The 144,179-nt window shown below is 45.3% G+C and overlaps 1 protein-coding gene and 1 non-coding gene across 2 annotated transcripts; both read right to left on the bottom strand.

The window, feature by feature from the left end:
• Positions 1–58,247: 58,247 nt before the first annotated feature.
• On the bottom strand, positions 58,248–58,351 carry LOC111535810. The gene has a single exon (XR_002729573.1). It is a non-coding gene; the product is annotated as a small nucleolar RNA U13 (small nucleolar RNA).
• A 37,616-nt stretch (positions 58,352–95,967) lies between these two features.
• Positions 95,968–122,846, bottom strand: B3GNT2 (UDP-GlcNAc:betaGal beta-1,3-N-acetylglucosaminyltransferase 2). Its single transcript, XM_023202045.2, has 2 exons — positions 122,581–122,846; positions 95,968–97,415 (listed from the first exon to the last, which is right to left on the bottom strand). Exon 2 carries the CDS (start codon positions 97,404–97,406, stop codon positions 96,213–96,215), a length of 1,194 nt encoding a protein of 397 aa, XP_023057813.1. The 5' UTR covers positions 97,407–97,415; positions 122,581–122,846; the 3' UTR covers positions 95,968–96,212.
• Positions 122,847–144,179: the final 21,333 nt, after the last annotated feature.

The raw sequence follows: 144,179 nt of genomic DNA, 5'->3' as shown, positions 1-144,179 counted from the left end.
CTCATGCCTATAATCCCAGCACTTTGGGATACCAAGGCAGGAGAATCACTGGAGCCCAGGAGTTTGAGACCAGCCTGGGAAACAGACTCATCTCTATGTAAAACAAACAACAAGCAACAACAACAACCAAAAAAACCCACACACAAGAAAATGACCTTATAGGTTTCTTAGAACCCCATGATGCAAGGAGTTAGGGCATTAATTTTTTTTTCCAGAAGTGTGGAAGGGGCAGCAATGACTTGTTTCAACCAAACTCCTAGTGAGTACAACTCTAAGCTGGACAAAATGTTCTTGAAATAGGTGTGAATGTACTAAGGAACTACCAAAGGCAATGAGGACTTGATGGGCCAAGATCCCAGGGAGAAGGGAAGCCCAGGGAGGTGAGTCTCACATTGGGGGCTGCTTTTTCTCTTAGGTACTTACCATTCAAAAGCAGCAGACGATACCACATCATACCGACTAGGATGGCAAGGATGCAGAGAAGTTGGAATCCTTGAGCATTGTTGGTGGGAATGTCAAATGGTTCAGCTACCATGGAAAACAGCATGGTGGTCCTCAAAAAATTAGACAGAATTACTGTTAGGATCCAGCAATTCTACTTCTAGGTATATATCTGAAAGAATTAAAAGCAGGGACTTGAATGTACATCCATGTTCATAGCAGAATTATTTGCAGTAGCCAAGAGATGGAAACAAAACGTTGACCTAAAGAATCTGAGGCAAAATGAATGTAGACAGTTTATTTGGGCCAAGGTTGAGGGTAGCTGGCTTCCAAGTTGCTTTGGGGAGTGGTCCATTCCGCATTGGTTACAAGCAGGTTTTTAAAGGCAAAAGAGAGTAAGAAATGGGCTGATACAAAATTGTTTGACAGGAATTCTCACTGGTTTGCAGAAACAACATTGATTAGCAATTGCCTATGCGTAGTTGAAACGTAGAGTATGAGTTATGGTGTTTAGCATGGGGCATTTTATGGCTACTTGGCATCAGTTAGTCTAGAACCTGCATAGTAAGTGGCTTCAAGAGGTAATTATTTGGCTTAAGGGGGGAGTGAGAATGATTGCTGTCACACACTGTCACATTTCAGTGCTCTCTGGGCCTGGTAGTTAAAGGGGGCTCACATTCCTCATATAAAAATGTTTTCTTTTCTTTTCTTTCTTTTTTTTTTTTTTTTGAGACAGAGCCTTGTTCTGTTGCCCAGGCTAGAGGGCAGTGGCTCACGGCAACTTCTGCCTCCTGGATTCAAGCAATGCTCCTGCCTCGGCCTCCCAAGCAGCTGGGATTACAGGCATGCACCACTACACCTGCCTAATTTTTGTATTTTTAGTAGAGATGGGGTTTCACCATGTTGGCCAGGCTGGTCTCGAACACCTGACCTCAGGTGATCTGCCTGCCTCAGCCTCCCAAAGTGCTGGGATTACAGGTGTGAGCCACCACGCCTGGCAAAAATGTTGTTTTCTTTCTCAAACCCAAATATCTATCAACAGATGAATGGATAAACAAAACATGGTACATACAGCACCAGACGAATGGATAAACAAAACATGGTACATACAGATACAATAGATAACCAGAACATCATCTGGGAAATGGGAATAATACTACTAAGCTTACATGTTTGCATGAAGATAGAGAAAAATGTGTACAAGCTGTCTGACACAATGCTTTTGTACTTTAAAAATGGTATGTCTGTGTAAATGCACCCAAGTGGAGCAATTGTTATAATGGAAAAATACTGACATCCACAGAGAGATCATTCTTGTAATACATATACAAATGCGCTAGGGGAAGAGGCTAGAAACAGATACAGCTGGGGAAAAACCGAGGCTCTCAAAGGTCACAGCAGAGCAGAGAAGCAGTGGGACGAGATGCTTGTGGAGGTTTTGACACCTGAGTGAACCTTAAGCCTTCTGGATTCTGATGTTCCTTGCATTTTAATAATAGCAAGAGAAAACTAACATAAGAAAGAGATCCAGTGCAATATTTAGTTTACAGTATTCTCTGTAAAATATGGTCACTTAAGCTTCTACGGATTAATGAAAAAAAGCCCTCACATTCTAATTGAATCTTCTGCCGCTGTGTAATTGAAACAGGAATGAAAAATAACCCTATGGTGGGTTCTGAAATGGTTCAAGTTCAACAAGGTCTGTCAGCCTCCAAAGGGCTGCTCCAGATAAGGTTTGAGCTTTCAAATGTCAAGGAGACTGCTCGCTCAGGAGCTCCCAAATTGAAATTCAGATTTTTTTTTTCCAGGGCTAAAAGTCGTACTTAATTATGCTCTGAGCTTGAGAAATTCCTTAAGTAGCAGCTGCTTCTCTCAGGAATTAGGTTGAAGGAACAAGAAATGCTTTGTCCCATCTCCCATTAACTTAACAATTGAAATGCAGGCACGAAGAGATAGGGAAGAACAGGAAGAAATGGGAGCAGAGAGAGAAGGGCTGGGAGTATGTACCCCAGCCTGGGAGGCAGGCAAGCTGGGCTTGAGGTCGGTCAGAACTACCCTTTTCAATAGCTTTAGGGTCTTTTCCCCATCTCTCTCACTCCCTTAGGTACCCTTCCCTTGAATTTATACTCTCCTCATGTATCCCTTATCAAATCTCTTCTCAGGATAGAATTTAACAAGCAGACTTCTGTTGAAGGGAAGGTGATGGCCATAGTTTAAAATAAAGACTTCTCTGAGAGATCTCTGAACAGAGAACAAAACCTCAAACCAAAGGAGTCATTTCTCATCTCGATTTAAAGGTCAGTGAACAGAAGAACGTTCCCTGAGAGGAGCATTTGGTGTCCCTGAGATGGTGGGGTCTCTTTCTACGCAGGAGAGCAGCCTTATTCCCACTCTCTCTATTTATAGGGTGTTGTGCCAGACCCCGACTGACTCTAGTAGGAAAGGCACCGTGTCTGAGGGGCCAAAAAGAGATCCAGAGAGAGCGAACGAGACAAAGAGTTTACTGGGGGCATTTACAAATATGGACAGTCCAGTGGCAGTGGGTTGGATGGGAAGACTGCTACCCTTTGTGAAAAGAATGCACCTAGCAGCCTCCGTTTAACCCAAAACAAAATGCCTAGATCCCCTATGTGGCCTGCATTCCACAGGATGGGCCAGGAGCTCAGATGTCCTTCAAACCACAGGGAGTGAATCTCCAGGTTGGCCACTCCCAGATTCCTTAGGTTGTAATTCCAAAAACAGTTTCTTCTTAGACTGTAGTCATTCTCAGGGTATGCTTAAGTTAAGGCTGCCAGGTGCCTCTGCCACACATAGAGTACATTTCCTATCATTGTAACCTTTATTATCATTGTAAACATTAATATTTACACTTACTATAATTGAGTTAACACTATAATTGGGTCTGTTAATGAAATATTTCATTTCTTTATGATTTCACTATTTTTTGGGTCTATTTAGATTTGATTAAAAGGAGTGTTTTTAAATCTCCCACCACAATCATAAAACCAAATTTATAGAATAATTTCCTAGTTGCTCTATCAGTATTCATTTAAATTTAGGTAAATAGATATGTATTAGGCTGTCTCACTATTATTTTCTTCTTTTTATCATATTTCACTATGCTGAGATTTTTGCTTTGATTCATTTGGTTTATTTATTTATTTATTTTTATTTATTTTTGAGATGGAGTCTTGCTCTGTCACCCAGGCTGCAGCACAATGGTGCGATCTTGGCTCACTGCAACCTCCACCTCCCGGGTTCAAGTGATTCTCCTGCCTCAACCTCCCAAGTAGCTGGGATTAGAGGCGCACACTGAAACACCCAGATAATTTTTTTTGTATTTTAGTAGAGACGGTTCATTGTGTTGCTCAGGCTGGTCTCGAACTCCTGAACTCAGGCAATCCAGCCACCTCAGCCTCCCAAAGTGACAGGATTACAGGTGTGAGCCACTGCGCCTGGCCTTTATTATTTTTTAAGCACATACTACCTTTGGAATTGATTCACGTGCTGCTTGGACCGAGGCTCTTCTTGAATAAATTCCCCAAGTAGAGTGTGTGGGTGCCGTACTCTCTGACCCATATCATATCCACAGAAAACATTCTCTCACCCTGATAGGTAAGGCCTGTCAGCCTGGGTGTCAGATCCAGATCCTCAGGCCAAGGTCTTCTTTTTTTTTTTTTTTTTTTTTGAGACGGAATCTCGCTGTGTCATCAGGCTGGAGTGCAGTGGCGTGATATCTCTGCAACCTCTGCCTGCCGTATTCAAGCGATCCTCCTGCCTCAGCCTCCCGAGTATGTGGGACTACAGGTGCCTGCCATCACACCTGGCTAATATTCCAAGGTCTTTTTACTCTCATTGTCATTAGATTTTATTCTGCAATCTTCTAGCTTCCATTGTTGTAGATGAAAAGCCTGAGGAAGGTCTGATACTCCTTTATAAGTCATTTGTTCATTTTGCCCGGAAACTTATAGAAATTTCTCTTTATCCTGGGAGTTGAGGGCTTTTTACAGGATATTTCTAGATGTGTGCCTTTTTTCTCAATCCAGGCTGGAATTCAATGAGCCCTTTTAAATCACAAGTCTTTTTTAATCACAGAAGCATTTTCTCTTTCTCTTTCTCTGTCTCTCTTTCTTTGTTTTGACAGAGTCTCACTCTGTTGCCCAAGCTGGAGTGCAGTGGCATGATCACAGCTCACTGCAGCCTTGACCTCCGACTCAGGTGTTCCTCCCACCTCAGCTTCATCGTTTATTTAATTCCTCTACTTCCTTCAACAATTCCTTTTCTCCTTCTTGAATTTCTGTTTCTTAAATTAGGTCTCCTGGATCAATCCTCCAAGTCTTTTATCATGGCAAAATTGCATGGGCATTAAGAAGCAAAAATATGTGATTAACAACAGCACAGCAAACCACCACGGCCCATGTTTACCTATGTAACAAACCTACACATCCTTCACATGTATCCTGAAACTTAAAATAAAATTAAGTTAAATTTAAAACAACAACAACAAACCAGCACTTAACAGCACAGTCACAGAAGCCCGACTACCTGGGTCTGAACACCAGCTGTGCAACCCTGGGATTGTTCCTTACCCCTCTGAGCCTCAGTTTCCTCAGCTGTGACATGGGTTAGTGAATAATAATAGCTAACTCATAGGTGTTAGTATAAATTAACTATATTAATATATGTAAGTTTTGATAATAATATAGTGATTATATTCCCTCACCTTTTTGTAGTTCTGTGCTATGATTTGAGATTTTCTTCCATTTGATCTTCCAGGCTACTAATTAATATTTCTTTGTTAAAGCAAACTAAATATGGCCTGAGAAGGACTCTGTACTCCTGTATTTAAGTCTTTGTGGATGAACTGTAACCTAGCTTAATAGTCAGACAAAATATACGTCCCGGTAACAATAACTGAGTGTTGGCCAATCCCATTGGTCATACCTCATCCACTCATAGACTGCTGAATCCCATTGGTCATACTTCAACCACTCATAAACTGCTGAATGTTCAAACTACCTTCAAATAAGGCCAAGGCAGAGCTGTAACCAATCTCGCTGTTTCTGTACCTCACTTCTGATTCCTGTACGTCACTTTACCCTTTTTATTTTATTTATTTTATTTTATTTTATTTTTGAGACGGAGCCTTGCTCTTTCACCCAGGCTAGAGTGCTGTGGCATGATCTCAGCTCACTGCAATCTCTGCCTCCCAGGTTCACGCCATTCTCCTGCCTCAGCCTCCCGAGTAGCTGGGACTACAGGCCCCCGCCACCTCACCCGGCAAATTTTTTTTTATCGTTAGTAGAGATGGGGTTTCACTGTGTTAGCCAGGATGGTCTCAATCTCCTGACCTCGTGATCCACCCACCTCGGCCTCCCAAAGTGCTGGGATTACAGGCGTGAGCCACCGCATCCGGACTCTTCACTTTACCCTTTTTGTCTAAAAATTTGTTCTGACCACGAGGCACCCTGGAGGTCTCTGTGAATCAGCTGTGATTCTGGGGGCTGCCTGATTTACAAATTGTTCCTTGCCCAATTAAACTCCTTTAAATTTAATTCAGCTGAAGTTTTTCTTTTATCACCACTTTGCCCATGAGCTCTTTGAATACATCTACTGAGTTTTTAATCAGAAAATAATATTTTTAGTTCCAGGAAAAATGTTTTGATGCTACAGTTAAGGCTTCTTAAATGCTCAGGAGGTAGACTTTATCATTATCCTCAGTTATTTGCTGCTTCTCTCTGCAAGATGCTTACACTTTCCCACCCTGCTGACGTCAGGCTTGGCGAGTGACTTGCTTTAGCCAATGAAATGTGAGTAGAAGCAATATAGGCCATTTCTGAGAAGTTTTAAGAGTCTTCATGTGGGCCGGGCGCGGTGGCTCACGCCTGTAATCCCAGCACTTTGAGAGGCTGAGGTGGGTGGATGGCCTGAGGTCAGGAGTTTGAGACTAGCCTGGCCAGCATGATGAAACCCTGTCTCTACTTAAAAAAATACAAAAATTAGCCGGGGATGGTGGCAGGCACCTGTCATCCCAGCTACTTGGGAAGCTGAGGCAGGAGAATCTCTTGAACCAGGGAGGCAGAGGTTGCGGTGAGCCGAGATCACGCCATTGCACTCCAGCCTGGGCAACAGAATGAGACTCTGCCTCGTCTCAAGAAAAAAAAAAAAAAAAAAAAGAGTGTTCATGTGATTCTGATGCCCCTTTTTCTCTCTTTCAGATAGGGGGGCTGTTCCTTGAACTTGAATCCTAAAATGAACAAACCCACTCATGAAGGCCATGTGATACCACAAAGAAGCACACCTTTGTTTTCATAAGCTGTGGAGCTTCTGGGCTTGGTCGTTTCCATAGCCCAATCCAGCAAAAGTTTACTAATTCAGCCAATATGTTTGTTTGTTTGTTTGTTTGTTTGTTTTTTGAGACACAATTTCACTCTGTCACCCAGGCTGGAGCGCAGTGGCATGATCATGCTCACTGCAACCTCTGCCTCCTGGGCTCAAGTGATTCTCATGCCTCAGCCTCGCCAGCAGCTGGGATTACAGGTGCACACCACCACTCCCAGTTAAGTTTTGACTAATATAGATTGCTGTTATTTTCTTACTCAATGTTAGGCTCATGGTAGGGTCTAAGGGCATTGTTGGTTCTCCTGGTCCAGGCTCAGTCTTAGGCAGAGGCTGTGAGCCTGAGCCCTGTGGTTGGGGCCTTCTCAGAGTTTCTGCTCCTTTCCCATCCCCATGGCAACCAAACTCTGTCCTGGAATCTGTGCTGGGTCTTGGGTGTAAAAGAGCCCCTCCAGCCAGGCATCGTGGTTCATGCCTATAATTCCAGCACTTTGGGAGGCTGAGGTGTGAGGATTGCTTGAGGCCAGGAGTTCAAGACCAGCCTGAGCAACATAGCAAGAGCCCCTCCTCCAGCCTCACACGTCTCCACTGTATATTGGTACAGAGTCCTAGGTCCAGAAGGTTTTCCTACCCCTGTTTTCCCAGGGGAAGTTGGCTTTTGCTTTGACTCTTATCCCAGAAGCAGTGGATCTTTGCCCTCGCCAATGTAGAATGAGAGTTTCCTACTGTTTCCCAAAGGCAGCCAGACTCTGCTTCTACACCTGTGGCTCTGGGGTGGAAAGTGCTGCCATTCTAGTTTGATGCTTTTACTCGATGAAAGTGGAGTCTTTGGAAGTGAGTCCCCATCCACTTCTTGGCTACACCCTGGTGTAGGGCTGCCTGCATCATCTTGAATGCCTGCACCATCAAGCATGGGGCTTTTGCCCTATCCCCATTCTTTCTTGTGAGCACCTAGTGGAGGCCCATGGAAAAGGGCTTGTAGTGACAAACTCCCCTTCTGTCTGGGGCTCCCAGTCATTCTAGACTGATATGCGCCGGGTACAGTGGCTCACATCTGTAATCCCAGCACCTTGGGAGGCTGACACAGGCAGATCACTTGAGGTCAGGAGTTTGAGACCAGCCTGGCCAACAGAGTGAAACCCCGTCTCTACTAAAAATACAAAAATCAGCCAGGCATGGTGGCACAGGCCTGTAATCCCAGTTACTTGGGAGGCTGAGGCAGGAGAATCACTTGAACCTGGGAGGCAGAGGTTGCAGTGAGCTGAGATCGTGCCACTGCACTCTAGCCTAGGTGACAGAGTGAGACTCCATCTAAAAAAAAAAAATTAGCCGGGCATGGTGGTACACACTTGTAATCCCAGCTACTTGGGAGGCTGAGGCATGAGAATCACTTGAACCTGGGAGGAGGAGGTTGCAGTGAGCCAAGATTGCACCACTGCACTCCAGCCTGGGTGACAGAGCAAGACTCCGTCTCAAAGATAGACAGACAGATAGATAGATAGATAGATAGATAGATAAATTGATATGTTAGTTCATACTCAGCCTTTGGGAATCCAAAACATTTGAGTTCCTTCCTTTTTACCAACACTGATGGTGGCCACTTCCTTCTGTTCTCTGCCAAAGACAGGACCCACCTCATGGTATCCGAGCTGTGCAGTCACACAGTGCCCCATGCTCAGAAGCTCCCCATATTTTTCACTGGGTCCTGTAAATCTGTAAATGATGTAGCCAGTCCTGCACAAAGGTAAAATAGCCCCTGTTCCCTATTTCTTCTCAGGGTGGATAGTTACTCTTTGGAATTCAGTTCATTTCATTGCCTTGTGACCTCAGCTCTCTGATGGGTTCAAGAAAAGGTATGATTTGTACATTACACATCTTTTTCTCACTGTTTGGATGGGAGTTCTGTTCTTTATTCTGCAGCTTTCTACATCCTAAGCGAAAACAGCCTCTTTCTGTTAGAACTTATTTGAGGCCTCAAAGGGAGGTAACAGTGCTATGTTGTCTGCAGATTCCCTGCCAGGGATAAGTTGGTGATGGACAAGTGATTATCCCTGGGTGGTGTGACTCTTTTTCCTACTTTTTATTTGACTATATTATCCCAAATTACTTTTACAATGAGCAATCTCTACTTGATTAAAAACAACTAGAGCATCAAACTTTGAAGTATCCCTTTTAAACGTTTGTTTGTTTGTTTGTTTAATGATGTTTAATGACAGTTTAATGATCCCTCGGAGTTCCTTCCCTAGACTTACTGGAGAAAGCAGCATATCTAGGGGCACCAAGGGATATTGTACAGAAGGCACAGACAACAAATTAACAGAGCTCTGCTGCTCTAGGACATAGCTCCTTCAGTCCCGGCCTTTGGATCAGGTGACAGGAGGGCCACTCTCTAAATATCTCCTTCCAATACCACCACCGTTTCTCCACTGGCTGGTGAGGACCAGATGTGGCCCTTGTTCGTTTCCTCTCATTCTGCTTTTGGGTAGTGGCTGCTTCCTGCTGAGACAGCATGTTTTTAAGCACTCCCTCTAGGAACATGGCATAAGAGGGAGTCAGAAACCTTCCTCTCAGCTCTGCCTCCAAGTCTATGACCTTAGACAAGTCACTGAGCCTCTCCAAGCCTCGGTTTTTTCATCTAGCAAAATAAAGGTAACCATGATAACCACTCCAACTAGGTTTTTTAAAAGAGGATCAAATGTGACGATGTTTTAAAAAAGTATTTTACAAGCTGCTCATTATTCATCTTGGTAAGCAACTTATACCTAGGAGTAGAATGGGGTAGGGGACAGATGGAAATGTGACCTCACGTTCACTTTCAGAGCTCTTATTTTGGAGCAACACTTGGAGATAATAATAGCTGCCTGTTCTCTTATCTTTTAACCACCACTCCCCTACGCCCTGATGAAACCTCAGTGTGTGGGTGTGGTTGCAGGGGCAGGTTATCTCTGTAGTCACAATACTCAGGGGGCCTCCTTCCTGCTGCCTTCTCCCCTGGCTGAGTGGGCATGTGTGTTGCGGAGAGCCTCCACTAACATCAGGGAGAACCTGTTAAGTACCTGTTAAGTACCTGGCCAAGTGTTTCTCTGCTAGCTGGACACTAATCCTTTTCTGCAAGCGGAGGATCTCCTCTATGTTGCCTGGGCTGGTCTCAAAATCCTGGGCTCAAGTAATCTACCAGCCTTGGCCTCCCAAATTCTGGGATTGCAGGCATGAGCCACTGCACCTGGCCTAAAATGTCAACAATAACTTACATTTACCTGTGTGCTTCCCTTTACCCCTTTACTTCCATTTTGTCCTAATAATTTTCTTCCTTTAAAAAGTAGTTAGTGTTATCCTTAACTAATGTTTAATTAATGTTAAATTATATTTGATTAATGTAATGCTTAATAAATGTTTAGTTTTAGTTGTTTTCAAACTTGATAGAAGGCCAGCCACAGAGGGTCACACCTATAATTCCAGCACTTTTGGGCGCCAAGGTGGGAAGATTGCTTGAGCCCAGGAGTTAAGAGAGCAGCCTGGGCAACATGGCAAGACCCCATCTCTACAAAAAAAAAAATACAAAAATTAGCCAGGCATGGTGGCATGTGCCTGCTGTCCCAGCTACTCAGAAGGCTGAGGCAGGAGGATCACTTGAGCCAGGGAGGTGGAGGTTGCAGTGAGCCAAGGTTGTACCACTTCACTCCAGCCTGGGTGACAGAGTGAGACCCTGCCTCAAAAAACAAATAAATGAAGAACACTTGATAGAAAGGTATTATGTTGTAGGTAGTTTATATATAATTACATTGTAAGAACAGTGTTGCATGTAGTTGTAGTTCACGGTTTTAATTGTGTAATATTCTACAGTGTGAATATATCAATTTGTTTATTCATTTACCTGTCAGTGGACATCTGGGATGTTTCTGGTTTGTTTTTATTTGTTTTTGCTGATATCTACAGAGCTCCTAAGGGTATTCCAATAGATACATCTTGATGCACACATTGAGTCATAGAGAATGTGAATATTCAATTTTATAATATAGTTAATATAGTCAATAATAATAATATAATGTATATATCTGTTCTCTTTTTGTGGTTGGTACTTTTTTGTACCTAATTAAGAATTCTTCCTTTCTTTTTAAATTTTTTTAAGCGACAGGTCTTGTTCTCTTACTCAGGCTTCAGTGCAGTGGCTCAATCATAGCTCACTGTAGCCTGGAACTCCTGGGCTCAAGCAATCCTCCTGTCTCCTGAGTAGCTGGGACTACAGGCACATGCCACCATGCCCAGCCAATTTAAAACTTTTTTTTTGGAGAGACGGGGTCTGCTTTGTTGCCAGACTAGTCTCAGACTTCTGGCCCCAAGTGATCCCTCCGCCTTGGCCTCCAAGAATGTTAGAATTACAGTTGCGAGCCACCATGCCTGGCCTCTTCCCTTCTTTATTCCAAGAAAGACAGTCCTCTATCTTTTCTACCAAGATAAACAATGAAGACATGCTTTGACATTGCCCAGTTTCATTCTTCTCCATATGGATGTTTTCCTAGCTTCAGTTATTGAATAGTTCCTCTTTTATCTCCTAATATGACATAGCGATTGATATTTTAACCATAACTTCACATTGATTCTTCATAGAAGAAAAAATTTCCTTCATAATCTTAATAAAACATTAAGTTGACATATACCTTTAAAACGTATCAATTACCTTTTTTGTTTTTTTGTTTTTTTTGAGACAGAGTCTTGCTCTGTTACCCAGGCTGGAGTGCTGGAGTGCAGTGGCGTGATCTCAGCTCACTGAAACCTCCACGTGATCTCATCTCACTGAAACCTCCACCTCCCGGGTTCACGCCATTCTCCTGCCTCAGCCTCCTGAGTAGCTGGGACTACCGGCGCCTGTGACCGTGCCCAGCTAATTTTTTCATATTTTTTAAAATAGAGACGGGGTTTCACCATGTTAGCCAGGATGGTCTCAATCTCCTGACCTTGTAATCCGCCTGCCTCGGCCTCCCAAAGTGCTGGGATTACAGGTGTGAGCCACTGTGCCCAGCCCTTAATTACCTTTTTTTTTTAAACTGAAAAGTGATCACTTTGGGAGAATATATTTCCTACTGGCTATACCCTCCTTGGCTTCCCCCACAGCATTGGGCAAGTACCTGGTTGGGCCACTGCACTTCAGTGCAGAGCCTGGAGCCAGAAGGGAGGCCCTGCCATTGGTCAGCAGGGCAGCTCTCCTCACAGCTTCATTTGGATAAGAGTTGCAGACAAGCTCAACGGTTAAGGGGAACCAGGTTTGGAGATGTTAGACGGGGAACGGGCTAGCTCAGAATCAATCTGAATAATATGACACTGTTACAGCCTGGGTTGAATTATGTTCCCCAAAAGAGTATAACCTGGCACCCAAACCTGTGAATGTGGCCTTATTTGGGAATAGAGTCTTTGTAGATGTAACCAAGTCAGGATAAAGTCATACTCAACTAGAGTGGTCCCTAATCCAATGACTGGTGTCCCTATAAGAAGAGGAAAGTTTGGACACAAATACACAGGGAAAAGACCTCATAAAGATGGAGGTAGAGATGAATATGATGGGTCTACAAGGCAAGAAACACCAAGGAATGCCAGAAATGATAAGAAGCTGAGAAGAGGCAAGGAAATGTTAAAGCAAACTATGTCCTGAGAAGGACTCTCTACTTCTATATTTGAGTCCTTGTGGATGAACTGTAACCTAGCTTAATAGTCAGACAAAATTGAAAACCTAACTTAGGAGTATGCACCTGTAACAATAACTAAGTCTTGGCCAATCCCACAGGCTATATAGTTCAACCATTCATACTTTGCTTAGTGTTCAAACTACGTTCAAATAAGACAAACACTGAGCTATAACCAATCCGGCCATTCTGTGCCTCACTTCCAATTTCTGTACATCATTTCCCTTTGTCTGTAAATCTTCTTCCACCATGTGGCTGCACCGGGGTCTCCGGGAATCTGCTGTGATTTGGGGGCTGCCTGATTCACAAATCATTTAATCAAACTCAATTAAACTCCTTTAAATGTAATGCAGCTGAAGTTTTTCTTTTTTCAGAAGGACCCTCTCCTAGAGGCTCTAGAGAGAGTGTGGCCCTGCCACCACCTTGATTTCTGACTTCTAACCTCCAGAATCGTAAGAGAATAGATTTCTGTCATTTTAAGCCACAGTTTGTGGTACTAACACCGGTGCCTTCTCCTTGCCAGAAAGAATGATTCACGTGATGGGATAAAAATGACTGGCGAATTCCCAACCTTTCCCACCCCCGTGGTCCCTAATGAGGGTCCTGGTTACCCTCTCCTCAGTTCCTCCTGGAGCCCACCCTCCAAGGAAGGATCCCCACCCTGCCAGCCATCTGTGAGATAAAAATCAGAGGAAATGGAAACTGAGAGCCAGACCGGGAGCCCCTGCAGCAAGTGAGAGCCATGTGTGGGAGAAGACGGAGGGGGACAGGGGGATGTGCAAGAAGAAATGTGACTCTCACATGGCCACCGTGAGAATCAAGTGCAGTCTTCCGAAGGGCTATGTTCACTTACTGGTGTGTGAGAAACGCACGTGAAAGACTTGAGTTATTTTGAAATCACGTTTTGTTTCATGGTCTTTTGACCGCATCGCAGCTCCAGCACAGAGCTGAGCCACGTGGACCGAGGCTCTGTGAGCTTTCCTCTTCTCCCCATCACTGAATGCTTTCTGCCCTCCAGTCCCCTGCTAAGTGCTTGGCAGACTCTTCTCCTGTCCTCACAGCAACTCTAGAAGGACAGTGCTGTTTTAGATGACAAAACTGAAGCCTAACAGCAAACCTCAGTGAAATGGCCAAGGTCTAAAAGCTCAGATTACCTCATGCCTAGCTCAGAACCATTAGAATAATAATAGAAGCAGCAAGGAGCCTTGAGGCAACACCTAGAAGCTGGCAACCAATCCTACCACTGGTCTATGCTCTTGGGACAGCCTTGCCTCCTGGGATAATGGCAGCTCTGTTACCCTGCAGGAGATCAGAGAATGGTGTGTTTCTGGCATTGAGTCCTGGCCAGGCCAGGGTGGGCAGAGGTGGCTGCTATTTAATGGACTCTAGAGCCAGACCGCCAGGGTTCCCCCCAGCTCTGTCACTCTCTAGCTATATGGGCATGTTATCTGAACTCCCTGGGGCTCTGTTTCCTCATCTGCAAAATGGGGATAATAATAGTTGCCACCTCAGAGGGTAGTTGTGAGGATTAAGTGAATTAATACAGTATGTGACATGCTTAGAACAGCACTGGACAGAGTAAGCCCTTAATAAAAGCTAGCTAGCTCTTGTTATTATTAAAAAACATGATGCTCTACTCAGATCTGACAAGACCTTAGCTACAAAAAAATATAAATCTTCAAGCAGACTGTCTGATATGTGCATTTTTTTTTTTTTTTTTTTTTTTTTTTGAGACAGAGTCTCGCTCTGTCGCCCAGGCTGGAGTGCAGTGGCCGGATCTCAGCTCACTGCAAGCTCTGCCTCCCGGGTTTATGCCATTCTCCTGCCTCAGCCTCCCGAGTAGCTGGGACTACAGGCACCCGCCACCTCACCCAGCTAGTTTTTTGTATTTTTTAGTTGAGACGGGGTTTCACCATATGTACATTTTTATTAAGTGTAAGAGTGAACCTTGGCTGGGCGCAGTGGCTCCCGCTTCTAATTCCAGCTCTTTGGGGAGGCCAAGGTGGGTGGATCACTTGAGATCAGGAGTTCGAGACCAGCCTGGCCAACATGGTGAAACTCCATCTCTACTAAAAATACAAAAAATTAGCCAGGGGTGGTGGCAGGCACCTGTAATCCCAGCTACTCGGGAGGCTGAGGCAGGAGAATTACTTGAACCTGGGAGGCAGAGGTTGCAGTGAGCCGAGATCACACCACTGCACTCCAGCCTAGGTCACAGAGCAAGACTGCATCTAAAAAAAAAAACAAAACAAAACACCCAGCCTTCAAGGAAGACTGCATAACTCTCTACTCCTTAAGTGTGGGCTGCACATAGTTCTCTTCCTTCCAAAGAATGCAGTATGGGAAGGGGGAAAAGTAACTTTACAGTGGGGAAACAGACACACTACCTCAACCGGATGATCAAGGTCAATGTCAACAGTGACATATTGATAGTATGTACCCTTGACATGATGTGTTGAAATGACATGATGTGACCTTCCTCTCCATGACCCAAAACCCCAGTCTTATCATGAAAAAACAATGGACAAATCCCAACTGAGGGGTTATCTACAAAATACATGACTAGTACTCCTCAAAACTGTCAAGGTCATCAAAAACAAGTGTATTTGTCCACTGTCACATTGCTATAAAGAAATACCTGAGATTGGGTAATTTCTAGAGAAAAGGGGTTTAATTGGCTCACCGTTCCACAGGCTGTGCAGGAAGAAGCATGGCAGCGTCTGCTTCTGGGAGGCCTCAGGGAGCTTTTACTGACAGCGGAAGGCAAAGCAGGAGCAGGTGTCTTACATGGCAGGAGTAGGACCGAGAGAAAGCGAAGCGGGCAGTGCCACACACTTTTAAACAACCAGACATGAGAACTCACTCGTGAGGGACCAAGAGAGGATAGTGCTAAACCATTCACTCTGATCTGAAGGAAATCCCATGAGCTGTGGAGGCCAGGAGCCTTGGGTTGAATCCTGGCTTGACTACCACTAGCTGTGTGGCTGGATGCATTCATGACCCCTCTATCTCGTTCTGGCTTCTGTGGAAAGGGGATTGCTCACTGCCTCACAGAGATTTTGTGAGCAGGAAAGGCACAGAGTAGGACCCACAGCAGCTAATAAATAAGTTTATCTCCTTGGTTTATAATGGCCAAGCTCATGCACCCTCAGAATAAGTGCAGAGGGTGAGGAGACTGTGCAAGTAAACATGGTAGGTACAGGTGACCTGGGTCCAAGCTCCTTATTGGGCCATGTGTTCCCTTTTCCTTCCTCTCTCCCAGGCTTGCTTAGGGATTAGATGGTGGGAGAGCCAGACAAGAGCAGGTGGCCACCCTGCGGCAGCACGGAGATCTGTGATGGTCTGGGATGTGACAGGAACCCGTGGCTGATTCCTAAACAGCCTTCTAATCAGTTGAAAAGCTGGACCAGTTTCTGTGCTGCAGAAAGCTGCAGCGGGGTTGACAGACAGACTTGCACTCACACCCTGGGCACGTCACCTTCTGCGAACCTTATGGGCCTTATCTATAAAGCAGGGATAACAGAGCCTACCCCACAGAGCTCTTCTGAGGATTCAAGATGGTACTTGGGAAAGCATCTAGCAGGGCGCCTGGCATCTAGCACACTTCCATAAAAGCCACTCGGATGCGACATTCCTAGCCCACGTGGTTGCCCTTTGGTTTTCCTTTTCTGTAAAATGGGGACGATAAAACTACCATCTCCCAGGTTTAACATGAGTATGAGATAAGGCAGGGCACACAGAAAACATCAATAAAGGACAGCTGCCAGGGATGTTACATGCTTTTACACTTTTATTATTCCTGTGGACCAAGAGTTTGGAGAGCTCTCCGATCCTTGATAAAGGGCCTCTCCAACTAATCTTAGGGACCACTCCTATAAGAATCACGTAAGCATGGCAACTGCTCCCTGCCTTCTACAACTTCCTGGCTGGCACAAATCAGGGACTCGCCCACAGGCCTCCTCACTGGGCATGCTCCTCGGCCCCTCCCTGGTTGCCTGTCAGCTCTCGGCTTTCTTGCCCCCCTCATGAGGCAGTGCCTACCCACCCCTCATAGAAACCCACATGTACAGAGGGACTCAGGTTCAAGGCCTTCCCTTTTTTGGTTGCCCCGTAGATAAGCACTCGTGGCATTTTAGTTTTGTAAGTTTCACAGCAGGTAATTACAGGAAAACACATAGGGGATGGTCAAAATAGCAAATCCCAGGAAGGTATGAAGTCCTTCCAGGCTTGTCCTGACTTTCTGGGAATAGGAAGTGTTACTCCTGAGGATTGTGGCGATTCATAGGACTTTTTTTTTTTCTTTCTTTCTTTTTTTTTTTTTTTTTTTGAGATGGAGTCTCGCTCTGTCGCCCAGGCTGAAGTGCAGTGGCCGGATCTCAGCTCACTGCAAGCTCTGCCTCCCGGGTTTAGGCCATTCTCCTGCCTCAGCCTCCCGAGTAGCTGGGACTACAGGCGCCCGCCACCACGCCCGGCTAGTTTTTTGTATTTTTTTTAGTAGAGACGGGGTTTCACTGTGTTAGCCAGGATGGTCTTGATCTCCTGACCTCGTGATCCGCCCGTCTCGGCCTCCCAAAGTGCTGGGATTACAGGCTTGAGCCACCGCGCCCGGCCTTCATAGGACTTTTATATTGAATATGGGACCAGGACACCGAGAAGCAGGTCAGCCCTGGAGAAATTTCAGCCTGTGCTAGTTTCCTGTCAGGAAGGGTAGGGGAGAAACAGGCAGCTTCCACTCTTCACAAAGGATAGCAGTGAATGAACTCCACTGCCACAGAGACAAACCCCTCAGGTCCTGGCTGAAGACAGCCCAGGCAGCTGGCGACCTCAGACCCCTGACCTATTCCCAGGGGAGGGGGGCTGGACACAGAGAGGAGGGTCACCAGCCTGGCACAGAGCAGAGACTACAGAGAACAGAAAACTGAGCCAAGAAGGCTGCCCCCTACGAGTGTTTACCTGAAATACTCACAAACATGATGAGTCACAGAAAGAAAGCAGAAAAAAACAGTAAGATGTGTAACCAAGTTCTCTTCCACAAAGCAAGGAGATGTGGCAAGTAATGCCAGTGGGCACGGTGTGCTCTGCGGAGGGCCCTGCTTGAGAAACCTGTGTGTCTCCACCACACTTTCAGCCTCAGCTAAGGTTGAGAAGAGAAACTGACAACTGTGCTGGGGCAGGAAAGTCCCTGCAGGAAGCCTGCTGCTGGTCCGGGTTACCAGGGCAACTGGCAGCTGCTCTCGTCTCTTTTTTTTTTTTGAGACGGAGTCTCACTCTGGTCCCCCAGGCTGGAGTGCAATGGCACGATCTTGGCTCACAGCAACCTCCGCCTCCTGGGTTCAAGCGATTCTCCTGCCTTAGCCTCCTGAGTAGCTGGGATTACAGGCGCCTGCTACCACACCCGGCTAATTTTTGTATTTTTAGTAGAGACGGGGTTTCACCATGTTGGCCAGGCTGGTCTCGAACTCCTGACCTCAGGTGATCCGCCCACCTTGGCCTCCCAAAGTGCTGGGATTACAGGCTTGAGCCACCGCACCCGGCCATGCTCTCTTCTCTTGAAAGAGAATGCAGGCCCAGATGTGCTCTGCCCTAGTAGCCCAAATAAGAAGGCTTACCCTTAGACAGCATCAAATAACATCTGAGTACGCCGACCCCACAGCACTTCCCATGCATCCCCATCTCATTTAATCTACTTCTCAGGAGAGCCAGGTGCAGGGTGATTATACCCATTCCATTTGACAGTGGAGAAAACTGAGATCCGGAGACACTAAGTCACTTGCTTAGATTTACATGACTAAGAATTAGTATGGATCCATCTGGCATGGTGGCTCACGCCTATAATCCCAGCACTTTGGCAGGCTGAAGTGGGCGGATCACATGAGGTCAGGAATCTGAGACTAGCCTGGCCAACATGGTGAATGCCGTCTCTACTGAAAATACAACAACAACAACAACAACAACAATAAAAACAACTAGCCAGGCTGGGGGCTTACGCCTGTAATCCCAGCTACTTGGCAGGCTGAGGCAGGAGAATTGCTTGAACCCGGGAGGTGGAGGTTGCAGTGAGCCAAAATCACACCACTGCACTCCAGCCTAGGTGACAGAGGGAGACTCTGTCTCAAAAAAAAAAAAAAAGAATTAGCTTGGATCCAACCAGAGTCTTCAAACACCAAGTCTAGTGACATCCCCCTACACAGTCTGGCTGCCGAATCAGCTGTTTGGGTTTTGTCAGTGCTCTCAGATCTATGAATGCATGCATTCTGTTTGCAAAATACCAGACGTGGATCATTCCCCTCTTCATCTCCCACATCAGAGACGTGAAACGGCGGTGCAAGTAGGCAGGGCTGCCACAGCAGCAGTTTGAGTGGGTAGCCAACATCTGACCGAGACTCGAATCCAGAGCTTTTTCCATTACACCAGTTGGCTGCCTTGCCCCTCACCACATCTGGAAAAACTGACTCAGGTGACAGTGGGCTAATCATGTCATCCTTGTGACTGCAGATGCCACGTCGTTTATGAAGCACTTTAAAGTGGGAACGCTTGCCCTGGCTTTCCCCCAGGCCTTTATTAAGTAAAGGTCATGATGTTTGTTAAGATTTGAGCACACTGGTGGCTGGCTCACAGGAAAGAGCTTCGTAAGCTGTGCCTGAGATAAGGTTGCTTCTGGAGGCCTCTCTGCAGAGAAGAGTGAAGCCCACCCCCACTGCCTGGCTAGTTGGATAATAAGACTCAGAAACTCCAGTTCTCCCCATCCTGTCTGGCCTCTGTGAATTGTCTGACTGCACTGCCACTTTTCTCACCTGCCTGAGGTCAGTGTCACAGAACCACCTAACTGCATAAGAAAGGCGGGAGCAAAGATAGGTTCAGGCCCAGAGATGGTTTCTAGTCTCCCTCTGCAATGGTGATTTTTCTGGCTGCAAGAAGTTTCCAATCCTGTCTCTACCAATGATTCCACACAGAGCCTCATCCTCTGTGGCTCTGGATTCCAGACTCAGGGCCCCAAGGTGACCTGAAGCCTCTCATCTGGTCACTGCGCTAAAACCTTGGCTAGGGCAGGTGGCTTCCTTCTCTGCCCAGATCAAAGGAGCGAGCAATGCCCTCAGCAGCATCCCCAAGGCAGTAACGGGAAATAATCCTCCTCACCAGCCCCTCCCACCCACGCTGTCCCAGCAGGTGGTGTTTGCAGAGGTAGCACCAGGTAAGGCAGGTGGCAGCGGAGAGGAACTGGATTGAAACCTCAGTTGGCCTCAAGCCACCCACTGCTCTCGCCTTTCCTGTGTGGCTAGGATGTTCTGTAGCACAGACCACAGGTACGTGAGAAAAGTGGCAGTCCAGTCAGACACAGAACCTGCAAAGCCACGTAGGAAGGGGAGAACTGGAGTTTCTGAGTTTTATTATCCAATCAGGGAGTTGGGGTGGGATTTGTTCCTCTGCAAAGAGGCCTCCTTATCTCAGGCACAGCCTCGGGAACCCTTTCCTGTGAGTCAGCTGCCAGTGTGCTCACATTTTAACCACGTTGGGCAGCACTCGCAGGCCACCTGTTGTGAGGCAAGAAGCCTCCGCCGTTCTGGAGGAAGCCCAGGTGGGGTGATTCTGAGCAAAGTCATGAGTCCTGTTAGGAAACATTAATTGTGTTTATGGGTAGAACTGCCCCCAAACTAATTAAACACATGGTCTAAGGTGTCCATTTTTTAAAATCTTGGTTGAGGTTGCCCTTTGGCTCCTGGGTGACATGAGTACTTTGTTGTCCAACATCTGTTCCTGGGAGATGGGGTTACCAGAGGTCGGAAAACTTGATCCTCTCCTCACCTCAGGCTGGAGGAAAGGCTACCATGATGCCCTGGGAGGGAACAACGCTGCCTAGACAGGCCTGAGGCTCTGACAACAAAACACCAAGATGGTTGTTTATTTTCTCGGAGGGGAAAGGGTCAGACCACACCTTCAGGTGTGGAGGGAGGAGGGAGACTGCCCCTAACAGAAAGGGGTGCCCTCACAGTCTGTCGTCCCAAGGCAGGCAAGGAAGAGTGTTGTGGGCTGGAAAGGGAGAGATTTCTTCCTCTCTCTGTGGAGAAAGGGGACCTGTATATTGCTGTTGGTGGGGGCTAAAGTGGCCCCTGCCAAATGGAGGCCTTTGGGTACAAGACACTTCTCCCCTGGAGGCAGATGGAAATTTCTAACGCTGCTTTCTTTATTCCTCCACTCAGTGGAACCTGTGGTCAGATGAGCTGCGGGGGGTTGGGGAGGACAACGTCTCCTTCCCAAGGCCTGGCAGAGTCACTAAGTCGCCAGTCCCATAAGCTACAGAGGCAGAATCATGGCAGCAAGAAGAAAAGGGTGGAGTGAGAGAGAGAGAGACTTTCCGGAGCTGTGCAAAGCTCTCCCTGGCAAACTTTCAGAAATATTCGGGAGGGGAACTCTATGATCAGATAGAATTAGGTGTAGGAAGGAAGTATAATTTCACTTTAGAGTCGATAAAGTTTCAACATAGGTTAATTGTATATGAAACACTCATTTCAAAGATGAAGAAACCAGGGGTTTGGAGGCCTGAGAGAGAGAAACCATGAGACGGGGGTCTTCTGTCTGAGAAGCAGGTGTGACCCTCTGGCGGTAGCAAAGACCCAGGAGTTCCTGGGGTCTTGCGTGGAGCCTCAACAGCACATGTGCCTGGACTTTGGGTAAAGGTGGCACAAGTGAGGCCAGAAACACACCTTCTTCTACCTGGCACATCATAAGGTGATCAAAGAATAATTTTTTTGAAAAAAGTCAAAAGCTGGCCGGGTGCAGTGGATCATCCCTGTAATCCTAGCACTTTGGGAGGCTGAGGCGGGCGGATCATCTGAAGTCAGGAGTTTGAGGCCAGCCTGGTCAATAGGCTCTACTAAAAATACAAAAATTAGCCGGGCGTGGTGACGGGCGCCTGTAGTCCCAGCTACTTGGGAGGCTGAGGCAGGAGAATTGCTTGAACCTGGAAGGCAGAGGCTGCAGTGAGCCGAGATCTTGCCATTGCACTCTAGCCTGGGTGACAAGAGTGAAACTCCATCTCAAAAACAAAACAAAACAAAAACAAAAAAAAGTCCAAAGCTAATCGGAGGCAATCACACATGGAAAATAGTACAACCTTATGACACAAGGCTGAAAAGGTGTCAAGACGGAAGAAATAGAGGGTCTCAGAATGGAATGTTAGCTGTCTCTCTCCCACACACACAGCTGAAGCCAAATGAGTGAAGGTAAGAGAACAGGATCCCAAGAAGGGTCACCAGCACCTCTCAGCTTGGCACAAAGAGGGCCAAGAGGCTAAATTGGCAGCCTGGGGAGTTCAGGAGAAACCCCAGAGAGAAGGAGCCCCTGAGCACCATCACAGAAGCCAGCAGTAACTGGAGGAGTGGCTGGACTTGCTGCTGGTCAGGACTCTGTGCTGTCCAAGGGGATGAGCTGAAGTCCCAGGAGGGAACATGTGCCTGCTGAGTGGAGTGGACCCAGGTGTGGGATGCTAGCCCACGTCAGGAGGGAGCCAGGCCTAGCTCTGTCCTTTGCCTGTCCGTGTGACTCTCAGAGCTCAGGAAGCAGGAAGGAAGTACCACCCAGCCCCCAAACTTTAGTATTGAGGGAGTGGCAGGTAGCTAGAAAAGGTGTCAAAAAGAATTCATCCTCACACTCTCACAGCATTAGATGATCTGACCAGACTTACCTGTGCAAAATTAAAAGAGATGGCATGGAGGCTAAGCCAACATACTAGATTTTAAAAAGAAGAACACCAAGAAGGAGAAGGCAGAGTAGGAGAAAGAAAATAAGGAAAGTAAGCAAGAAACAGGCTGAGTACAGTGGCTCATGCCTGTAATCCCAGCACTTTGGGAGGGTAAGGCGGGAGGATCACTTGAGCCCAGTAGTTCGAGATCAGGCTGGGCAACATAGTGAGATCCTGTCTCTACAAAAAATAGAAAAAATGACCAGGGTGTAGTGGCACATGCCTGTAGTCCCAGCTACTCTGGAGGATAAGGCAGGAGAATCGATTGAGCACGGGAGGTGGAGGCTGCAATGAGCCATAATTGCACCCCTGAGCTCCAGCCTGGGTGACAGAGTGAGACTCTGTCTCAAAAACAAACAAACAAAAAAAGCAATAAACACAACATGAAAAAGATAAACATATCCAGATACCTAGATTGGAAGAAATCACTCTCCCAAGTACAGAAGAAGACTCCTGAGAGTGCTTCACATTGTAGAACCAATAAGAATATTTAATAATTAATTATCGTATTAATTTAATAGTTAATTATATTAATTTAAAAATTAATACTTTGTATTAACTTGGTATATAATTCATTTAAAAATATTTAATATGCTTTTGAAATTTAGTAAAACAAGAACCCAAAGGTGACTTGGTAAGTCCACCAAGTGAAATGCAAAGGAAATTCAGAGCTAAGGAAAAAAATTCAGGATGAAAACAAGAGCTTTGTAGAGCTATTAGATAAGTTTGAAACATCAAGGAAGCTTGAAATTTTCCCAGCTCAGGAAAATCTTGAGATAATTCTAGTGAACATGGAAGAAAATGACAAAGCAATTAAAGTAGTTAAGAAGATGTTGGATGTTTGGAGGACGAACACAAATCAACATAAGGATAATTGGTATTGAATTTCAGGTCAACATGTTGAGCCCAGGGTGAACTCCCCGTACCGCTGTCATCTTCTATTGCAAATGCATAGAAAAACTTCATAAAATATAAAAATATATTTTCGATTGATATGTCCAAGCTCCAAGCAAGAAAGGGAAATCTTCAGGGACAGAGTAGGAACAAAGTCATACAGGCATCCCTCAGACATAGTGCCAGTTTAGTTCCAGACCACCACGAAGTAAATATTATGATAAAGCAAGTCACACAAATTTTTTGGTTTCCCAGTGTATATAAAAGTATGTTTACCCTATATTGTGGTTTATTAAGTGTGCAATAGCATACGTCTAAACAATGTACATACCCTAATTAAAAGATAATATTGCTAAAAAAATGCTAATAAAGTAAGCATGTGCTGTTGGAAAAATGGCACCGATAGACTTGCTCCACGCAGGGTTGCCACAAACCTTCAATTTGTAAAAAATGCAATATCTGCAAAGTGTAATAAAGCAAAGTATAATAAAATAAAGCATGCCTGTAAATGGGAGCTAAAGCCCACAGGGGACTCAGACTGGATGAGCTGTGGTTGTGATTTCAATGAGTCACCAGCCCTACATACAGCAGGAAGCCATGAGTCTAGGAGGCAGGACCATGCTGCCCCTCCAGGAAGTGGGCTGCCCAAGGTTGTAGCTGAACACAAGCCATCTGCCCAGTGGAAACAGTCAACAGTCCTGGTCCACTAGCCATAGACTTGGTTTGAAGTCAGTGCTCTATTCCACAGGACAACAGAAACCTCCTCACTGGAATCCTTCCTCAACAACCCAGACCACACGGTGGAGAAGTCCCAAGAAAGATGGCTCCCATGAAAGACGAGCTCATAGACAAGAATTACACACTCTATAAGGAAGATCAACAACACTAAAGGCAGTTTTCAGACCCCCCAAACAAGAAAATTTATACTTAAGGAACTAGAGATAATAGACAATCTTGAAGGGTGTTTTAAAATGTATACATACAACTTCAGGGAACTAAATGAAAGAATAGCCATCACAAATAAGAACAGATGGTTATTATATAAAAATAGGCAACTACATGACAAAGTATATGTATTAGAAACGAATAATGCAGTCATTGAGGTAGCTGGACATCTTATTTATGTTTTATAGGTGTGTGTGTGTTTTTTTTACACACAAACATTCACATGTACATACACAGAAAAAGACTGGAAGGAAATACATCAAGTGGTAAGTGATAGCTAATTCTGAGAATGGGACTGGGGTGTTTTTTATTTTCTTCTTTTTGCCTACCTCTATCTTCAAACTTTTTTGTTACAGTGAATATGTAATAAAGAAAAGAAAAATCACTAAGAGACATATTTGTTTTTTTTGTTTTGTTTTGTTTTTTGAGACAAAGTCTCGCTCTGTCGCCCAGGCTGGAGTGCAGTGGCGCCATCTTGGCTCACTGCAAGCTCCGCCTCCCGGGTTCACGCCATTCTCATGCCTCAGCCTCCTGAGTAGCTGGGACTACAGGCACCTGCCACCACACCCGGCTAATATTTTGTATTTTTAGTAGAGATGGGGTTTCACCGTAGCCTCGATCTCCTGACCTCGTGATCTGCCCACCTCGGCCTCCCAAAGTGCTGGGATTACAGGCATGAGCCACCGTGCCCGGCGACATATTTGTTTTTTAATTTTTAACTTTTTTTTTCATAGGGACAAGGTTTCTCTATATTGCCCAGGCTGGCCTCAAACTCCTGGGCTCAAGCAATCCTCTCACCTCACCCTCTCAAAGTGCTGGGATTACAAGTGTGAGCCACTGTGCTCAGGCTAAAGACACATTTTAATTTCACAATGATGAGGGATGTATACCTACTATGTACCCCCAAAATTAAAAATTGGAAGAAAAAACGAAGACAGAGTTGGTAGAGCTTGGGCTCAATTTCACCACATGTAAAATGTTCATGAATTAAACCAAGAGATATTAATAAAATTTTATTATACTACATGAAAATAGTCAAATAGATTTGAACAAATGTTTAGAGCATGTTGGGATTATCTGACCTTATTTAGGATCAAGGTGATACCCAAAATAATTCACTTCAGAGAGTGAGGCAGGCATCCTCCAGAGTGTCTACCATCGAGACCCAGTGAGAGGCCCTGGCGGAGAAGGGCGGTTCTGCACCAAAGAAGCCAAGCAGTAATTTTGGATGTGAGTTGCACACGAAAAATCACACAGGGCCGGGCGCAGTGGCTCACCTCTGTAATCCCAGCACTTGGGGAGGCAGAAGTAGGGGGATCACTTGAGGTCAGGAGTTCGAGACCAGCCTGGCCAACAAGGCAAAACCCCATCTCTACTAAAAATAATACAAAAAAATTTAGCCGGGTGTTGTGGTGTACACCTGTAACCCCAGCTACTCGGGAGACTGAGGCAAGAGAATCACTTGAACCCAGGAAGTGGAGGTTACGGTGTAATGTGTGTGTATACACAATGTAATGTGTGTTTCCCAGTCACAGCATCCTAAGGGACTGAGTCACAACTGCAGTGTGAATAGAAATATTTTTTACCCCAGGTCCCTTCCCCATGGTCCCCTCCTCCTCCTCCTGGCAGGGCCCGAGTATCTCATCAACACTGCCTCCACTGACAAAGCCTTCCTGGACTTCTCTCTGGGCTATTCTCCACTGTGCTTCAGTGGGACTGGCAGCAGGTTTTGCAGGAGCACCATCCTTGCCATCATCAAGGCCAGCAGTGATGTTGCCAACTCCATACATCACTGCTAGTGTTGGCCACTAGCAATACAGTGTAGTCACTGTCACTCCCCAGTGAGGACATCACTGTGTACTCTGACCACGGCTGCCACTACCCCATGTTGGGGCTGACACTACCCCATTGCCCCTGTGCCAATTAGACCAAAGAATGCCCTTCCTTAAGACGTTGGACTTCCTCTAACAGAAAACCATCATGATATTCTGATTTTAGGATGCAACACTTGGCTGCCATTTGCTGGAAAGATTTCTCTTTGGTGTCCATTATGTGTATGGGCTTCCTGGGATGTGGTAGAGCACAGCCTGCCCAGTTTCCAACCCTTTGAGATGGAAGAGATATCTCTCCTGATCAGGTTTCATGGCTTGTTTATAAGGCTCCAAAAGGACCACTCCTACTCTTTTCATTTTCTTAGGGCCTCCTAGATTCTTCCACCAGGGCTGGGTCAGAAGTCATCAACCATCAACCACCATCAACCACCCAGGGATATGTGCAAGAGACTCCCCCCAGTGAATCTCAAACCACAGCCTTCTACCATGGAGCGATTTTTTTTGCCCATCCAAGCATATTTGTCTTTTTTTTTCCCCCTAGACACATAAACCTGCTCTCTTAGAATCCTGTAGTCTGTCCTTAAAACTACCTTCATTTCTTAAAGGAGTCCTAGTGGGTTTCCACACAAAGTGGATACCTGAAATCCCATTTGGGCATACGAATGCTTAGCTCTTGCCTCCAGCACAATTGGGGTCGCAGAAGCCTCTGCCACACAATTGTGACTTATTAGACAAACGCTGCCTGCAGCAGCCTGACCTTGGCTGGCTTCTCTGAAAGAGTCTCCTTCCATCACAAGTCACCTGTTGTCTCTTAGTGTTCATTCACAACAGTTGATATTTAACAACCAAAGTCAGCCCAACCTACAACAGGGTGTTTGAACTAAACCAAGAAGTTTCTCCCTCTAAACTTGTACTGGGTTAAATTTCTTAGGAAGAGAGCACCTTAAAGAAGCAGCCATCAGTCAGTGTTAACTAAGCATCTCCTAACAAAGCTCTTAGATGCAGAAGAGGACTCCAAGAAGGTCTCCAACTCGCCATAGGAATTGCATCCTACAATTCCATTCCATCCTGATTAATATGTAGGATTAATTTATATGTTGGATTGGACCGGGAGTAAGTGCAGACACCACAGGTTTAGGGTTCAGTCCCATGAGACTGCCCCCACTTTGGATGCCAGTCAAAAGTCGCAGGTTGTCCCCAGCACTGCTGATCAATCAGCTATAAATCAAGAGTTTCCACAGCCCCCTCCTCAGGTTGGATAATTTGCTAGAAGGACTCACAGAACTCAGGAAAGTACTTTACTTACTCTTACCAGTTTATCAGATTGGATGCAAGTTAGAAACAGGCAAATGGAAGAGATGCAAAGGACAAGGTCCTAGGGGGCGGTGTGGAGCTTCCACGCTCTCTCTGGAATGCCACCCTCGCAGGACCTCAATGTATTCAGCAACTCAGAAGCTCTCTGAACCTCACTGTTCAGAGTTTTTAATGGAGATCCCATTACCTAGACCTGATTGATTAAATCATTAGCTATTGGTGACTGACTCAATCTCCAGCCCCTCTCTCCTCCCAGGAGGTCCAGGATAGGGTTGAAAGTTCCAACCTTCTACTCCTGCCTTGGTCTTTCTGGAGAGCAACCCCCATCCTGAAGCTATCTAGGGACCCCCAGCCACCAGACCTCTCATTGGCATACAAATGACACTCATCTCTTGGGGGACAAAGGCCAAGTATATCTTATCACAGATGGATAGACTTGGCCCTCCATGGAAAAAGTTCCCAATTTACTCTGAAAGATAAGAGTGACAATACTTTGCTGCTTGCCTGCCATAGTCTCAGTTTACACACATTGTCCCAGAGTAATTATTATTCCCACCTCCTTTCATTCTTAAGAATGTCATAGTTTGAAGGCTAAAAGTTACATGGTTACCCTAGAGATAAGACACATTCTTATGAAGAGAGAACTTGGAAGTCAGAGTAGAACACACCATTAAGTGTTAGGATTGTCACAAAGCCCACGAGGCTGGCTAGGGACCCCTGAAGCCAGTGTCTAAGGCTCCTTTTCTTACCAGGCCCTGCACACGCCTCTCACAGCAGGGAAAGGGAGGCTTCTGGAGAGGGCAAGGGCACTGGTTAGATGCAGCAAATCCCAAAAAAGTCTGCCTTCATTGCTTTTCCATTTGTTGGTAAAGACAAACAAAAGGCTATAAAATACATTTTAAAGGGAGGGCACTAGAGACAGCGTTATGGGCTTTAGACCTATGAAGACCTGAAGCCCTACTTGCTATCCACATATACCACAGGTTCTGAACACTGAGTGAAAAATACCTCAGTGAGAGAGAGAGATAGAGAGAATGTAAAAAAGAGAGAGCGAACATTTGTATCTGATTCCACGTGATTTAGGGGTTTTGTCTGGGGACATCCCTGTGCCTCGCTCCCCCTCGCTTGGTGTGGCTGGCCACTTGCATCCCTGGCTCCCTCCTCCTGTGTACCGCATTCCCAGTCCTCTTTGCTGAGGATAACACTGCATAAAGACAAATGGTGAAGCCTCTTTTTTCTCCAACTGAAGTAACACCCAGGCGATAAGAGCAGCACATCTTAATTCCCAACAAGTTTACTCCAAGAGCCCCTTCCTCCTCTGCTCCCTTGGCTGTCTGGCCCCTCGATGTCCCTCCTGTCCTTGCAGGGAAGCCTGGGTGTCACCAGCTCCCTGGTGAGGAAAAGGCAGGTTCTCCTGAGGGAAGGAGCTAAGAGGACATCTGGCTTGGGTGCCCATGTTCCCTTCGGTTATTTACGTCCTGTGACTGACCCTACCACCCACACCTGGAGATGTCCCCAGAGCACACTGCAGGTGAAGGCGTTTTCCTCTCTTCATTCTCGTATTTAATTCAACCAGATCTTGGAAGCACGGGGAGGGAGGGCAGGCAGTGAGTGGTGTGACAGAGCCAAATCCTCAGACCCCACGCCTTTCCCTGGGCTTGACAGAGGGGGACAGATAGGGCATCTCCACAGGCAGGGCTGTGGGGATTGATAAGACGGGCGTACCCACAACTCCCTAGTCACTGACAGCCCTCTGCATCCTGTGAAAAAGGCATTTTCAAAAAGTCAAAAACATGGTTCTAAGGGATGACCCGAGAGTTTTTTAGGGGGATGATGAACCTGCTTTGTATCCTAATTGAGGTAGCAGGTATGCAACTATATATGGGTTAGAATTCATAGAACTGTAAATGAAAAAAAACCCCTCAATTTTGCTAGATGTTAATTTTTCAAAATTAAAATTTTAAAACATGGCTTTCACATAAATATAGAATGAACATGTATCTAAACAGTATTTAACTAATGTGTGAGAGAACCAGCAGGATGGTAGAGCTGGTTTAAAAAAAATGTAGGAGACATCAAAATAGTTACAATCACTGAAGTAAAGAATACTAAAGTAATACTGCTAAATCACTTTGTATAAAATCTTAGCCTTTCTTTCTCTCTTTTTTTTTTTTTTTTTTTTTGAGATGGAGTCTTGCTCTGTTGCCCAGGCTGGAGTGCAATGGCGTGATCTCCGCTCACTGCAACCACTGCCTCCCAGGTTCAAATGATTCTCCTACCTCAGCCTCCTGAGTAGCTGGGATTACAGATGCCCACCACCATGCCCGGCTAATTTTTGTACTTTTAGTAGAGATGGGGGGGTTCGCCATGCTGGCCAGGCTGGTCTCGAATTCCTGACCTCAGGTGATCCACCCACCTTGGCCTCCCAAAGTACTGGAATTACAGGTGTGAGCCACTGTGCCTGGACTTAGCCTTTTTTTTCCCTTTTCCTTTTTTTATAATTTTTTATGGAGCAATACTTCATTCCATAAAATAGAATGAGTGTCCTCCCTGGCCTTTTGACTAAAATACTTCTATTTGTGTCACTATAAAACAAGCCTACACCCTGTCAGTTTCCTATGCCTTCGTCATAAAGTTGTAAAATAACCTAATGAGTAGTAAATAGCAAGTTAGACAAAGGTCTACACCCCTAGAAAGTCAGGTAATTCCCCGGACAGCCCTGCCAGACAATGCCCAAAGCCGACATGACTCAAAGGACATGCAGGAATCTCTGCTCCATTTTCAAGTCTTGGACAATTTTCCCTAACAAGTTTCTCATTCCTATTTCCCAGGGGAAAGGAAACAGGAATGTGAAGCCCACAACTATGCCCAGGGAGGAAATAGTGAGCTGAGCTATCAAAGAAGGGAGAGGCCTGGGGATGTCCTGTGGTCCTAAGGAAGCTAGCTGGTCTGCATCCTAGCAGGACATCAGGGGTTTTGAAAAATATAGGCATTCATAGAAAAGACAGCAGGAAAGAAAACCAGACAGGGCTGTCTGGATCCACAGACCACCCAGATCATCCTCAGACCCACCAGATTCATTCTTGCCCGAGGGTTCTAGACCCATGGCAGGTGGCACAGCCTGGGACCTGGCCTCTCCCTCTAGGTTTCGTGGGCACTATTCCAACCGCCATGACTTCGGGGGGGGGGGGTCCCCTGGGCTTTTTTTTTTTTTTTTTTCCTTTTTTTTTTTTTTTTTTTTTGAGATAGAGTCTCTCTCTGTTGCCCAGGCTGGAGTGCAGTGGCGTTGATATCGGCTCTCCACAACCTCCGCCTCCTGGGTTCAAGAGATTCTCCTGCCTCAGCCTCCTGAGTAGCTGGGATTACAGGCGTGCACCACCATGCCCGGCTAATTTTTGTATTTTTAGTAGAGACGGGGTTTTGCCATGTTGGCCAAGCTGGTCTTGAACTCCTGATCAGGTGATCCACGTGCCTCAGCCACTCAAAGTGCTGGGATTACAGGCATGAGCTACGGCGCCGGGCCCCTTGGCCTTTCTTTTTCAGACATTGGAAATGGGACACATTAGCCCTGCCTGCTCAGAGGGGAACTCCAAAGCGAGCCCAGAGCAGATGTGGGAGTGGATTTGGCCTCCTCAGGACCCCTCCAGCTGGGTGGAAGGGGTCTCGCCAGTCAGCTCCCCCAGGACAGCGTCTGAGTGCAGGTGGACCCTGGTGACTGGCCCCATGACAGCCGAGGCTCCGGAAACCACAGCACGTCTGCAGCTGCAGGGTCTTCTTTTGTGGGAAGGGGAAAAGCAAAGCTGCTCTGAGGGAATGCTAAAAATGTGCTCAGCAGAGAGGCTCCGGGCTGGGAGAGGAAGGTGAGGCGGGAGCCTGTAAACAAAAGACCACGGTCCTGAGAAATCCAGGAAGGGCTGGTAGGAGGTGGGGCGCGAACAGCACTGGCTGCAGCCTGTGCCAGACCAGCCAGGCGCCCTGTTTACAGTGCTGGTCACACTGGGGCAACCAGAACCAGGGCCTGCTGAATTCTTCACCTCCTAGGTAACTGAACGGAGCCAGGAGGAGCCGATCCGGTCCCCTTGGCCTTCGTGCCAGCTGGCCTCTCCCGACGTTAATAATTCAGGCCTCTCCAGCCAGTGGGCCCAGGGCCTGCGTCAGAGCTGTGAACTGTGGTTTCTGTTTCCCTGGCTGCCTCCCCGCACTCTGAGCTTATCTAGGCCGACAGTGCTGCCAACGAGACGACCCTCCTCAGCCACCCACCAGCGGGGACACCCTGCCTGACCTTCAGCCTGCCCCATCCTGTTTCCCACGCCCACAGGGAGGGCGGGTATCCCCCAGCTCCTCTGGTTACTGTTCTCTGGCAGCCGCCCAATCCCTGCCCTGGGCTGCTGGATTCACACCTCACCGGGCACAGTTCAAGGAAGGGAAGCTCTCATTGCCCTCCCTCCTCCATGCCCTTCTCATGCTTCGCTTGCAATCCTGTGCCCCAGGTGCCTCTACTCCCAGACCTGGACTCACTGGTAAGTGGGGACCAGCATGGCAGAGAGCAGAATACAGCTGCTCCTCTTGCTCCAGACCCCGAACTCCGTTCACGATTGTCGGAAAGCTCCAGACCACTAACATGATGGTATGGGTAAGAACCTGGGTGACAGCTCTGTGGCCTGAGTGTCTGGACAGGGCAGAGAAGGATCCTGGGAGACCTCATTCCCCCTGGGTGGGTTCCTGGCATTCCTGTCATGGGCTTGAGCCAGAAAAAGTGACCATTGAAAGAGCCTCCACCTCAGACACAGGCTAGGGCAGATGGTCAGGTCAGCAACCCACCCTCCCCGGGTTCTGGGCTTCCCCCAGTACACCAGCTGGGGACAAGCAGGGTCTGAACAAAACAAGAGGGGGTCCCTGATGGTGGAACTTCTCACGGGGAGCTGAAGTAGGGCTGCTGCTGTGGTGGGGCTCACGCGGAGGAGGCAAGAAGCCTTCTGCCTTGGCAAATGTAATCGCCAGGTAGCAGGGACTCTGGTAGGTGGCAGGCAGCTCAGGGCCTTCAGAGAAAGCTGGAGAGCCCCGGACAACAGCCAGGAGAAATCTGGGAATGTAGAGGAGACAGCAGTCCTTGAAGGACCCCAGATTAGGCAACAGGAGCTGAAGTTTCAAAGTGACTGAAAGTTTCTCTACCTCTTCAGTGGCAAGAGCCTAGAGGACTGCTTTGCTGACTTTGGCACTGAGACAGAACCTCCTGGATAAGAGGCAGGGAAAATACCTCTTACATAACCTCAACTTTTCGAAAGCCAGAGCATGCCACTGATACATAAGGAGATTGCTTTGATCTGAGAGTGCTCCAGAGCTAGTCTTCTTCTCACTAGGGATGAATGGAAAAACACAGTTTTTCCTCTGCTCTCACACCACAAGTATCAGCACAGAAAACCTGGGTGACCAGATGTGCGGGGATTTCTCTCCACCAATAAGCAGGCAAGCAAGCAATTCCACATCTGATGCCAGCTGTTCAATTCTGGCACGATTTACCTGGAGATAGTGTCAGATCCCACAGGTTGAGGGTTCATCCTCACAAGACTGTCCCCCAACTTCCAATGTCAGTCACAAGCCCCGTTATTATAATTGCCTGACAGGTTCCTCCCACCCACTGCACAGACAAAACCAATTCACTGAGACCATGGTCCTGCAATAAAGAAATAGCTTAATTAATGCAAGGCCAGACACAGGAAACAACTGGTGTTATCACTCTAATCAGTCTCCCTGAGGGCTCAAAGGTTAGGGTTTGTCAAAGATAGTCTGGTGGCCAGAGAACTAGAGAATGAGTGCTGCTGATTGGTTGGGGATGCAATCATAGGGGTGTGGAAAACGGTTCTCGTGCCCTGAGTCATGAGTTACAAGTTAAGTCATGAGTTACAAGTCTCAGTGGGGTCAGTTGGTTTCCAGAATGCGAAAGTCTGAAAAAGATCTCAAAAGACCAATCTAAGAGCAACTGAGGAAGTTGCGAACCTTGTGACCTTTGGCCACATGACTCCTGAGCAGCAAAGGATTATAGAAACTATGGCTATATTTTAGCAGAATTCAGTCCTCTCCCATAATCCTAATTAGTCTTGCCAAGGCAGTTTCAGTCCCCAAACAAGGAGGGGATATGTTTTAGGAAGGGACTATTATCATCCTTGCTTCCAAATTAAACTATAAACTAACTTTCTCCCGTGGTTAGCTCAGCCTATGCCCAGGAATGAGTGAAGACAGCCAGCCTATGAGGCCAGAAGCAAGATGGAGTCCGCCATGTTAGATTTCTCTCATTGTCACCATCTTTGCAAAGGTGATTCATTATTTTGCCTGTGCTTCTTGCCAACTGGCTGTTGATCCAGGTTCCCATGCCCCTCTCCTTGGGTTCAATTAATTTGCTAGAGTGGCTCACAGAACTCAAGGAAACACATTTACTGGTTTTTTTATAAAGCTGATTACAAAGGATACAAGTGAAGAGATACGTAAGTTGAGGTATGGAGTGTGGAGCTTCCGTGCCCTCTCGGTGTTCACCACCCTCCCAGAACCTCCTCATGCTCAGCTGTCCAGAAGCTCTCGGAACAAGAACCTTTCGGGTTATTATGGAGGCTTCGTTACACAGGCACGATTAAGCCATTGGCCTTTGGTGACTAACCCAACCTTTAGCCCCTCTCTCCTCCAAATGAAGAGATGCATAAGGCGAGGAATTGCGGGGAGGGCTGAAAGTTCCATCCCTCTAATCCTGCCTTGGTCTTTTTGGTGATCAGCCCCCATCCTGAAGTTAGGTAGGGGCTGCCAGCCGTGGGTCAACTCATGAGCAAACAAAAAGACTTTGGAGTTCCCAAGGATTTTAGGAGTTGTATGTTAGGAGGCTGGAATAAGACTCTCTCGATAGATAGATAGATAGAATTTTTTTTAGATGGAGTCTTGCTCTGTCACCCTGGCTGGAGTGTAGTGGCACAATCTCAGCTCACTGCACCCCTCTGCATCCCGGGTTCAAGTGATTCTCCTGCCTCAGCCTCCCGAGTAGCTGGGACTACAGGCACCTACCACCACGCCTGGCTAATTTTTGCATTTTTAGTAGAGATGGTGGGGTTCACCATGTTGGCCAGGCTGGTCTCAAACTCCTGGCCTCAAGTGATCCACCTGCCTCAGCTTCCCAAAGTGCTGGGATTACAGGCATGAACCACTACACCCGGCCCAAATATATATTTTACAATATTATACTAAGCCTCTTCTTTTCACTAGAGAGGCTCCCCTACCCTGAGCACCTAGGGACCAGGCCTGTGCTGGTCCTTCATGCTCCCTACCATAGCCTCCTGAGGTGGGAATTAGCACCCTGGGACAACTGGAACTCCAAGATTAAGTAAACCCAAACCATTTGTCTCCACCTTGTCTTTCTGCCAATGATCTTTTGGACTCACACGTAAGTTGCCCCATGTCCCTGTTAAAAGTAATTTTGAAGCCAATCACAAAAGGCCACATATAGCATGATTCCATGTGTATGAAATGTCCAAAACAGGCAAATCGATAGAGACAAAAAGTAGATGAGTTGTTGCCTATAGCTGGGGGATAGTTGAGGGATGGGTGACGTCAAGGGTACAGGGTTTCTTTTTGAAGTGATGAAAATGTTCTAAAATTGATTATGAAGATGAATAGGCAACTTTGTGACTGTACTAAAAAACACTGAATTGTGTACTTTAGATGGATGAATTGTAAATTATATGTCAATAAGGCTGTTAGAAGAAAAACCCATGATTTTGGCAGATTGTGACCCATAAGATGATCTGCCATTTGCCATATTACATGTGGATATATGTGATGTCTCTGTGTCCACTCAGGTGGAAAAGGCCTCAGAGACCCATCTGGGATCTCACCTGCCCACTCCAGCTGTGAGCATGGAAGGGAAATGAGCTATCTGGGTTGTCAAGAATGTGACAGGAAGGAATCAGCAGAGGCTCTAGGTGGAGGCAGGAAGCCTTGCACCACACCTTGCACTGCAGCTCAGATTCAGGCTCCCAGAGCTATAGACTCACACTGGGCTGGTGGTGAAATGGTGGTGCTGTGAGGCCTCCATTTCCATAGAGAAGTCAACAGAAGATCTCTTAAAGTTGTACCTCCTCCTCTCTCAGGAGGGTGCCAGGGCCTCTGGGCAGTCTCCCTAGAGGTAAGTATGCCTTAAGATATTAATTACCTTTGCTGTGTGGGCCTGGGATGGCCACAGCTCTTGGGCTGGTAATCTCAGGCCACTAGCAACCTATCCAGGGCTTTGAATTTCCTACAGTGAGCCATGTAATGCTGAGAGGTGAAAATGGATGGCTGACATGGTTGCCTTGCCCAGTGGTTCTCAAAGGGTGTTCCTAGGACCAGCAATATCAGCATCACTTGGGAACTGTTCAGGAATACAAATGCTCAGGCCATCCCAGACCTATCGAATTGGAAACTCCAGGGGTAGGGCCCAGGAATCTGTGTTTTAACAGGCCATCCAGGGGAGTCTGATAGACATGAAAGTTTGAGAACCATGATATAGAATCTGAGGTCCCAGGGACACATGCTGGTTCTGGATTGCATCTCCAGCACTAGCAATGTCTGCTATAAGAGGCAGTCAGGAAGATTTTGTCGAACAAGTGAACGAATGAATGGTTTAACTTATTTGTCAAGGACTACTTCTCTTTAACCAGCTGCCAACAAGAACATTTGCAAGCTGATAAAAAGAGAAGGGTGTGGGTATATCTGATCATTCACTCCAGCTTCTTGTTGGCTCCATTTAACCTCTGAATTATTAAGCAGGACTCATGGCCCATTTCACGTTTTCTTTTTAGAGATGAGGCCCTGGCTCTTTGACAGTTTTTTTTTTTTTCTAACCTCCAGAAACAAAAGCACTTTCCATTTGATTTCAGAATCAAGTTCTCCCACTATGTCATTCTGGCCCTGGAAGGAAAAGGAGGATGCAGCTAGAAGGATGTTTTTGCATTTTCAAGTTCAAATGTACTCAAATTATTAAACATCTGGCTCTCAGGAGAACCAAGAAATACAGGCCAAGCACTTCTTAGAAATCCTGGGGAATGGACAGGTTACGCATAGTAAATAGTAGGCCCATTTCCCATTCACAGTCAGCCAGTGGCCAGAGGCTGGGTGGAGCTTGGTTCCTTCTCTCCTTGGTTTTGGATTATGGGCTGACTTTCAGATTCTCTGAAAGTGCCACCTCCCTCAAATTCCCCAAAGCCAGGATTCCTTTGGGCTCACACCTCCCAAAACCAGCTGCTCTGTCACCCAACATGGTGCCCTTTCTCCTGTAACTACATACATTCTAGCTGGCGAGAGACTGGCCCCGGACAGACTGGGCACAGTGCCAGGACATTGAGGCGTCCTCTGTTTCAGGAGCTCCTGGCTCCCTGCCACTAGCCCCATCCCTCATGAGGTCACCACACTCAACTGACAGGCACTAATCACCCTCTGAGCCATCTCACCCACAATGGACATCCATCACCCTTTGTCTTTTAGAATCAGACTCCTGCAGCAGTCTAACAGAACAACCAGGCTAAGAAACTAACTGCCCCAGGCTGGGCGCTCTGGCTCACACCTGTAATCCCAGCACTTTTGGGAGACTGAGGCAGGCAGATTGTTTGAGCTCAGGAGTTCGAGACCAGCATGGTCAACATGGCAAAGCTGGGCATGGCAATATGTGCCTGTAGTCCCAGCTACTTGGGGTACTGAGGTAGGAGGACCACTGGAGCCCCAGAAGTTGAGGCTGCAGTGAGCTGAGATTGCACCACTGCCTGGGTGACAAAGTGAGGCCCAACAACAACAACAAAAAAGAAAAAGTAACTGCCCCTTGTTTTCTGGGCTGTAGGCTCACAATGAAAAAAATGAACTATCCCTCTCCTCCTATTGGATAGCCAGGCCTCAAGTCCTAGGGCCTCAAGTCCCCTGCCCAGAGAGGTGAAGGCTTTATTTTTACGAAGTGAATGAAGATCTGGTGGGATGGCTTGGAAGGAAGCTAGAGAGGGAAGCAGCTGAAGTGGAGGAAAGGATGAGGTGCGTGAGCCATCGGCCCTCTGCAGGCCTCATGACTCAGGGATCTGCACCCCAGGAGTGACACGTCCTGAAGGTCAGTGACTGTGGCACCAGAGGCAGTGGCCTGAGAACCTCTGCAAAGAAGTGTCCTAGCTTGGTTTGAAAGGAGGAGTCATGAGCATGAATGAGATCACAAGGGCTGTGGACAAATGGCATGAGGAGAAGCAGCCAATGCTGGACTGAAGACTTGGGCTCTTCCCTAAGACAGTGTAAAACTGGGCGTCACATGCACGCCTTGGGCTGAGTGGATGGAGAGGAGGGAGGAAATCCTAAACAACGACAGAGACTGATTTCCCACTAACCCTAGTCGGGGGAGCAGATTGATTTGTCATTCCTCACACTTTGGGATTCTGAAGAATATTTCACCTCTCCAGTAGATTGTAAATTCCTAGAGACAAGGGACAGGCCTTTCACTTTTTATAGAATACCCCGTCCCTGGCACTTAACAGTGACAGGCACATCGTGGGCGATGGATTGACTTGGAGTGTATTATCATTTCTATATGGTAATTTTCTTCTCCTCATTCTCCTCCTCCTCTTCTACCGTTCATCTTCTTGTTATTCCTATCCCTACTCCTCTTCCTCCTCTACTTCTATTGCTTTTTAAAGTAACTTTTTCAGGTATAATTTGCATACAATGGAATGTATCTTTTTACTGTGCGGTTCTATTACTTTTTAGACGCTCACTCCATCACAGAACCCCCATCACAATCAAGTTAGAGAACATTTCCATCACCCACTGAGTTCCCTTGACTGCCTCCTTGCAGTCAATTCCTTCTCCCACCCCGAGCCTCCGGCAATTTCGTGTCAATAGACTCACACAGCATGTATTCTTTTCTGTATGACTTTCTTTGCTTAGCATGATGTTTTTGAGAAGTATCTATGTTCCTGCATGCATCAGCAGTTTGTTCATTTCTATTATTGAGTAGTAGCCCCTGTATTGAAACCACCTTTGCAAAGACTATGACAGTGAGAGAAATATAACACGGCTGACTCCATCTTGCTTTTAGCCTTGCAGGCTGGCATCTTTGCTCATCCCTGTGCACAGGCCAAACTAACCGTGGGAAGAATTTAGTTTACAGTTTAATTTGGAAACAAAGATGATAATAGTCCCTCCCTAAAACTAACCTCTGCCCCTTTGCTCAGGGACCAAAAACTAATGAAAAGCCATGAGATTAGGATTATGGGAGGAGACATGAACTCTGCTAAAATATAGGTGTAATCCCTTCCACTCCCCTTCCCTTCCCTTCCTTTCTTTTTTGAAACCAGATGTCACTCTGTCACCCAGGCTGGAGTGCAGTGATGCCATGACAACTCACTGCAGCCTCAACCTCCCAGACTCAAGCAATCCTCCTATCTCAGCCTCCTAAGTAGCTGGGAATACAGGTGTGCACCACCACACCCAGCTAATTTTTGTATTTTATGTAGAAGTGGCATCCCATCATGTTGCCCAGGTTGGTCTTGAACTCCTGTGCTCAAGCAATCTTCCCACCTCAGCCTCCCAGACTGCTGGGATTACAGGCATGAGCTATTGTGCCCAGTTATAGGTATAGCTTCTATAACTCCTTACTGCTCAGGAGTCACATGGCCAGAAGTCACAAGATTTGACTTCTCCATTTGCTCCAATAGATAACATCACTATTGTAGAACCTAAGATTGGTCTTTTGAGATGTTTTTCAGACTTTTCCATTCTGGAAGCCAACTGATCCCACCTGGGCTTGTGACTCATGACTCAACTGGTCCTGTTGCCCCCCACCCAGAGGCAGACTCAGTGCACAAGGACTGTTTTCCATACCCCTACGATAGCATCCTCAACCAATCAGCAGCACTCATTCCCTAGTCCCTCACCCACCAAACTATTCTTTAAAAACCCTAACTTCCAAGCCCTTGGGAAGACTGATTTGAGAGATAACACCAGTCCTTCCACTAGGTGGTCTTGCATTAATTAAATCCTTTCTCTACTACAATACTATGGTCTCAGTGAATTCGTTTTGTCTGTGCAGTGGGCAGGAAGAACTTGTCAGGCAATTACAGTATGACTATACCATAGTTTGTTTATTCATTCCTCTGTCGATAGACATTTGGGTCATTTTCAGATTGGGGCCATGAACATTCATGCATAAGTCTTTTCATGGGCATATGTTTCATTTCTCTTGGGTAAATACCTAGAAGTGCTAGGTTCCATGGTAAGTATATATTTAACTTAACTTTCTGAGAAACTGCCAAACTATTTTCCAAAGTGGTTGTACATTTTGCATTTCTACCAGCAATGCATGAGGGTTCCAGTTGTTCCACATCCTTACCAGCAAGATTGACAGTTGGTTCTGTCAATCTTTTAATTTTAGTCATTCTAGTGGTGAGGTAGTGGTATTGTATTGTGGTTTTAATGTGCTTTCTTCTAATAAATAATGATGTTGAGCACCTTTTAGTATGTTTATTGATATATTTTCTTTTTTCTGAGATGGAGTTTCACTCTCGTTACCCAGGCTGGAGTGCAGTTGCGCAGTCTCAGTTCACTGCAACCTCTGCCTCCCAGGCTCAAGGGATTCTCTTGCCTCAGCCTCCTGAGTAGCTGGAATTACAGGCATGCACCACTATGCTTGGCTAATTTTTGTATTTTTAGTAGAGATGGACTTTCGCCATGTTGGATAGGCTGGTCTCAAACTCCTGATCTCAGGTGATCCAGCCACCTCAGCCTCCCAAAGTGCTGGGATTGCAGGCATGAGCCACCACACCCGGCCTTAGGTATTCATATATTTTATTTTGTGAAGTCTGGTCAAATCTTTTGCACACATACATACATACATACATACACACACATTTAAATGAAACAAGGTCTCACTATATTGCTGAAACTGAACTTGAACTACTGGGCTCAAGCAATCCTCCCAACTCAGCCTCCCAAGTAGCTGGGACTATAGGCATGTACCAGCATACCTGGCTCTATCCTGGTTCTTTTATTTGTTCTTACACAATCAACTCTTGCTGTTGCATTCAAATAAGAAATGCAGAAAAACAGGCCGAGCACAGTGGCTCAAGCCTGTAATTCTAGCACTTTGGGAGGCCAAGATGGGTGGATCACAAGGTCAGGAGATCGAGACCATCCTGGCTAACACGGTGAAACCCCATCTCTACTAAAAAATACAAAAAAAAAAAAAAAAAAAACTAGCTGGGCGAGGTGGCGGGCGCCTGTAGTCCCAGCTACTCGGGAGGCTGAGGCAGGAGAATGGCATAAACCCGGGAGGCGGAGCTTGCAGTGAGCTGAGATCCAGCCACTGCACTCCAGCCTGGGTGACAGAGCGAGACTCCATCTCAAAAAAAAAAAAAAAAAGAAAGAAAAAGAAATAGAAATGCAGATAAACAAAAGGGAAACAATCAAAATCCTACCAACTGACCAACTGGCAAAGGATTTTGACATTTTTCCAAAGAAGATAAATGACCAATAAGGATATGAGAAAATGCTCATTGTCAGTCATGAGGGAAATGCAAATCAAAATGACAGTGAGATGTCACGTTACATCTTCCATTAACAGGGTTGCTATTATAAAAATACAGAAAATGGCAAGTGTTGGCAATGATGGAACACTTGTAAAATGGTACAATGTAAAATGGTACAACTACTGTGGAGAACAGTTTGAGGATTAGAAAAAAATTAAACATAGAATTACTATATGATCCTGCAATTCCACTCCTAAGTATAAACCCAAAAGAATTGAAATATATGTTCACACAAAAATTGTATTCAAATGTTTATAGGAGCATTATTCATGATAGCCAAAAAGTACACACAACTCAAATGTCCATCATCTGATGAATGACTAAACAAAATATGGCAGTGTAATATTATTTGGCAATAGAAAAGAATAAAATACTAACATGCTACAATGTCGATGAGCCTTGAAGACATTATGCTAAAAGAACTCAGACATGAAAGGTCACATATTGTATGATTCCATTTACATGAAGTGTCCAGAATAGGCAAATCTATAGAGACAGCATGTAGGTTAGTGGTTTCCAAGGACTTGGGAGAGAAGTGACTACTAATGGATATGGGGTTTCTTTTTCAGGTTATGAAAATGTTCTTTCATGATGAAAATGGAATGAGATAGTGATGATCATTGCACAACTCTGTGAATATACTAAAAACCACTGAATTGTGTACATTAAAGTGGTGAAGTTTATGGTATATATATCAACTAAAAGCACATCCTATCCACTGACCAATCATAAGCAATTTATATGAAGATAGACATTGTCTTCATTTTATGTTGCTATAACAGAATATGACAGACTGGGTAATTTATAATGAACAGAAATTTATTGGCTCACAGTTCTAGAGGCTGGGAAATCCAAGATTGAAGGGCTGGCATCTGGTGAGTTTTCTTGCTGCATCATCCCATAGTGGAAGGTGAGAGAGTTAGAAAGAGACAAAAAGGGATTGAACTCATCCTTCTATAGGGAACCCACTCCAATAATAATGAACCCACTCCTTTGGTAATAGCAATAAATCTATTCATGAGGACAGAACCTTCATGACCTAGACACCTTTTGAAGATCCCACCCTTCGACACCTCTACATTAGGGATTAAATTTCTAACACATGAACTTTGGGGGATACATTCAAACCATAGCAGATATATTTCCAGGTCCATATTAAACAAATATGTACTTTTAGATATATACTATTCATATTATTTGTTAGCCTGCATTGTCACATTTTTTGAATATCAACCCATGTCAATAAATACATATCTATATCATCTACATTTATGGCTACATTATTCTGTTATATAGTTAAAGCAATTATTTAGCCAATTTATCATTGTTAGATGTTTAGGCTGTTTCTAATTTTCTGGTATTAATCAACAGCACCCTTGAATATTCCTTTTGGTTTACTTTTCTAATTATTCCCTTAAGATACGTTTCAAGAAAGAAGACTGCTGGATTTTTAAGATATTAAGAAATTGTCAAGTTGGCCCCCAGAAGTATGTGTGATTTACCTGCCCACTCAGAAGAGTGAGGGAACGTAAGCCCCCAAATCATCTTCAACACTGGACATTTTAAGTCATTTTCATCTTTGCTTCTTTGTAGGTGGAAAAGTGGAACCACATTCCTGTTTGATTTCTGACAGCTTTTCCTGCCTGCCTTGTCCTTCCTCACCAAGATGATTGGCTGCTGTGTTGTCCCACTTTATTTTCAAGAGCCCCCAGCCTTCCTGAGCCACCTTCTCTTTGGAGGGAGATCTGTATTTACCAAACGTCTGTGTATTTATTGAATATCTGATTTATTTTATTGTATATTGAATATTTTTATATTTATTTTAAATGATTAAATATCTGTATTGTTGTGCCCTAATTTACTCTTCACAATACCCTAGGAGGTAGGTATGATACCCCTTGCACAGATAAGAAAACTGTCTCAGAGATCGTTGAAGCTATAAGTGGCAGAACCAGAGTTGAAATCCAAGGCTGCCTCATTCTAAAGTCCCCACTCTTTCCATTCAGACATGGGATCGTGCCTATTGCTATTTATCTTTTTCCTGACCTTTTTTGAAATCATCCTTCCTAAAGTCTAGTGTGTACTGACTATAAACATTTCACATGTTTTTACCTAGATATTACATGTGAGCTCACTCCTCCTTCTCAGCCAGAATTTAGTTTCAAGCAACAATTCCCTTGATGCTCCCAACATCTAAGAGGGCATTGAGACCCCAAACACAGATATCCAGTCCCTGGAGCAAGTCCATCCAGACAAGTGAGCTTTGCCTCCCAAGACAACCCGGATGACTGTCATTGGAAACCAGCTTTAGCCAAGTGCACAATCAGAGCTGAAGGTGTCACAGAAACTGAGCACACAGAATCCACAGAAAAACAATGAGATTTCTTTTAACAGTGAGTTTTCATCTAAATTGTGCCCAAAAAATGTTGGTTTTTCTGGTGCAGTTGACAATCTTCCAGAGCAACTCAATTCAAGATCAATGTGTGTGCAGTAAGAATTTGGCTCCTAAGACTAGAATTCTAGCAAGTGAAATAGAGCTGTGATGGCCAGTTTTCTTTTTTTTTTTTTTTTTTTTTTTTGAGGCAGAGTCTCGCTCTGTCACCCGGGCTGGAGTACAGTGGCCGGATCTCAGCTCACTGCAAGCTCCGCCTCTCGGGTTCACGCCATTCTCCTGCCTCAGCCTCCGGAGTAGCTGGGACTACAGGCGCCCGCCACCTCGCCCGGCTAGTTTTTTGTATTTTTAGTAGAGACGGGGTTTCACCGTGTTAGCCAGGATGGTCTCGATCTCCTGACCTCGTGATCCGCCCGCCTCGGCCTCCCAAAGTGCTGGGATTACAGGCTTGAGCCACCGCGCCCGGCGAGATGGCCAGTTTTCAAAGCTATTGCAGAATAGAGGACTGAGCAAGTATAAGAGAGGTAGATTCTGGTGTGATGAACAAACAATGTGTTCTCCTATCACAGGTTCACTTGATCTTCCAACAACATGTTAAGCCAACCTGTGTAGGTATTTTAGTCCTACTTTGTAGCTTAAAAAATTGAGGGTTAGGCCAGGCATAGTGGCTCACGCCTGTAATCCCAGCACTTTGAGAGGCCAAGGCGGGCAGATCACCTGAGGTCAAGACTTCGAGACCAGCCTGGCCAACATGATGAAATCCCATCTCTACTAAAAATACAAAACTAGCCAGGCATAGTGGTGTGCTCCTATAGTCCCAGCCACTTTGGAGGCTGAGGCAGGAGACTCGCTTGAGCCTAGGAGGCAGAAGTTGCAATGAGCCAAGATCACACCATTGCACTACAGTCTGGGCAACAAGAGTAAAACTCCTCCGTCTCAAAAAAAAAAGAAAGAAAAGAAAATAAATTGAGAGTTAAAGCTAAAAGTGGCTTGAGATCTCCCTGCTAGTAAGAAGTAGAGCCCAGTTAAAAGTAGCCTGAAGGCCAGGCGTAGTGGCTCACACCTGTAATCCCAACACTTTGGGAGGCCGAGGCAGGTAGATCATGAGGTCAGGAGATCAAGACCATCCTGGTTAACAAAGTGAAACCCCATCTCTACTAAAAATACAAAAAATTAGCCAGGCATGGTGGCGGGTGCCTGTAATCCCAGTTACTTGGGAGGCTGAGACAGGAGAATGGCGTGAACCCAGGAGGCAGAGCTTGCAGTGAGCTGAGATAGTGCCACTGCACTCCAGCCTAGGTGACAGAGCGAGACTCCGTCTCAGAAGAAAAAAAAAAAAAAGAAAGAAAGAAAAACTAGCTTGAAATCTCCCTGCTAGTAAGAAGTAGAGCCCAGATCTCAGATCTTCCACCAACCTGGGCCTTGGCTATAGTCCCCAGGCCTGTTCTCTTCATTAACTCACTTCCTGGCCCTGGGGCCTTTAAGTTTCGAACCCTCTTCTACGTAGTCTCTTCTTAGCACATTTCACCTTGTTCTGATTATCTATTGCTGCAGAATAAACCACCCCAAGCTTAGCAACATAAAACAGTCATTTTATTATGCTCCCAGATTCTGCAAGTTGGGCATTTGAACAGGGCACTCTTGGGTATCTTTTCCCTGCACCATAGTGCCTGGGGCCTCAGCTAGAAAGATGCAAACAGGTAGGGGCGAATCCAAAGGCTGGGTGCTGAAATCATCAAGAACTGCACTGTCCGGTACAGTAGCCACTAGTCACGTGTGGCTATTTAAATATGAGTTAAAATTAAATACTATTTAAAATTTAGTTACTAGGTGGCACTGATCACATTTTAAGGCTTGCTAGTCACATGTGTGTACCATATTGGACAGTACAGATACTAAACATTTCCATCACTGTAAAAAGTTATTTTGGAAAGCCTGCTCTGGAGGTTTCCTCACTCAAATGCCTGGTGCCTGGGCTGGCATAACTCTAAGGCTGGACTCAACTGAGATGAGATCTTTGACTGGTTTCGGCTTCTCATACCATGGCTGCTAGAGAGAGTGTCCTAAGAGAAGCATCAGGAGAGTGAGAGTTCTAACAGATCAAAGCGGAAGCTCAAGGCTTCTTGTAATCCATCCTGGAGTCATGTGCATCCCTTCTGCCACATTCTATTGGTTACGTGCCAGTAGGATTGCCAGATAAAATACAAAATTGCATGAGCATATTAGGCTGTACTTGCATTTCTACAAAGAAATACAAAGAAAAGAGGTTTAACTGGCTTATGGTTCTGCAAGCTTTATAGGAAGCATGGTGCCAGTATCTGCTCAGCATCTGAGGAGGCCTCAGGAAGCTTTTACTCATGGTAGAAGACGAAGCAGGAGCAGACACTTCACATGGTAAAAGCAGGAGCAAGAGAGAGTGGGAGGGGAGGTGCCACACACTTTTAAATGATCAGATGTATCAAGAACTCACTCACTATCTTGAAAATAGTACCAAACCATGAGGGATTCATCCCCATGACCCAAATACCTCCTGTAAGGCCCTACCTCCAGCATTGCAGACTGCAATTCATCATGAGATTTCAGCAGGGACAGACATCCAAAATATATCATTCTACCCCAGCCCCTCCCAAATCTTGTGTCCTCACATTGTAAAATACAATCATGCCTTCCCAATAGTTCCCCAAAGGCTTAACTCATTCTAGCACTAACTCAAAAGTCCAAAGTCCAAATTCTCATCTGAGGAAAGGCAAGTCCCTTCCATCTATGAACCTGTAAAATTAAAAACAAGTTATTTACTTCTAAGATACAATGGGGGCATAGGTATTGTGTAAATGCTCCCTTTCCAAAAGGGAGAAATCAGTCAAAAGAAAGGGGCTACAGGGCCCATGCAAGTCTAAAACCTAGCAGGGCAGTCATTAAATCTTAAGGCTCCAAAATAATCTCCTTTGACTCCATGTCCTGCATCCAAGGCACACTGGTGCAAAGGATGGGCCCTCAAGGCCTTGGGCAGCTCCACCTCTGTGGCTTTACAGGGTCCAGCCCCTGAAGCTGCTCTAACAGGTTGTTGAGAGCCTGCAGCTTTTTCAGGTACAAGATGCAAGCTGCTGGTAGATCTACCATTCTTGGATCTGGAAGGCAGTGGCCCCCTTCTCACAACTCCACTAAGCAGTGCCCCACTGGAGACTGTGTAGGGGCTCCAACCCCACATTTCCCCTCCACACTGCCCTAGTAGATGCTCTCTGTGGGGCTCTGCCACTGCAGTAGGCTTCTGACTGGACACCCGGGCTTTTCCATACCTCCTCTGAAATCTAGGTAGAGGGTGCCAAGCCTCATTCACTCTTGCACTCTGTGCACCCCTAGGCTTAACACCATGTGGAAGCCACCAAGGCTTATAGAGACTTGTATTCTCCAAAGTGGTGGCATGAGAAGTACCTGGGGCCCTTTGAGCCAAGGCTGGAACTAGAGCAGCCAGGATGTGGAGAAGAGTGTCCCAAGGTTGCACAGAACAGCAGGGTCCTGGGCCTGGCCCTCAAAACCATTTAGTCCTCCTAGGCCTCAGGGCCTGTGATGGGAGCGGCTGCCTGAAGGTCTCTGAAATGCCTTCAAGGCCTTTTTCCCATTGTCTTGGCTATTAGCACTTGGCTCTTTTTCAGTCATGCAAATCTCTCTAGCAAGTGGTTGCTCCACAGCCTGCTTGAATTCCCCTCTGGAAAAAGCATTTTCTTTCTCTGCCACATGATCAGGCTGCAAATTTTCTAAACTTTTATGTTCTGCCTCCCTTTTAAATATAGGTTCCAACTTTAAGTCATTTACTTGCTCCTACATTGGAGTGTAGCATAGGCTGTTAGAAGCCACCAGACTATCTCTTGAATGCTTTGCTCCTTAGAAATTTCCTCTGCCAGATACCCTAAATCATCTCTCTTTAATTCAGACTTCCACACATTCCTAGGGCATGAACAGAATGCAGCCAAACTCTTTGCTAAGGCATAACCTTTGCTTCAATTCTCAATAAGTTCCTCATTTCCATCTAAGACCTTGTCAGCCTGTATTTCACTGCCCATATCACTATCAGCATTTTGGTCACAACCATTTAACCAGTCTCTAAGAAGTTCCAAACTTTTCCTTATCTTCCTGTCTTCTTCTAAGTCCTCCAAATTCTTCCAACCTCTTCCTGTTACCCAGCTCCAAAGCTGCTTTCACATTTTCAGGTATCTCTATAGCAATGCACCACTCCCAGTACCAGTTGTCTGTATTAGGCCATTCTTGCATTACTATAAAGAAATACCTGAGGCTGGGTCACTTATAAGGAAAAACGGTTTGATCGGCTCAGGGTTCTGAGGTTTTACAGGAATCATAGTTCTGGTATCTGCTTCTGGGGAGGCCTCTGGAAGCTTTATTCATGGCACAAGATGAAGCAGGAGCAGGCACTTCACATGGTAAAAGCAGGAGCAAGAGAAAGTTGGGGGGAAGTGCCACACACTTTTAAATGACCAGATCTCTTGAGAACTCACTATCACAAAGACAGCACCAACAAATGAGGGATCTGCCCCCATGACCAAAATACCTCCCACTAGGCCCCACCTCCAGCATTGCAGATGACAATTCAACATGAGACTCGGGTGGGGACAAACATCCAAACTATATTAATGAGACCTATAACAAATGTAATTTGTTGTTCATCTGAAATTCAAATTCAACTGGGCATCTTGCATTTTCATTTACTAAATCTGGTAGCCTCACATGGGAGTCACTAAAGCCAGTCAGATTCAATGGGAGAATTCAATCCACCTCTTGATGAGGGAATGACAAGGTCACATTGCAGAAAGGCATGGGGGATGGGAGACATTGTGGCCATCTTTGGAAAATATAATCTGCCACATGTTGCTAAGGAGGTCTTCATAGAGTTAAGGTTAAAGACTTTCATGGCTCTCCATTACCTAAAAGATGACATTTAAGTTTCATGGCCTGAAGAAATAGAATTGCAAGAAAAGATCTGCTTTTATCTTTTTCCTTCACTTTGAGCTTTGAGGAACTGTCCTCAGATAATACCACTAAACCCTATTGCCAATAGGCATTTGTCTCTGCCAACTCGGTAACCAAAATTAATTAATTACACATTAAGAAAAACAGCCTGTAATTCCAGCACTTTGAGAAGCCAAGGTGGGCAGATCACTTGAGGTCAGCAGTTCAAGACCAGCCTGGCCAACATGGTGAAACCCCATCTCTACTAAAAATACAAAAATTAGCCAGGCACAATGGTGGGTACCTGTAATCCCAGCTACTCAGGAGGCTGAGGCAGGAGAATCACTTGAACCTGGCAGGAGAAGGTTTCAGTGAGCCGAGATTGCACCCCTACACTACAGCCTGGGCAACAGAGCGAGACTCAGTCTCAAAAAACAAAAAACAACAAAAACAGATACTCCACAGCACCATCATAGACCATGTTTCTTCTAAATTAAGGCCTCCTGAAGTGACAGTGTAATGTGGACACATTGAATAATCAGGGAACTTATGCTACGGCCAAACGGCTTCCCATCTGTGGCTCCCAAAGGTCCAGCTTAGCAAGAGAGACTCCTGTGCACAGCTCCCTATAATCCAACACAAGGACACACTGAAGGAATTAGCAATGTTTCGTGAAGACAGAGATTAACCCCTCTCACCAACACTGAGCATGTGTATACTTTATATAACAGTTGAAGCTATCAGCTTGTTTGGAGATACAGGTGTTTATTAGCAGAATTTTCATGCTGCTACTAAAGATATACTTCCAGTTCTCAGGCGTTCAAACTTAGACTGGGACTTGAACCATCAGCCTCCCACTTCTTAGTCCTTCAGACTCTGACCAGGATACATACCATCTGCCACACCCCACCCTCTACCCTGTTCTTAGGTCTTTGGATTAGAACTGGGACTTATACTATTGGCTTCCTTGGTTCTCAGGACTTTGGGCTTGGACTGGAACTATATCACCAACTCTCCCGGTCTCTGAGACAGGAAAAACCAAATTGCTTTTCCTACCCTCACACACTCACCACTCAATACAATACTTCACTTCTAGTCACCAAAATGTGTGTCATCAGCAAATTCTCCATCAGGCACCAACTGGGTATATACAATTTAACTCAATTCTGACATTATCTACCTGGAGTTAGTGTCAGATACCACAGGTTAAGGGCTCACTCTCACAAGAAGTCCCAGAATAGTGCCCCCACTTCAGATGCCAGTCACAAGTTCTCCAGGTTGTGACTATACATCTAACCAATCAGCCATAAATTGGGAGTTTTCATTAATCCCTCCTCAGGTTCAATCAATTTGTTAGCATGGCTTACAAAACTCAGGGAAACTACTTACGTTTACCCATTTATTATTTATTATAAAGGACCTTAAAAAGGATACAGAAGAATAACCAAAGAGATGCATAGGGTGAGGTATGCAGGAAGGGGCATGGAGCTTCTGTGCCCTTGTCAGCATGCCACCCTCTGGTACCTCCATGTGTTCAGCAACCGGGAAGCTCTCTGAATCCCATAGTTCAGGGATTTTTATAGCAGCTTTATCACATGATTGATTATTGACTCAGTCTCCAGTCCTTCTCCCCTTCCCAGAGGATAGGGGTTGAAGCTGAAAGTTCCAAACTTCTAATCACGGCTTGGTCTTCTGGTGACCAGCTACCATCCAGAAGCCCACCAAGGGTTACCTCATTAGAACAAAAGATCTTCCCATCACCCAGGAATTCCAAGGGATTGGGGGCTCTGTACCAGGAGCCAGGGACAGAAAACAAATATGTATTTCTTATTTTACCACAATGTCACAATCTACAGCTTACATATGGCAGATTATGGGACTTCTCAGCCTCCATGATCACTCAAACCAATCCGTCACAATATATATCTTTCTATATATCCATATATATCATATTTGTTCAGGCCGTGTGTGGCGGCTCACACATGTAGTCCTAGCACTTTAAGAGGCTGAGACGGGCACATCACTTAAGGTCAGGGTTCAAGACCAGCCTGGCCAACATGGTAAAACCCCCATTTCTACTAAAAATACAAAAATTAGCCGGGCATGGTGGTGAGTGCCTGTGATCCCAGCTACTCGGGAGGCTGAGGCAGGAGAATTGCTTGAACCTGGGAGGTGGAGGTTGCAGTGAGCCGAGATCATGCTACTGCACTCCAACCTGGGCGACAGAGTGAGACTCTATCTCAAAAAGAAATAAATTAATTAACATATATATCATATCGGTTCTATTTCTTTGGAGAACTCTAATACACACACACACACACGTTGATTTCTTTTCTCCGTGTATTCTATATTCCCTTTAATTAGCAATGAGCATACATTACTTTTATAATAAGAAACACATGAACATTATTTCAAAACAGAAAAAAAGAAGCAACAGACTACTTTTTTTTTTTAAAGACAGGGTCTCGCTCTGTCACACAGGCTGGAGTGCAGTGGCACCATCTCTGACTGCTGCAACCTCTGCCTCCGAAGTAGCTGGTACTATAGACACAAGCTACCACACCTAGCTAATTTTTGTAGAGACAGAGTTTTACCAAGTTGGCCAGGCTGGTCTCAAGCTCCCGGGCTCAAGCTATCCACCTGCCTCGGCCTCCCAAAGTGCTGGGATTATAGGCGTGAGCCACCATGTCCTGCTGAACAACAGACTATTGATGAAATTCCAAATTAAAGAGAACACAAACTCAAGAGGTATGAGTGCCAGTCATAGCTGATTACTTACCTAGTTGCCATTTCTTCTTTCTTGTAAGCAAAAACCTGATTTGATTCAGGGTCAGTATGCACAACTGAAAAAGATTAATCATAATTAGTCCAAAGTTCATCCTCATTGTCAGTAATTGGTTGGTCTAAGGGTAGTCACATGACTTAGTTCCAGCTAGTAAAACACAAGTGGGGCCAGGCGCGGTGGCTCACGCCTGTAATCCTAGCACTCTGGGAGGCTGAGGCAGGCAGATTGCCTGAGCTCAGGAGTTCGAAATCAGCCTGGGCAACACAGCGAAACCCTGTCTCTATTAAAATACAAAACATGAGCTGGGCGTGGTGGCATGCACCTGTAGTCCCAGCTACTCAGGAGGCTGAGGCAGAAGAGTTGCTTGAACCTGGGAGGTGGAGGTTGCAGTGAGCCAAGATCACACCACTGCACTCTGGCCTGGGCCACAGAGCGAGACTCTGTCTCTAAAACAAAAAACAAACAAAAAACACAAGTGGACACCTACTCATGGCTGTTAGGGAAGATTTTACTCATTCGTTAAAAATAAGAAAGAAAGAATCACAAGAAGAAAAGGTCCACTATATCCTCCTCCTTAACCATCTTGTTAGTGTGCTGTCATATGAAGGCATTACTCAGTGCTATAGCAGCCATCTGATGACCACCGGGGAGATTTGCCAACATGCTAAGATGGCAGAAACAAAAGTGAGAAGGCTCTTGGCCTCCAGTGACACTGTTGAGCCACCTAATTAACCCCAAAACTGCCCACTACTAACCAGACTTGTTATACAAAATAACTGTGTGTGTTTGTTTGTTTGTTTTGAGACATGGTCTCACTCTGTTGCCCAAGTTGTGGTGTGATCACGGCTCACTGCAGCCTCAACCTCCTGGGCTCAAGCAATCCTCCTGCCTCAGGCTCCTGAGTAGCTGGGACCATGGACACATGCCACCATGTATGGCTAAGTTTCTTCATTTTAGAGACAAGGTCTCACTTTGTTGCTCAGGCTGGTCTCAAACTCCTGGACTCAAGCAATCCTCCTGCCTCGGCCTCCCAAAAGTGCTGGGATTATAGGTATGAACCACCATGCCCAGCCCAATAACTGTATATTGTTGAAGCTATTGTAGTTGATATTATATTACCTGCTGCCAAATACGTCCCCCAAAATATTCACTATCAGGAGACAAGGTTACTAACCAAGAGTTAAGGACATATTCAGATGGTTGAAGGCACAAGAAGAGTTAGGCATACTGAGTGGAACAGGATAGAGATGATATTCAACATATTTAACAGCTGGTCCCTCATGGGCACAAAATATTCTGAAAGGGGACCAGCCCAGTCAGAATGGACCCCAGTTATAAATGATATGTCCATGCCAATGTATCCTAGCTGAATATCAGCCCTAGGGTAGTTACAAAAGACAAAACAGGAGGCTCAATTAACCCTATGTTTGGGGATAAATTTTCTTGGACCAGATTCCACCTACAATGTGTCTCTTTCCAAAGTCCTGCCTCTGCCTTCTGAAGCCATGCCTCTATCAGCTTTACGCAGATCCGTGGCTGGCCCACTGCAAAAGACAGTGCCTGGAAGTTGGCAGCTTACACCCTGAACTGATAGTAATGTTTTTGCTCTGGTGGTAGTGGTTTTGAACTTTCTTTTTAAATTGAAAGAGTAATACATTATCTTGGTATAAAAACACAAGCTTTAAAGAGAAGCATAAAATAAAAAGTAAGTCTCCCTTCCATCCTGGTACTCCTAGCCTCACTCCCCAGAGTTACCTTATTAAAAATTTGTTGCATACACTTGCATAAATTTTCTGTATTTACACAAACGTATATATGTGTATATTTTTTAACACACATACAGCAGCCTACTTAGACATGTTTATGTATTTTGCTATTCCTATTCACTATTTCTTTTTTTTCTTTTTTTGAGATGGAGTCTCGCTCTGTCGCCCAGGCTGGAGTGCAGGGTGCAATCTCAGCTCACTGCAAGCTCCGCCTCCTGGGTTCACGCCATTCTCCTGCCTCAGCCTCCAGAGTAGCTGGGACTACACCCGGCTCATATTTTGTATTTTTTAGTAAAGACGGGGTTTCACCGTGTTAACCAGTATGGTCTCGATCTCCTGACCTCGTGATCCACCTGCCTCGGCCTCCCAAAGTGCTGGGATTACAGGCGTGAGCCACCACACCTGGCCCCTATTCACTATTTCTTAGAACTTATTCCATATCTGCATATAAATCCACTTCTTTTTATTTACAACTGCATAGTATTTTACTGTATAGACGTAACAATTTATTTAATGAGTCCTCTATTGATTAACATTTAGGGTGTTCACTACTATAAACAATGCTGCAATAAACACTGTATCAATTAGTGTTTTAGAATGAAAATAACAGAACACCCAACTGTAAGTAAACCATAAGGATTTATTATCTTACATAATAAGAGATCTACAGCTAGGTGGTCCCAGGATGAGTTAATTTAGTGGTGCAACAATGTCATTAAGGGACCAAGTGTTTTCCATATTTCTCTTGCCATCTTCAGAGTGTTTGATTTTTTGCCCTGGGTTTGGAAGTAAGATGGCATGTACTGTTCCAGTCATCCCGTCATGGTTCAGCTCTGTTCAAAGGCAAAAAATCAATTTCTCCTTGCACATCTCTTTTTCTCAGGGAGGAAAACTTTTCCCAGAAGCCCTGCCACAGACTTCCCTTCACAAATCATTAGCTAGAACATACCCATCCATAAACCAATCACTGTTAAAGAAGGAAATAATTACTCTTATTGGCTTAGACCAGTTAAGATTAATCCCCTGGAGCTGGGAAAGAACATGCTTCTCCTGATCACAGTGCATCCTGATACCTGAAGAAACTCAAGGTCCTGTTGGCCAGAAGAAAGGATGAAATGTCTGTTGGGTAGCAACCAAGAGGGTCTTCTACACATACTATCTTTGTGTATATTTATAAGTATATGCATAGGACAAAGTCCTTGAAATAGACTCGCTGGATCAAAAGAGTATGTTCATTTTAAATGTTGATAGGCATCAATGGATGAATGGTGTATTAGGTGTACATATTAGATGAATGTAGCAGTATGAAATGGTGTATTTCATATGGCTATGAAGAAATACCTGGGACTGGGTAATTTATAAAGAGAAAGAGGTTTGGCTGGGCACAGTGGCTCACGCCTGTCATCCCAGCACTTTGGGAGGCCAAGGTGGGCAGATCACCTGAGGTCAGGAGTTGGAGACCAGCCTGACCAACATGGAGAAAGCTTCTCTCTACTAAAAATACAAAATTAGCTGGGCGTGGTGGTGGTGCATGCCTGTAATCCCAGCTACTCGGGAGGCTAAGGCAGGAGAATCACTTGAACTTGGGAGGCAAAGGTTGCAGTGAGCTGAGATTGAGCCATCGCACTCCAGCCTGGGCAATAAGAAGGAAACTCCGTCTCAAAACAAAAACAAAACAAAAAGAAAGAGGTTCCCAACATGGCTGGGGAGGCCTCACAATCATGGCAGAAGGTGAAGGAGGAGCAAAGACACGTCTTACGTGGTGGCAGGCAAGAGAACATGTGCAGGGGAAATGCTCTTTATAAAACCATCAGATCTTGTGAGACTTATTCACTGTCACAAGGACAGCATGGGAAAAACCCGCCCCCATGATTCAATTGCCTCCTACTGGGTCCCTTCCACAACATGTGGGGATCATGGGAGCTACAATTCAAGGTGAGATTTGGGTGGGGACACAGCCAAACCATAGCAAATGGATAAACAAAATGTGGTATATACATAAAAGGGAATATTCAGCCTTAAAAAGAAGTGAAATTCAGACACACGCAAACATGGACAGACTGAAGATATTATCCCAAGTGAAATAAGCCAGATACGAAAGGACAAATATTGTAAATTTCCACTTACATGAGTAGAATAGTTAAGTTCAAAGAGACAGAAAGTAGAATTGTGACTGCCAATGGTTATGGGAAGAAGAAATTGAGAAGATGAAAAAGTCCTAGAGATGGATGATGGTAATAATAGCACAACAATGTGAATGTGCATAATACTATTGAACCATATGCTTAAAATGGTGAAAATGGTAAATTTTAAGTTATGTATAAATTTACCACGATTAAAAAAATAATGTTGCTAGATATTGCAAAAATGTCCCAAAGAGATTTTAACATTCAACTCTCTCACCCCTAGTGGATAGGGCAGTGCCTGGGTTCCCTATAATGTTTTGACTCCAGTGCAAACTCAAGGGTCCCCAACTGGTGACACCGAAGGTATTGATGGATATAAGAGACCAGTAGTCCCTTTATTAGATCAGTAGCAGAAACATCTGGTTTTAGAAGTAAAAGAAGACTCTCCAGGAGGGGAGGGATAAGCAGGCGGTCTTCTTTTTATTTCTTGAGTTTCAACCATGTCTCTTTCCCTTTATTACTTCTACCCCATCATGGTGGCTCCAAGACTCTGCTGCTCCCCTTTAGCTCTGTGACTTAAGTGAGGACAATAATCTTGTCCTTTGCTTTCCCTTAAGCAAAATCATCCAAAAGTTGGAAATTCAGCACAAAGATTACCACATGCCCTTTCAAAGCCACATGACTATTGTGTAACAACCTTCCTAAGACTTATCTGATTTTCTAAGGGATATAACTTTATTTGACCTACTTATTTTTTTTTTTTTTAAATAGAGACAAGGTCTTGTTTTGTTACTGAAGCTGAAGCGCAGTGGCAAAATCATAGCTCACTGCAGTCTTGGACCCCTGGGCTCAAGTGATCCTCCCACCTTGGCCTCCCAAAGTGTTGGGATTACAGGCATGAGCCACTGTGCCTGGCCTCTTGACTTACTATTTACAGTTGATCCGACTAGGTTCTGAAAAGCTAGATTTAATCTATAAAATATTGATAAGTTTTGCAAAGTTTTTTTTTTCTGGTGGAGAGGTAAATGATTTCTCTCTGGTAGAAAAGATAAGCCCAAAAGTTAGTTATTGCTCTGTCAGGACCTGTTTTATATCTGACTCTGCCATCTTTCTGCATTCTTCTTTTCACCGACTACATATAACTTTTGAACTGGTGTTGCCATCTTGCTGGTGTCCTCATGAGTGAGCTAAACACATCTTTGACAAGGGCTTACTTATGTTACATCTTAACTATTTGAAAATTATATTTGACATCCATAACACAGTTGTAGCAGGCTTTCAAAAATGACTCTGCTAAATATGAAAGAATGGGAATAAACAGAAGAAATGTTAAAAGTATAAAAACAACCATCTCATCCTTCCAGCTGCCCACTCACACCCTCAGACATCTCTAAAGTTAGACTATGAAGCAGATCAGAATTTGCTTTGAAGCCATTTTGAAATCTGGGGTTTGACTTTTCCCCAGAGGATGGGCAGGACTCTTGAGGATAGCTGTGGGCATGTCCTCCCTCTTCTGAACCCCCCTACTGCCCCCCAAACCCCCACCCCCATCCCCTACTTGGATGGGACTTGATCTCTTCCAGTGCCCAAGAGTACAACCTCACCCTTACTCCTCCACGTGACTCATTTGACAGTTGGGAAATCCTCAGCCTCAGCAAGTTGCCCTTTCTGTTAACCTTTGCATCTAAATAGCTCAAGCTCTACATTCCTGGGGTTTTGTTCTGGTGTGAGCTCCCATTCCCATTTCCTATTCCCACTAAATTCCTGTGCCTTGCACTGTGACTGTTCCCTTCTCTTGGTCCTACCACTGGACCCCAGATCCCTCTTGATTTCTTGGAGCCATAACTTGCCCAAAGCAGTTGTATGCAGCAGATCTCTATAAAGCTTTGGAGAGACGTTCTTTGCAGCACTGCACAGCCACCATTTTCACATTGACTGCTAGAATCCAGAAGCATCCCTGCCGTTTTGGATGTTTTGCTGGCTCTCCCTTCTCAGGCCTCACACTGGGCTACCTGCACATAAGTCAGCTCCTCTACTTTCCTTCCTCTAAACCAAGCTTGTCCAACCCGTGGCCCAGGATGGCTTTGAATGTGGCCCAACACAAATTCGTAAACTTTCTTTCTTTTTTTCTTTTTCTTCAAGAACTGAACAGTAGTGAAAATGTACATAAACTTTCTTAAAACATTATGTGATTTTTTGAGATTTTTTTTTTAAGTTCATCAGCATCATTAGTGTTAGTGTATTTTATATGTGGCCCAAGGCAATTCTTCTTCTTCCAATGTGGCCCAGAGAAGCCAAAAGATTGGACACCCCTGCAAACCTTTCCACAGTCCCTCCCTTCTCTTCCCTGACCCTCTTTCCAGAGCTATCTCCAGGAATTCAATATTCGTCCCATCTTACTGGGCAGGACAATTCCAATTATCTCCCAAAGGTCTCACATCCAAATACCCTCTTTCTGCAACCCATTCTGCCCCAAAGCTGAGTCTCACCGTCAGCAGCCCTAGGCGCCAGCAAAGTATTTTTCTAAACTAAGAACCATTTCCCCTCAACGTAAGACATTTCTCTTAGTAAGAAGCAAAATGTTCTCCCATCACACGTGAGATAACAATACAGATATATGGCAAAATGGAGGAAGAAAAGAAGAATTTTTTTTTTTAAGTGTCACATAGCTCCCTGGGAAACTGGCTTTAATTTACCATATTTATTATCTCTCTCAAAGCCCCAAAAAGAACTGGATTAAGAGTTTCCCATGGCCAGACGCAGTGGCTTGCACCTATAACCCCAGCACTTTGGGAGGCCAAGGCAAGCGGATCACCTGAAGTCAGGAGTTTGAGACCAGCCTGGCCAAAACGGTGAAACTCCATCTCCACTAAAAATACAAAAATTAGCTGGATGTGGTGGTACCCACCTCCAATCCCAGCTACTCGGGTGGCTGAGGCATCAGAATTGCTTGAACCCAGGAGGTGGAGGTTGCAGTGAGCTGAGATCACACCACTGCACTCCAGCCTGGGTGACAGAGTGAGGCTGTCTCAGAAAAAAAAAAAAAAAAAAAAAAGAATTTCCCTCTAGGGAAGACAAGGTTTTCCCAAAGGCAAAGCAAACCTTTTTGAGACAGGTAATTTGTGTCCTAGTCCACTCAAGTAGTCTAAGGGCTCTTAGCTGGGGACCCTCAGGAGACACTGTCAGAAGCTACTGCAGTATTCACTACTGAAGCAGCTGCACGAAACTTGCTGAGGCAGCAAAATGCCCCTGCAGTGGGTGTCAATTCATCATCCCCACTTTTCAGCCGGCAAAGAAATCCAGAAACAGTTAAGCTGCACGTTGCAATTTCTTAAAATAGAACTTCCCAGTTTTGAGTTTCATCAAGCCTTCCACTGGTTTTACAGTATTATACATATGTCCTTCCCTCTCACATTGTTTCTCCTTTTAATTATTTTTTTCTTCCTCTTTTTCTTCTTTTTCACGTCAGATGAGTAACATGCCGATGCCACAACAAGGTTTGAGGGACGCACAGCTCACCCAGGAATGCGAAAACCCAGGCATGAAGCTTATGAACTACAGAAGGATCACATTGTCCCAATGTTCACACTACTTTTAGGAGATTGCCCTCTGCGTGGAAAAGCTGGCCTAAGAAAGCTCTGTTAACTTTGTTGCTGACTTTGATAACGGAGGCCACCAGACTGTAATTAGTCCACTTGGGCGGTTGTAACAGAATACTATAGGCTGAGTGTTTAAACAGGAATTTACTTCTCATAGCTCTGGAGGCTGGAAGTCTAAGATCAAGGTGCCAGCAAGTAGTCTGAAGCCTCTTCTCTTGGCGCACAGGCAGCCATCATCTTGCTGTGGGCTCACATGACGTCTTTGTGGTAGGAGAGCAAACTCTCTGGTGTCTCTTCTTATAAAGACGCCAGTTTCATTATGAAGGCCCCACCGTCATGAGCTCATCTAGCCCTAATTATCTCCAAAAGAAAATACTACCATATTGGGGGTTAGAGCTTCAACACGTGAATTTGGGGTACGGGGTACAATTCAGTCCACAGCATAGGGTCTGTTTCCCAGTCTCAGCCTTTCGGGCAGTATCTTCAATTTCCAATCACACGATGTGAATTGACAACCAAGACCACAAGTTACGATTTAAACTCTGCAAAGTTTCCCTCTTACATTCCATTACTAGAAACAAGGAGGCATTTTACAAACTATTACCCTAGATTTTTGCAGTCCTCTTAAAATACTTTACCAGAATAGTAGATAGTACCATTCTTTTGTATTTTGAAGTTTCTGCAGCATGGTCTTCTAAAGAAAAAGAGCTTCGGGCCAGGCACAGTGGTTTATGCCTGTAATCCCAGCACTCTGGGAGACCAAGGCCGGCAGATCACCTGAGGTCAGGAGTTCGAGACCAGCCTGGCCAACATGGTGAAACCCCATCTCTACTGAAAATACAAAAAAAAAAAAATTAGCAGGTGGGCCAGGTGTGGTGGCTCACGCCTGTAATCCCAGCACTTTGGGAGGCTGAGGCGGGCAGATCGTTAGGTCAGGGGTTCCAGATCAGCCTGGCCATCATAGTGAAACCCCGTCTCTACTAAAAATACAAAAAATTAGCCAGGCATGGTGGCGGGTGCCCATAATCCCAGCTACTCAGGAGGCTGAGGCAGGAGAATCACTTGAACCCAGGAGGCAGAGGTTGCAGTGAGCCAAGATAGTGCCATTGCACTCCAGCCTGGGCAACAGGAGCAAAAACTCGGTCTCAAAAAAAGAAAAAAAAAAAAAAAAAAGAGCTTCATACTAGATTAAGGATGAAGATGACAGTAATTTCCTCTTTGTCACGATCTAAAAACATCACAAAATGCTACGTGTTAAAATACATTAAAAATACACGACTTTCTTTCCACCCTTTGATATTTTCATTTATGAGCTATGATTCATAAGAATGCTCTGTCACTGGAAAAGCACAAAATTCAAATTCACTATGGCATGTTTATGATTACTACTAGAAAAATATACGGCCTTGATTCTCTAGGTGATTCTTATTCCTTTGGTCTTTTTCTTCTTTCCTCTTCCCTGTGTTGTTACAGTGTTGATTGTACAATCATTTACAGAACAATAGTAAATAATGTCAGCTAACATTTGGTGAATTCTTAACATGTGCCAGCCACTTGCCAAATGTTTTACATTCCCTCTCTCTTTTAATCCTCACGAAAGCCTCATGAGGTAGCTATTATTATCCATGAAACACAAAAGAATATTAAATGTTAAGTACGTATAATTGTCTCTCTGCTCTTCACTTTCTAAGAAGGTAGATTCCTTGGAGGGTTCTTTATTTTACTTGATGGGGTGCTGCTGGGGACAGGAAGTGGAAAAGTGAAGATAGAGAGAGAAGGCTAAATTAGAATAAAGAGATGGAGACCCAGAAGGGCTGGGGGAGGTGGGCAGATTAAGGGGTAGAAGAGGAGAGTAAGGAGAAAGTGAAGGCAAAGATGAGGAGCTGGGAGGAACCTGGCAACGACTGGCAGGCTCAAGAGGAGGGGAAGGTGTCATGGTCACAACAGAGGGGAGGCGGATTTGGGGAAACAGTGGGATCTTTGGAGAGGATTTTTCAAAGTTCTGGTACATGAAGTATTACTTACTCTTTCTTCCATATCTCCAGGAAAATCTCAGCATTGAATCTGCCATATTTTATCTAATCCAAGCTGTGAATGACTGTAAGATAGAATCGATGGCAAGATACATCATTGTTGGTCATGGTGGTACACGCCTGTAGTGCCATTACTCCGGAGGCCGAGAGAGGAGGATCTCACAAAGCCCAGGAGTTCTGGCATATAGTGTGCTATGCTGATTGGACGTCCACATTAAGTCTGGCATCAATATGGTCATCTCTCAGGAGCAGAGGACCACCAGGGTGTCTAAGGAGAAGTGAACCCAGGTTGGAAACAGAACAGGTCAAAATTCCCATGCTAATCAGTAGTGGGATGATGCCTGTGAATAAACAGGCACCCCAGCCTGGAAAACTCATCTTTTAAAAAAAAAAAGAAAGAAAAAGAAAGAAAGAAATACACATCACATTTTAGGAAGGAAGAAAGGTATGAAGGAAGAGAATTACCAATTACAAGTGCCCGTCAGTTCAAAATGTGTCCCAATTTCAAAGAAATACAATATATTATACTTTAATCCTTTCACAGTCAGATTTATACCTTTTTTTTTTTTTTTTTTTTCTATTTTTGAGGCGGCGTCTCGCTCTGTCGCCCAGGCTGGAGTGCAGTGGCCGGATCTCAGCTCACTGCAAGCTCCGCCTCCCAGGTTTACGCCATTCTCCTGCCTCAGCCTCCCAAGTAGCTGGGACTACAGGCGCCCGCCGCCTCGCCCGGCTAGATTTTTGTATTTTTTAGTAGAGACGGGGTTTCACCGTGTTAGCCAGGATGGTCTTGATCTCCTGACCTCGTGATCCGCCCGTCTCGGCCTCCCAAAGTGCTGGGATTACAGGCTTGAGCCACCGCACCCAGCCCTTGACATTCATTTTTAATCTTCCTCTAACACATCCAAACTCCTTGAAAAAGCTCAAATTCTCTCTCTGGGCTTTGAGATGTAAATTTGCTATCCTGTTTCCTCTAAAACTCAATAAAGGCTCCCTTTATGTGAGACACATAAGCTTTAACATGTTCTATTTACAAGACACAGTTTGAATCCAACTATCCTTTTAAACTAGTGAATGTTATGTGTCTCATGGCTACAGTTTTAAAAATCAAAGCTATAGGGCTGGTGTGGTGGCTCACGCCTGTAATCCCGGCACTTTGGGAGGCCAAGAGAGGAGGACCAATTGAGGTCAGGAGTTTGAGACCAGCCTGGCCAACATGGTGAAACCCCATCTCTACTAAAAATACAAAAATTAGCTGGGCATGGTAGTGGGCGCCTGTAGTCCCAGTTACTTGGGAGGCTGAGGCACGAGAATCGCTTGAACCTGGGAGGTGAAGGTCGCAGAGAGCCAAGATCGTGCCACTGCACTCCAGCCTGGGTGACAGAGCAAGACTCTGTCTCACAAACTCCATTTCACACCAAAAAACAACAACAACAAAAATCAAACTATAAAGGCTTTATGTTTGCGTTTTTATGTATACATGTGTACATATCTGTTTCTATATTGTCTACATGGTACCAAGTTGACTTGTAAATAAATGAATGCTCATAAATTAAGTAAATAAAACGAAATGCTTTTCGAGTTCATATGACTTTTTAGTAATCTTTGGTGAATAAAAATAATATTGGTTTAAGTATACGTAATTGAAGCTACTAGAAATAAGGGAAAGGAATCCTGTATACTAAGTATATGAAAAAAACCCATGATGTTTTTGGTGAGAAAAGAGTTATAAAAAGGCATAAGGACATGTGTTTTTGTTTTTAAAAAATACTTTTGTCTAGTTTTGCAGTTAAAAGTTGTTTCTTTCTTTCTTTTTTTTTTTTTTCTTTTCCTTTTTTTGAGACAGGGTCTTAACTCTGTCACCCAGGCTAGAGTCCAATGACATATTCTCAGCTCACTGCAACCTCTGCCTCCCGACCTCAAGTGATCCTCACACCTCGACCTCCCAAGTAGCTGGGACTACAGGCACACATCACCACACCTGGCTAATATTTGTATTTTTTGTAGAGACAGGATATCATCATGTTGCCCAGGCTGATCTTGAACTCCTGGGCTCCAGTGATCCTCCTGCCTAGGCTTCCCAAAGTGCTGGGATTATAGGAGTGAGCCACCGTGCCCGTCCTATTTCAAAATTTTAATGATATACATAAAATTGAGTGAATATAGAAAGTTGGGAAAAGAAAGAATATAAAAAATTTCATACCAGGTTAGGTTATAAAAGGCTTATGGAAATCTTGGGTGGTCAAAGCTAATTAAGAATAGATGAACTTATAAACTTTATAAAGATGAGCTTATAAAGTTTTATTAAATTTAGCTTTAGTATCAATACACTGAAACATGGGTAAATTTTGGTTTTCTCTTTGAACAAAATTTTTGTGTACTACTAATAAAAGATAGTAAGCCGGGCACGGTGTCTCATGCCTGTAATCCCTGCACTTTAGGAGGCCAAAGCAGATGGATCACCTGAGGTCAGGAGTTCAAGACCAGCCTAGCCAACAAAAACCCTGTCTCTACTAAAAATGCAAAAATGAGCTGGGTGCAGTGGCAAGTGCCTATAATCCCAGCTACTTGGGAGGCTGAGGCAGGAGAATTGCTTGATCCTAGGAGGCAGAGGTTGCAGTGAGCCGAGATTGCACCACTGCACTCCAGCCTGGGCAATAGAGTAAGACTCCATCTCAAAAAAAAAAAAAAAAAAAGAAAAGAAAAAAAAAAGGAAGGAGAGAAACAGACTCTGTGTACGTTATTAGATCTTTTAATTATTTGAATATTTGTCTCCTCTCCATCAAAAAGTAAAGATTTTTGCTTTTTAAAATCTTTTATAAATAAATTATAACTGGCTAAATGACTATTGTTTTACAGTGACCTGTGATCCTATTGTGATTACGTGTTTTAAACCTTTTAAACCTTTCTTATTTTGATCAAGTGTTTTCAACCTTTTACATATTTCACAGGCTTCCTCAAATCAAACTTTATATTTGAAATTAAGTGTTTTCAACCTCAAACTAACTTTGGGATGTTCAAATGACCCCTGAAGCATCCGAAAGAGAGGTCATAAGCAGGCCTATTGGTACGTTAAATTACATGGGAAGCAGTGTCAAATAAACAATGATGTTCGGCCTTTTTTTTTTTTTTTTTTTTTTGAGTTATATATGTAAGAACATGTCATTAATGTGCTCCAAATTTGTATGCAAATCCTAAAAATCTGACATGCTATCAACTCGTCATTATGGCGATTATGTAAAATTGTTGTAGACCACAGAAAATAACTAAGTTTTAAAAATCAATTGTTTATTTAAGTATGGCCATTTTAAGTCCTGTTGTCCACAGTTAATTGCTTTACTTTGATACTTTTTTTCCTGAAAGCTCTTTGCAAATCCTAGATGTTGTGTCTTCAAGGAGGTTTATGGAAAGGATGGAAAGAACTCTGACAAATACAGGTTTCTGACAACATTGAGATCATACCATTAGACTAGGCAAAAAGTTTCAAAACACTAAAAAACAAAACAAAACTAGAAAACCTGGACTCATAAAACTGCCCATCTAACATCAAGCAGAACGAGAACTAATTAGATGGGATTGAACTGGTAGAAGACTGAAATGATTTTTTTTTTTTTTTTTTTTAGGCAAAATTATTTTATTTGGGATTTTGGATTTCCCCGTGTTTTCTCATCTTACTTAAACCTGTCTTCTTTTCTTTTCCTTTTTATTATACTTTAAGTTCTAGGGTACATGTGCATAACGTGCAGGTTTGTTACATATGTATACTTGTGCCATGTTGGTGTGCTGCACCCATCAACTCGTCAGCACCCATCAATTCGTCATTTATATCAGGTATAACTCCCAATGCAATCCCTCCCCCCTCCCCCCGAAATGATTTTTTACGACTTTTTTTTGTTTGTCATTATTGCTGATTTTTATGTTTTGTTTTCCAGAATTAAGAAAACTCTTTTCTTCTTATTTCAGGATATTTATAGCTTACAGCAATTGATTGTTTTCCAGAATTAAGAAAACTTTTTTCTTCTTATTTAAGGCTATTTACAGCTTGCAGCAATTGAGTAAAGTGTACTTTCATAACAGATTTAAAACATTTACCTCTCTCTCTACCTAATCTCTCTAGAATTTGGAAACTATTTACGAGTATTCTTATTTTATGACAGTATAGTTATTTGTGTAAGTTCAGTAAGATTGTTTTCATCTGCCACAAAACACAATTGGAAAAACTGGTTATTTTACCAAGGTTTTAACTAGAATATCATATTTTGATATATGACTAGACTGCTTTGAGGGACTGAGGTTGACTTGTATGGAGCCCATAAAAAGCCTCTTGGAAAGACTGGCTTGGTACCTTGTCTACACAGTACTCTAATAGGTTCCTAACCTTGAAGTAAGTAAAGAATGTCACTTTCTGACAGGCCTAGGAACCTCAAGTTATTTGGGGGACCTCAGGAAGAGTGAAATTTACTCAATTTGTATTGGTCTTACAGTCTTTGGCATAACTCCTAAGCCTCAAGTGGCTTTTAAAAGACTAATTTGACATTTCTTATGAAGTTTCAGCAAAGCGAACTTAACAAGAGTCTATATGATGAATCACTATCGTTATTGCATTTTATGCAAATAACCAGGCCAAGTTAATAACACTAAACTTATTATTATTATTATTATTATTATTATTATTATTATTATTATTGTTGTTTTTTTTTTAAGACGGAGTCTTGCTCTGTCGCCCTGGCTGGAGTGCTGTGGCCTGATCTCAGCTCACTGCAAGCTCTGCCTCCCGGGTTTACACCATTCTCCTGCCTCAGCCTCCGGAGTAGCTGGGACTACAGGCGCCGGCCACCTCGCCCGGCTAGTTTTTTGTATTTTTAGTAGAGACGGGGTTTCACCGTGTTAGCCAGGATGGTCTCGATCTCCTGACCTCGTGATCCGCCCGTCTCGGCCTCCCAAAGTGCTGGGATTACAGGCTTGAGCCACCGCGCCCAGCCACACTAAACTTATTTTACAAGCAAATTAATCTTGCTATAAATATCTTTGGTAAAAATTTAAAAATGGCGAGAGAAAGCTTACGTTTCAGAAGAAAACTATAGTGCATTAGATTCTAGCCCTGTCCATTTGTTTTTGAGGAGTTTGTTGTTGTTGTTTTTGTTATCTGGGCTGAATCCAGAATTTTAGTTTTCTCCAATATCTGGCTGCAACTCTCCAGACTAATGTTTCCAATTGTTCTCCCATCCTTCTGACTTGGAATCACTAGAAATTAAAACCATCTTTTCCCTAATGGCGTATAAGCTGAAGCTAGTCAGCCTGGCTTTGAAGAAAAATCACCACAACAGCTTATATTTGGACAAATGTTGCATATGCAAACTGCAAACCAGAAAAATCTTGAGATTGCCGCTAATCTTTGTGATGGACTGCCCTCCAAACTCTGGAAAAACTAGTTTATAGACTACTCCAGACATTAACCTTTGTTCTTTTTCCACAGAAATGCCTCTTATTAACAACCTGTTTGGCTGCATCATATAGAGGCATAGCTTTGACAACCCATCTGCAACGCCCTCTTCTAGAATGACACACCACTGCTTAATTGAACTGGCCTATTCCCTGAAACGTGGGACTGGTTTAATTGCGTGTGGGGGAAAGTGCTTAGGTTTGTTCTTTTCTATGTGCTTATTCTCATCCTAATCTGTGTTATTTTCTCCCTTTGCAAATTCCTTGCCACTCAATTACTAACCTGATTTTTCTCTCCATAACTACCAATCCTATTTTAATAGGTAAAATTTCCTGAAAATAAAGTTTCAAATGGGAGACTAAAAGAAACCAAACATATTTCCATATTTCACCCCAAAATATACTTCTGTTTCTTTTTGTTTTGTTTTGTTTTGTTTTTGAGACGGAGTCTCGCCCTGTGGCCCAGGCTGGAGTGTGATGGCGCAATCTCGGCTCACTGCAACCTCCATCTCCCAGGTTCAAGTGACTCTGCCTCAGCCTCCCGAGTAGCTGGGATTACAGGCCTGTGCCACCACGCCTGACTAATTTTTTGTATCTTTAGTAGAGACGGGGTTTCACCATGTTGGGCAGGCTGGTGACTCCTGACCTTGCGATCTGCCTGCCTCGGCCTCCCAAAGTAATTGGATTACACGCATGAGCCACCGCTCCTGGCCCCAAAATATACTTCTTTGACGTATTTTGAGATGGCTATTCAGAGGACCTGCAGAAAGGAATAGCCCTGAAAAGCTGCCTTTTGTAGGAGAGATTTGCATTTATAGAGAAAAATCTAGGTTAGTGAAATGAGCAGTCATACTTCCTCTGAGTGCCTCCACCCATCCTTTGTCCAGATCTAGAAAAGATTATGTCTACCACAGACTACCATCTATCCTTTCTGAGGGCAGCTCCAAGACTGTATTAGTCCATTTTCATACTGCTATAAAGAACTGCCCGAGACTGGGTAATTTATAAAGAAAAGAGGTTTAATTGCCTCACAGTTCCACATGTCTCAGGAGGCCTCAGGAAGCTTATAATCATGGCAGAAGGTGAAGCAGAAGCAAAGACTTTCTTCACATGGTGGCAGGAAAGAGAGACCCAGCAAGAGCAGGGAAAAGCACCTTATAAAACCAACAGATCTCATGAGAACTCACTCACTGTCATGAGAACAGCATAAGGGAAAATGCCCCCATGATCCAATCACCTCCCACCTGGTTCCTCCCTCGACACGTGGGGATTATGGGGATAAACCATTCAAGATGAGATTTGGGTAGGGACACAGAGCTAAACCACATCAGAGACGACCTGAGATACTTCCATCTGCATAATGAGACAGCCTTTGCTTGACATTCCTCTTCCATAACCTGTGCTGTCACCTCCCACAAAGCCCAGCGAAACTTGGTCCCAGGCCACTGGTCTTTGGACTCATTCATTTTTCCTGAAAATCATTTACTGCCCCTCAAAAGAATTGTCTCCCCACTCACTTATGAAGAAGGGTACACAAGCTTCTGTACCCTACTGGGTTATTGGATAATCATTCTCTCCTGTGATTCCTTGGTGCTATGCATGTTAAAAAAAATTTTAATATGCCCTTTCTCCTGTTAATCTGTTTTTTGTCAGCTGATTTTCTGTGAATCTTCAGAGGGTGAAGGATAAGTTTTGCCTTGGCCCCTACAAGAACAATCCTTCAACTATTTTTGTAATTTATGATGTTGACTTTTTGAAGAATTCAAGCCATTTGCCTTCTAAAATGTCACATTGTCTCTGTGTGTGTTTGTGTGTGTGTTTATGCCTTTTGTTTTGTTTTTGTTTTTGTTTTGGACGGAGTCTCACTCTGTCACACAGGCTGGAGTGCAGGGGTACGATCTCGGCTCACTGCAACCTCCGCCTCCCAGGTTCAAGTGATTCTCCTGCCTCAGCCTCACTAGTAGCTGGGATTATAGGCATGCACCACCACATCAGGCTAATTTTTAGTAGAGATGGGGTTTCACCACGTTGGCCAGGCTGGTCTTGAACTCCTGGCCTCAGGTAATCTACCCGCCTTGGCCTCAGCCAAAGTGCTGGGATTACAGGCGTGAGCCACAGCACCCGGCTTGTTTTGTTTCTTAACACATCATTAATTATTAAGGCCAAATCTGAGCAGCCTAGGAAAGCTCTGTTATATCTGAGTACACACATTTTACAGAAGAGAAAACTGAATCTCAGAGAAGCTAAGTTACTTACCTCTGGGCTCACAGCTAATATATGGAGAGCCAAGATTCCAACCCAAGTAAGCTTGATTCAGCTTGTGTGTGTGTGATGCAATTTACTTTGTTCCTTTATCACCTGTGCTTCCTATTAAATGGAGGTTGGGGCTGGCATGGTGGCTCGTGCCTGTAGTCCCAGTTACTTGGGAGGCTGAGGTGGGGAAGATATTGGGAGGCTGAGGTGGGGAGGCTTGAGTCTGGGAAGATCATTTGTGCCATGATTGTGCTACTGCACTCCAGCCTGGGCAACAGAGTGAGACCTTGTCTGAAAAAGATAATAATGAATAAATAAAATAAATAAATAAAGGTTGGATGATTCAGGTTAAGCCATTTTGGTAAAATTATTTCATAGATGATGCTTTATACTTCCTAGGGCATACCATGTCATGTCAGGTGTCCCACTCTTAGTGACCTACATTTGATTGCATGGTTAAAGTTCTGATCACCAGATATCTCCCTTTGCAATTAACAAGTAACTCATGGAGTGACATGTTGGCACCATGCAAATATCCTGTTCTGCCTTGTTCATGTTTGCAGCCCTCAGTTCCCAGCAGAGGCTATACCCAGTAGATGAATGACTTCTACCTTGGCAAACTATGATTGAGCACAAGCACCCAAACCTCACCAAGGTACTTCCTCTAATGAATTATTCTGGAGAAATGGAGACCCTGCAGGCCTGAGAGAAGGCAGGAGAGATCCCTGGAGCAGGTGCTGAGGGCTAACACAGCTTCTCCTGCCAATGCCTCAGGCTAAGTTCCCAGACACACTCTAAGTGCTTGGAAGGAGCTGCCTCCTTTTAGAGATTGCTGGGGGAGGCTACCCACAGCTTGGTAAAGCCAGAAAAACAAAAATTTAAAAAGCTGTCATTTCAAAGCTGGGAACAGTTTTCTGTTTTGCAATAAACCAAAGACTCAATCTCCCTTTGTACTTGGAAAAAAACCTGCCTGGTTCATTAATTTTATGCAAATATTAAGCAGGATATGTTTGAGCTAAATTGCTTTCTATATATAATGTAATAGGGTGTCTATGCTTTGCAGAGTCAAATCTCTTCAGAATTTGTTTCCTTAGGCAGTGATTTTTGTTTTGGGTGTGTGTGGGTGTTGGGGGTGGGGGTTGTGCGTGTTGTCTAAATATGGTTTGAAAATTCTCTGTGCTTGAAAATTCATGCAAGTTCTGGTAGAGATGGACAACAGGGGCGCCTGTACATAGTCTCACTGGTATCACAGGGGCACCATATCTGGAAGCTTTTTCAAACTAACTGGAAGAATCCAAGCAGACTGGTTCCTGAGTTATCTGAGTCCAAACCCTGGGCATTCCCAGAACCCCTGAAGGGACATCCCAAGTGGTGGCTTAAGGCCATCTTAGCTGGCTACTGAAGTAAAATGTGACCTCATTGTGACACCAGTTGGATGTAGCATACAAAGTGTTGTTAGACCACGATGCCTGCATAACGCTCCTGCTCTGAGAAAGCAGTGTGAGTGTTGACAGTCTGGACATGGAGGTAAAAGACACAGAAAGAGGGGCATCCCCGTCCCCGGCTCTTCCCTGGAAGCTTTGATAGAGATGATGAGAGGGGATATGTTAAGACCAGATCCTTTCCAATTTTAAACAGGCTAAGACTCTTCTTTGGCCAGGCCTGGAGGGTGGCTATCTACGCAGTGTCATTAAAAATGGACCAGTGCAAGTTCTGTCACCTGCTGACCTGGATCCATCATTCATGGGTCAGAATTGGGCCACACTGAAGTGGATCTCTTCACTGGGATGAACACATTATCCAAAGTTTCTTGATTCCTTAAATTCCTAAATACTGTAAACCTCTTGGCAATAAAGTTTGGGAACAGCCCACCATTCTCCACTTATTATTATTATTTTTTTAGACGGAGTCTCGCTCTGTCACCCAGGCTGGAATGCAATGGCTCGATCTCGGCTCACTGCAACCTCCACCTCCCGGGTTCAAGTGATTCTCCTGCCTCAGCCTCCTGAGTAGCTGGGACTATAGGCACACGCCACTATGCCCAGATAATTTTTGTATTTTTAGTAGAGACAAGGTTTGACCATTTTTGTCAGGATGGTTTCGATCTCCCGACCTTGTGATCCGTCCATCTCGGCCTCCCAAAGTGCTGGGATTACAGGTGTGAGCCACCACGCCCGGCCCCACTTACCTCAAACTAACCATAAGCCCCTTCCCAAGTCACCAGGGTCAATGCAGCCTGAGGATGCGCCCTCTGCAGCCTTGAGTCACATTGAGACAGATTATCCATGGAGTGGAGAGCGGGCAGGTGTGATTAAAGCGCAGGGCCTGGTCTGCCAAGGTGGCTCACACCTATAATCCCAATGCTTTGGGAGGCAGAGGTGGATGGATCGCTTGAACAGAGCAGTTTAAAACCAGCCTGGACAACACAGGAACATCCCATCTTTACAAAAATAAAAAAATTAGCCAGGCATGGTGTCACATGCCTATAAACAGTCCCAGCTACTCAGGAGGCTGAGGTGGGAGGTTAGCTTGAGTCCAGGAGTTTGAGGCAGCAGTGAGCCATGATTGTGCCACTGGACTCCAGCCTGGATGACAGAGTGAGTCCCTGTTTTGAGGGGAGAAAAATGCACAGGGCCTAAGACCTCAAAATCTTAAGCCCCACCTCCACCCCATTAACTCCATCCACAAATGTTTACTTCTCTGAATAGCCAAATAATCAGTGAGTGCTGAGCCTTCAAATTGATCCTGATTTCATCGTAGATGCCAAGCATTCTTCATGATTGAGGTTTGAGATTGTGCACATTTTCTAGTTTTGTAGAAGACTGGGTTTCCTACATATTTTCCTCAAAATTTTTTTGTTTGATTTTGGAGTGAGATCAAAATAAATTTTTAGAGACTTTGTCGTCTTTTTCTCCATCTTCAGTTGTTTTGTTCAATTGTTTTCAATTCTTGCCCTTTTGTGAAAAGCTTTTGAAATGACTAATTATCTTCCAATTGATCTTTAATTGCCTCCCACCAATTTTGATAAAAAGCATTCTCATTGTCATTAATTTTCTAAGTACTTTGTAACTGTAGTTTTGATTATCTATTTAACCCAAAAGTTATTTAAAGGGTGTTTTTAGTTTTCTAAGAGAGTAGGGGTGGGTTTTGTTTTTTGTTTTGTTTTTTGGCTATTCTACTGGTTGTTCTCTTTTAACTTTATTGTATCATGGTGTAATGGAGTCCCTGTAATTTGTTTTTGTAATTTGTTTCAGTTTTCTTGATAGCTTGATGATACAATCAAGCAATTCAGATTTCTTTCTTTCTTTTTTTTTTGTTTTTGAGACAGAATCTCGCTCTGTTGCCCAGGCTGGAGTGCAGCGGCACAGTCTCGGCTCACTGCAAGCTCTGCCTCCCGGGTTCACGCCATTCTCCTGCCTCAGCCTCCCGAGTAGCTGGGACTATAGGTGCCCGCCACCACGCCCGGCTAATTTTTTGTATATTTAGTAGAGATGGGGTTTCACCGTGTTAGTCAGGATGGTCTCGATCTCCTGGCCTCATGATCCACCCGCCTTGGCCTCCCAAAGTGCTGGGATTTCAGGCGTGAGCCACCTTGCCTGGCAAGACTCCTCATCTCTAAAAAGCAAACCAAAAAAAGCCTTTTCCAATAATTGTATACATTCTTCTTTGATACTAAACTTCTAAGTGCACGTGGTAGTTTCTTAAAAGTTATTTGCAATGGGGAATCTGAAACCTAACAATGAATATTTTGTACACTGTTATTGTGAAATCTATTGGTCTCGTTCTGCTGCCCAGGAGAGTGCAGTGCTGCAATCACAGCTCACTGCAGGCTCCAACTCCTGGGCTTAAGCGATCCCTCTGCCTCAGCCTCCCAAACAGCTGGAACAACAGGTGCTTGCCACCACGACTGGCTAATTTTTCAATTTTTTGTAGAGAAGGGCAGGGCAGGGCAGAGATCTCTTTTTCGTTACCCAGGCTGATCTGAAACTCCTAACCTCAAGCAATCCTTCTGCCTCAGCCTCCCAGAGAGCTGGGATTACAGGCGGTGATTCCTCTCCAGGCCTGTTTGTTTGTATGTTGATTTCCCCATAGTGTGATTATAAGTTTGTGAATATATATTTCTATCATTTTGCTTTATATGTCTTGAAGATATGTTGTTAGAAACCTAAGTGTTTATGGAAATTTGTTATCGTCTTCATGGATAGTATTTTTTACCAATATACAACATCCCTCTTTGTTAATTATATGTTTTTGCCTTGATATTATTTCTCTGATAGTAATATTGCTACACTTTCACATCCACCTGCTATGTTTTTCTCTTTTAATTAAAATTTTATTCTTATGAAAGTAATACATATACATAGTTTTGCTTTGTTTTTAAGTATAGTAATAATACTATAAGACCTCCAACAAAAAACAGCAGGACCTGCCCTATCACTCTCTACCAACCAACCCCATTCTCAGAGGCAACCACCCAAATGTTTGTATTTATTCTACATACCTAAATAACATGCATATACCTTCACTGACTATATATACTTCAGTTTTTCTCCTTGGAACTGACTTCTTCATAATGCTTGTCTCATTAGTGAGCTAAATGACAAATAATATTGAGCATCTCTTCTTGTACTTATGTGCCATCCATATATCCTGTTTGGTGAGGGGTCTGTTCAGATTTTTCCATTATTTACTTATTTATAAGATGGAGTCTTGCTCTGTCTCCCAGGCTGGAGTGCAGTGGTGTGATCTTGGCTCGCTGCAACCTCCACCTCCCAGGTTCAAGAGATTCTCCTGTCTCCGCCTCCTGAGTAGCTGTAACTACAGGTGTGTGCAACCATGCCCAGCTAATTTTTGTATTTTCAGTAGAGACAAGGTTTCACCATGTTGGCAAGGCTGATCTTGAACTGCCACCCGAAGTTGATCAGGTGATCCACCCGCCTAGGCCTCCCAAAGTGCTGGGATTACAGGCATAAGCCACCGTGCACAGGCTAAATTTTTCCCATTTTAAGTTTGGGTATTTTATTTTCTTGTTGTTGAGCTTTGAGAGTTCATGATATATTCTAGATACAAATCCTTTATTAGAAATATGGCTTGCAGGCTGGGCATGGTGGTTCATCCCTGTAATCCCAGCACTTTGGGAGGCCGAGGCAGGAGGATTACCTGAGGTCGGGAGTTCGAGACCAGCCTGACCAACATGGAGAAACCCCGTCTCTGCTAAAAATACAAAATTAGCCAGGTGTGGTGGCACATGCCTGTAATCCCAGCTACTCAGGACATACCTCCTTTTGGGCTTTTTATTTATTTATTTTAGGACAGGGTCTCACTCTGTCCCCCAGGCTGGAGTGCAATGGCACCATCACAGTTCACTGCACCCTCCATCTCTTGGGCTCAAGAGATGGAGGCTGCGGTGAGCCGAGATTGCACCATTGCACTTCAGCCTGGGCAACAAGAGCGAAATTCCATTTCAAAAAGAAAAAAGAAAAGAAAAGAAATATGGTTTGCAAAGACTGTGTCTCAGTCTGTAGCTTGTCTTTGTTCTTTTAACAGCGTGTCAAAGAGCCAAAGTGTTTCCTTTTTGTTGTTTTCTGAGGTTCATTGAAAATTACTGACATGAAGCCGATTGATAAATAGGAGAAAAGGCACACAAATTTATTTAGCATGTATACACAGGAGCCTTCAGAATGAAGACCCAAAGATACAGGAGAAAATGTTCATTTTAATATTTAGGTTCAACAAAGTATAGACAGCTGTGAGGAAGTATGATTGGACAAAAAGAATATGATCTAATACTAATGGCTGAGTTAGGGAAGCCCAGTAGCGCCTGGCTGTCTACATTCTTCTTGGCCTCTCTGAGCATGCATTCCTTCCTCTCTGGGATGGGGCGGGGGGCGGTCTTATGAGCTATAGTCAAACAAGGTAGGCCAGATAGTAGATAGTTTCTTTATGACCAGCTTTTATGCAGAAAGGTGGATGGAAAATGAGAGTATATTTTTAGGTTTTATGAGTAGCTTTGGGGAGAAGAGGTTCTGGTTTCTACGACCTGCTTTAGGGAAGAGATTTCTAGTTTCTATGGCTAGCCTTGGGAAAGAGTGGGACTAAGAGATAAGAGGGAAGAAGGTCAGAGAAAAACTTTTGCTTCTGAGGCTGCTGCTGAGGTCTACACTTTGGGGTATTGTTTTCTGAGCCCCAACAGATGAAATTCAATTTATCAGTTTGCTCTTTTATAGATTGTTCTTTTTGTACTGTTTCTAAGAAATCTTTGTCTAACTCGAGGTCAAAAAGGTTTTCTTCTGTTTCCTTCTAGAAGTTGATTCATAATCTTGGGTATGATTCATTTTGAGTTAATTTTGATACATGGTGCAATGTATGGGTTGAAGTTAATTTTTTCTGCCTTATGAATATCCAATTGTTGCAGCACCATTTGTTGAAAAGATGATGCTTTCTCTACTGAATTGCCTTTGTATCTTCATTGAAAATCCATTTCCAGTCTCTCTGTTCTATTCCATCGATCCATTTTCTTTCTTAACATCGGTATCACACTGTCTTGATTATTGCAGTTGCATAAGAAGTCAAAATTGAAAATAGTATTCAGCCATAACAAAGAATGAGATCCTGTCATTTGTGGCAACATGGATGGAACTGGAGATCATTATGTTAAGTGACATAAGCCAAGCACAGTAAGGCAAATATCGAATGTTCTCACTCATATTTGGAAGCTAAAAAAGTGGATCTCATGGAGACAGTAGACTGATGGTGACCAGAGGCTGAGAGGATGGGAAGGGAGGAATGAAGGGAGATTGATTGATGGGTACAAAAATACAGTTAGGTAGAAGGAATAAGATCTAGTGTTCAATAGTTCCCTAGGGTGATTATAGTTAACAATAATGTATATTTCAAGATAGCTAGAATAATGAATATTCTCAACATAAAGAAAAGATACATGTTTGAGGTGATGGATATCTCAATTGCCCCATCTGATCACTACACATTGTATGCATGTAACAAAATGACGTGTACCCCCTAAATACATACAACTATTATATATTGATTTTTAAAAATATATATTTAGTATTTTTATTTCATCTTTTCAAGGATCATATATTTTCATGTCATTCTTTGTTTTTTTTTTTTTTTTTTACTTTTTATTATTACATACCAAATTTTTAAAAAATAAGTCTTGAAATTGGGTAGTGTTAGTCCTTCAACTTTGTTCTTCTCTTCTAAAATGGTTCTTACTATTCTAGGTCATTTGAATTTCCATGTAAATTTTAGATTCAGTTTGTAATTGTCTGCAAAAAAGCCTCTTGGGATTCATAATTGCACTGAACCTATGGATCAATTTGATCTTTCCATTAATTTAGGTCATTTAAAATTTGGCTCATCGAATGGCGTGAACCCGGGAGGTGGAGCTTGCAGTGAGCCAAGATCGCGCCACTGCACTCCAGCCTGGGCGACAGAGCGAGACTCCGTCTCAAAAAAAAAAAAAAAAAAAAAAAAAATTTGGCTCATCAGTTCAGGCGCGGTGGCTCTTTCCTGTAATCCTAGTACTTCGGGAGGCAAAGGCAGGCAGATCACTTGAGGTCGGGAGTTTAAGACCAGCCTGACCAATATGGTAAAACCACATCTCTACCAAAAATACAAAAATTAGCCAGGTGTGGTGGCAGGTGCCTGTAATCCCAGCTACTCAGGAGGCTGAGGCAGGAGAAGCACTTGAACCTGGGAGGCAGAGGTTGCAGTGAGCCGAGATCATGCCACTGCACTGCAGCCTGGAGGACAGTGAGACTCTCTCTCCAAAAAATAAAAAAAAAAAATTAAATTAAATTAAATTTTGCTCATCAGTGTTATGTAGTTTTCAATGTACAGGTCTTCTTATATCTTTTGATAAATATATCCATAAGTATTTTTTTTGATGTTGCTGTTAGTGGCATATTTTAACTTTTTTATTTCCGATGGTTCATTGTTCATACCCAGAAAAGCAATTTATTTTTGTTTTTGTTTTTGTTTTTTATTGAGAAGGAGTCTCACTCTGTCGCCAGGCTGGAGTGCAGTGGCACCATCTTGGCTTACTGCAACCTCCACCTCCCAGGTTCAAGTGATTCTCCTGCCTCAGCCTCCTGAGTAGCTGGGAGTACAGGTGTGTGCCACCACGCCCGGCTAATTTTTACGTTTTTAATACAGAAGGGGTTTCACCATATTGGTTAGGCTAGTCTCGACCTCCTGACCGCGTGATCTGCCCACTTCAGCCTCCCAAAGTGCGGGGATTACAGGGGTGAGCCACTGCACCTGGCCCAGTTCTAGTAGCTTTTAATAGATTTGTCAGCTTTCTGTATAGATGCTCATATTGTCTACAAATCTTTCTTTCATTGTTTTTTTGGAGACAAGGTCTTGCTCTGTCACCCTGGCTGAAATGCAGTGGTGTGAACACAGCTCACTGCAGCCTCAACCTCTGGGGCTCAAGTGATCCTCTTGCCTCAGCTTCCTGAGTAGCCTGGACCACAGGCACACAACACCAGCATGACTTTTTAATTTTTTATAAAGACAAGTTCTCACCATGTTGCCTAGGCTGAACTCAAACTCCTGGGCTCAATTGATCCTCCCGCCTTGGCCTCCCAAAATGTTGGGATTATAGGAATAAGCTACCACACCCAGCCTACTTTTTCTTTTATCAGATGGCTATCTTTTGTTTCTTTTTCTTGCCTAACCCCACTAGCTGGAAACCTCAATACAATGTTGTCTAGAAGGGGTGAGATCTCACATCCTTGTCTTATTCCCAAGCACGGGAGGAAATCATCAGTCTATCACCATTAGGTATAATTTTGGCTGCGGGTTTTTCATACACGTCCTTCACCAATCAGGTTGAGGATGTTGCCTTCTAGTTATTCTTTGCTAAAAGAGTGGATGTTGGATTTTTGTCAATGTGTTTTCTGCATCGATTGAGGTTATCATCTAGGTTTTCTGTTTTGTTAAAATGACTATATTGATTCAGTTATTTTTATTTTTTTCAGACATGAGGCCTTGCTGTGTTGCCCAGGTTGGAGTGCAGTGGCTATTCTAAGGCATGATTACAGTGCACTGCAGCCAGAAAACTCCCGGCCTCAAGCCATCCTTCCACCTCAGCCTCCCAAGTAGCTAGGACTAGAGGTGCACGCCACCACACCCAGCTCGATTCTTTTTTTTTAATCTGGAAAGATTTCTGGAAGATTGATTCATTTTTGAATGTTGAACCAACCTGGCAACACTGGGATAAATCCCCTCTTTATTTATGATTGAATTCACTTTGCTAAAATTTTGTTTAAATTTGTTGGTCATTATGAGTATTGGTCTGTAGTTTTGTTATAATGTCTTTATCTGACTTTAATATTAGAATAATGCTGGTTTCATAAAATGAGTTGGAAAATGTACCCTTCTCTTCAATTTTATGGAATAACGTATGTGGAATTGGTATTATTTCTTCTATAAATGTTTGGTAGAATTCATGAGTGAAGCTACCTGGGCCTAGATCTGTCTTACTGGGAAGGTTTTTAACTACACATTCAATTTCTTTAGCAGATGTAGAACTATTCAGGTAATCTACTTCTTGAGAGAACTTTGGTAGTTTGTGTCTTTCAAGGAATTTGTCCATTTTGTCTGGGTTGTCAAAATTCTTGGCATAAAGTTGTTCACAATTGTGTAGGGGAAACTCTATCCGTGCTTTCTTTTGCTCTCACACCATGACAGTCATCAACACAGAAGTTTTCGGTGACCAAATGTGTGGGGGTTTTCCTCCACACACCAAGCAGCAGACACCAGCCGGGTGTCCTCTAATCTAGTTCTGACACCATCTACCTGGAGTCCCACACTCTCAGACACCAGTCATAAATCCAGGCCTCTGGAGCTTCTGACTGGCTTCAAGTCAGGGTTCCAGTGACCCCCTCTTTGGGTTTGACTAATTTGCTGGAGTGGCCCACAAAACTCAGGGAAACACTTATTTAGTTTACCAGTTTATTATAAATCGTAAGGCACAGGATACAGATGAAGAAACGCGTAGGGTGAGGTATGGGGAACGGGGTGTGGAGCTTCCATGTCCTCCCTGGGTGCCACTGTGCAGGAACCTTCACATGTTCAGCTATCTGGAAGCTCCCTGAACCCTGTCCTCTCGGTTTTTAATGGAAGCATTCCTTCCCCCAGAGTACAGGGTGCAAGTTCGTATAGGAGGGTCTTAAGACCCACAAGGAGAGAGGCAAGGGAACATTAGAGTCCTGCCTTGGAGCAGGTGAAGACGGCAGGTCAGAGGCCTGTCCCTGAGGCCTAATACACTCAACAAAAGACTGTAACGAGGGCTATTGGAGTTACGTGCCAGAAACTGTGGATGAAAACCAATATACATCATAACACCACAATAATGTTCCTTATGTTCCTGCTAATATTTGCAGAATGTCTAAGGAAGTCACCTCTCTCATTCCTCGTTGATAATTTGAGTCTTCTCTCTCTTTTTTTTTTTTTAAATAATCTGGTAATAAGTTTATCAATTTTATTGATCTTCTCAAATAACCAGCTTTTGGTTTCATTCATTTTCTCTATTATTTTTCTGTTTTCTGGTCCACTGATTTCTGCTTTGATCATCATTTCCTTTCTGTTGCTTAAGTTTGGTTTAATTTGGTCTCTTTTTTCTAGTTTCTTAAGGTGTAAGCTGAGGCCATTGATTTGAGACCTCCATTTTTTTATCATATGGACACTGAATGCTATAAATTCTCCCCAAATGGCTGTTTTAACGATACCTCCGACATTCTGATATGTTGTGTTTTCATTTTCATTCAGTTCAAAGAAGCCTTTGTAATGTCCCTTTGATTTCTTCCTGATCCATGGCTTATTTAGAAGTGTGTTATTTAGTTTATAAGCATTTGAGGATTTCCCAGAGGTCTATAATTGATTTCCAATTTAATTTCATTGTGGCCAGAGAAAATACTTAACATGATTCTAACCTTGTAAAGTTTATTGAAACTTGGTTTATGACTCAGAATATGATCTATCTTGGTAAACTTCCCATGGGCACGCACTTGAAAATGTGTGTTCTGTTCTTGGGTGGCCTATTTTAGGCCATGTTGGTTGATAATGTTGAAATCTTCTATATCCTTAATGCTTTTTCTATTTTCACGCTCTACCATTAATTGAAACAGAGGTATTGAAATCTCCAGCCATAATTGGAAGTTTCTTTATTTCTCCTTATCATTCTATCAGTTTTTGCTTCATGTGTTTTGAAGATCTATGTGCATAAACATTTAGGATTTTTATGTCTTCCCGGTGAATTGACCCCCTTGTCATTGTGAAATGCACTATCCCTGTGAAATCAACTTTGTCTAATATTAATCTAGCCACTCCAGCTTTCTCTGACTTTTTCCATCCTTTTTACTTCTACCTTTTTTCTTTTCTTTTTCTTTGAGATGTAGCTTCAGCCTTGTTGCCCAGGCTGGAGTGCAATGGTGCGACCTCAGCTCACTGCAACCTCCACCTCCTAGGTTCAAGTGCTTCTCCTGCCTCAGCCTCCCGAGTAGCTGGGATTACAGGCACCTACCACCACGCCCAATTTTTTTTTTTTTTGTATTTTTAGTAGAGATGGAGTTTCACCATGTTGGCCAGGCTGGTCTGGAACTCCTGACCTCAAGTGATCCACCCACCTTGGCCTCTCAAAGTGCTGGGATTACAGGCATGAAACACTGAGCCCAGCCTACCTTATGTGTTCTTTTGTTGTTTTTTGTTTTGTTTTGTTTTTTGAGACGGAGTCTCCCTCTGTCGCCCAGGCTTGAGTGCAATGGCACAATCTTTACTCACTGCAACCTCCCCCTCCCAGGTTCAAGCGATTCTTCTGCCCCAGCCTCCTGAGTAGCTGGGGTTACAGGCACCGGCCACCATGCCCAGCTAATTTTCGTATTTTTGTAGAGACAAGGTTTCACCATTTGGCCAGGCTGGTCTTGAACTCCTGACCTCAGGTGATCTGCCCGCCTTGGCCTCCCAAAGTGCTGGGATCACAGGCGTGAGCCACTGTATCCAGCCTACCTTATGTGTTCTTATATTTAAGCGCACCTCATGAAGGCAGCATGTAGTTGGGTCTGGCTTTGATATCCAATCTGATATTGTCTGCCTTTAATTGGGAGTGTTAGACCATTTTTATTTAATGTGATTACTGATATAATTACGATTAAGTCTGTCATCTTGAAATTTGTTTTTTATTGGTCCTACATGTTTTCTGTTTCTCTTTTCTTCTTTTTCAGCCTACTTATAGATTAATGGAGCATATTTTATGATTCGATTTTATCTTCTTTATTGGCTTATTAGCTATAATTCTTTGTTTCTTTAATGGTTGCTTTAGGGTTTATAGTATACATCCAACTTATCAGAGTCAACTTCCAAATGGTATTACACAAGTTCACATATCATCTAAGAACTTATGATATGTTCCTGCTAATATTAGCAGAACATCTAAGGCACAGGGTCTGTGAGACCAGGCTCCATCCTGCCCCAGTGTCAAGTCCGACCTCCAGGTACTAGTCCCTCCTGTGGGGCCTTAACTGCTCCCCTCAGCATCTAGGTGCTGAAAGGGGAGACTTCAGGTACCATGGAATCCACCCACCTGCCCAGGCAGTGTTGCCAACGGAAGGTCGACTATGAGAAAGGTGTTTCTCTCAGTTAACTGAAGTCTCTCTACATGTGACTTCCACCACAGTTCCGGCTCCAACATCTTCTGAATTCACACAGGACTGCCCTACGTCCCCCCCAACCTGGCCGCCTTTCTGACGAAGGACACCTTGGGTCATGTGTCCCCTCTGCCTCTCTCCTCAAAGTGAATGAAAATCAGAAAAAAGCAAAACAAAACAAAAAAAACCCAACGAGCTCTCCTAAGGACATAAGACACAGCTGGAATGAGAGGTAGAAAAGCAGAAAGAAGGAACTGTGACTCCTGCATCACGAAATTTCCCCACCATTACTCAGAGGGGACTGGAGTAGATCCAGGCTGTGTGGACCCTAAAGTGTATGCAATTTTGTTCCTATTTATTTATTTATTTATTTATTTATTTAGACGGAGTTTCACTCTTGTTGCCAGGCTAGAGTGCAATGGCGCTCTTGACTCAGAGGGGATTGGAATTAATCCAGGCTGTGTGAACCCTAACTAAAGCTTATGCAATTTTGTTGCTATTTATTTATTTATTTTAGACAGAGTTTCGCTCTTGTTGCTCAGGCTGGAGTGCAATGGCGCTCTCAGCTCACCGTAACCTCCGCCTCCCGGGTTCAAGCGATTCTCTTGCCTCAGCCTCCCAGGTAGCTGGGATTACAGGCTTGTGCCACCACGCCCAGCTAATTTTTGTATTTTTAGTAGAAATGGGGTTTCACCATGTTGGTCAGGCTGGTCTCAAACTCCTGATCTTGTGATCTGCCACCTTGGCCTCCCAAAGTGCTGGGATTACAGGTGTAAGCCACCGCACCCGGCCTACAAAATATTTTCATAAACTACGACACACCTCTATAATATTTTTTCAGACCAGAGAGTAGGGTCTGCACACTGATTGCTACTTCATGTAACAATCTTATGATATGATTTTCTACAGAGAGAACAGAAGGGATAATTCAATCTTTCCTCTAGCATGTTTGATCAAAATTTGCTTTTCATTGACAGTTTAGAAAAGTCTATTTCAGCTTCACAATGCATTATTGGTAATGCCATGTATATTGTTAGGATTTTTGCAAATTTGAGGGAAATGTAATGGCAGAGGCAAATAGGAGTTGGAAGACTGGACAAGAGGCAACTCCCTCGAGGTAAGTGAGCACCCGGGGCCGCTTATCCCAGGTTGTCACTGCATGGGCAGTCTGGGCCGAGGCGAGGGGCCAGGATGGGACAGACATAAAGGATGTAATAAAGAGTTAGCAACTGTGTGGAACAACACTTCCCTGCTCTTCCTGCCTCCCCTCTCTGGAGATCTTTTGATTGCCACTCTGATTTTTTTCCTACGACAAATGTTACTGGGTTCATTTATCCATTCATTCAAATACTATCTATTGAACACTTCTTACGGACAAGGTGTGGAGGTGAACGCAACAGGGAACAGCCCTGCCTTTGCAGAACTTATCACCTACTGTCACATAAACACTGGAAGAGAATGAAGATTACATTTGTATTGTCAGTCGATTTGATGAGTACAAAATCTTATCAGAAACACTGTGGGAATCTGAAACTATTATCTATTCACTCACATACTTCTTCAACAACTACATTCTACAACTACTTCTTTTTTTTAAGACATGCGGTCTCACTCAGTCACCCAGGCTGCAGGCTGGAGTGCAGTGGTGCCATCAGAGCTCATTGCAGCCTCAAACTCCTGGTCTCAAGTCATCTTTCAGGCAGGGCGCGGTCACTCATGCCTCTAATCCCAGCACTTTGGGAGGCCGAGGCAGGCAGATCACCTGAGGTCAGGAGTTCAAGACCAGCCTCGCCAACATGGTGAAAATCCTTCTCTACTTAAAATACAAAGAAAGTGAGCCAAGAATGGTGGTGCACATCTGTAATCCCAGCTACTTGGGAGGCTGAGGCACAAGAATCGCTTGAACCTGGGAGGCAGAGCTTGCAGTGAGCCGAGATCGCGCTACTGCACTCCAGCCTGGGTGACAGAGCAAGACTCAAAAAAACAAAACAAAAAAAAGAGCAAGTCTCAAAAAAAAAAAAAAAAAAAACCATCTTTCCTCCTCATTCAGCCTCCCGAGTAGCTGGGACTACAGGCAAAAGCCACTGTGCCCAGCTTACAGCTGGGCAAGGCACAGAGGTGAACATGAGAGACAATGCGCCCCTGCCTTGCAGAACTTTTAGTGAGTGGGAGACAATGTACAAAGTAATACACCCTTTGAGTGCAGTAGCAGGACAGGAGGCACTGGGACTCGGGAGTGAGTAGACAGGTCTCTATCCTGTGTGAGCACCTAATCCAATGGCATGACATGTGAGGAAGGGGAGTGACTGTGCCCAGTAAATTACAGTCCTTCACCCCAGACTGCACCCTGGATTCCAAGCAACCAGCTCACAAGCAGGAGGGGGCTCATGGAATCATGAATCAGTGATAGAATTTCAGTATCAGCAGAGTCCCTAGGCCTTTGTTCATCATCAGAACTGTGAAGGACACCTCAGGGGAGGTCCACCCCCACCCTGGGCGTGGGTAGGGGAGAGGAGGACATTAAAAGGAGACTTCTGGTAGGCAGTAAGCCTATTAGCACATCATATGAAGGTCCTGTCTGTCACTGATATTGGAGGGGCAGTCTGAGTTGCAGTGAGCTGAGAACACACCACTGCACTCCAGCCTGGGCGACAGAGCAAGACTCCTTCTCAAAAAAAAAAAAAAAATTTCACTCAACCTAAAAAAAAATGTAGGCAGGGCCTCAATTCCAAATCTTGTAATAACCAGAACAAATCGAACAGACTGCCCCTCCAATATCAGTAACAGACAGGACCTTCATATGTTATCACTGTTATCTCTCACCCAGGAGTCTTCGGACCCACGCTGAACACAGAGCAGCTGGAGAAAGGTGTTCCCTGCTTCCTAAGTCTTTCCACTTAGATTTTTGGCCTAAGGTAGGTACATCAAGTTTCTTCCCCAGCTGCCTACTGGAAGCAATTACCACAGTCTTAAAATTGGGCGTTTCAGGGCAGGAATCTGGAGGCACCTGCAGCTGGGCTCACCCTAGAACTCAGGGAAGGAAGCAGGCCTTCATGGTATCCGTCAGGACTGACTCCACTCAGCTTAAGCAAAAAAGAAAAGGCTCACGTGGCTGGGAAGGCCGGGATGGAGGCAGGTGAAAGGGGCTCGTGGACGCTGGCACCACTCCCGGCCCCTCCTCCTTCCACAGGTGTTGCCCTCACTCTCACTGTGGCAATGGGAAGCTTACTTCGGGTGGTAGGGAGAGGGCCGGGCAACTCCACCATGCCCATTCAGCGACACCAGAGGAAGAAGAGCTTCCCTCTCCCAGTCCCTGTTTATCACCCCACAGCCCCGGGGCACAGCCTATCTCCAGAAAAAGGAGGATGGAAGGACAGGCAACAGCAGGAGCTACCATAGTCCTCTGCATGGCAGCTATTTTCAAACATGGGAAACTTCTCCTCTCTACATAAAAATAGAGCTCAAATGATCCAAAGTTGGAGAGGAGTCTGGAAGGCTGAGATTGCTGCCAAGAGCAGCCATTCTGCAGATAGAGTTCTGTGTGCTACAGCAGGGCACGAGAGCCCCGGAAAGCAACTGGAAGCAGGTGGGCCTGGAGCACACTGGCATCTCCCAACCCCGACTGAGGAAGGAGGGAACCCCTGCTCTCATCTACAGAGGGAACTAAGGTTGCTTTAACTGGTACCACCTTGCCCATCGCGGGCAGGGGAGGCCTCCCACAGTAGGCCTGATGCTCCCTCTGCCCCCGCCCTGGCTCTCCTGCCCCTGGAGATTGCTCAGCGCAGCAACCCAACCGCTCCTTGAAGAAAACTCCACCACCTCCCCCAGGAGGAGTTTCACCTCTGGCTCATTTCTGCCTCTAGGCCTCAGCCAGGTGGGCTGCTCCTCCGACCTGTCCCTCCAGGATGCGTTCTGGTGCAGGGATGTGGGCCAGGTGGGGTCCCCGGCAAGGTCACCTCGGAAGTAGGCACAACTTGCAAAGACAGAGGCATCTGTTGTGTTAGCACAGCTTTGTCCCTTACCTTTGAGTAACAGTAGGCTCCTCCTCCACCCGACTCCATATGCTGATGAGAAGCACGGAGTTCTTCTGGGCCCTGCTTAAGGCCACAGACATTTTGAGTAAGACAGTCAATCCTCATGTAAGGAAGTGACCAGCCGGAGGAGGATCAGCCCAAGAGGCAGAGGACAATGAACAGAGAGAGTCAAAGGACTGAACAGCAGAGGAGGGAGGCTAGGACAGAACTGGCATTTGTACAATTTACATATACAAATGTCCCCCAAGATATTTTTTAACATATACAAATGTCCCCCAAGATATTTTTTAACTACAAAGAGAAAGACAATGCCCTACTGTGGAGGAACCCAGTGCACAAGGTTAATATGACCAGGAATAGGACACAGTGACATCACGAGCCCCCACTGTGAGGCCTCGAGACAGACAAAACATCATGTCTGTGGTATTCTTGCCAAAAATATATAACCTCATTCTAATCACGCAAAACACCATACAAGCCCAAATGGAAGGACATTCTACAAATAACCAGTACTCATCAGAAGTGTTAAAGTCATGAAAGACAAGGAAAGATTGAGAAACAGATGGGAGGAGACCAAGGAAAAATAACCAAATGCCATGTACGGCCTTAAATAGCATCTGGGAACAGAAAGTGGGCATCTTAGCAGGGCGTGATGTTGTACACCTGTAGGATCACTTGAGCCCAGGAAGTCAAGGGTGCAGCGAGCTGTGATCACACCACTGCACTCACCCTGGGTGACAGAGTAAGACCCTATGTCAAATAAAAGAAAGAACAAAAAAGAAAATGGACATTAGTGAAAAACATTGGTAAAATTCAAGTCAGGTTTGCAGTGCAGATAATAGACTAATAGCAATGTTGATTTCATTGTTCTTGGTTGGTCCAATGTTGATTTTGATAATCACGATATGGTTATGTAAGATGTTAACATTGGGAATACTTGGGTAGAGGCATATGGGTGCTCTGCATACTTTTTTTTTTTTTTTTGAGACTTCGTCTCACTCTTGTCCCCCAGGCTTCAGTGCAATGGCATGATCTCAGCTCGCTGCAACCTCTGCCTCCTGGGTTTGAGTGATTCTCTTGCCTCAGCCTCCCGAGCAGGTGGGATTACAGGCACGCACCACCACACCCAGCTAATTTTTGTATTTTTAGGAGACACAGGGTTTAACCATGTTGGCCAGGCTGGTCCTGAACTGCTGACCTCGTGATTCGCCCACCTCAGCCTCCCAAAGTGCTGGGATTACAGGCGTGAGCCACCGCCCCTGGCCTCTGCATACTATTTTTATAACTTCTCGGTAAGTCAAAATTAATTCAAAACTGAAAATGTTTACTTTTTAATTTAAAGCTTTCTAAGTGAGGCTGGGCACAGTGGCTCATGCCTGTAATCCCAACACTTTGGGAGGCCGAGGCAGGTGGATCACTTGAGGTCAGGAGTTCCAGACCAGTCTGGCCAATATGGAGAAACCTTGTCTCTACTATAAATACAAAAAATTCGCTGGGCGTGGTGGCGGACACCTGTAATCCCAGCTACTTGGGAGGCTGAGGCAGGAGAATCGCTTGAACCCGGGAGGCAGAGGTTGCAGTGAGCCAAGATCGTGCCACTGCACTCCCCTAGCCAGGGCAGCAGAGTGAGACTCTGTCTCAAAAAATAAAATAAAATAAAATAAAATAAAATAGCTTTCTAAGTGGAAGTTTCACCCAACACATCAATGTTATCTCAGAAAAGTAATTTATTGGGTTGGTCTACCAACAATGAACCATGCCAAAACCTGGGATAATGCAGAGAATATTTCTAATTGTCTGCCATAATAAACATCTGCCACAGCTAGGGTTTTTTTATTGCCATGGCAGCCCCTATTTGTTGAGCAGGTACTCAGTTGTAGGGACAAGTGCTAAACACTCAGCAAGATAAGCATCTCTCCAACTTCTGGAGGAGGGACCAGTGAGACAGGCTGCCCCCAACAATGAAATGCTCTCCCCCGGCCTCCAGAGCCAGCCTCAGTGGGGTGGTTTTGCATCTTCTGTTTGTCTTGTTCTTCAAGACAGTGAGTGGGAAAGTTCCCAGCTTTCTTGACAGTCCATCACAACCCCTCCTTCTTCATTCCTTCCATGGTGACTCACTTTTACAGGCTTTTGCAATTAAATAAAGGCATTTCCCACCAACTTTAAGCCCAACAACTTTATCTTCAGTGTCTACCACTCATTTCTCATATCCCGCAAGAGGAAAGATTCATGTGATATTGTTGCTATTTAAGACATTTGAGCTTGTCCACATTCAAGTTTTGTCTTTGTTTTTCTGAGGTTTTCCCTGGGTTCTCCCACCTCCCCAGCTAGGAAAACAGCAGCTGGCAGCTGCTGCTGAGGCAGTCACAGCTCTGGTCCCCTGGTTGACTGCAACTCGGAAGCAGGTAGGTCTGTCCTCAAAGTTTCCAGTAGCTGAAACGACAAGGCAGGACCCAGGCTGGGTCCCTGTGCAGCACCTTGGCACCTGTTGCCTGATTCCCGAATCTCTGCCCAGTTAGGTTTCCTGCAAGCTTTTCCCACTGCAGTCTTCATGTTGTGTCAGTAAAAGTCGACATTTTCATTCCCCTCTCTCCAGGCCAGACTATAAATTATCCGCTGATGAGTTAACACCCCATTACTATGCCACAGTTTGCAATGAGATGGGAAAAGTAGAAGAAGGTACTCTGACCCCAGTTGCCTTGAACCCTTGAACGAGAGGAGGAGAGCCCCAGAGGGTCACTGAGTCAAAAGGAGGTGAGAGCTGGGACTTTCTCTAGTGTCCAGGGAGGTCTTGGGTAAGGCCAAACTGAGGCTGGAAGGGCCTGGCTGCTTCCTACCCACCCACCCCGGGAATTTTGACAGCTGAAGGGATGCCACCTGGGCATGGTTGAGTGTCTGTGGACAAGTCCCAGAGGCCCCTTCCCAAGGCCACCTTCCCACTACTGAGCTCGGCAGAAGGGGCAAAGGAGGAGGATAGGGCAGAGGGAGACAGCTCTGTCTCAGGTCCTTTCCGCTCTGTTCCCGTAGACAAGGGGCAGGGGCCTCACCCCAAGGCAGTCAGAGGAGGGGAAGCTTCTACGTTTGAGCGCAGGAATGTGGGGGAGCTGACTCTGAGCACAGGACAGATATCAACAAGGACAAGCAAAATAGAATGCACTCTGATCCTAATGACGATGGAGGCACCAACCTTAGACACTCACGTTCTTGCCTTGATATGAGGGACATTCTTACCTCCGTCACACTCCTGGGCAACCCAGAGAGAGCCACTTGGAAGGGAACTGAGGGCCTGTCCCAGAGCTAAAAGCACTTAAAAGGATCGAGCCAAGGGACAGTCCTTTTATTTTTTTTGCAATAAAGACGCGTTCTCACTAAGTCACCAGGGCTGGCCTGAAACTCCTGGCCTTAAAGCAATCCTCTTGCCTTAGCCTCCCGAAGTGCTGGGATGACAGGCATAAGCCACCACACCCAGTTGACAATCCTTTTAAATCTGTGGAAAATACACCTTAGAAAACATAAAATGGATGGCCGGGTGCGGTGGCTCAAGCCTGTAATCCCAGCACTTTGGGAGGCCGAGACGGGCGGATCACAAGGTCAGGAGATCGAGACCATCCTGGCTAACATGGTGAAACCCCGTCTCTACTAAAAAATACAAAAAAAAAAAAAAGAAAGAAAGAAAACATAAAATGGAACCCCTTCCATTTCTACAAAACGGACCTCCTTCAGGCCTGGGGCCTCCGAAAGAGACCCATTTCCCCAGGAAGGGGATGGGGCAGGAGACTTGCTGGGTTTGAAGCTGAGAAGTGTACACAAATGGGCAAAGGGGACCCTGAGAGTCTGTGCTGGCTTCAAGGACGGGGGACTTGCACATCCAGGGAGACACTGAGGGCAGGTGCTGGAGAGGCAGAACTGTTTGAAAGGGGGGGCGGATTCGACTCCAGTGAAAGAGAGGGGCGAGGGCACCGACGCTGGGAATGGGTGAGCGAGAAGTAAACCTGGAAGGGTTCTCTTGGTATGAACGGCCAACAGCCCCTTCATGGAGGTAGACTCAAGAGTGGGCTTGACTCAGAAAGCAACGAGAGACGGAAATATTTCGGGCAGAGCGCCCACAGAGATAACCCTGAGGACTGAGCAGGGAGGCCAAGGAAGGAGCCTAGAAAGAGGCTGTGGGGGCAGCGTGGGAGGCTCAGGCCCAGCACTTAGCAGCCAAAGGAAGCTTTCAGGCAGAAATTCAAGAACCTGGGCAACGATGTCATACCCACAGCAGGAAGGAGAATTTCCAGGTGTGGAGATCAATGTGGTGAAGGCCTCAGGTCAGGGAAGACAAGAAAAAATGCTGGGGAGTCAAGCATGGGGGTGCATGCCTGGAGTCCCAGCTACTCAGGAGACTGAGACAGGAGAGTCACTTGAGCTCTGGAGGTTGAGGCTGCAGTGAGCTATGATTGCATCACTGCACTCCAGGCTGGGTGACAGAGACCCTATCTTTAAAAATTATAAATAGGCCAGACACGGTGGCTCACATCTGTAATCCCAGCACTTTGGGAAGCCAAGGCAGGTGGATCACTGGAGGCCAAGAGTTCGAGACCAGCCTAACCAACATAGCAAAACCCCATCTCTATTAAAAATACCAAAAAAAAAAAAAAAAATTAGCCAGGCGTGGTGTGGTGGTGCACACCTGTGGTCCCAGCTACTCGGGAGACTGAGGCACAAGGATCACTTGAACCCAGGAGGCGTACGTTGCAGTGAGCCTAGATGGCACCACTGCACACCAGCCTGGGCAATAAAGTGAGACTTTATGTCAAAATAAAAAATTAAATTAAATTAAATTAATACATTTAAAATGCTGGGGGCTCCCAAGTCAGAATAGTGGATGGTCAAAAATGTTTGTCTCTTTCCCTAAATAACAAAGGATATAATAAAGAAGCCCAAGGCAGCACTGGCAGTGAAGACAATACCACCAAGAGAAATAATTCATTTTGTGAAAGATGGGAAACATCCGGCATCGTATTAATGGCCAAACTGGAAAAGGAAACCGCAGCCCAGCACAGGACGGGGAGAAGGCTGCGTGGGATGTGGGTTATAGGAGGGCTTCCCTGGAAAGGCTCCCAGCTTGGAGGAGGCAGAAGGGGTGACTAACTGGGGGGCTGGCTTTACCAGCTCGTCCTTCTAAAACTCATGTGCACATGCGCACACGCAAACACACAGGTTAAGTGAGCATGAGCTCAGATGCTGACCTGCTAAGGAATGTTCCCTAAACTGAGGGGGAGGTACAGGGTTCAGGTTGAAGCAACTGAGTAGAACACCGCGAAACAGATCCAAAGCAAAGGGAAGAAAGGCAGCTCCAAGATTTGGGGTCAAGTCTACCTGCCCCCTACCTGCTCAGTCCCTGAAAGGAAGCCACAGTGACCCTCACCCAACCTTCCAATGTAGGAAGTGGCCTTATGGGTTAACAATCCAAAAAAAGAAACACTTCCTAGGAACTTCTACAAATCAGTTCAGTCTTTCATTAAAGGAACAAGCATACTTAGTATTTGTTCTTCTCCATAAGAATTAGGGTGAACAACAACTCACCTAATCCCTGAGATAATTAAGAATTGTAAAAAAAAAAAAAACTCTAATTCATTTTCTTATGAACAGTCCTTACATCCATGAAGAACAGGCTCCTATGGAAAGAGAAGCAATCAGAGAACAAACTGTTTAGGAAATTTTATACAGAAAAAAAGATGACCAAAATAAAAAATTCCTAGAGGGCAGGTAGAATCATGACTTAAAACCAAATTGGCTTTGTAGTAGAGTGGAGTGATGGTTGCAGTAGAATTCTACAATCTACTAAGGCCAGGCACGGTGGCTCTTGCCTGTGATCCCAGCACTTTGGGAGGCCAAGGTGGGCAGATGACTGGAGGTCAGGAGTTCAAAACCAGCCTGGCCAACATGGTGAAACTCCGTCTCTACTGAAAATACAAAAATTAGCCGGACGGGTGACACATGCCTGTAATCTCAGCTACTTGGGAGGCTGAGCCAGGAGAAGCACTTGAATCCAGGAGGCAGAGTTTGCAGTAAGCTGGGATCGCACCACTGCACTCTAGCCTGGGCAACAGAGCGAGACTCCGTCTCAAAAAAAATAAAAAAATAGAAAATAAAATAGTTCAGGCTGGGTGCGATGACTCGTGCCTGTACTCCCAGCACTTTGTTGAGGGCGAGGTGGGTGGAGTACCTGAGGTCAGGAGTTCAAGATCAGCCTGGTCAACATGGCAAAACCCCATCTCTATTAAAACTTCAAAAATTAGCTGGGTGCAGTGATGGGCGCCTGTAGTCCCAGCTATTTGGGAGGCTGAGGCAGGAGAATTGCTTCATCCTGGGAAACAGAGGTTGCAGTGAGCTGAGTTCGTGCCACTAATTGCGCCCACTCCAGCCTGGGTGACAGAGAGAGACTCCATCTCAAAAAAATAAAAAAGAGTTCAGCTCCTTCAGGCCTCAGACAGCTGCATTCTGAGGCATGTATTCTGCACCGTCCTCCAGATTCCCTGCGGGGTTGAGCTCCAATCCCACGGTGGCAGTGGCTTCACACTCCTCATCTGCTGCCTTCCAAGGGCCACTTCCTGCCGAACTTTGTACCTGCACTTCCCCCCAAAAAATCTACCCGCACTAGAATCCCTGTCTTAAAGTTTGTTTTCTGGAAAAACCCAAACCAAGGATAGGATAATGTTTATTTTGTACTTGAAATTTTTTTTAAAGAGGTGGTGGAAGTTGGTGCCCAGTAGAAGAGCTAGGAAAGCCAACTTCAGGAAGGGCTGAGGTGATGAGCAGGAAGACAGGATGTGAGTTGAAGACAGGTTGGGAAAGGGCGAGTCACAGGATGGTAGGTTTCGGATGGTAGGTTTCCAAGGCAGTGAGGTGAGCCCTTACTAGCACTTACAATGCAAGTTCTCCATGTGGCTTATTGCCTGAGGAGCCTCAAAGGCCCACCCTTCGATCTCGTGTGGGGCAGCTGTCAAGAAGCTGCAAATACCTTTGTTCAACTGCCAGGCCCCTGACTTAGAAATAAGCCCTTGGATTACAATCAAATTAAAACTACTCTCACTGCTTCAGTGCAGTTAATATATCCCCTTTCACCAAGACCAACCAAGAAGAAAGCAACTGGCAAAGCTCAAAAGCCACCAGGGTTGCTTGGGATGAGAATTCATAAATACAGGTCAAAGTGACAGAAGCAGGAAACGTACCTGAACAGGACTCCATCTTTCAATTTAAGGGCTTAAAAAAATACATAAAAAGACAGGCCGGGCACGGTGGCTCATGACTGTAATCCCAGCATTTTGGGAGGCCAAGGCGGGCGGATCATGAGGTCAGGAGATCAAGACCATCCTGGCTAACACGGTGAAACCCCGTCTCTACTATTGGCTGGGCGTGGTGGCGGGCGCCTGTAATCCCAGCTACTCAGGAGGCTGAGGCAGGAGAATGGCGTGAACCTGGGAGGCGGAGCTTGCAGTGAGCCAAGATTGCACCACTGCACTCCAGTCTGGGTGACAGAGCGAGACTCCATCTCAAAAAAAAGGAAAAAAAAAAAGTACATAAAGGCTCATGCTGTATTTCAATTATTCTACGATGTAATATTTAATTAAGATGTCACATTTTAGTATCTGTGATTGAGGCACAATTGATAAAAAATCATATTGGCAGTGCTTTTAGTAGTGTATAGAAAGTTGCACATTTATAACAAATATGGTACTTCATATCATGTGAGCAAACAAGCTTTTTTAGGGCTCTTTAAAGACAAAAGTCCTTCATCGTTGGCCTCTACCTTTCAAGATATGATATTAAGGGCAAAACTTTTTTTTTTAGTGTATTACTTTCAGGCCTTCATGAGTCGGAATACTTCAATTTTTCATATTAATGCAAATGAAGTTCAGTTCAAGAAATCTTATTTGGCAAACGTTTCTAGCAATTGGATTTACATTAAGGAACACCTAATTTCATAGCCTCAATAGCCCAGCATGTAAAGTATGTATTTTCCTGTTACAGGCAAGAAACAAGAATTTTCACTCCATCTTGCAAATCATGGGGAAGTTAAACTTTTGACCCAAGTGAAGGCTTCATCTCAGCTTCCCATCCTTTGCATTAGTAAAGTCACCTTCCCTTTTTGCATCTGAGAAAGTCAAGATGACCCAGGACATCAAATATTCCGCATCACCATCAATCAGGAGTTGACAAGTAGGAGATGGCCCACTTTGAGTGTCTTTAATTCTTGACTCAACTTCCAAGTGTAACAAAGTCACTCCCGCAACTTCCTGTTCTTCGTTCTGGCCTCTCTTGACCATCTCAAGAAAGGAGACAGGTATAACCAGGATCAGGAATGGGAATGAGCCATTCTTGTCTCTTGCATCCTTTTCTTAAGACCTGCTTGGGTTTATGAATAGTCCAAACCCCAGCAATGCTCTTTCAGCCTTCTTGACCTTCAAACTCAAAATCAACATGACTTGGGAATAGCCAAGAAAAGGGCCCAAAATGCCAGTTTCCCTTGAGGCCTAAATTGTTAAGCAGTTCTCAAAGAAGAAGTTAGACTTATAGCAGTTCCACCCGTGAGATGGGGGATCAGGTGAGAACCCATATTGTGGGCACCAAGAGAGGCCTTCCTAGATTTAAGGGTCAGTGCCATAACGGAGCCCAAGCATGTGTAACGCTCTAAAACCTAATGTGCTCTGCTGAAAAGTCCATGGGGTCCATCTCACAGGGCAGCGATGACCAGGGTGGTGGGCTGGGGCAGCCATTGCACAAGAACTTCTGCCAAATGAAAGGCCAGAGATCTCATCCAAATGTCATCAGCACCAAGAACTCATATTCAAATAACAGCACACACGTGGACTGAAGTCTCAGAAAAGGCCCCCCAGGGGCCTTCCACACCTCATTCAAAAACCTGCTCTATCTCTTCTTTCTCTACAAGAGACTTGAAACCTCAGGGAAGGGGAATCCCTGACAATAAAAAAATTGAAATTCCTCTGAGAGGAGGAATCTATTGCCTGAGAATACACGGTCAGGTTATATGGACAAATGCAAATGTGATCCAATTACCTGTGAATGTTCTCAGAGCTTCTTTACTTCTTTACTCTTCTCTAACCATAATGTGGCAATGTGGCCCTCTGGGCTGTGTGTGCTAGCAGCTACAGGAGTAGAAGGCAGATGCAGGCCCCAGGAAACCTTCAGGAAGACCAGGCTGAAAATAGTCTTCAATCTCAAATCAAGTACCTGTGTCCTCCATACTTGCTCAGAAATGGCTTCCATATTCCAAACAGGAGAAGACAGTTTGCTCTTATAACACTAACCCTTCTGTTTTTTGAGCTTCATCAATTGTCTACTCATTTCCCACTGAACGTTAGTAGTGTCTTCTCAACATGGGTCTATGAAAGGAAATCGAGTAGTCAAGGCTGCCTCTGTATTTCATCTTTGCGGCTACAAACTCCAAAATAGAAATGGCTTAGGATAACACAATCTTTACAATGCCACACCACTCCCTAATTAAATTACTCATACTCACTGAAAAGGGAAGCATAAATAAATATTCTCACTTTTCTTTAAAGACTTTAAATGGGAAAGCACTTTGGGGATTTTAAATGCAAAGATAGATGACGCACTGAGAGACAGTGATAGTTCAACACCACTGTAATGGTTTTTTTTTGGGGGGGGAACTGGCCTCTTTCAGGGAAAATGGTCTCAAATATGGGAAACAAAAGGATTATAGATTACACATTACACAAACAATTAAAAATACAGTGGCTTTATTTCCATTGTTTATAGTCCCCAGTATCCCATCTGATAAGAACCTTCAATTCTATAAACAAAAATATTTCAAGAAAGTATGTTACACAATAGTACATATAATAGTTTGGCAGAATTTTAAACTCTAGTAGTTCATACCCCCAAAAAACAAGTTTTAAAATTCAAAAATAACAGTTTTATTTAACATATGTTATATCTTAACATTTAAAATATCATGCTCTAGTTAAATATTTCATCAACAACACTGTATACAAATAAAATATTACATAAAATATATTTAAGAAAATGTTTTGGTCTTTGATCTGAACAATAAATAAAAACAGGCACTTCTACATAGACAGGGAAGCAATTACTACTCAGAATAATAATCTTGTATAAGCAGCATGTGGAAATATGGCAATAATAAATTCTGGAGTTTTAAATTGACAAACCATCTATGCAAAAGTCTGCAACTTCAATCTTTTCACTCAGGTTCAGAAGTTAGATATGCCTTCCTGGTCCACATTGAAAATTCACTAACACAATACGGTTGTTAGGGGCAATTCAACCTTCAGCTGGCCATTAAGGAATCATACTCATTATCTTCAAATACTAAAATTAGACTATGATACCACCCAGCAAAACAAATACAAGAAAAATTAAATCCTCTTTCTCCTTATTATGACCATAAGATCACAACAAGATAAATTAGATGAGTGTCACACAATGATTCTTATTTTGCAAAATTAATTAACACACGAAAATACTGTTTGGGGGCCAGGCGCGGTGGCTCAAGCCTGTAATCCCAGCACTTTGGGAGGCCGAGACAGGTGGATCACGAGGTCAGGAGATCGAGACCATCCTGGCTAACATGGTGAAACCCCGTCTCTACTAAAAAAAAATACAAAAAAAATACTAGCCGGGCGAGGTGGTGGGCGCCTGTAGTCCCAGCTACTCCGGAGGCTGAGGCAGGAGAGTGGCGTGAACCCGGGAGGCGGAGCTTGCAGTGAGCTGAGATCTGGCCACTGCACTCCAGCCCCTGCGACAGAGCGAGACTCCGTCTCGGAAAAAAAAAAAAAAGAAGAAAGAAAGAAAATACTGTTTGGGTAGCAGGAAATTTCCACAATTGAAAAACTGAATTCCATAACTGACAACTGAAAGTTCAGTTTTCTGGACAATTTAAAATTTACCCAAATCCCATAACAATAAACATAATTCCATTTCACAAAAATCACCGGATCACGTTTAACAAAGTCTTTGTAGCCGATATGTTTATAAACACCTGAATTACAAATAAATCAGTCATTATTATGAGAAGTAGGAATATTATAGAAGAGGGCAAGCAAAATAACTTAAAATGGTCAAATTCCAGAAACATGATTTCAGATAAGAGGGTACAAGTTTTTCAAAAATGACCACTAGCCGGTAAGATCAGAACCAATCACCCTGCCATATTATCCGTAAAAAATTGACCATCTTCCACTTTCCCTCTTCACGTGAGTACCACATTGAAGGGTTTAGAGGCCCTCAAATGGGTATCACTCGTAAAGGCAATTTTCATGGTTTAATATAGAAGTTACTCTAATGTGAGAACACAACATGGAAACTATTCAAAATACACCTTTCTATGCAAAATTGAGTTTGTATCTATTTTAGCATTTTAAATGAGCACTCTGCAACTGAGACCAAATATCAATCATCTCTTGAGGTTTTCTACTATGTACTAACATCAGATCTACATAGGAGCAGATATTATTTTTGTTTTTCTCCTCGATATCAAATGTCCTGAAGCCTTTGTGTTTCTCTGGAACGAGGCCGAGTTTCTGAAGGCACATTCCAGTATAAACGTCATCGATGGGGTAGAGATGGACCTGGTCAGTGATATGGTACAGCCTCAGGGCCAGGTGGCCGGAGTAGAGGAACCCCCCTCCCCCTGCATAGGGTGGGTAGAGGCCAGAGTAAACAACTTCAGGGATGTAGTACTTCAGCTTCTTATCCCGATGAGGTCCAGCATTGTGGATCACATCACCTATAAACAGATCTTTGGCTTTGCTCTTGGATAAACTATTCAAGTAATTCAGGATGTGATGGGTGTTCACAAAAACATCATCATCGCCCTTGAAAACAAACTCAGTGTCTGGGCAGGAAGTACTTACCCACCTGAGAAACAGCACTTCCTTCAGAGACAAGTTGAAGAAAGTGTCTCTGTAATTCCACATAAGAATGTCTTGGTGCTTGTCACTCTCAAATTTCAGCATATCTGAAAGGTCGGGGTGGTTGTCCTCTGGGGGTGTCTGGCCCAGCAGGAAGACTCGCACCACGGTTTGGTTCCCCGCATTGCTTTCTCGGCCCCAGGATTCCCGAATTGCTTGCCTTCTGGCAAAATGTGGAGTGAGGGACTTAATCGCCAGCAACAAGAAGGGTTTCTTTGCACACTTATCCGGCTGATCTATAAGCAGTGAATAATTGCGGCATCTCAGATACAGCAGAAAGTCTTTAAATCTGTCTGGCAAGTTATTAAAACCTGTAACCACCGACATGACCCTCAGGTCAGGCTCACAGTAGTTCAGATGGCTTATATTGGAGAGCCTGCCCGCCTCCCGCGTCTGGTTGGCCAGCATGCTCAGGATGGGGTTGTACTGCCGGTTCAACTTCTCTTGCTCTCGGTTCCAGTAAGCCTCGGGAGGGGTAGATATCTTCCAGAACTTCTCTTTGGGTATTATTACTTCCCCTTTTCCATCTTTTTCTTGGCTACTGCTTTTGGAGACTTCCATAATCAAATAAATGAAGACATTTGCCATCATTAGGATACCCAACAACTTTATTCTTCGACGTCCAACACTCATTTCTCATATCTGGAATAAAGGGGTGGAGTATTGCATCAATTAACTATCAATATGCATTTGCACATACAATTTATTTTACTTGTCTCCCCAGGAATAGTGGTTTACAGCAAAGACTCTACACTTGCACTGCCTAGGTTCAAATCTTGGCCCTTCCTTTCCAGCTTTGTGACCATGGGCAAGTGGGATAGTCCATGTCTCCGCTTCTCCATATATAAAATGGGAATCAAGTCCACTTCAAAGGATGGTTGTGAGGAGTGTATGTTGTTATATGTGTGGGGAAAAGAAAGAGAGATCAGCCTGTTACTGTCTATATAGAAGGAAGCAAACATGAGAGACTCCATTTTCTTCTGTATTTGAGATGCTGTTAATCTGTGACCCTACCCCCAACCTTGTCCTTGCAAGAGACATGTGCTGTGGTGACTCAAGGTTTAAGGGATTTTGGGCTGTGCAGGGTGTGCTTTGTTAAACAAGTGCCTAAAGGCAGCTTGCTGGTTAAAGGTCATCACCATTCTCTTAATCTCAAGTAAGAGAAAAGCATTTGTCTCCTGCCCGTCCCTGGGCAATGGAACATCTCCGTGTAAAACCCGATTGTATGCTTTGTTTACTGAGCAAGGAGAAAATCGCCTTTAGGAATAAGGTGGGACTTGCTGGAGCAATGCTGCTAAAAGGTTTATGGAGATGTTTGCATATGCATCTCAAGGCACGGCATTTTCCTTTGAACTTATTCATGTCACAGAGATCTTTATCTATATGTCTTACTGCTGATTTTCTCCCTAAAATGATCCTATTGTCCTGCCACTCCCTTATCTTTTTGATGGTAAAGATAATTATCAATAAATACTAAGGGAACTCAGAGGCCGGGGCCGGTGTGGGTCCTCTGTAAGCTGAGCGCCGGTCCTCTGTAAGCTGAGCGCCGGTCCCCTGGGCCCCACTTTTCTTTCTCTATACTTTGTCTCTGTGTCTTATTTCTTTTCTCAAGTCTCTTGTTCCACCTAACGAGAAACACCCACAGGTGTGGAGGGGCAGGCCACCCCTTCATCATGGAAAGCTTTTAAAATAGTACCTGGCTCACAGCAAGCACTATGAAAGTGATTGCTTTAGACATGCTGAAGCTAGAAATACCTGTTACTAAATAACCTCAGGAGAGTTCCACTTCTTCGCTTACAAAGGCACATACAGTGCTTGGCAAACCGATTTGCCTAAGTCATATCAAATACATTTTACAGTTTAGTATACACATACACACACAAAACTCTATTTACATGTATGATGCACTGTGTGCAGTTCCGTGTCATTCACTCTCAAGTTTTATTTCATTTGAAAAACTTCAAGTTTTTAAAATGTAGAAACAGGGACTGGTTACGTTGCTCAGGTTAGGCTCGAACTCCTGACCTCAGGTGATCCTCCCACTTCAGCCTCCCAAAGTGCTGGGATTATAGGCGTGTCTGACCCTATCTCTCTTTTTTTAATGCTAGTCCCAACCCCGAGTTATTTTCCAACCTACCATTTTACAGATGAGGAAACCCAAGCAGAGAGATTAAGACACTTGCCCAGGGTTGCAGGGCTAGGAAGCAGGAGACACGGAACCACAGAGCATCTCAGAGAGAGGAAATGAAAGCAGATTCAGGACAGCTTTACCCCAATAGCCAAAAACTGGCAACAGCCCAAGTATCATCAACAGAACCGATGCAAACTGTGGCATCTGCATACAATGGTATACCCCTTGGCAACAGAAAGGGAAACTATAGTGAATGAAACATTACAACATTACATTGTGAATGAAGGCCAGACCCAAATTTTCACTTATATAACTTCAAGAACAGCCAAAACTAATTTAGGTTCTAGAAATCTGAAAGTGATGGAGGTGGTGGGCTTGGACAAGGATAGGAGGGAACTTCCTGGGGTACAGAAATGTACCATGTAGGTCTTGATCCTGAGGAAGGCTCCATGGATGTATACATTTGTCAAAACCTAAAGTGTATACTTAAGATATCTATTGTTTGTAGCAAAAAGAAAAAGGGAAATATAAATGCTCTTTTAGTGAAATATCAAAGGATTTCAGACTGTGGGCAATGGAAGAATAAAGAATGAGTAATGAGATGGTTTGCTGGGGATATCCCAGGTTCTAACACTATTGACATGGATGGCCTATATAAGAAAACATTTAAGCCAAGGTGACATTAAAAGACAGCCCAAAAAACTGGCATGGCAATGTTCTATAAAGAGCTGAAGATTTTCTTATCAGGTTAATTCAACTGGGAATTTATCCTTAGGTACTATTACTCATTCCCATTTTATACCTGAGGAGGTATACATTTAAAGAAGGGCAGACTGGAATACCAGCCAAGGCAAACAGATTCCAAGACTGTACCATGCCAAAAGGTAGCTACACTTCTCCAACCTCTAGAAGAAAGTTTTGTGACTATTTTAATCTAGTATTTGCTTTTTAAAAGAAGATTTTTAGGTTCACTGGATTCTAACAAACAGTACTAAAGTAGAAGAATATCTGTCATGCTGAGAATGCTGTAAAACGATTACATATTAGAGAGCCCAGATGAGATCAACAAGGAATTCACAAGCTATTGTTTGTCTCTAAAGATCTGTCTAGTAGATCTTAATCTGGTTGCTTGTATTCGCTACTGCTGAAACCACCTTTGCAAAGATTATGGATAGTGAGAAATCTAGCATGGCTGACTCCATCTTGCGTCTACACTCACAGACTGGCTGTCTCCGCTCATTCCTGGGCATAGGCCAAGCTAACCACGGGAGAAATTTAGTTTATGGTTTAACTTGGAAGCACAGATGGTAACCGTCCCTCCATAAAACTGATCCCTTCCTTGTCCAGGGGGCTGAGGCTAATGAAAGGTCACAAGATTAGGATTGAGAGGGGCCTGAATTCTGCTAATAAAATGTAAGCAGTTTTTATAATCCCTTACTGCTCAGGAGTCACGCGGCCGCAGATCTTTGACTTCCCCAAGTGCTCCTGTAGTTAACACCACTATTATAGAACCTCAGATTGGTCTTTTGAGATGTTTTGCAGACTTACCCCACCCAGACTAGAGACTGGTGACTCCCCCGACCCCCCCCCAGACTCAGCACATGGCCTTGATTGCATCTGCAGCCAATCAACGGCACCCACTTCCTGGTCCCCTGCCCACGAAACGATTCTTGAAAAATCTAACCTCATACCTTTGGAGATTTCAGTGATAACTCCAGTTACTTCTCAAATACTTCTCAAAAAGAAAAGGTTCTAACTTGGGACAATTCTCCTAATGCTAAAGTGAGCCCTTGACCCAGTACTGCTGTCTCTAGGTCTCAGGCCCTTCCTAGGCTGGAAGGAGGGCCAGCGGGAAATATGTGATGGTGGTGAAAAACTACAACAAAGAAAAAAATTTGCAAAGGGGCTGGGCACAGTGACTCACACCTGTAAACCCAGCACTTTGCTTTGGTAGGCCAAGGTGGGCAGATCACTTGAGGCCAGGAGTTTGAGACTAGCCTGGCCAACACAGCAAAACCCTGCCTCTACTAAAAATACAAAAAAGTAGCTGGGCATGCTGGTGTACTCCTGTAGTCCAAGCTCCTCGGGAGGCTGAGGTTGCGGTGAGGCGAGATCATGCCACTGCACTCTAGCCTGGGCGACAGAGCAAGACTACTCAGGAAAAAACAGCACATACTATGAACAGCTAAATACCCGGAAAAATTTAACTCAGTAAAGGGATTTAAAACATTAATAGACCTTCACCAAAATTTCTAGAGTAAAAGAGGACAGCTTAGGGAAGAAAAAAGGGAAGCACAGTACTTTACACAGGAGGTTGTAAACTTCCAGAGCTAATTCTCCTAGGGAAGATACAGGGTGAATAATATGTAAAAATGACTCCAGGTAATTTAACAAGTTTATACATCTAGATTATAGGGGAGGCCATGAATAACTGGAATCCAACCACAACCACTTGAAGCCTCTATCACGGAAAACACCAATCCTTCTTTTGAGGATGCTTTGAGGAATAAGCATGCTGATCCCTGGCAAGATTTCCAGCTTCACCTGCTACAGTTCAGCCTTTTATTTCCTCAATCAAGGCCACGCCAAGGTACAGTTCTCATATCACCTTGGCTCAAGACACAGGGACTAATCAATGGCCTTCCCGGGAACACCACTCTCACCTTTAAGTGCTCAAGGCCTCCAGCCCGCAGGCCATTTTCCTGCTCATTTCTCATTCTCACCCCCTAAGGGAAGCAGACGGGATACCACTTTACCAGGAGAAAATGGAAGCTCAGAGGGGACTGATGATTTGCCTGAATATTATGGAAGAATTCAGTGACAAGGCTTAGACAAGACCGCTTTCTGGATCCCAATCCAGGACTCTCTGGATCTCTTCTTTTTTCTATGAGGCTCAGCCACATTCTAGTTACCTGGTCCAGGTCAACAGCGAAGTCCCACAGGCTGACTATGGCATGGGATCATGGTACACTGATAGTTACTAAGAGGCTCCAAAGAAAGGGAAATGGGGTCACCTAGGAGCTCCCAGTTCCCCCTCAGGAAACAGATCAGCCTTTCTTGTAAAAGACTGAAGATTCCCAAAGGCTCAATTTGAGGCAACTCTTCCCATTACTTGCTAAAGGGTATTTCTTTCAAGCCAATCTGAAGAAGGTGGTGGAAAACACAAGATTCTCAACTGCACATTTCCATCAAGATTAAATGTCATCGTGCACTTGTGACCTGAGCACAGTGTCTTGCATGAGAACTCGGCTTCTAGTAGGCTCTTAGAACAAAGCCAAGTTCATGGAAGGGAAGATAAAGCAGTGACCCCCATAAAAATATCTGTGGGAAAACGCTCTCTAAATATCTGACTAAATATTCCCATCGCAGACAGAAAACCCAATTCCAATGTCTTTCTTCAGCAGGAAGTTACATTGCGTAAGAAGAATTTAAGAAAACTTACCCCAAAGCTGGGGGAAGATGTTATAAACTCTTGCTGTGAAACACAGACTTTTTATTGTAACAGAAATAAGAGAAAACCCCATATACAAACACAAAGCGACTTTAGCTTTTTACCTTGTCCCCAACAGGGACGGAACAGTTTTCAAACTTCTGTTGGTTTTGTTTAATGAAATTAAAATATTTAGAAAGACAGTATAACAGAAACCCTTAGCTGAAAAATGGCTTACAAAACAGTACAGACATGATGCCGAAACTATGTGACAATCTAGATAAAATACCACACAAAAACAAAGTGGGTTTATTCAGCGTGGTGGGATGAGAGGGTGTTTTCACATCCTTTAACGCTGCCCAACTGTCTGCCCGGTAAGCAGCCTCTTCCGCACGCTAGGGATTGGGACACAGCACACAGCCCCATGCGGGGTTCCCTGTTCCACAGCCCACCCCGGCCTGTGCCAGCATTGCTGTATTCGACCCCTGCAGTGCTGCATAGAGGCTCTGTCACAACACCTATCCCTATTACCTGCACACCTTCCCTTGTGCCTGTGCCACCTCCTAAGGGCTCCTACATGAAATAGTGAAACATGAACACACCTGCCTTAACAAGTATGTCCCAGGCACCAGCAATCCTTTGAGGCAGATACTCTAAACTCCCACTACTTATTTCGCTGAGGCATGGGGTGGGGGACACGGGGTGGATGGACAAGTAACTGAACTTGTCCAATGTCACACGGCTGGTAAATGGTAGAGCCGGGACTCAAACCCAGGCAATGATAGCTCCAGAGTGTGACTTTTCAAGCATCACACAATCACAGAAGCAAATGCTGCTGCACAGGGTTATGACTGCAGGAACTGAAGGGATTTGGGGCTTATTTTCCACGGTAATCCTCTTAGAGATAATTTTTTAAAAGCTCTATATTTATACATTTTAACCCACAAAACTACGAGTCAACAATCAGATGTGGGAGGCAGTATACTATCCTAAGTAACATTAGTGACTCTACAGGTTACACTCTGGGCAAAATGCAGCCTCCATTCATCTCTCTCCTAAAAGAAAATGAGAACAAATGAGGCTTTGAGAGTCCCAGGTTCCCAGCCAGTAAGTGATGGAACCAGGGCTTGCGCCCAGGCCGTTTAGTTCTGGTTTCTTCTACACATTGCACCGGAACATGGGAAAGATGACCAAGCTGTGAAAACAGACAGTGACTCACGTGGACTTTCTACATGACCCTGGGGAAGCCAATTTCTCAAGACCTTAGTTTCTTGGCTAAGAGGCTGGTTTTTTTGTTTCTGTTTTTGTTTTTAACCTCCATGCAAAACCATCGTTTTCAAAGGCACCCATTTTCCTATTGTCCTACTGTTCTATTAATCAGAAGCTATGGGCTGGGCACCATGGTTCACGCCTGTAATCCCAACATTTTAGGAAGCCAAGGTGAGAGGATTGCTTGAGCCCGGGAGTTCGAGACCAACCTGGGCAACACAGCAAGACTCCATGTCTACATTCAAAAAAAAATTAGCTGGGCATAGTGGCATGCACCTGTGGTCCCAGCTACCCAGGATGCTCAGGTGGGAGGGCTGCTTGAACCCAGGAGATCCAGGCTGCAGTGAGCCGAGATTGTATCACTGTACTCCAGGTTGAGTGACAGAGACCCTATCTCTTAAAATAAAAATAATAATAAAAATCAGAAGCTATGATCCCTCCTCCCGCAGGCCTCCCTCCCACGCATCCACATGAGATGACCTTCAGTTACTTTAACTCTGACCAAAGCAAAGGTCTTCAATACCTACTTAGCCCACACAGGCTATTTTCCTTAGGACTCAAATACTGAAACAATTCCAATGTTTCATTCATAGACACTAGACTGGGAATTGCAGAACCCAATAACCCTAAAAAGGTTCCCTTCAATTCTGAGAGCCCTGTAGCACTGAAGCAAAGTTGCTGGCCAGAAAACATTTGAATGTGGCCACCAACAGCCATGAGGACTCTCTCCCAGAACTCAGGCAGGGTCTGAGTCCCCCACCAGTGGGCTCAGGCAAGCTAAAGAGATGCCCGACAGTAACCAGCCAGGGCTAGAACGAGCAATACGTCCAAGCCAGACCCAAGACCTGTGCCAAGACTGCCCTGCACTTTCTCCTACTACCAAGATTAAGGATGAAAGAAAAGCAAGGCCTCCTTGTAACCATGAAATAAAACGACCAGTCACCCCCACCCACTCAGGCTGAGAGAAGGGGCTGGAAATCCAAGCTTCTGACTAAACCCCAGGAGTGTCAGAGCTAGCAGCCTCCATGTCTAGGGGGCATCCTGGTTCCTGCTCACTTTGCTGCTCAAACAGGACACACAAATCCTCAGAGGGAAAGAGCCCAAGCCCCCCGTCATATCGTGAGACCAGAGGAGCATGTTTACTCTGCCCTTTGCCCTCCCCCTCCACATCTGGGAGTCTGGCAAGAGTGGTTTACCTAAGTCCTCACCTCTCTGGCTATCCCATCTGTTGCCTGGTCCTTGCCAGCCCTTTCCAGGTTTTGCTTGGGTAAACAGAGACAGAGACAGTTTGCAGCTAAGTGGCTCTAGGGGAGAGAACAGCTCCCAGCACTGCTGGCAGATGGTGGGGTGATAAGGGTGTGAGTGGAGCAGCTCAGTGGGACCAGAAGAGCTGGGTCACAGCTAGAGCTTGTTCCTTGATTGGAGAAGGAGGCCTGGCTTGGGTTCTCGCGGGGGCAAGGAAGCCTCAGAACTCCCCAGACTCCCTCACCAAGAGGCTGGCACTAAGCTGGTGGTTTGCCTCTGCTCTCCAGTCTAAGTCACCGAACAACTGTCAGCTAGATTAAAGCAATTTGATTCCTAGCCATTACTTTTAGCCTTCATGTTCAAAATTAAAAGGGAAGCATATTTATAATGAATCTACTCACCTACACAGCCCCACAGGCGACATTATAGATCAAAGCATCTGGCAGGACACATTCTGGTCCCCACTGATTACAGTCCCCCCAAAAGCCCGGTGTGGCCGATTTTCTCAAATGATATTCATCATTTCAAATCAAATTAGCCACCAGATGTATTCTTCAAATAAACACATACAGAACTTTTGGGAAAAAAGGAGAAGGGAATTAACCTTCCCAGAGGCCATCCTGCCCTGCCTTTAGTAAAACTGAAAATGGTTTTAGGTCCTCAGATTATGTGATTTAAAAATAAGGGTAGCAGATGTTTGAGGATGGAGATGTCCCAGATTCATTTTCAGACTGGAAAACCAGTTTGGCATCTGGAATGAGAGGACCAGGATTAAATTCTGGTTATGTTACCTACTGGTTGTGTGACCTTAGGCAAGTTACCCAACCTCTCTAAGCCTCACTTTTCTCCTTTGTAAAATGGGATGATACAACCTCCAATAGCTCTTCAGAGGTCTGCCTTCTCCATCAAACCCTAAAAGAAGCACATTTCTCAAAGTTCCGTCCTTCACTGCCTCTTTAGTAAGTCTTCTCTCTACAAACTCATCCATCCAATGCCATGAGCATCACCTCCAAAAGGAGGGTTCACGGGTCAACCATCTAACTCCAGATATTAGCTTCCACATGCCTTACGGAGTCCCTCTTCCTCAGGCCCCTCTGTGCAATGGATCAAGTTCCCAGGCACCTGGTGAAAACCCCACATTACGTTAAGTTGCTTCCTGCTCTGAGCATTCGGCCAGGAGCCAGGTCCTGGGTTCCTACTTCTATAATGCCACTGGTAGCTCCCTCCTCATCTTTCCTCTATTCCACAGAGCCTGCAATAGCCTACAGCCTCATTTCCCACTATGCTCCCAAATATGTCCTGTTTCCCAAGTCTTCAGTCCCCTGGACACACCCTCCCTGCTCATGCTGTTCCCCCAGTTCCCCCAGACCACCACCAATATGCTACTGCTCCCTGAGAACCTAACTCTAGCTACGTGTCTGTTGTTTTCTAGAACTCCTTTCTTCGCCATTCCCAGAGGTTGAACTCAAGGCTTTATCGCTTCTCTCTCTCTTCTAAGAGATTTCCTGCCCAAGGGTATGCCCCAGCCTAAACACCAGCCTCACTGCCCAGGAGTCAGGCTGCCTGCTCCTGGTCAGGATGCCTCTACCTGGACACCCTCCACAATTAAGGTCTTCACACTGCACCACCATTACACTCCAGCATATGGTACCTGAGACTCCCCCAGCATTTGCTAAAGGAACAGACACTTTGGTCATCCGGACAAGTTTACTGAACACAGTGTTCAGTAGAAACCAGATTAATTAAATATATATACACCCTTTCTCCTAAGAGATGACAATGGAAAAATCGCGTGTGCTGAATTACAGACATATTTATACAAAACTCTCACTTATTAAGAACTAAAGGGTAACAGAAACATTTAAAGAACTTGCTAGACCTTAGGGGAGACAAGAATTTCAGCAGTGCTGACTCTGTATTAGACGTGAGGGTGGGGACAAGATCTGAAGAGGTAAACTGGTGTGAGAAGTACAGCTGCCCCCTCATTTCCCACAGCCAGCTCCAGACCACCAAAGGCAGGAGACACATGGGTGTGCAGCAGTGCAGGTGTGTGGGATTCAGCAGGGCTTCCGGGTGAGGGTGCCATCTTCCTCCGCAGCAGACCTGTTATCCCTCCTGCACCGTATCCCAAAATGGGGCATCTCTACCTCCTTTCTGGAGAGGGATGGACCTCTAGCAATTGTTACCTACAAGGCCATGACAGTCATGGTAAGCCTATCTAGAGGAAGATCCTTAGTACAGATTTCCAACCCGGGGGCATCTACTTACCTAAGGTGGGACAATCATTTTTTGTTTTTGAGCCAGGGTCTCCGCTGTCGCCCAGGCTAGACTATAGTTGCCCGATCACGGCTCACTGCAGCCTCAACCTCCCAGGCCCAAGCAATCCTTCCATCTCAGCCTGTCGAGTAGCTGGGATGCACCACCACACCCCACTAATTTTTAAATTTTTTTTGTAGAGATGAGGTCTCCTCATGTTACCCCAGCTGAGTCATTTTAGAAAAGAAATGCTGGGGCCGGGTGCAGTGGCTCACGCCTGTAATCCCAGCACTTTGGGAGGCCAAGGCGGGTGGATCAAAAGGTCAGGAGATTGAGACCATCCTGGTTAACACGGTGAAACCCTATCTCTAGTAAAAATACAAAAAATAAGCCAGGTGCGGTGGCGGGCACCTGTAGTCCCAGCTACTTGAGAGGCTGAGGCAGGAGAATGGCGTGAACCCAGGAGATGGAGCTTGCCGTGAGCCGAGATTGTGCCACTGCACTCCAGCCTGGGCAACAGAGCAAGACTCCGTCTCAAAAAACAAAAAAGAAAAGAAAAGAAATGCTGGAATGCAAGCAGTCCCTTCCCGGGGAGCTTAATGCATTTTGGAAGCCCTTAGTAAGAGCTTGTACATGGCTTGGTAAATGCTTCCACTCCAACCTCTAGGACCTGTGTACAAGCAAGTGTACTCTGGCAGGCTCTCAGTGAGCCCTCAGAGAAATTTCTAAAGACTTCTCTCTGATTCATCCTTCTGCCTGCTTAGGTGAGCTGCACAGAATGTTTTTCAGTCTGGGTTCAACTAGCAGGTAGAAACCAGGCAGTAATCTAAGCAAGGGAAGTTAAATACAACAAATATGATACATGAGTAACTATAAAGATGGAATAACAATCTAAAGGATGCCCTGGAACAGATGAAAAATATCTCCCAAAATTAGGTAGGGCAGGGGGTTTTTCTGAGTTTATTGAAGAAAGTATAGATGGCAGAAAAATTCCTGGGTACCTAGGCCAGAGCTCACCCACAGTCACCAAGCAGCAGGAGCAATCCTCTAGGGTGCAGGCAAGCAAGGCTGAGTATATAGACAGTCAAGCAGGCAGAAGGAAGGAGGGGCACACACAGGGAGTCATCGGGTGCTGCTGGACCCGGAGCGAAGAGGCCTCCCTCTGGAGGAGCTTGCCACATCAACGCATACCCTAGGCCAGAGCAGCTTAGGGTTGTGCTCAGGACAAAGATCAGGTGGCTAGCTCACCAGGCGGCCAGTGAAGCTGCGGCTAAGTGGACAAATGTTGCTGCTGGATGGACCAGAGCAATGTGCTTTCTTTCATATCCCATCTACTTAAAACAGAAAACTGACCACATCACATAGGAACATGAAATAAGGGAAAAAATGAAGAACTCCAAGTTGGATGCCCATGATTACAACTTTAGTTGGCTTTGTAGTCCCAAAGACTTAATTTCTCTAAAGCAGATTCAGTTCACAGGGGGAAGAGTGGTTTGTCTTCTGTCATCAGATCTCTAACTCACCTCGGACAGAATACAGGTAGATGTGATTTGCCTTATCAAATTTTGGGGGGAGCGGGGGGGATAGGGTCTTACTCTGTCACCCAGGCTGAAGTGCAGTGGCGCAATCACAGCTCACTGCAGCCTCAACCTCCTGGGCTCAATCGATCCCCGACAGCTCACTTCAGCCTCCTGAGTAGCTGGGACTACAGGCACGCCACCACACCTCGCTAATTTTGGTATTGTTTGTGGAGATGGGGTTTCGCCATGTCACCCAGGCTGGTCTCAAACTCCTGGCCTCAAATGAACCACCTGCCTCGGCCTCCCAAAGTGCTGGGATTACAGGCATGAGCCACCCAACCCAACTGCATTACCAATTGCTAATCAATGAGATTATGAGTTGTTTCTGATTTTTCCTGTAACTGAAAATACATAAACACCGACCTAGGCATATCATCTGGTTATTTCCGGAGGAAACATTACGAAGGGAACCCAACATTTTAAAGTCAGTTAGCAGAGAATCAAGTTATCCCCCTCACTCTCACCCTTAACCTCCCATCTAAAAGGTCAGACTGATTTATCCTCTCATTGTATACCCAAAAGCACGGAGTCATCCACACTGACAGTGAATACTATACTCCTCTTTTATTCATTTATTTATTTCTTTAGATGGAGTCTCGCTCTGTTGTCCAGGCTGGAGTCAGTGGTACGATCTCAGCTCACTGCAACCTCTGCCTCCCAGGTTCAAGCGATTCTCCTACCTCAGCCTCCCAAGTAGCTGGGACTGCAGGCACCCACCACCATGCCTGGCTAATTTTTGTATTATTTAGTAGAGACGGGGGTTTCGCTATATTAGCCAGGCTGGTCTCGAACTCCTGACCTCAAGTGATCCGCCAACCTCAGCCTCCCAAAGTGCTGGGATTACAGGTCTGAGCCACCGCACCCGGCCACCATCCTCCTTTTTAATCTTTACCAAAAAGGAACATCTCCCTGTTTTAATTGGCACCATCTTTTCACATGCTTCCTTCCTGGTCTTCCTGCTCCCCCATGCCCTTTGCCCATTTTTAACGCTGGGATGTTCTCATCTCATTTAATCTTCACAACAAGCTAAAAAACTTGAGGCACTTAATTTGAGGTCACAGAGCTAATCCGGGTGGAGCCAGCGTTTGGACTTTGGCCCCAACCTTGGGTCTAATCTCTTATACTTTCTACCACACAACACTGTTGCTCCAGGAGGATTGAGAATCTCCGAATAAGGTTGTACTTTTAAAAAATTAAGGTACCAAAATTATTGCATTTGTGGATACCCACCCAGGAAGATGTAAGCCATTCCAAGGAGAGCCACGGGAAATTGAATTTTTTTTTTTCCCAAATTGATAAGAGAAAGTAATAATGTAAACAAAATGGCCGCTTGGGAACCACTCAATGGGTTAACATATCCAGGGGCCCTGGTCTGGTAATACTTCCACACCGTAGGCAGAATCCCCTGCAGCTATGTTTTGTGATGAGTTAGTTTTAATTAGTTATTCATATGAAATGATGAGAGACTGCTGGGGCTTAAACTAGCCTCATCTTGAAACACCTGTCAGAGCCGGCTACAGGTGAAGAAAATCTGCCTTTCCTTCCCTCCAGCATCACAGCCTGAAGTGAAGGGAAACCAACACAGCTTTACAACCTGCCACAGGATTGGGAAAGTGGCACAAGGCTGCTCCAGACCCCAGCTCTCCTGGCTCTGAGAGGAAGAGCCTGTGGCAGAAAAGGGATCAAAGAACCAGCGTTATCCACCAACTGTACCATCTCACTCTTGGTGTGTGTGGGGAGTGGGGCTGTGGGGAGTGGGGGTGTGGGGAGTTGAGGTGTGGGGAGTTGAGGTGTGGGGGGTAAAGGGTCTGCCTGTATTCTGTGTTGCCCCGTCTGGTTTTGAATTCCCGGGCTCAAGTGATCCTCTTACCTCAGCCACCAGCTCGTAGCTGGGACTACAAGTGTGCCACCACGCCTGGCTTACCTCATTCTTCTACTTGTTTTTTCAACAACATGCACACGAATTCATACACAGATTGCGACCCAATTTCATTACCAGAAAGAAGCTCCAAGAATTTCTTTCCCAGGGCCTTACAGACCATCCACTCTAGTACCTCTTTTACAGCAGAGGAGACCAAGGCACAGGGAGACAGAGCCTTGCCCAAGGCTGCCCTGGGGAGGAGAACCAGAATTTCTACCATGTGTCCCAGGGGACTGGGGAGTCCAGCAGTCAAAATTATCATTAGTAAGAAAGTCTTTTTCTCACAGTCTGTAGGTTCCATTCTGGGCTATCAACATAAAAAAAAAAAAAAGAGCAAATGGCCCCAAATTAGCCGGGTGTGGTGGCTCATGCCTGTAATCCCAGTTACCAGGAAGGCTGAGGCGCTTGAACCCGGGAGGCAGAGGCTGCAGTGAGCAGGCTGCAGTGAGATCGTACCACTGCACTCCAGCCCAGCCCGGGCAATAGAGAGACCGTGACTCCAAACAAACAAACAAAAAAAGAGCCAAAGCATCACCTCTTCCTCCCACCCCACTGTCCCTACCCAGGTTTGGCTGCTTTTATTACTTCCCCCTTGCTGTCAACACCACCTCACCCACATTTATCTGACTTAGCACACAGTGTGATTAACAGGTCTGACACACCAAGGACTTCTGGGCAGAATGGGCCATATTCACTACTGCATCTCTAGTGCCTACCACTCAACACACAATTTGAGAACAAGGGGAGGGACAGTAAAGGAACCAGGACCTAATCTAAGGACATTCTGTATTCTTTGACCATTTTGATCACACATTTTAAACACTGCTCTAGCATAAGTATCCTAAGCATCTATCAATTCCCGAGATTTCCCCTCTAGGCCTCACTCAAGACAGAATTACGTGGTGTCATCTCAAGGCAGTACATCACCTAAAAACATGGCTCAAGAAATACATACAATTAATCTATAAACAAACATAGGCCTCAGAGATGGGGGAGGTGAGAAAGAAGGCAATTAAAAATTAATAGAAACGTACAAGCATAAATTACATTTACTGGACTAGAAACAGAATCCCATTACATAAACTAAGTGATCAAAGTGACCTTGTACAAGTGCTTCTGGAAATAAGTAGGCCATCAGCCCTGTCTTGGCAGTCTTGGTGTACAGAGATGGGGAAGGGAGGGGAGATCTGTTATCTGTTATGTGGGCTCCACATGTCTACAGACACATATGCAGAAAAGGAAACTATTTTCACATAGGTATGATAAAGTGATTACTGTCATTTTACACAGTAAAATGCGCAAGAATTCAACCAATGACCAATTTATAAAATTTAAAGATGACCCCTCTCAAACTCGTAAGATCGACTTTCAAAAGTACACCACTCCCCACCACTTAGTTCCATTGCTGTGATAACAGGCCACACAGAGAGAAGCGGAAATTTTAAATGTTAAAATAAGCACTTTAATATTAAGCACTCGGGCAATCAAATTCAATCCACTATTTTCCCTGGCATAAAGAATCATCTATGGGCCGGGCGCGGTGGCTCAAGCTTGTAATCCCAGCACTTTGGGAGGCCGAGATGGGTGGATCACAAGGTCAGGAGATCGAGACCATCCTGGCTAACACGGTGAAACCCCGTCTCTACTAAAAAATACAAAAAACTAGCTGGGCGAGGTGGCAGGCGTCTGTAGTCCCAGCTACTCAGGAGGCTGAGGAGGGAGAATGGCGTGAACCCGGGAGGCGGAGCTTGCAGTGAGCGGGGATCCGGCCACTACACTCCAGCCTGGGAGACAGAGAGAGACTCTGTGTCAAAAAAAAAAAAAATCATCTATGGCAGGGGTGCCCAAACCCCGAGTCACGGACCCCTAGTGGTGCATGCTCTGTTAGGAATGGGCCGCACAGCTGGTGGTGAGCAGCGGTGGGCAGGCCTGCAAGCATTACCACCTGGGCTCTGCCTCCTGTCAGATCAGCTTGATATTAGATTCTCATAGGAGGGCAAACTCTATTGTTATCTGCGCATGCAAGGATCTAGGTTGCATGCTCCTTACTAGAATCTGATGCCTGATGATCTAAGGTGAGACAGTTTCATCCCGAAACCATCTCGCATGTCCTCCCACCCTGAAGTCCGTGGAAAACTATCTTTCACAAAACTGGTCCCCAGTGCTAAAAAGGTTGGGGACCACTGATCTACCTCACTTCCAACAGGTACTCGACAAACTTTCATGACCACCAGCACCCCTTAAAAACAACTACTGTCCTCCCCACTCATACCTCTGCTCAGCCTGGCTTCTCCTGGCTTAAGACGTCCCTTATCTTGTTTCTCTCCATCCTTACCTCCATCCTTGAAGGCCCAGGTTCAAATCCTGTCTCCTCCTCCATGAGGACAGCCTCGATTCCCCAAGTCCATGGATTTCATCCTCTCCTCCTGGCACTCAGGAACCCCCAAAAGGAGTACCAAGCCCTCATCGCCTGGAATCCACTCTCAGCTTCGATGCTTCCCAGGAGAAATGGTTCCAGGGGAGCCGGGAGGCTGGAACTAAGCAGCCTGTCCCACAAGTGGCAAATGACAGCCAAGGGCTGACAGGCCCCACCCGCAGCACCCAGCCACTAAGTGCCAGCGCCCCTCCTCTCACACTGAGCATCCCATTAAATTGGGGGCTCCCTCTGGGATGCTGCCTCTTCTCCAGTCAGAGATGATCCTCCTCCCAGAGGACAACACTTCTAGCGACGAGTGACCCTGGGTGGCAACTTCAGAGCAAGGTGGCAAACAAGCAAACCAGCTCCCTGCTCTGTCTCGGATTCCTGTCCCGCCTCTTCTCCCTTTCTCAAAGGCACGTTAAATCCCAACACATTACTGACGAGTGTTTCAGGACTGTTGTTTTCAAGTTGTTTCTTTTTAAATATCAAAATAAACCATATACATTTTAAAATACATATCCTCAAAAAAATAACAACACTTGGCCTTTTATCCAAGTGTTCTATAAAAGAGGAGGCATCACTCAGGCCTTCAACCAAGACTTGTTTCCGTATTTAAAGAAGTGCAATAGTAACATAGCTTTCTCCGGCCACCTGCCAAGAAAAGTTTTTGTGGCCACAGTAAAAGAGAATATGCTTGCTCAATGTGTGGGCACCCTACTGAACTGCTTAGAAACTGGGCCTCTTTTACCAAGCAATTTAAGTTTTAAGCGAGTAAAACTTAAGTTTCACCTCAGTTTTCAGCGAGTCTCTGCATAGGTGATCACATATGTGGAGGGACCAGGGACCACAGCAATCCCAGTGCCTCGGGCTTCCAAATCTCCCCTGGTCTGCGTCTCACTCTCCCTGGGGGCGTCCAACCCTCTCCCCCAAGCCTCCACTATCTCTAAATTGAGGGCTGCCCCCTCTGTGGTCCAGTGTGATCTCTCTCTGGATGGTGCCCATGGGCCCCTAGTCGTGAGTGGGGTAGAGATGAAAATAGAGAATCATCACCCTGAAGCTGCTGGTGGCTACCTGAAGCTTCATGATATTCTCTGTATCTGCAGTGATTTCAAAATTTCCATTATAAAGAGTTAAAAAAAGACGATCCATCAGAACTTTGAGGAATAAAAGTTTTAGAAAAAAAGAAACATTCAGTTAAAAATAGGAGTATTCATGAGAGATATTTTAAGTTGATTTGAAGAAAATAATTCCTTATGTGGTAAAGGAAGAGAAGAAAAATATAATGGCTACATCTCAAGAATAAAGTTACATTAAGTTCCTTATAAAAAAGCTTCAAATACAACCACAGAATAATAAAGGTAAAAACACATCTCACTAGTTCCAAATGTTGACTGCTTAGAAAGGATAGCATTTGTAACACTTTGACCCTTTCATTATTAGACAAATATATTTGAATCTGAAGATACCATCCGGCTTACCAGTGAACAATCTAGAGCCAGACCTGAAGGGTTAAAAAACACACATGTGCACATAAAACTCCCCACAATTGTGTTATTCCCTGATCAAGACTCAAAAAAGAAGTACTTTGGAGAACCAGTTGGATGTTAAGTGCTTCTCAAAGAAAATAATTTTAAAAATTTCTTCCAGGCACTTTGGGAGGCCCAGGCAGGCGGATCACCTGAGGTTGGGGATTCGAGACCACCCTGACCAACGTGGAGAAATACAAAATTAGCCAGGCGTGGTGGCGCATGCCTGTGATCCCAGCTACTCAGGAGGCTGAGGCAGGAGAATTGCTTGAAACCGGGAAGCTGAGGCTGCGGTAAGCCAAGGTCATGCCATTGCACTCCAGCCTGGGCAACAAGAGGGAAACTCTGTGTGTGTGTGTGTGTGGTGGGGGTGGGGACGGGGGAGATTCTGAAGCACAAATAAACTGCAGCAAGTTTAGGGTCCAAAGAAGTATCTTCCCAGAGTATTAACACTTTCATATTCATGAATTCAATGGATTCCAATAATAAACATGTGAAGTTGGCTGTGCAGGTTTCATGCTATTTTGCAGGGAGGTGGGAAACAGAAGCTAAGTAGGTTGCCATAGTTACAAAGACATTTGATGTCAGCTCTGGGACCAAAACCTACTTTCAAGTTCTCCATCCACATCAGCCAGTCCCCAACCCCCCAACTCCCAGATCTCCACTCCCTGTGACAGCTCTTGCTGCTTCTGGGGTCTTGGACCAATAGCAATCTCCACTGTTTCCCCCATCTTGAGCCTCTCCCCTCTCCAATGGCTCCAGGCACATGCTCCTTGTCACGCCCATTTGTCCTGCCTTGACCCTCCCAATCCCCCTCACCTTCTAGAATCTCCACAGTCCTTGCACCCTCCTGACTTTCTAGGGTACCCAATACTGCTGGCCACCATGTCTACCCCACCCCAACCTCAGGAACCCCCAGGGTTCTCCTGCATCTTGGCAGCTTTTGCTCCTTGGCCCCATCCCACAAAATGGACTCTCTCGGCAGTTCTGAGCCCAAGTCTACTGCTGGGTTTTCCCTTACCCCGTATTCTTGTGCCCTAGACATCACCACAGACTCCCATATCCCATATGCTAAAAAATGCCCCAATGTACCTGTGTCATGGCCCTTCTCCTAACCTCCCGTAATTGGTTTCCAAATTCCTTTACACCCACCATGAGTCTTTTTCTCTCTCCCACCTCTTCCAAATAAAACACACACACATTTCAATCTTGTACCGTCCCTGCCCTGGTTTGAGCCCTCAGTTTCCTCTGTACTAAGACTAATTTTAATGAAGTGGCCTAACTCAAATATCAAACGCCTACTTAAACCAAGCAGTATTGAAAACAGGCAGCAAAGAATCAAGTCAGAGTTGATTGTTGTAAGGTTGATAAACACTTAGGTGAACTATGAAGCACTGCACAGGGGTTAAGGAAAGGCTGCCTTATGCAGGGTGATCAGAGAAAGCCTCTCTTCTCGGAGAAGAGGTGAGGGATAGTTCCAGGCACGGGGAGCAGTCACCACAAAGGCCAGAGGCAGGAAAGCGGGGGGCCTTGTGCCTGGAGTGAAATGAGCGGGAGAAGCGAGGTCGGAGAGGATAGAAGGGCAGATCACCAACCCTAGTAGGTGACATCTGAACTCTGGCTTTCTTCTGAAGACAGGGAGCTACTGGAGGATTCTGAGTAGAGAAGTCATTTCAGTTTTTAAAGGATCCCTCCAGCTTCTTTCTGAGAGACTGGTAGGGGGCAAATGGGAAGTAGAGAACAGAGGGACTGCAATGACCTGCCCCGGGTCAGGCTAGCCTCATTCACGCTCAAGCCCATCTTCCTCAACGCAAGCCCGGCCATAACTTGTTAGCACACCGTCTCTCTCCCGCCTGACCACAAGAACTTTCACTGATTCCTCACTACCTCCGTAACTATTAACTGCCCCATCTCTGCACGATTCCCGAGGTTGCATCATGGCCTATTACACCTTTCTAAGCACCATGCACTCCAAACCCAAGGGATCACCTGCTGTTTCCCCAAAAGACCTCTATGAGCCTTTCCCTTGTGTCCTGTTTTCTCAGCCTACAATCCCTTAAGCACTTCTACCTTCCTTTCTCTGCCCCTGAAATGTTATCCACATCCTTCAAGACCAAGCCCAAAGGCCACCTCCTTAAGAAGCCTTTCTTGGCTGCCTCCAACACGTAATTTGCTTACACCTCTACCAAGGCAATCTTACCAGTTCCTGGCTGCCTCCACCACACTGCCCACTGAGGGCAGCAATCATGCCTGACCCATCTATGAACATGCACAGGCCAAGCACAGTGCTAGGCATACACCAAGTGCTCAATCAATGCATGTTCAGTCGGAGAACAAACTGCCCACTTCGCCAAACACCTTGAGGTCTTAAGGGAGAAGTATTCCAGGGCAGGTTTTCCATCTTGGCTACTGTAATCTGGAGACCAGGGGACCCTCTGATGGAGCCTCGGGGGACTGTCTGCTCAGCACTAACAAAGGTTCAACCACCAGTAGGGACCACAGTGTGGACAGATTTGAACTGAAGCCTGCCAAGACTCTTGCCTTCTCTGCTAGACATCCCTAAGCAGGCCCATATTCCGTTTTAAATTTCCGTAAAAGTACTGGAAGTATGTTTTTCCCAAGGTCATTCTGGAAGTGCACAAAAGAAGAAACAAGCACTTAGAAGGACCCACATCAAGTTAACTGTAGTTATAGTGGTGAGAGAGGGTGGAATTATTTTCCTTTACTGTACCCTGAATATTTTTTCTAAATAAACATCTAATGAAAGTCATTTAGAAAGAATGCCAAGTACTACCCAACTGACATTTGAAGAATGGGTCCAAAAATGAAAAGTACCAAACAAGGAGACATGAGGCCATGGAATTATGTAATACCACTTACACGGTAAGATTACAAGAGTTGAAAATGTTTTAAGTGGCTTGTCTGAAGCAAGCAATTAAAATAATTGGTCCTGTGCTTTCACCTCTGAAATAATTATTTCACTAAACAAAGCAGATATTGGGAGCATCTTGGGCACTTATCGATGACTCTTTACCCAAACTAAACTCTTCCACAGCTCCATCATCAACCATAGACCAGTTCTCATCACTGCATCCTAGCTCATGTTACACAGGTGGACAAACAGCTCTGATGGGACATTTCAATGACTGTCTTTAGAGAGGAAATGTCAAAAATAGGCAATCAACTAACAAATAATACATCTTAAAGCTAAAGCTATATCAACAAAGTATTACATAAAGATTTGTCTTCTTTCAATAAAACACCTACAGAACTGCTAATGAAATAGCTCATTTAAACACAAAAGATCTAGTTGCTTTAGTTAAAGAAATAAAAAGGGGAAGAGGAAACTGCAGTCAGGCACAATGCTAGCTATTTTAGGGGTAGCTTTATATCACTTTCCCCAGTTAATCTGACATCGGGCTTTATCTTCCCCATTTTACAACTGAGAAAATTTATCCTGAAATAGTTCGTGTAATTTTAACTTTAGGCATTCCCATACGTCACTGAGACTCAGATTAAATAACTTGTCCATAGTCACACAGGAAGTGGTAAAAATAGAATTCAAGTCTATTTCACAAAAGACTACATGCCACACTGCATGACTGACTCCACTTACATTAAGTTTGACAGGTAAAACCCATCTATGATGATAGAAGTCACATCTATGATGATATAAGAAAGAATAACAGTTCCTTCAGGGTGAGAAGGTGGGAACACAGACAAGACATGGGCACAGGAACCTTCTGCAGTACTGAAAATGTTTATTAATCTGAGAGCTTACATACATGAGCTCATGCTTAACACTTCTCACACTTTACTGCATGTTATACATGAAGTTAAAAAAAATCCTCATCTTATGGACTCCAAGTTTATGCTCTTAACCACTAAACCATCACATGGCACTCAGACAGAACCTAGCCACATGCTAGAATTGATTACCTTGGATTATCAACTTTTTTCAAACATTCTGGTAAGCACAGTACATCCTACTCATATCGGAATGAAGACACTTGAACCCTTAGTTTTAAAATGCCACAGAATGAAAAGTAAAACATATCAATTTCCTGGCTACTGGGAATTTCCCCCTCTGTAGCCACATCAGAAAATGTTTTTTTAAATTTAACTTACAGATGCACAGAAAATAATGTGTAACATATTCTTAAAGTTATATATGAAAATACCTAAAGCTAAAATTGCACAAGATACATGTTATGACTCTCAAAAGACATCTGAATTTTGTTACAAAAATTAAGACAAGACAAAAAGACAAAGCTGGTAGGCAGAGGTCGTTAATACTCACAGGGCAACACAGAGGGCAAAATCTCAATTCTTAAAATTTGTAACAAATAGAAAACTCAGTACAAGTAACTTTTTCTAGCAGCAAAGTAATTGTGCCACACAAGCCCTCATAAATTCTCCACCAAGTATCAAGTTCTCCTTGAAGCTTTGTTCAGCCTGGCAAAGCCTTCTTACCAGTGAGTGATGATGAAATCGTTACATCAATTCTCCCAAAACCTTATCCCACACATACATACACCTCTTATTCAAACAGTAATTGTCTCTCCAGAGAGAGGAATGTATTCACTCTAATTTGCAGACATATTTGGCAAGCACCTAGGAACAGCAATCCCACCTTAGAGAGTGGAGAAAAAAAGACAGCTGGGTCCACAACTTTTGGGTGTTTGTGCTGTTTTCTTTACTGGATGCAGCCAGGAAACATTTACCACTTCAGAGTCTAGTTTAATTCATCTTTTAATCTTCTGTACACACCAAAAATACCAAGCAACCAAATGACTTTAGTTTCCCTTGGGCACTTACATAAAAGACCAAAAGGCCTTTATGAGAACCTTTCAGTGTTGTTAATGTATGTACCACCATCAGGGATGTTGCAATAGATTACATAACCAAGTATTATCCTAGTTGCAAGATCTCAAGATCTCAATGTTTATAAAAGTAACCATAGGCATTTTTTTTTTAAAGTCTCTAACAGACTTTCCAATAAAACCGTCAAAAAAAAAAAATACAGAAAACTAAATAGAGTCAGATACTGCATCCATTAACCAAGTTAGAAAGAATGAAAAGCACTGACCCAGTATGTCAGGAACATTAACAGCTGTGGATCAGCATTCCTAAATTAGGATTTTCAGGAAACCCCAGCATTGCTAGAAAACATTTAAAGCTAAGGCCGAGCGTGGTGGCTCACACCTGTAATCCCAGCACTTTGGGAGGCAGAGGCGGATGGGATCATGAGGTCAAGAGTTCGAGACCAGCCTGGCCAACATAGTGAAACCACGTCTCTACAAAGATACAAAAATTAGCCAGGCGTGGTGGCGGATACCTGTAATCCCAGCTACTCGGGAGGCTGAGGCAGGAGAATCACTTGAATCCGAGAGGCAGAGGTTGCAGTGAGCAAGACTGCGCCATTGCACTCCAGCCTGGGCGGCAGAGTGAGACTCCATTTCAAAAAAAAATTTTTTTAAGCTAAGTTTCAAAGTTTGAGAAACAGAGGATTCGCCTTTTCTTTTATCCCTGCATCAGCTGACAAAGTCCCACATATTTCTCTCCAGAACATCTTAGCTTATACCAACAATGCCTCACTAATGCAACTATTTAAAAAAAAAAAAAACCACACATTTGAACAGTATAGTGAAAATCAACTATGAATTATCAGTTCCACTTTGCGATTTGCAGCCTAACTTTGGTGTATCAGAAACCTAAAACTTGACTTCTTTAAAACAAGAAAATCTTCAAAACTACAAACCCTTCATTTACTCAGCCCTTCACCAGAAGCCCAGAAAAAACTTCATAATTTTTGAACAACAAGCAAATCATGTTTATTTGCCTCAAAATACTACCTCATTACTTAGGTTTCAAGAATCTTCTGATGTGCATCTGCCAAATATGGCCGATTTCAGTCTCAGGCAAATCTAAACGGCTACCACAGGGTTACTGTTTTTGGTAAGGGGAAGTCGATGCCAGGAGGAACTTCTCTACTGATTACAGCAATGACCAACACTTATTAAGCACTTCTTAACTTTCCCGGTGCAGTGCGAGGATTTTGACAAACATCCTATTTGTCCTCAGACACAATCTTGTAGAGCAGACACTACCATCAGATATGTAAAATGAGGCTCAGGTGAAAAATAACTTGCCCAAGATCACTGAACTAAATGTGGCAGAATCAAGTCTAATGAATGGTAAGGGTGAGAACTGGTCAGTTTCACAGAGAATTAGGCCTTCGTCATACAAATGTCATCTGCACAAAAACTAAATGAAAAACAGTGAACTCTTGCTGTAGGGAGAAAAAGCAATATTCCGAACTAAAAACAGAAGATCTAATGATAAACACATTTGTAAAGGCTGGGCAGGGAGGAAAATGATTACTCAAATTACTCAAGTACAGCCCTATGGGGCTCCTGCACTTCTCCGTTCTTATAAACTAATCTGGTTTAAAAACGCAAGGACTCTGAGTAAAACTCTCCCAAATTCCTCCAGGCTTAACCACTCTCTACTCAAAAGAACCAGGAGCAGGAGCTAGGTCAGTGGGAAGTGACCGCCCTGCCCTGCCCTGCCGGTCCTCCCTCCAGGTCAACTGTCAGATCCGCATGTGTGCGACCATAAGCCGGCACCGGAGCCCCGGGACTGGCTCGGCCAGGGTCCCCGCCTTTCCACTCCCAGTCCTGGCCCTGTTGGCCACTTCGTTTACCACCTCCAGGGGCACAAATAATTACACCGGAAGAATTTGTTTTAACAAGTAGAATTCTATATTCACCAACTGGCTTCGCAATCAGATATTACGGTAGGGTTCCAACAAGAGAAGGGCAGAAGAATATGGTTTAATTGTTCTAAATAATCTTTCTGCGAAGTTGGGGTGGCTGAGGCGGCCACGGGGGATACAGCTCAGGCACCTGTGAGCTAAGTACACTCAACAAACCACCCCTACGTTTTGGGTAGGAGAGCGCCTCCTCGCCAACCCAGGCTATAAACGTACGTATTTTTAAAGATGAGCTTCGACGCTGTAACACTTGTGGGGAGCTTCACGACTGCTCCTCCACTTGATGCGGGGACAGGGAGTTCTGCGGCTCCCCAGCCCCAGAGTCAAATACCATGGCCTGGAAATTAACCAGGTGACTCGGTTTATCGCCTTCAGAAGGGTCCGCCTGCCGTGCTGGAGTAGCCGCCAGCCCCGCGCCCGCAGCCGTGGCAGGGCCCCCCACGCCCACCTTCCCACGAGGGGTGTCTGGCAGAGTCCGGCTTCAGGCGCTCCTGGCCTGGCAGCACCCACCCCACCCCGCCCCACCCCACCCCCACGACTCGGGCTAGCAGCCTGGTTAATCATTCAACGCAGGCGGCGTGGAATATTTTTTTAAAGGTCAAAGCGAAAGATTCTCCCTAAGTTTGGCAGAAACCAGTTTTGGGGGAGCCGGAGACAGAAGTGGCAGAGGTTGGGGGTGGGGAGCGGCTGCCGGCGGCTCTTTGGCTCACAAAACACCTGATCTCCCCATGCGGCACGGGAGGCCGGCGCAGTGCGAGGGTGGGGTGCGAGGGTGCGAGCGAGGAATCACGCGCGTCCCCCTCCCCGAAATGCCCGTGCGCCCCGGATGAGGCCCGGCCCTAGATGCCCCTTGCCAAAGCCCGCATCGCCCCGGCGCCGGATCCCCCGGAAGTTGGGGTGCAGCGGGGAGGGGGAAGGTCCCCGGGCTCCCGGGCGAGGTGGGCACGGAATGCGTTGGGAGGCTCCCAAGCCCCGCAGCGGGCGGTGTCCCTCTCTCCCTCTGGACTGGGGTTGGGTGGCTGGGACGGCGGGAAGGTAGGGGAGGCTTAAATGCGGCAGAAGCCACCTAGGGACGGCTTCCTCCACCGGGGCGCGGGTACGAAGCCGGAACCGGAGAGGAACCGGGCGGGGGTGGTAGGGGGTCCGGAGGGCGGAGCCGGAGAGCAGGGAGGCGGGAGGGGACCGGTAGAGGGGCCTGGCGGGGAGAGGGCAGCGGGGAGGGAGCCGGGGAGGGTGCTCGCCGCCCGGGCCCTACCTTGTCCGGGAACAGCTCCAGTTCGGCGGGGCGGGGGCAAGGGCGGGAGATCGCGGCCACATCCACGTCCCGGCCGCTCCGCGCGGCTCAGCCCGGGGACCGCCGCAGCTCACGCTCCATGCGCGGCGCCCCGGACGGGCGGCCCGGCAGCGTCGGCGGCAGGGACGGCTCTGGCTCGGCTCTGCTGGCCTCCGGCACTTGTTGCCGCCGCTGCCGCTGCGCCTCACTCCCCGCTCCGGTTCCAGGCGCAGCAGCCGCCCGGAGCGCCCGGCCCCGCCCCGTCTCTGCCCGCCCGCCAATGGGGCCCGGCCCCGCCCCTCACGTCACCGCCTGACGGCCCCGCCCCGCACCCCAAGTTTTGGGAGGGCTCCGCTCTCGCACCCGACACCAGGACCCACCGGGCCCGCGGTCCACGCGGCTTTCAGGGACCCTGCAGCCCCCATGCACCCGCCTGCAAAGCCGAGAGTTAAGCTGGGGAAAGGGGGCCTTTAGGAAGGAGACCCCCCTGGAAAAGCCCGGCAGCTCCAAAAACACGAATGAAACTCAGCTCCAGCCTCCGCCCCTCCAGTTGTTGGTGGCCCCTCTTGCGGTTCGTCTGAGGCTAGGGGACTAGGCGCATCGCCTAGCGAGACTTCAGTGACCTTTCTGGCCAGTTTGTAACCGGAACCAGACCGACCCCGACCGCCCCCTCCAGTGCTGGAGCGGGTGAGGAATGGCCACGCCGGGGAGGCGGGGGAGGGAAGCCTGGGCCACAGTGGGGCCTGACCTTTGCTCCACCTCTTTGGTGCTCACGACCTAGAGTGGTGCCCTGCTTGGCACTGCCACTGGATCCTCTGGCTTATGAAGCCGTCCAGGACAGGATTGGGGGGTAGTGGTCCTTAGTTCTCTTAGTGGGGTCATGCAGAGTGGTTTCCTCGAGGTCCCACGCCCGTCTCAGGAAGCCAGAAACGCAAGATGCCGGGCGCTCGGCCCGAACCCGTGCCGCGGCCCAAGGGGCAAGGCGGATACCCAGGCGAGGCCTAAAGGGCCGGACTCTGACCACCCCCTCCGGACACTGCAGGGCTCCGCCGGCCAGAGGCGGCCTTGGCGCCAACCACACCTACCAGCGAGGGCCCCCGGGCCCACCGATGCGCCCTCCTAGCCCCGCGCTCCTTCGGGGAGTTCCGAGGTGACTCAGAGACGCAGCTGACAATTCTGAGGCCCCCAGGTAACCCTGGCGCTACGGGATGGAGACGTTACCTGGTTTTGAAAGGCCCAGCTAAGCCAGCGAGACCCGCGTGCGCTCCGCTGGGAAGCAAGCCTCCCCAGGGGCGCACCTGGAAGTGCTCCCGCCCCCTGGTCCTTATCTCTGAATCCAAACCGAACCTGGACCCATCTAGATAATTGGACTGAGCAATTAAGGACGCTTCACTCTCAACTGTTAGCATTTTTTCCTAAGGCGCTCGCAGGCGGAATCAGCTGGAAAGGAATAAGTAGGAATTTCAGGCACCTGTGAACTGAGCCTACTCAACAATCGGCCCTTACTCTTAACCAAACTCAGCAAAGGAAGAAAGACCAAGTTGCTGAGGATGCACAGAGCCACGTGGGTGTGGTCCTTTAGAAACAGGAATTCTGAGTCAGTAGATATGGAAATGTTATGGTTTGCAGTCTTCAGAACATGCTGCTTTTATGCCGTTCACATGATTCTCCTTGGACTGCGACGTAAAGTCCAAGAAACAAGTCGAATGTTTGTATATTCATAGAAAACACATCTGTAAGGGTGCACACCGACTGTTAACCACGGTTTCGCGGGTAGGGGAAACAAGGGAGTTACATTTTTTTACTCCATTGACTTTGGATTTTGTATTTTTCCAGTTATATTTACTTTCATAATTTAGAAAGCTAATAAAACATGTTTAAAGAAACAGAAGCTAGAAATTCTTTAAGAACTCTAGGAAGTATAGGCCGGGCGCGGTGGCTCACCCCTGTAATCCCAGCACTTTGGGAGGCCAAGGCGGGCGGATCACAAGGTCAGGAGTTCGAGACCAGCCTGGCCAATATGGTGAAACCCCATTTCTACTAAAAATACAAAAATTAGCTGAGTGTGGTGACATGTGCCTGTAAGCCCAGTCACTTGGGAGGCTGAGGCAGGAGAATCACTGAACCCAAGCAGGCAGAGGTTGCAGTGAGCTGAAATCGTGCCACACTGCACTCCAGCCTGGGTGACAGCGTGAGACTCACTCCGTCTCAAAAAAAGAAATTCTAGGAAGCATAAATTAATAAATGAAGTCTATGTCTTCATTCTGTATCAAAATAATCTTGAGCCCATGTTCCTGGGTTTCAATAAAGATATCTCTAGGCTGCTGTCTGATATTTAAATGCAGTGATGAGACAAAGCCGACATCTAAGGAAGATTTTCTATGCCATCAGATTGGTATATTTTTTCCATGCATATGTGTCTTCCCTTTAAATGCACTCCCTGTAGCCACAGATATGCTTGCAAGGATGGCCAGCCAAGGAGTTTTTAGTAAAGGAACTGCTACAATGTCAGCTGGCCACCAACTAGGAAATTAAGCTTGTGTCCCTCGCAGCTGCCCAAGGCTGCCCAGGCCATGAAATTTAAAAATAAGGGTATTTTTGGGCTGGGCGCGGTGGCTCATGCCTGTAATCCTAGCACTTTGGGAGACCAAGGTGGGCGGATCACTTGAGGTCAGGAGTTCAAGACTAGCCTGGCCAACATGGTAAAACTCCGTCTCTACAAAAAATACAAAAAAATTAGCCAGGTGTGGTGGTGGGCGCCTGTAGTCCCAGCTACTTGGCAGGCTGAGGCAGGAGACTTGTTTGAACTCGGGAGGTAGAGGTTGCACTGAGCCGAGATCGTGCCACTGCACTCCAGCCTGGGTGACAGAGCAAGACTGCATCTAAAATAAATAAATAAGGGCATTTTCTCCATGGTAGCTTTAACACAGTTGGGAGTGGATCTGCAACAGTTACATTGTGTCTTTTGGAGAGTAACTCAATGCTAGATTCCACATCGCTTGGCTATAGTCCCTACTGTTAGGTTGGGGCCCAGTTCCATCATCAGTAGGCAGAGATGTGTTATTCACTTATTCAACAAAAATGTGCCGGCCATCCTCTAGATGCAGCACAGGACTAGGTGCTGGAGTGGTGAACATGGCAAACACACTCCCTGCTTGGAGCACACAGTCTAGCTGGAGAGAGGGGCTTAACAATTAAATACACTATCAGTTAATTACAGTTGTGATATGGGCCAAAGGGAGTGCAAGGTGGTGAGATCATGTGGGGAGTCCATGAGGAGTTCCTGGCTGGTTCAGACTACAAAGGAAGAAGTGGTTGACGAGGAAGTTAGAGAGGCAAGCAGGGGTTAGATCACGCAGGGCCAGTACACCACATTACAGAGTTTGGACTTTATCCTGAGAAATTTGAAACAAGAGTCATACACTCGATTTTGCATTTTGAAGTAGATCATTCTGACTGCAATGTGAAGAAGGAATAGGGAAATGGGAGGAGTGGAGTGGAGGGACAGTTAGGAGGCTGTTGCTATAATGTGAGAGAGGCCATTTGTCTAAGCAGTAGAGCAAATGTAGAGAAGTAGACACCAACAAGACTTGGTAATTGCTTAGGGGGGATGAATCAAGGAAAACTCCCAGATTTCTGCTTCTTTAAAAAGATGGTTGGTGGTGCCATTTTGAGTTGGGGAACCCTCTCAAGGTTCACGTTTGGTCAAAGTAGGTTTGAGGTGCCTGGGTGGAGATGTTGAACAGGCTGCAGGGTCTGGTACTCTGAGGAGAGGCTGGGGCTGGAATAGCTGGTGTGGCAGTGGTAATGAAGTCACCAAAGGCACGTGGGCTACCATGAGAGTGTATAGTTAGATCAGAAGAGGCCCTACCACTGAACCTTGAGGAACTCTTATCTAAGGGCCAGACAGAGGCAAACCTCTGGCAGAGGAGGTAGAAGAGCAGCCAGAGAGGCAGGAAGAAAACTAGGAGCTTGGCTGGGTGCAGTGGCTCACGCTTGTAATCCCAGCACTTTGGGAAGCCGAGGTGGGTGGATCACCTGAGGAGCAGGAGTTTGAGACCAGCCTGGACAACATGGTGAAACCCATCTCTACTAAAAAGTATCCGGGCGTGGTGGCAGGTGCCTGTAATCCCAGCTACTTGGGAGGCTGAGGCAGGAGAATCGCTTGAACCTAGGAGATGGAGGTTAAAGTGAGCTGAGTTCACACCAGGCACTCCAGCCTGGGCGACAGAGTGAGACTGCCTCAAAAAAAAAAAAAAAAGAAAAGAAAAGAAAAAAAGAAAGAAAAAACTGAAAGGAGCTTGGGGAGGTGGGGTCACAGAATCCAGGGACAAAAGCACTAAGCAGGAGGCAGTAGTCAACAGCACTCAAAATGGCTGACAAAAGATGCATCCAGTGGCACACACCTGTAGTGTCAGCTACTCAGGAGACAGAGGTGGGAGGATCACTTGAGCCCAATTTGATGCCAGCCTAGGCAACATAGTGAGACCCCCATCTCTTTTTTAAAAAATGGCTGGCTGGGTGCGGTGTCTCACGCCTGTAATCCCAGCACTTTGGATGGCTGAGGCGGGTGTATCGTGAGGTAAGGAGACAGAGACCATCCTGGCTAACACGGTGAAATCCCGTCTCTACGAAAAATACAAAAAATCAGCCGGGCGTGGTGGCAGGTGCCTGTAGTCCCAGCTACTCGAGAGGCTGAGGCAGGAGAATGGCGTGAACCTGGGAGGCGAAGCTTGCAATGAGCTGAGATCGCGCCACTGCACTCCAGCCTGGGTGACAGAGTGAGACTCCGTCTCAAAAAAAAAGAGGCTAAGTGACCCAAGTGAAGTGAAAGTTGAATAACGTTCACTGGAGTTAGTGACCTGATGTCACTGGGACTTTTACAGAGCAGTAGCTGGTGGAGTGAAGGGGATGGGAAATCAACTGGAGTGGATGGAGGCATGAGCAAGAGGGGAAGAAATGAAAGGCACAAGGTGCAGACAATTCTTGAAAGGTTTGACTATGAAAAGTCAGAAAAATAGCTGGAGGGGAATGTTATGTCAGCAGTGGGTTTATTTTGGTTTATGTATTTTAATTATTTTTAGGATGGAATTACTTGAGTATATTTAAATGTAAATAAGGAGGATCCCACAGAGAAGAGGAAGATGAAGGTCCAGTAGAGAAAGGACAATGGAGCACAAAGTCTCCTGTGCCCATGGGAGGGATGGAACCAGCGTGTGGGTGGAAAGGCTGATCTCAGGCAGGGGCCATCTTCTCTATTATAACAGGAGGAAGGAGGCTGGAGGAGGACTGAGCCAGGCTGCTTTCACAGAGGTAGTTGAATCTTTCCACCTGGTGACTTCCTCTTAACTCTGTGACATAAAGGAGGCTAGTGACAGGGCAAGGAGAGATGACAGATTTGAAGAGAGTGGAGAAGGTATGACACAGTCATTGCAGGAGTTTGGGAGGGTCGTAATGACCAGAGAAACAGCCACGGAGCAAGGCAGCATGGCAGTCCACTTGAGGCTGGTGCCTGTGGACTTCTAAGATACCCTTTGGCACTCCTGTGTGGTTTCTTCCAACAGCTCAGCTGCCCACTGTGGTGCCGGCTCAAACGAGGAGATGACCAGGGCAGAGGAGCAAAGGAATTGAGAGCCTTGGCAAAAGTGAGGTAGCACGGTGAATGATCAGAGAGAAAGGACAGGAGCCAAAGGACTGGAAAAGTCAAGGGGTCAAGACTCAGTCACACCAGAAGGAGAGGAGGTTGGGTCAGAGATCTGGATCTGAAGTAAGGGGTTCAGGAGGTAGAGAAGTTTGGGGCCATGACAATGCCAGGACATGATGGGGGTGGCATAGAGGAGAAAGTCATTAGAGAATACCAGGTCAAGAGATGAAGAGGGCACTGGCTGGATCATCCGTGTGAACGGGAAAGGCATACAGGATGTGAAGAGGAATGGTAGTTATGGTGTGAAGGCCATGGAGCCAGGAGCTAAAGTTTTAAGAGAGTGGGGAAGAGGGAATGACCAGGAGAGCAGAAGATAAAAAGCACCAGGCAGGGGAGAGGCAGTATGGCTGGGCAGCAGTCTCCCCAAAGGAACAACAGCATTTGTGGGAGGTAGAGGAGAAGTGATCAGGTAGAGGAAAAATTAGTTAGGGTTGGGAAAGTCTGAGAGGCTTCCTGGAGAAGGTGAAGTGGAAGGCACCCAGGCTGCTCCTTTATCCCAAGAAACACATTTTAAATTATGCCCATTCCTTTGTGGTTGCAAAGACTGGGCCTGGAGGGACGCAGTCAGCAGTGTCATCCCAGTGCTTCACGGAAAGCAAAGAAGGTGGGAATTTCATTCTGAGCAAAGGTGAAGGATGGATGGACAGACAGACAGATGCACAAGTTGATGAACTGACCTTTGATTGAGTTTCTTTGTTGAAGTCTGCAGTTCCAGAGGAGCAGGTAAAAGTATTTGGAGAGGGGTAGGTGAGTAGAGGGGGTAGGTCAGGTGTCAGGAGGAGCAGAGCACTGTGGGACAACAGAGGATCTATAAGGGAATAACAACAACAACAAAAACAAATGAGTGGTACCGTGGATTTTGCCTCAGTTGTCTCTTTATGAAGCCTGACCCACTAGCTCTACAAACCAGGGCCACATCCCCCTTGCTTTCTTTTCCTTCCCAAGATTTCCATCAGGGAAGGGTATGTGGAAGCCTCCTTCTCCCCTCCCCGTCTTCTCCACTGGGCGCTCTGTTGTCCAAATGAGCCCCTGTGGGCCCTGTGTGGAATCCCAGGCTTATCCTACCTCTGCTACTCATCTTCCTTCTTCTTAAACAGGTTGTTGACCTCTTCGGTCTCAGTTTCATTATCTGTAAAATAGGCCACCTCTCAGAGCTACTGTAAGGAATAGAGATAAGTACAAGCACTTTCTAAACTGTAAGGCCCTGTAAGAATGGAAGATATTTTCTTCTTCTTCTTTTTTTTTTTTTTTTTTTTTTTTTTTTTTTGAGACGGAGTCTTGCTCTGTCGCCCAGGCTGGAGTGCAGTGACCGGATCTCAGCTCACTGCAAGCTCCGCCTCCTGGGTTCACGCCATTCTCCTGCCTCAGCCTCCCGAGTAGCTGGGACCACAGGCGCCCACCACCTCGCCCGGCTAATTTTTTTGTATTTTTGAGTAGAGACGGGGTTTCACCATGTTAGCCAGGATGGTCTCGATCTCCTGATCTCATGATCCACCCGTCTCGGCCTCCCAAAGTGCTGGGATTACAGGCTTCAGCCACCGCGTCCGGCCGATATTTTCTTCTTTAGAGACCCCCACATATACCCACATCCCTCTCAGGAGCCCTCCCAAGAAGATTGTAGTCCCTGTCCCAGAGGAAGTTGTAATCTTGCCCCAGAGGGACAAACAAACCCAAAACAATGATAGAGGAATTCACAGCTGTGTCTGATTAAGTGCTAAATCATAAGGAGCAGACAATAAGAGCTCAGAAAAGGAGAAAAGGGACTGATGAGCCAGGGTTGGGAAAGTCTGGGAGGCTTCCTGGAGAAGGTGGAGTGGAAGGCATCCAGACTGCTCATTTATCCTGAGGACATTTGTGAATGTGCCCACTTCTTTGTGAATGTGAATACTGTTGATCTGACAGTCTGAAGTAGGTCTACAAAAAGTTTCTAGGTCATAGATTTCTCCCTTGGGACTCCTGCTTCCCAGAGTGCTGTCATTCCTGTAGCTCTGCCCCTCTCAGTCACTCTCATGTGCTCCTCCCAGGTGGACAGGCAGCCCAGGCTACACGGTGAATCCTGTGTGCTTTGCCCTGGGCCTCTCATGTTTGGCTTTTCCATGTCACTCATTTTTCTTTTGTTTTCTGTCTTTTTTTTTCTTTTTTATTTTTTTTAGACAGAGCAAGACTCTGTCTCCCAGGCTGGAGTACAGTGGTACAATCTCAACTCACTGCACCCTCTGCCTCCCAGGTTCAAGTGATCCTCCTGCCTCAGCCTCCCAAGTAGCTGGGATCACAGACATGCACCACCACGCCCAGCTAATTTTTGTATTTTTAGTAGAGACAGCGTTTCACCATGATGGCCATGCTGGTCTCGAACTCCTGATCTCAGGCGATCCGCCTGCCTTGATCTGTCCTCCCAAAGTGCTGGGATTATAGGCATGAGTCACAGCATCCAGCCTTGTCACCTGTTTTTCTGGTGAGGAAATGGGCTAATCTTAGTAAGTTTCCTGTGTCCCTTTTGGTGCCAGCATCCACCTGGTATTTTTACCCAGCCAGATGGCAAGCTTTTGAGCAAGCAGACCTGAATGGCCCTCCTTTTCAGCCTTCGAGGTCTGCGGTTTGCCTCACTTCACCTGGCCAGCCTAGGACACCTGCATGCCCACAGAGCCACAACCGTGGTCCACACCCACCTCCTTTGTTCTTTACTGCCTCTGCCTCACTAACCAGGAGCACCCCAACAACCTGCCATTCAGGTACAGACCCCATGGAGCTGCCACCCCAGAGCTCAAACATCTATAAGCCCAGAGCTGGCTTCCACCTTCTTAGTTCTGTTGGAATGAACTCCTGCAGCCCTTTGGACATGGTTCAGAATAAAAGCCTCCTTCCTCGGTGGCAAGCCCCATGGACAGATGGGTGCCTCAGCCCTGTATCTCCCTCCTCCTTTCAGCACAGATCTAGAAAAGTTCCCAGCCTGTCTAAGGGCCAGGCACACACACATAGCATCAGCAGCAGAAATCCCCAAACTTTGTATATCCTCCAACTTAGGTTGTCACAGAAAGATGGCAATGTTTCCTAGTCTGTTAATCAGTCTGAAGTGGAATTATGAAAACAACCACCTCTCTCAATGGCCAAAATATTAATTATTGATGGGAAGTGTGGAAGCTTGGCACTGGAATTCTTAGAATTCTAGTACAATCCCTTGGAACTCGCAAATGAGTCCCCAAAAGTAGCTTTCTGGAAGCCAAATACCTAATACCAGAGATAATATCTTGAATGTTGGACAATTAAATCACAGGTTAAAAATCACCTGGCTCTTAAAGCAGGCCCTTTGCTCCCAAGGTTACCATGACTTTGGACTTTGTAACAGTAGAAAAACATAAAGCCTCATTATCAGATGCAGATATAGAAACAAACGTCATGATTCCCAGGGGACTTGCTCCATATCCCACAGAGTCCTGATGCTGAAAGAACTTAAAATTCCCAGGTTAGTAAATTCCAGCGTGTGTAGGACATTGTGGTGGTACCTATGGCCCACAATTTGGAGGGGCATGAACAGCTGTCGCTATTACGATCATATTGTTTTGGGAATGGAATTCTCATTAAGGAGAAATGCAAAATCATAGTCTTCATTATCATCAAACTGAAAAATTATATTCAAGAGGAGAGGCCCATAATGGCAGCCTCAAGCATGAGACAGTGCCATTAATATGATTATCAGGACATAAGCCTATTAGAGAACTTAATGCCTTTTTGCTGGCATCACCCTTTGTTATGCTTCTCAGGGTTTAGAAACCATCTCACTTGTAAACATAACTGTTACAAAACAGCGATTTCCAGGGGGCATAACAAAGATCTCCCGACCTTTACCAAAGGTCAAAGCTGCCTGGCTACGGAGAAAGAGAATATTTCTAGAAAATGAAGACCAATCTGCCAACTCCAGGTGGCTCCTATTGACAGAGGAAGAAAGGGAGTGTATCTGGCTCCAAGTCTTATCTAGCTTTGTGGCAATCCAGCTGTGGACATAATTGTGAGGTTTAACCACCACGTGGAGATATGCATGCAACAACTCAGATGGATACAGTGGTCTAGGTCTTGGCTGCTGCTAGTGAAAAACCATGGTATGGAAATCCCCAATTCCAGGTTCAAATCCCACCGTAGGAAGAAGCCAAGTGTGGTCCACATGGGGATAGTAACATCTAAAGAGTTCTCAGGAAGAGGAAATTAGGTAATTTATGACCAAGTACCTGTAAACTTTTGGGGCTTAATAAATGTTTGTTTCCCTCCTCAGTCTTGACCATGGAACCAAGTCCCCATCGGGATAAGTACGAGTGGTATCTTGGCATAGAATGCTTGGCATTCTCAACATTCACCCTGGGTCCCCCACTGGAGGAAGTGCCATTCTGTCCTCATTCCAAAGGGTTCTGATGCCATCATCATCATCATCATCATCATCAATATAATCATGTAGAATGGAAAAATCAATTGGCTGTCCCTGGAAGGAGCCACCTGCTCGATCTTTAGGATCCAGTGACTCACGAAACTCACTTGGCAAAATTGTCTCACAGCAAAACCATTGCCAGGAAGGGCAGGGCCTCCTCCTCAAACACGACAGTCGGCAGTCAGGGAAATCAGAGAGCAACAGATCCCATAAATAGTCTGAAAGTGAAGCAGGATCCATGCGACAGCATGGATGAATCTTCCAACATTATGCTGAGTGAAAGAAGTCATACGCGAGAACATGTGAAGTTCACCAACAGGCAAGAATTATCTATGGTGGCAGAAGTCAGAACTCAAGTTGCTTCTGGGTGAAAGAGAGAATTAACTGGTAAAAAGGCATGAGGGAACTTTCTGGGAGAAGAGAAAGATTCTACCACTTAACTGGAATGTTGCTTACATGGGAGCATACCATTGTCACAACTCTTTACACTGTAAACTTCATATTTGTGCTTTTCTTTTCTGGAAAAAAAGAATTTTTTATTAGTTAACTGCTCAAAATATGTGCATTTTCTTATTTGTAAATTGTACATCCACTTAAAAAAAAAAAAAAGGAAGCAGCAGTCTTTAGGCAGAGGGGAGTATGGGCAAGTGGGAAAAAAGAAAAGGCTTCTCCATCCATCAGTCCCACTGCTGTGTTAGGCAATTTTCCCAGTGCCAAATCTACGGCAGTTATGAACTGACATTTCAAAATCAACTACAGAGAGGCGGGAGGCATTTTCTAAGAATATCCTAGTCTGTACTAACCATTTAGGTCCAAGCCCCATTCCCTTACATTTTGAAAGCTTTTCATCACCATTTCCTTCTTTTCTAATCTAAGGTCATCCCAGGAAAGGATTTTTCAGAGTCAGCAGCCCTCCACCCCCAGCACTGCATACACATTTCATAACATTGGCCCTATAAATTTTACACCCATAAGGCCATGGAAAAAGGAAGCAGTTTAGTTGATCAATCAGACATGTTAACGGTCATCAAAAATCAGGAAAAAACAAGAGTTTGCATCACTAGAAAACTTCCAAGAAGAAAAGAATCCTGACAACCAAGGATTTCAAAACGCAAAGGCCCCCAAAGGGTGGGAAAACGAAATGGGCAGTTGGAACTGGAACAAAAATTGCAAATTTGATGCAACTTCATCATTAAGTACTTGTGTGACAAATCCCTTCTGTGCTGTCAAAGGGGATGTATCACACATGACAAGAAAATCACAGGCAGAGTAGGCTCCAGCCCAGCACGTCGTGGCTCTGCTTCAGTCTGACTTCTCTGCTGTTGTCTTGGCTCCATCTTCTTCTCACATCTATTGCTTTCTACAGCTATTTCAGGCATCTCAGTCAGAGCCAACATCCGACAGAAGAGGGACTCTTTCTTCTCTTGTCTCTTGTTATGACCCAGAAAACCCTTCCTACAGTTCTCTACCCAAGTTCCCTTCTCGTCTCGTTGGCTAGAACACAGTCACATGACCCTTCCTAAGCCAATCACTGGCAAGAGTGTATAGCGCCATCCTGAATCGTTTAGACCAATTTGAGTTTTCAAAGGATGGCGGGATGGGGTGGAAGGGGAGGGCAGCAGGAATCGCATGAAGAAGGCGTGGTCCCCTAGACACAGGGCTCTACCCAGCCCCCCCCCCCACCCCACCCCCCGATAAAGGGAGTGCTATAGGTAAGGTTTCCAAGCTCGGACACAGAGGTTGGCCAGCAGGAAGTTTATTGAAGGGTACAGCGTCAACGCCTGAGGGGAAGTGAGGTGGGCAGTAATGGACAAAGAGAGAAGTTGAACTGCAGTGCAATCACAGTAGAGGCCTCAGCTGATCTTTCGGTGAGCTCTGGTGGTGGGATGGCTCAGAGTTTTTACAAACTGGGGTGAAAGGACGAAGCGTTTTTACTCCTGCGTCCACCAGTCATTAGATGTGGGCTGCCCGTGGTCAATGTGAGCTTCATCTTAGGCAAGGTGGCTCTCTCTGCAGCAGAGGACAAGTGTCAGAGAGGAACTCAGCAGACAGTTGCTGCCGTCAGCACTCCCAGTAGATGGGGGCATGAGTGCTTCAGTCGTGGAGGGGGGATCTGGGTGACACATGTCATCCACTATAGGGAAGATGAATTTGCAAGGGCAGCCCCTCAGGTCTTCTAGAATCCAACCTGAAGTCCAGAGAAAACATTGCAGCCTTGACCAGGGCCATTTCTGGAATCCTCCACTTCCTTGGGGAGAGGGAAGAGGAGAGCCTGCAAGAGTCAGCACAGCACTATCTTGGTCGCTGCGAGTAGGACAGCTGAGAGACGGCTGTGTGGACTGAGTCTGGGTGAGACCCAGTGGGACCCAGCCCTCAGACTTAAGGGGCACGAGGCCCACAAGAATGAAAATCCACAGGATTAGTCTTGAACAAGCTGAGAGCCTGCAAAGCCCTGGCATCTGCTGAACTTCCCAAATCACACACATTCAACTGTTCGGTTCCACATTTCCATAGCGTGCTTCCTGCCAAGCTTTCCAACACAGTGTACACAATAGGAAAATTAAAATGAGCAGTTCCAGCAACTATGGATATGCAGGTCAAATAAATAAGTCTTTATCTAGGACTTAAGCAGACATGGTCAACAAGGGTCTAATCCAAAACTGAGCTTTGGAGAAAGAAAGACTTTACAAAACAAAAAGAGGGGGAGGGAATAGAACTGTTTGCGTGATTTTCTTTCTGTCTCACTAAAAATACTGAAATATCATTTTATCCAGCCTCTCCATGCTGCCCTGCCTTCTCCACTGCATCCCACCATTTTTTGAAAACTCGCAGGCTGTATTCCTACTCTGGCTGTAGGGCCAATTCATAGGAAGTGTTACGCTAGGGTATGTAAATATTTGTCATGGAAAGGAGCTGGGGAAATTACTTTGTGCATTGTTAGATATCTAGTTAAATACCTCAAAATTAAAGCCATACACATGGATGTTTGTGTGTCTATTAAGGAAGCACAGGGAATATATGTTATAGAAACCTCAAGCACTTCAGCTAAGTGAATAAGAGCAGGAACTTGAATCTTATACTTCGGGCAGCACCTACTGTAGTGCGGAGCCAGATGTGGTAGAAATTTTTTTTTTTTTTAACAAGAAAAACTATTTACAAGTTTCTTGTCACTCCTCATTCTAGCAGTAGATACACTGACTCTTCTTGGAAAAAACCACTGGAGGGACCTTTGGTTATGTAGATATAAGGCCAGGGGCTGTTGGTTGTTTTGGGGAAATGGAAATGAACAGTTTCGTTTTCTTTTTTTCCCTCCCCGCGCTGACAAAGGCCACCCCTTCTCATACAGGCCCACAATCTTCTCTGCAATTCCAAAGTCCATAAAGGTCTGGAAAATGAAACAGTTTTTTTTCAGAAGGTGGCACTAAAACTAACATGGCAGCAAAATCTGACTGGAACTTATGGGAGGGTATAGTTTTTATTTATCCTATGTTTCACTACAAATATGTTAAGGTGTTTGATCACGGAGCTGCTCCAAACACATTCATATATCTGCAGTGAAATATGGGGTGTTAGACAGACTATGGTATATATATGCCATTACTTCCCAAAATCTGGAAAATTCTAACTCCTGGATAAGGATTGTGGGCCTGCACTAGAATCCAATGGATGGAGTTAATCCCAGTTGAGGCCAGTGTGCAGGACAGAACCCTGGGTCATCTGGACTGAGGACCAAGGGTTAGCTGAAGGACTCATGTTCGCAGGGAAGCAGTGCATGCTACCACTTCTGGGCACAGTGAGGGGCTGATGAGGATGTGAGGGAGCCCCTTCACATCCAGCCACCTGTATGCTGGAAAAGCAACAAAATCATGAACCCAGGTCACATCTTTCAGTGGACAGAAGCACCCGTTTCTGTTGGCTTTGTACCTAGGCATTGAACTGCTGGGTTACTAGGGATGTGTATGTTTAGTTTTAGTAATTCCAGGCAAATATGTTTCCAACAGTGTTGTGCCAGTTTACACTTCCATCAGTATGAAGATTCCAGCTGCTCCAACACCCCACCAAAACTTGGTATCATCAGGTTTTTTAAAGTGTTAGCTGTTTCAGTGGAGGTGTATTGGTACCCCATTGCAGTTTTAACTTGCATTTAACTTGATCATGACAGTAAATGCCCTTTCGTATGCATATTGGTTGTTTGGTTGCTCTCTTTTGTAAAGTGCCTGTTTAAGTCTTTCATCCATTTTAAATTGAGTTGTCTTTTTCTCATTCATTTGTAGGCATTCTTTATATATTCTAGCTGAGATAATGTTTGGAAGTTTGGAGGTTTGAACTAGTATACATATGTATATTAGTCCATACATGTATATATGTATATTAATCCAAACCTCCAAGTTTGGTCCAAACTGGTCTCAAACTCCTGGCCTCAAGTGATCCTCTCACCTTGGCCTCTGAAAGTGCTGGGATTATAGGTATGAGCCACCATGTCTGGCTTATTTCAAGATATTTATAAGGCAATTTGATTGGATTTGGGGGCAGGGACAGGAAGATTGTGGAAATGAGAAGGAGTCCTAGGTTGCTGGATTGAACAGCTGGGTAGGCAGTAGCAGTGCCGTCTACAGAGTTTGAAGACATTGGGAAGGGAGAAGGAGCAGGGTGGTGGGAAAAGGTGATACACTCTGTGTGACCTTGGGGAGTATGAGGTGTCCATGTGATGTCGAAGTGGAGCTGCTCATGAGGCAACTGGATATACAGGTCTGGAACCCAAAGAAAGACCAGTGTCTTCATCCATATTCTGTTGCTATAACAAAATACCTGAAGCTGAATAATTTATTAAGGAGTTTATTTAGCTCACAATTCTGGAGGCCAGGAGGTGAAAGATTGGGTGGCCCATCTGGCCAGCTGCCGGTAAGGGCCTCATGCTGTGTTACAACATTGCAGAGAAGCAAAAGGGGAGGCGGGCATATGCAAGAAGAGCAAACATGAGAGGTAGTCTTACTTCATAACAACCAGCTCTCACACTCAAAAAACTGCATTAATCCCTTTGTGAGGGCAGATCCCTCATGACCCAAATGCCTCTTAAATGCCTCACCATGTCTCAGTGTAATTACATTGGGGACTGAGCCTCAACCTGAGTTTTGTTGGAAACAAACCATAGCAACCGGGAATTCACACGCACACACACACACACAACACACCCGGGAATTATCTGCATATAGATGGTAACTGAAGTCATGAGTATGGTTGAACTCGTCCAGGGAATGAAAAGAGACTGAGAGAAGAAGAGGGCCTAGGACAGAGCCTCTGAGGATCCAATTTAGTGGATGGACCCAGAGGGAGAATCCAGCAAAGGAAGCCAGGAAGAAGTGAGAGAAGGAAAAAAACCAGAGTGTGGAGAGACAGCATCCCACAGAAGAGCTGGTTTCAGCACAGTGGCGTTGGGTGTTCGGGGGAGGGTATCAGTGTTGGCACCCAGAGATTAGTGGTAGAACGTAAGGCAGCTAAGGGATTTGAAGCCCCACAGGTCTTGTCTCCTTGAAGGCTGAGAACATGTCTTAAACCTATTTTATCTTTAACAGCACCAAGCTGTGCTTTGTTCATTGTAAATGCCCAATAAAGCCTTGTTCGCCCATTCGTTATGTTAATTAAAGCCGTAGATCAGAGAGGCAAACCTGCTTGTGTGAGGTCTAGTTTGGGATAAAAGGCTAGGAAGACAACAGAGAGGGCACGGAGAAAAGCATCAAAATGACTGAGAAGCAAGACAAGTTTGCCCGCTGCATGAACAGTTGGAAAAAACGTTTCACTCCTTACCAAGAACAGCGGCAGAGCTGGGTAACAAGAAACAGTGAGAACTGATAGGTCTTTGAGGTGAAAAGAGGAAGAACATGGTGGGGGAGAAAGTAGATTAGCCAAATAAACATTTTATTGTGTTTTTCCTTCTTTTTTTTTTTTAGAGACAGGGTCTCACTATGTTGCCCAGGCTGGTTTCTGACTCCTGGTTTCAATTGTTGAGTGATCCTCCTGCCTTAGCCTCCCAAAGTGCTGGGATTACAGGCATGAGCCACTAAGCCCAGCCTGGCTGCCACATTTTATTCTTAAACTCTATGAATCAGAGCAACTTAAAGAACCTCAGAGATAATGAAATCAATTGTATTATTTCACAAATGATAAAGTAAGCACTTACAGAGGCTGGGAGACTTGTGTAAGGATCAGCTAGTCATTGGCAAAGGTTTATCTAAAGTTATCAGCTCAGCCCCCAGGCTGGTGCTATTTCCATTATAAACATACAATGTCACTACTGGCCCCTCTCCTGATTTCCTGCCCATTTCCTTCACTTTTATATGAGTGAAATTCAGTTAAAATGAACATCTGGGCAGCTGTAATCATCTGCACGAAGTTACAAACCCTGCGGTTGAGGCACTTTGCATGGCAGCAGGTAAACAGTGGGGTTGAGGGTCAGAGATCAAGGGTTGCTCATCTGCCTCCTCTGGAAACCCCTGAGAGGGGAGGGCCAAGCATGGCTTCAGAAAGCCACCCTACTTTTTTTTTTTTTTTTTTTTTTAAAGACAGAGTCTTGTCTTGTCACCCAGGCTGGAGTACAGTGGCATGATCATGGCTCCCTGCAGCCTCAAACTCCTGTGCTCAAGTCATCCTCCTGCCTCAGCCTCCTAAGTAGCTAGGACTACAGGCACATGCCAAGATGCCCACTTAATTCTTTAATTTTTTTGTAAAGACAGAGTCTTGCTAAGTTGCCTAGGTTGGTCTCAAACTCCTGGGCTCAAGCAATTTTCCTGCCTCAGCCTCCCAAAGCACTGAAACTTTGATTTTTCAGGCATAAGCCACTGTGCCTGGCCTGAAAATCATTTTTTAATTGTCGTAGGGAGCCCAGGAGTTGGTATCCACCCTGGATAACAGAGTGAGACCGTGTCTCTAAAAAACAAAACAAAAAAACAAAATTGAAGTGGGGGTGGGACAATGTGTTCTCTTTTCCAAATGTATTTATCATTTTTATAATCAGGAAATTTTCGTTAATTCTTTTTTTAATGAGAGAGTAGGTGGTTGAGGAGGAAGAGTCTAAGGAGAAACAGGCTATCTGCCAGTGTGACCAGCAACCACTTAGAATCAGACTGTGCCAGATGAAAACTAGGTAGGGCTCACAGGGGAATCAGTTATTCATCCCTTCCCCTCTTGTTTTCTTTTGGTTTGTAGGTTATTGGTTTGGCTTAAAGGTGAATTTCTGTGCAAGGCAGCAATTGCATAGGGAAGACATTGCATTTTCCTTAATTTGGTGAGATAGGAGATCAAAGTGGGGAAGGGGATAAAAAATGGACATTGAAGGATGGGGTGAAGCCAAGGGACTTTGAAAGAGCCATTTCTGGCTGGGCACGGTGGCTCACGCCTGTAATCCCAGCACTTTGGTAGGCCGAGGCAGGCGAATCACAAGGTCAGGAATTCGAGACCAGCCCAGCCAATAAGGTGAAACCCTGTCTCTACTAAAAATACAAAACTTAGCCAGGTGTAGTGGTAGGTGCCTGTAGTCCCACCTACTCGGGAGGCTGAGGTAGGAGAATTGCTTGAATCCGGGAGGCAGAGTTTGCAGTGAGCCAAGATTGCGCCACTGCACTCCAGTCTGGGTGACAGAGTGAGACTCCATCTCCAAGAAAAAAAAAAGAACTATTTCAGTGCAGTGTTACCTGAGTAACTGTTACAAGCAAGACAAAGAAGAATGGAACATGGTCCTTGCCCTTAAAATTTAACACCCACCATGGTGCCTGCTGGACAAAAGGGGCTCAGTCTTCCCTGAGTGGGAGAATGGGATGCCCATTCTTGAAAATATTCAGCATATCCTTTCAATTGAGAAAAGTTCTCAAATGCTTTTCCTTGACATTCTTAGATACATTAATCCCAACAGGTGCCATCTGTTCCAAGATGTCAGGCCTCATAGTACCAAAGAGCCACCATTTCCCCTCTCCTGGTACCCAGCACTGTACAGTTGGCCATTCCATTAGCTGACTGTCTCTCAAGTTCCTAGGCTTTGGGAGAAGACCCAGACCCTAGCAGAGGGTCAACAAGCGGCTCCAAAACTGCCAAATCTTCATGTCTAAAGTTGAACATGCCATTCTGGCCATAACGAGACACCAGAGACAGTTTTCCCTTGGTTTAGTGGCAACATCCAGGCCTGGCTGATGCACTGTGGTGTCGGAGGCCAAAAGCTGTTCTCATTTTGCTTCCAAAAGTTGCTTTTGGGTTCCAGAAAGAGAAAGTCATAACCTCTACAACTTGGAATGCAACATTCCAAAACAGCTGAAGAGTGCTTGGAAACTTCTCCAACAAAGTTAATTAAAACCTTCCCCTCCCCCAAGGGTCAACTCCTACTGTTCACGGGGAACCTTCAAGATGCTCTCCAGCTAAGTCTCTGGACTTAAGAATTTGATTTGGAAAACTGCCATGTAGAAAACTGTTTCCCTTGCCTACAAGGGAAACAGTTATTCTCTGCCTCAGAAATTCTAAGCCAGAAAAGTCCAAAGGCCTTCCTACTAGCAGCTTTTACTATGGTTCATAGCTCATTTTCAGCCAAAGGAATTCAGTTCCCCACATCCACCCTGGAGGAAAACATCTCTATGGTACGCAGCATTGGAGCACCATGTGCACCATCAGAAAGGCCAGCTTGGCTCTGGGAAGAATCGATGACATCAGTCTCTCCATACAATGTCAATGAGCTTGTGTCACTGAAACAGAATAAGCAGGTCACCGTAGCACAAAGGCAGCACCTCCCTTACTCTCCTGCTGCTGCAGGAGGTTTCTTAGGGCAAGGAATTGAGCTTTGCCTCACCTTGGCTTGGCCACACACAGCTGGGAGGCATTTCAGGAGAAAGGAGCCATTGTCCCCAGCAGGATGTGCACCTTGCCAGCCTGTCTCCTTGTCATCCCAAACACAGTTTGGCTTCTCTGCCTGTGGATCAACAATGTCCTTCTCAGCAAATGTCAAGTGTCTTTGTGCTTTAAAAGATTCCTATGATGGATGTGATAGAGGTATCCAATTTTTAGCTTTGGGGTTATTTTGCCCAGTCGAATTTAATGTCAACTGAGTGGCTGACTTCCAGGAAATGATGCCATATGCTACTGGAAAACCAGTGTAAGTCCTAGGTCCCTGGCCTCCAGGAATGTATCATCCCCTAGTAGGGGGCTCTGAGCATGTCAGCTTTGGGCTCTGCCATGCCCAGTATCTCCTATAGAGCGGGGAAACTGCCCCACCTACAGCCCCCTGCTCAGAGATAGCACCAAGCTGTTCTATGCCCAGGAATAGCCACTGATTGGGCCAGGACCAGGGGGGCCAGCTCAAGGACCACCCCACATAGACTAGGTAGTGAGCTCAAGTGAGGCTAGCATGGACAGATCAGCTGGGCCACATTTATGGAAATTGCAGCCTGAAGCTGGGTGTATGTGGAGAAGGCAGAGGGCCAGATGCACGGGTAGGAGCTGGGTCACATGGAGGGCCAAGTGCTGGCGAGAAACTCCTGTGACCTGGCTTTACCACCGTTCCCGCCTTTCCTGAGACCCAGCAGTTTTTTTTTTTCTGGGTTCTTCTGTATATGCACCCTTTCAATATCCACACCTTAACATACACCAACAAGTACATGTCACCATTATCACCACTATTAAGTGTAACCAGAGACCATACTCTTTCCTGACAGGCAGGAAGAAGATAAGAGAAGTCATGTGATAACTACAGTACAAGCTGGAGAGCTGTGATGTTACACCTTCAGTCTGGATGTGGTTTGAAGCTTGCCGGGGCCTAACACAGCCACAAGAATTGTGAGCCATGAGGGCTGCATTGTTTGCCACTGTATCTCCTAGTTCAGTGCCTGTCTGGTGATCAGTAAGTACTGGCTGATCAATAGCTTGGTGATCAATAAGTACTGACTGATCAATAGCTTGGTGATCAATAAGTACTGGCTGATCAATAGCTTGGTGATCAATAAGTGCTGGTTGATCAAAAGCTTGGTGATCAATAAGTACTGGCTGAGTGACTGAATAGACTGGGAACGAAAAAGGTTATTTATGGTTCAGTGTTGGCCATTGTCTGTGCGTCACCATCTCCCTGCTGCTCCCTGCCCGGGGAGGCTGCTCTGGGGGCACTACCTTAAAGGGCTTCCCTGTCCTCTGATTTCCAGTGGAGTTCAGCCAAATGGGGAGTCCTAGCCAGACATCAGAGGGAAGAAGGCAAGTGACACTGGGATATTCTTTCCCCCTGAGCCTGACATTATTGTGAGGCCGCCCTCTCCTTACAACCCCTCTGCCTCCCAATTCTCTCATTTTTTCAGGCCTAGATATGGTAATGACTCCCAACCCATGTTACCAGCCCAACGTAACACCCTTTCCCCATTCCATTTGACTGTACCATCTGTTTCTTACTAAGACTCTGAATGATAAGAGGTCTCCCAAATCAAGCATGCACCTTTTGCTCTCTGGTTTTCTCTATGTACTGGTACGCTCTGCTCAACCCTATCAGCAAATACTCACGCCTTCACAGGGGAAAGTTGGCTGGGAGGATGTTTGCCAGTCTGATGGCCCAGTATGAGGTGAGGGTGGTGGGGTGGCAGGAGGGAGGGAAGAGAGTCATCCCTCAGTGCCAATAATTGCATTGCATAAAGGTCAAAAAGAAGTCACTGAACTTGGTGGCCGCCTTTCCCCAGAACAAAGTCTGGATCCAACCTTCCATTAGGCAAGAAAGTTTTCCTTTTCAGAAAAAATTAGTTTCTTTGGCTAAAAAATGCTTTGTTTTGAATTATGTTTTATTGCACAACCACAAAATAATAATCAAAAAGTTTCTCTTGGTGAGAAAGGCCATCACTCTGCTCTGACCACACAGTTAATTTACTCAAGTCAACGCAGCAAAAGCAGGTGGGGGTAGAATCTTCTTTTCTATCTCATTTTTGCATTTTTAAAAATATTAATAACCTCTCAAGAAGCAAGCGTTACTGGGTATCTCAACCTGTGCTTTTTCAGTCTTTAAGTATGAGGTTAGGGAGAGTGGAGTGGAAGCAGTAGGGTTATTTTTATTTTTACGACAATTTGCCTGCTCTAAACGTACTAATGGGAAAGAGTACATTTTAGATCTTCTAGAAAGGACATTAAAAGGGTCTCAAATGATCCTAAGCTTTTTCTTGTCCCTAAAAAATATCTTTTCTCAGCTCTTTGGTACATATTATCTTGTCTGCTTCGGATCTGCTTTCAAAGCAGGTTTCCCACCAGGCAGATTCAGCAGCAGTCTAAGATAGCAATGTCTGATTTCCTACCTAAGACGCAACTGGAAAAGCACAGGATCTGAATATACTTGTTCTTTTTTTTTCCCTCATCCCTTTTAAATAAAGAATATATTGGTTTCTTTAGTCCTCAGTCTTTTGGCAACAGCCATTTAAAAGAAAGAATCATATGGTAATTATTAATTTTGCATAGGATCAA

The sequence above is a fragment of the Piliocolobus tephrosceles genome, chromosome 15, assembly GCF_002776525.5.
Source record: "Piliocolobus tephrosceles isolate RC106 chromosome 15, ASM277652v3, whole genome shotgun sequence".
NCBI lineage: Eukaryota > Metazoa > Chordata > Mammalia > Primates > Cercopithecidae > Piliocolobus > Piliocolobus tephrosceles.
The sequence above is the reverse complement of the archived record's forward strand: the minus strand, read 5'-3'. Positions and strand labels throughout refer to the sequence as shown.

What these genes read in the sequence shown, in the direction of transcription:
- B3GNT2 (XM_023202045.2), bottom strand. Translation starts at nt 97,406, where the DNA reads ATGAGTGTTGGACGTCGAAGAATAAAGTTGTTGGGTATCCTAATGATG.